Genomic DNA, 120,323 nt, shown 5'->3' on the forward strand with positions numbered 1-120,323 from the left:
TGAGGGTCATTTCCATTTGACTCTTTTATAGTGATGGAAACAGTTTCTTGAAAGTCCCTTTGCAGTAAGTTAAGGGATCTTAGTATCCAGGGATCTCATTAGGAATGCCTGCCCCATTCCATAGCTGTTTCTTACCGACTGTCCGAAGATCCACAGGTCTTGCAATGCCACAGTGAAATTTTAGGGCTTCCACTTATAACCTGTGTAGTCAGTGGGGATAACTAGACTCATCGAATAGGGACAACTTGGAGATCACCGTCAACTGCAGGTTTTAGGTGTGTCTTGTTTGCTATTATGCCCCCTCGCATCTAGCATTGCGTCTAGCACATTTATGAATTACAAGCACTAACAGATGAATGAACGAATGCAGATTGGGAAAATGACGTCCATGTCCCTAAGGTCGAATGGTTAGGGCAGGGGAAGCATCAGAGCCCAGCTCTCTTCCTTGCTGGTCCTGTGCCATTTTCCTTCCAGCACTTTCAGATGAGCTCTTTTATAATGAAGGAGGAAAGAACAAATTTCTCTACTGAGTGGTTCTGGAGCTGTTTGTGAAGTTCAGTTGAGATGATGTAAGTCTGGCTGTCCCTTTACAGTAATAAGGATTCCTGTGGCTTAGATCTGTTTACCCTCACATGGAACTATGTAGGGCCCACTCGATTACAGCATTTCATTTTAAAGGAAGACTCAGCACAATCCTCTTCTCTTTTGAGGTTCTCAGTATCTGCCTATGCCATATCCTACCCTTTTGTTCACCAACACTCTTGACTATTTGTATGTCTCCCTCCCAACTCAGACTCCAGCCTCTGCTCCAGTCATTTTAGTATTTTCATGGGCACCCCTCTGCCCTCCTCTTTTCTGATTTTGCCAACTCTGTCAATATTTATCTTAATTCCATTCAGCCCTCTGCTATATCCCATTTCTATGCTGATCAATTAGTCTAAGTAGGTACAAGTGAAGGCAGCATCAGACACACCACAGAAGCATCCTCTACTCAATTCCAGCCCAGTCATGTTACCCTGTAACTTTTAGAGCAGCAGTGATTCTGCTTTCTTATAAGTAAGATAAAATAATGATTGAAATCAACCAAGTCAGTAAAGAATTGACAGAAAACTCCACAACAAATATCACAAGGAAAAATTAGTCATAAAGAATTTCAGAGTTGGGTTTTTCTTTTCCTTCCATTTTTAACAACCTCATCTTTCATCTCTGCAGAAGGCCAGCTTCTTTGCCACTGAGCAGCCCACACCATGGTCTTGCCGGAGACAAGCACTTGTATGATTTCAATATGTGGTAGAGGTTTAGTAATTAAATGAAGGACACAATTCCAAGCAAGGGCAAATGAGGGGCTTGGCCACTCACCAGGTGAGATGACAAATGGCTGGCCCTTGTCCATCAGCATTGCTGTAATTATGACATGTTAACAGAGCTGCTGCCAGTACATAGCCTTGTACATGTCCCTATTGGTCATATCAGCCTAGAACATAAGTTTTTATTTTTAGCAGAAGGGAATTAGTTCAAAACATACCATTTCCCAGAAATAATTATTTGTTTTATTATTTAGCAACCTCCTAAAATGGTAATAGCTTAAATATTTACCAGGGGCTTTGGGGCAGCTCCCATCTTTTCCTAGATTTTGTATTAAACGTATTCCAGGAATATGGGTCAGAGTCCTCACTCATCAGGTTATTTCACGGTCAACCAAACTCCTGAGTTAGCTACATCCTCTGTTCCTTCCCCCCACCTTTTTTTTGCTTCCACCTCAGGAAAGACACAAAATTACCCTCTGTTTGGCTCTCTCTAGACACCACAGTTAATATTTTGATGGTAAAGTCTGAGATCAATTGATGAAAGGATCTCTCTACTTTAACACACAGTTTTATAATAAAATACCATGAAAAACACTCCCTTAAGAGTTGGGGTAGAGTGCAGCTTTTTTTAAAGCATGGATGCCAGCCTTGCCTGAGTAAGACTTGCAACGGTAACAGATCCCACCTCAAAGGATTATGAATGGCATCAATGGAATAAAGTTATTTTGCATAAATGGTAAAATACTTCACAGATGAAAGGTTATTTTGGGAAAGTCTATACCTTCTCCCTTTGTATTGCTTTTATGTGAGAAATTTAGGAGCATGCTGGCTGTTCAGCTTTTAGCTTAGATATATTTAATTTGTAAAGGAAACTCTCTTTCCAAGATAATAGGGTTACCATGAAAAGCTGAACTTCTGGCACTCAGGTGTGAATACCACTGCTTATTAAAGAAACTACAGTTGTCCCTTGGTATCTGTGGAGGATCAATTCCTGCAGATACCAAAATCTGTGGATACTCAAGTCTGTTATATAAAATGGCATATAACCTATGTACATTCTCTCATACACTTTAAATTATTTATAGATTACTTATAATAACTAATATAAATGCTGTGTAAATAGTTGTTATACTGTATTGTTTTTATTTGTATTATTTTAATTGCTGCATTATTTTTATTTTACTTTATTTTCTATTCACATATTTTCCATCTGTGGCTGGTTGAATCTGCAGATGCAAAATCTGAGGTTAGGAGAGCCAACTATATAAGGAACAGGTGTGTTTCCACTTTGCAGGGACACTTCAGTAACTGCCACTCTCTGCTTGATCAAAGTAGTTCCTACTGCACTGAAAGGAATGTCCTCCTCTTGTACACACGAGCAAGTTAACCTCTGGCAAGATCTCACAGATTAAGCCACGTGGAGATAACACACAGGCTCAACGGGTTAGACGCACTGCAGAGCACCTGGATAAGCCAGATAATTTGTGCAACATGTTCTTATCAGCAGCCTTCTCTAGCTCATCTGTGGCTTACTTTCAGTTCCCCTGGAACCTGCTTTTGTATGGAGTGTATTTCTATTCCACCTCACTATTGTTAGAAAGAGACCAAATGTTTCAGTCAAGGAGAAAGGTAAGGCAGTAATAAGGAACATTCCAAAATATTATACACCAATAGATAATCCTTCCCCAAAATGTCTTATTCCTTAGAAAAGTTAGGTTTAACACCAAGACTTCTATATCCATGCAAAGCCCACCTTGGGATTCTCTTTCTTGTAGTTGCAGGTCTTTTTGAAATGAATGAGAACCTTGAACTTTTATACTAGGTGAGAGAGTTTAAGAGCTTCCTAATGCTAAAAACATCTGTTCATCAGCCCACTCACCTCATGCAACAACTCTCCAGAGGGGCCTATGCCAGCCTAGAGCAGTCCACACAGTTGTGTCTTGGTGAGGTCAAATATGACTGAATAAAAAACAAGAGGCAGCCAAGGGTAAAAGGCATGAACCAATAGTGCACTAATGAGTGATTTTATAGTGGATGTCAGCTGAGGTTTTTTTGGTACAGGTCTTATCTACTAGTCTTCCTTACACTCCCAGAAAGGGAGTGTGTGTGGGTTTGAGACAGAAGAAGGTGCTGAAATAGATCAGGTAGTAATTTACTCACGGTCCTATTTCATGGATTTCCACTTTCTCTTCATTGTTGTGACAGTCCAGAATGTATTATAGCTAACATTTTCTCCACTTCAGACTGGTATGTTTTATAGCTTGCCTCCAATGTCAACTCAAAGCAGGTAGAATAAACTGATGGTACCACATGATATTCTGCCACTCCAGTTTATTGAAATGAGTAAATTTATAGCTTTATTTGCATACAGAAAAGTGCACGAGAAAATAAGTATGTACAAAACAGTTGTGTGGCTGATCATGACTTTCAAAAATTCAACTACCTAGAAATAGTTATCTCCAGTTTAGCACATTTAGGTATTTGGACATTTAAAGTACTATTTCAAGTCTGTGTTTATAGTGACTGAGTAGGAAGCCGATAGAAAATTATGCCATATATGATCAACTATTACCATTAAACATAAAACCACAGGACTTTCTATTTGGGGCTAATCAATAGAGGGTCATGTGGCCCCTGTCTTGTTTAGCTTCTGAGCATCACCCTCTTCTTCCCCCTCAAGGTAACATTGGATGTGGTTGATTAACTCCCACAAGAACCTGAGCATTAAGGGTCAAGAGACAACATTAAAAACCCAACATAAACAAAACAAAACAAAACTTATTTTGACAATAATAAACCCTTCAGAACTGTGCTCACAACAGGACAGAAAATGAACTGGGAATGTTTCCAAGTTGTGAGGAGAAAAACATTGCAGACATTAGATTTTCAATGGTAACCCCAAACATTTGTTCTACAGCTTTTTCCTCCCCTCTTATCTTCCTACTAACGACGATGAGATTGTGGCTGCAAGAAAGTTTTCCAGTTTCTTGATAACGGCCTAGCATGACCCCAGATAAGCACCTAATGTGTTTGGCACAATCACATTTAGCTTTGTGATGTGTTGCTCTTCAAAATAGAGTCCTTTGTTGCTGAGTTGAGTTCAATTTCTCTTGAACATTAACTGCTCTTCTGGAACTTCAGCTCAAGAGAATGGCCTCCTCTTCCACAGGAAGGATATAGGTTGTGCCCATTTGCAATTCTAGTTCGTGGGACTAGCAATTACTGAGAATGAAGAGATGCTGCAGATCTGTCTGTGAATCAGTTTTTTTTTTTTTTTTTTTTTTTTTTTTTTTTTTTTGCCCTGTGAGAGTCTGTTGCTTGTGAAAGGGTGGTAATGCTACTTGAACCTAGGAGCAAAACTGACTGAAAAAAGAATCAGAAAAAAAAGGAGAGGAGAGACGAATAATGTTCTTCCCTCATTTGCAATAGCTACCAAGAGATGGGAGAAAAGGACAATCTTGGCCTTGGGAGAAAGTGATCTTCAGAAAGAAGAGAAGCTATCTCTTTAAAAAGGTCCTTAAGTGGTTAGATTCCAAAGTGTCTAAGGAGAAGTTGTAGTTGCTTCAATTTTACTTTAGAAATTCTCTGTAACTGATGGTCTGAAGCAAGATTTCTTTTAAGAAGGTGCTTTGTTCTACTATAACATTTAGATTTTATGCTCTGAAACAGAACCCCCGAACAACTTTGAACAATAAGGATTTGAAAATTTATTCAAAACAGCATGATATGAAGGGATGTGGTGGCTGCATCTCCCAACCAGAGGGTAGAAGGCAGGTGTTCTAGAAGGTTCCAGGGACACAATAGGCAGGGTTCAGTAGGGAAACTACTGTACTTCATTTACACTTAAGCTAGAAAGTTTAGGATCTTAATTTATTTAAAGCCATAGATTCAGTTTAGCTTTAACCTAGACAGAAAGTGAAAAGCATTTTACAAGTAGAAGAGGCAATGAGAAATAAGGCAACAGATAATATGTCAAAGCTGGAACAAGGGCAGAAATCAGCACGTGTCTGGCTATCAGCTTTGTTTTTGACTACTAAGGCCAACCTTTTTATTCCTCTGGATGGTCTGCAGACCAAGTTCCTAGAGAGGTATGGAGAAGAAAGAAACTTGTGGTTAGAATTTTTGAATTGAATATCAATGTATTAAATATCAAGTCATTATTAAAGATGTCAGTAATAGTATCTCCTAGGGCTGATGTGAGGCTTGATGAAGATGATAAATGTAGAGCATCTAATAAAATGATTAGTGCAAGTGCTCAACAATGTTAGTTATTTTATCCCATGAGAGTTCCCCTTACCCAATCTATTGATGTAGCAGGTTGACCTAAACTATCCTTCCTTCATGACCTAAAGAAGAAAGGACCTCCAAAGAGAAGTCTAGTTCATTCAATTTAGTCCCTACAATCCATCTTGACTCCGAGTGTAGTTTACTCCTTCTATTGGTTTGGGTATATCTCCCCTCGAATGGAAGGTGAGAATGATCTCTGGTGAGACTTCTAGCTCTTAAATATCTACTTACTGCTTTATTACCTTTAGAATCACCTGCACTCTTGTTAAAAGGAAGCATTTCCTTGGCACCAAAGAGAAATTCCTTGGGGCTGCGGTAGGACCCAGGAATTTGCATTTTTAATGATTTACCCAGTTCTCTGAAGCAGTTTATGGAAAGGCACTATAGGAAACACCATCATTGTAGAACTGGAGTTGAGGGAAAATGATCCAGATGCCTATAAGCTCAATCTTATTGTTCTCGCCACATTTAAGATATTTATCTATTAAAAATAATTACATTCTAGATGGGCCAAATCACAGTTTAGTAGTCCTGTTTGGATGAGACAAGATTGGAAAAAAAATGGGCTTGTTTTTTTTTGTTGTTGTTGTTATTTTTCATTATTTCTATTGTTCTACCCCTACCAGCTGGCCTACCTGCTGCTCTAAAATGGGGGGAGCGCTCCTTTCCCTACTAAATTCAGTCTTTTGAGATCAGAATAAAGTTGCTGTCACCTTCTGTTGAGAAAGAGTTACACTGAGCCCTCCCAGGATTTCAGCTGAGGGTGATTCTACCTAATCACTTATTTAAGATAAAGTTCATAAGACAGAAGAATCAACCTTCAGACTCATTTTGAGCTCCTACTGCCTATGAAGGAGATCTTTAATAGTTGTTAAAACTTTTAGATTTAATACCATCAGACTCTTTCAGACTAACTTTGAGATTGCTCACAGAGTAATAAATGGTAGAGGAGCAATGATCATAATCTGTTTTGCTGACTTGGTAGCTTCAGAAGGTCTTTGGAATCTGAACCCTTTATAGGAAACCAAATTACTACTAGGTTGTTTTGCAACCACTTCAATACAAAAGTAAAAAGGTTAGAAACCTGTGATGTGTTGTTTTGAGTTTTACTTCCCACACAGAACTGAAAAACTGAAAACGTGGGATAAGATAAAAATCCACATCCCCAAGGGTATATTACTATTTTTTGATGTGTTTAGGAATTCTATTCTTAAGTGCCCAGCCTAGTCATTACTGAATGATCTAAGTATGGATTTTCATGTCGATTACTCCTAAATTATAGATATTTACCCTCTTCCCAATTCTAAAATTAAAATTTCACTCTATTCCATGTCACCCTTTCTCACGAAAACCCCTGAGATAGGCTTATTAGGATCTTCTACTTACAGAATTTAGGCAAAAGGATTTCCAAATGGATCCCTATATATCTCAGAAGATACAGGTTGAGGAGAAGCCACCTAAGAAGATAAAATCATCAGGTCAATAAATACAGTTACAGTCATAAGAAAAAAAATTTACAATGAAGACTTCCAAAATTCTTTTAAAAATCACTTAAGTCATAGGCCAATTGGCCAATCAAACATTATATGGGGCTTACAGTGATTTGTTTCCATCTGCTTGCAGATGGCAGTGTATATTATTTACATGAAAATCAAGGTTCAGATGCATTTCATTTGCCTCCCCCAAATAGGAAGTATTATTTTCATAAGCTATAGAAATATTGTTGGAAAATTAAGAATTTAAATTTTTGAAAGGTTTTCAAGACAGTATTTTGGCTCAATTTTCTCCCGAAATGCTTTCATGGGTCAGGTTAAGTGAGATATGAAGGATGTTTTCTATGTGATATTATTTCTCAAATTCAGAAGATAATAGTTCTTGTGCAAATAATCTTTCTCCAGTTTAAATGAATGTTTATACTGTGAAGGTTCTTGGTGACAAATCTTAGCCAAACATGTTTTACCATCAAAAAGCTATTATAGCCAGGTGTGGTGGCTCATGACTGTAATCCCAGCACAGAGGGAGGCCAAGGCAGATGGATCACTTAAGGTCAGGAGTTTGAGACCAGCCTGGCCAACATGGCGAGACCCCATCTCTACAAAAAAATACAAAAATTAGCCAGGTGTGGTGGCACGTGCCTATAGTCCCACCTACTCAGGAGGCTGAGGCAGGAGAATTGCTTGAACCCAGGAAGCGGAGGTTGCAGTGAGCTGAGATTGCACACTGCACTCCAGCCTGGCCGACAGAGCAAGACTCTGTCTAAAAAAAAAAAAAAAAGCTATTATAAAAGCAACGTTAATTCAGGAGGCCAGAGCTCTATGTGGCATGTACTTTGGAGAACAGCTTCTAGTAATTCATACTTACAGAGGCTTGTGATGAACCAAAAGAATCTTTAAAGAAAGGGTTCTCAAATGCATTGTCAGTAGATTTGGTAACTGGCAGGGAAACTTGTCTGGGAGCTGGCTTTGGTGGTTCTAGAAGGCAAAAAATCCAGGCAATCAGTAGACAAGCTTTCCCCAAACATAGGCCAGTCCCCAAGTCAGCTTATCTTTGAAATTTACTTCTATACTTTTGAAATTTACATCAGTGGAACAAAAATCAACACCAAATACTAGGTATCCCAATAATTATTACCCTTCTCAGAAGAGAAAGCCATGCATATTTATCTGAAGTGGAAGAGATTCAGAATCCCTGCATTTTAAGCCATGGGACATGGATGACGCCTTATCACACAGCCCTCCAACAGTCACCAGTCATCACATTTCAATAGCTCATGGCAGCCCTTTTAAGATTTATCACTAGAGGGCAGCATTGGGTCAGTACTCAGAAATGACTAAGGTAAATTAGTTATCACCGAAAGGTAAATGGTTAAGTCGTCTCCGTAACCCTTGATTACCAACAGAAGCAAGAGCAAAGCTGTTGGTGGGTGAGAGAGGGTTCATTTGGGGAACTCATTTAGGTCCATGTGGCAGTGGAGATAGTTGTTGGAACAGTAGGCAGAGTGGTGAGTGGCTTACCATTGATCTTGTTCAATAGTTGATTAGCATCAAAATCATCATGGTCTGCATTCTCCTGAGGAATGCCAACCTTGCTGTTGAAATAACTGGAAAAGGCACTCAAAGTCCCAGAAGAAGTCTGCTCTCCCTTCCGCGCAGGCACAGCAGGTGGCTGCCGCAGTTGGAAATCCTTAAACATTTCTTTCACATCCTTGATCTCTTTATCCCCAAGTGGGTCTAAGGCAGTGAAGGCATCACTGGAGATGTCCTTGGGAGGGCCAGCTCTGGGAGGTGGCTGAGGAGGAGTGACCAGGAGAGAGGAGTGCATGGAAGGGGGCTGAGTGGACACAGCAGGAGCTGGAAAAATATTGCTCTGAAAAGGATTCCCCAAAGGGCTTGCTGTTGACCAAGCACTGGGTGCCACAGATGCAGAAGGGCCCCAGACAACAGGCACTGGAGGGGGAGTTGAGGCTGCAAAGGGTGAAGGCTGGTTCCAACCTGAAACAGCTGGACTTGTACCAAAAATGACGGGCTGACCAAAACCTGAAGGTTGACCACCCATCATGGCTCCCGGAACCATTGAAGGGGACTGATTGAAGACCAAAGATGCTGTGTTCCATGGTCCTGCCTGAGGGAGTGTGACAGTTACACCACCTGAAGTAAGAGGAAGAAAAATACTTATCAGGAGCCAAGCTTGAAGAAGATTCTTGAATTTCAGAGAGCACAACTCTCTGGAAAGCCTCTATGCAGCTAACACCTCCATCGAGCCCTGAGGCTGATATGGGAAGAATAAAGACTCTGACAGATTAATCACTGTAAAAGTTAGCCAGCTAATACCGTATAGTGAGCATTCAAATGCTGGTTGCATTTTGAGGCCCATGTTCTTCCTACCATGTCTTTTTAACTTTCCTCATTAGAAGGGCTATATAGTCCATAAGTACCTACTCATCAAAAAAATAAGCCCTTATTATACAGACACTAGTTGTCTGATACATCTCAAACAACTAGAACAGAGCCTGATAATAGCAGGAACTTACTTGAGTGAATATATTTTTATGCACGAACCATGCTGATTATGATGTAGTTAATTAAGATAATCTATTGGACTCTCTGAGTCACGGATTTGATCTTTTCATTTGGCAACTGGCTCATGTCTGGAGTCTTATGGAAACCAGCAATCACATATGTGCACAAGACCTCAACATGCTTGCATCCTGAAGAAACCATTTCAAAGTTTCTGCACTTTTTAATGCTGCCAAGGCTGATACAGCTATATACATAAAGGGAAGATAAAGTTTGGCCAATGCCAAGATAGTTTTAGACGTTTATGTATAAAAATGGAAGAAAGGATGTTATCCTAGGAGGACTGTTTCAAATAAAAGTGCTTCCTGCCATGTGCCACTCTCTAAACCTTGCCAGAAGTTAGAACAGAGAATTTAAAAGAGGAGAGAGGACAATGGGAAACAAAAATCTTTCAAGGTAACTAATGGCCTGTGTCGGGGCATCTGCTCTTTGTGGTGAATGGCTCCGTCTCCTGCGACCTTGCTATGTCATCAGGAATTCGTTAAATCGTCAGAATCCGGGTCTCTCCAATGATGGCCTCTGACTCTTGAGGGGCTCCCTCCCTGCATCTTGTAATATACAGGGCACTGTCTTTCCTGCCTCTTTCCAAGTGCATTAATGATTCAGTTAAGCTGTCACCGCTAACAAGGAAACCTAAATTCAGCCTCATATCTGTTAGTAGGTGATGCTTCGCTCTTGAAATCTGCTTGCTTTGAGCTTTGGTGCATGGCATTCTTTAGTTATGAAAGTTTTCTTCAGACCTGGGTTAGGGACGTTTATGTTTCCAAGAGAGAATACTTTGAAAATGGTGTTTAGGAGTGATGGAGCACGAGATTGTATCTTCAAGCTTCTTAGTCTGAGACATGGGTATTACCTGGCTCCATTCTCATCATGCATGCTGGCCTTCTGGCCACGGGCACACATGGTGTACTCACAGAGAGTGGTGGGTTGCAGAACAGGCCATTTCACTTAATCAGCATGCTTTTTGGAGATGAGGAAACTGGGTGCAAGAACATTAACTAAAATTGGGAAGGTCATAGTCTTGGATGGTAGAGACTGAAAATCAGGAACACTGGCTCTAAATCTGGCACCCCATTCTCCTGTTCTGCTTCCTTGGCAGCAAGGCATGGGGCAATTTTAATTTTCAAATGCTATGTTAATTCAAATACTTATTTCACAGATACAGAAATTAGAATTCATTTTCACTGAAGAATATACTCCTTTCATAACAAATCAAGAGAAAAGTTATATTCTACAATACAGGCTCTAAAAATGGGTTTAGTTTGAACAAAGTTGTTGCTCGTATTTTACAATACATTCAATTAAATTGTATTAACAGAAGCCAGATCACTTGCTAATAATTTCCACCAGTTAGATGTGCAAAAAGGAGGGTAGAATTTTATCATCTTTCATGCTGGACAACTTGTCTTCACTTAGGAAAATATCATATTAGTGAGAATGGTATTTGTAAAAGAGAAAAATATTAGGGCTGGGCGCAGTGGCTTACACCTGTAATCCCAGCACTTTGGGAGGCCAAAGTGGGAGGATCACTTGAGGCCAGGAGTTCAGAACCAACCTGGCCAACTTGGCAAAACCCTGTCTCTACTAACATACAAAAATCAGCTGAGTGTGGTGGCGCATGCCTGTAATCCCAGCTACTAGAGAGGCTGAGGCACTTAAAGTTGGGAGGCAGAGGTTGCAGTGAGCTGAGACAGCACTGCTGCACTCCAGCCTGGGTGACAGAGTGAGACACTGTCTCAAAAAAAAAAAAAAAAAGAGAGAGAGAGAAAAATATTACATTTGCCAGGAATTCAAGGCTTTCCCAGTATATACTTATAGCAGTCTTCATTCCTACCCACCAAATCCCCACCTTGTGTTTCAACACATTGAACACATTGATAAAGTAGGGGCAAGGAATAAGGAAAAGGGGGACACGGGTATAGAACATTAATTTTATTATCTTCTGAAGCTAGATTAAAATACAAGCAAGTTGAATCTGAGGGCTCAGCTTTCTACAATACCCTCTCCCAACCCCCCAGTTCTCCAGGGGAGACAGTCCCCCAGCTGGGTCTAGCGGAAGCCAGACCTACAACCTTCCATGGTTTGGCTGAGGATCCCTGCTAGTGGACAGGGACTATACTGTAGAGCTCAGTTTGAGTCCCATGTCCAAACTTGGAACAATCATCAGTATTCTGCAGTTGTATACCCCAAGGCCTCAACAGGGGCACCTAGCCAAAAAGCTTCACTTCGTCTGAATAAATAAACAGTTATAGGGTCCAGCTGTATTTTCAGGCTGACTTGTTAAATATTGGCTGCAAAAATTCTTAAGGGCATTGACATTAGATACAAAGCTCTGTGATGTGATCTCGCTGCAGACATTGCATTGCAAGTACTCTGGTCTTCTGTGAGGGAAGGGTACCAACCAGCTCCACTTGGGGGGTGGGGTGCAAGGAAAAGAGCAACGCAGAAAGGGGGAAGCCCCCAAGAGACATGAAGTCTTTAGAGAGAGACTCTTGATGGGGTAAATGCAAGCAGAGACCTGGGACAAGCTGGCTTTTCATACCCTCACGATTTCTGCCACTCAGCAGTTGAGTAACAGTCCTCCTCTGGCCACCCTATTCTAGACATGATTAAACAGATTTCTTGTAAAAGAACCAAACTATTTTCCTTTGCAGGAAAACAACAGAGACAGAGAGGAAAACAAAACAAGGATCCTGATGACTGACTGCAGGAGGCAGAGAAAGCCAGGATCCCTGGTCAGATTTTACCAAAGGAGAGGAGAGTCCTTCCTCATCTACAGTCCTCCACCTCCCAAGCCAGAGTCCATTTGGAGTTTGTAGACGTGCCAAGAGCAGAAAAATAGAGTCCACAGCAGGACAGCAAAAATTATTGTCAGGGTTTCTGAAAACTGTACCATGGAGTCTGAAAAGAACTATAGGCTGTGGCCTAAGAATAGCAAGGCCAGCCCTCAGTCAAGTGGACTTCCCCACTGTCCTACCACAGAGTGATCAGTGGCTCACACAAGCTAATGACACATTTAGGAATTAAGAGCATCAATGCATCCTAGGTGTCTGATAAAATTCCATCTCTTCCCTTATTTCTCTGCTTTTTTCAACTTTGGCTTTCTAGGACTTATGTTCTAGCTTCAGTAAAACACTCAAGCTAGCCAAAATATTGGCAAGGAGCTCCTATGGCAGAAGCGCTCAGAGACTGATCAGGATGTGTGCCTGATCTACCCTTACCATACACCTAGGAACACAGCTGGGCCCAGAACCTAGGACTTTCACTCTATGACTTATTCTTGCTTCAGACTTAACTTATATCCTTCTTGGGCATATATTCCTTCCAAGAGGGCTATGTGTTGAAAGGACATCGGCCTTCGATCTATTATGGCAAAAGACACGGAAGACATGCATGTTGACAGACAAGCCTCTCTTAGGTCAACCCTGTTTTGCTACTGAAGCTGGTCTGAGTTTAGAATCCCTTACAATTGTCTTTCAGGAAACCATGACCAGTTGGCTCAAGTAAGTACAATACTGAAAATGAATTTCTTGTCTCATGCTGCCTTGAGGAGCCAAATGTGAGTTACAAGTCAAGAATATCAAATGGGTGTGGGGTTGTATAGTAGAAGTGGGAGAAGGGCTCCCTGGGATGCTCAAATCTTATGCTGTAAAACCCTCTGGGTGTATGAAACGTCTTCCGATGCATCATCATTTTATGAGCAAAAGCAAAAGAGTCATACTTAATTTTATCTCTAGGCACATACCTAGACCCACCAGGGGCCCCACTGGGGCAGGAGCACTTGTTTTGAAGAGATCCAGAGGGTTGGGCTGCAGGGCTGTAGGTTGTCCTGTGGGTGACGCCTGGCCTGAAGGTTCTGAGACGGGAGGAGCAAAGATGTCTGATGCAAGCAAGTCACTGGCTGAAGACTGACAGGACAGGGAGGGAGGGAGAAGCCTTAGTTACTCACTAACAGTGAAATACAGCTTCATTTTGTCTCCTACTCTATACCCCAATTTGAGAGCCACAAAAAGGAAAACTTTTTTCTTGACAGATGAACAGCAACAACTACTACTTCAGAAAAAGAGTCCTCCACAAAAAGACACAGATTCCTACAACGGATGGACTACTGAGTCTTAGTGTCTGACACTACCTAGGGCTTGCAAAGTGAAATCTACCATACTCATTTACACACTCACATTGGTCTGGTCTCATCAGCTAAATGCTTGAAGTTGGGGGAGGATGTGTGTAAAAGGTGCAACTACCAATAAGCATCCTAAATATTTTTTATCATTCCATTGGATTTTAAGTCAGTCTACATAGAGATCACAGGGTCTTAATCCAGGCAAGCCTGCATATTCTTAGGAGAGTTAAAAAAACACAGCTGTGGGAACTGCATTTTAAATTGCTCTTAAATAAAGCTGAGATCATAGTGGTGATAGTAAACACATAAGCTTTTTCTAAGCTTATGTATTTAGTCAGTATTTAAAAGGGGAGATAAGTTCGAGAATTTTACACCACCACCATGGACACTGATGCAATACGATGGGTGTGCAGGGTGTGTGTTAGTATCAGGGAAGTACAAAGGGAATCACAAGAACTCTCACCCTCCCAACCCAGAACATGATGATCAAACTTACCAGAGGTATAGAAGCATAGCAGCATTAAAAATGGAAAAACTTGTGTTTAGTTTAATCATAAGTGACAAGACATGCACATGGAAAGCAGGGTGTGACAAACGCTGCTGAGAAGCTTAAAAACGGTGGCAGTTAGAGGAAAGTACTCCTGGAGAACCAAAGTGCCTTATCCCACCTTCTATTTCACAGCCACACAGGAAACTACGAGAGCAGCAGGAAAGAGAGCTTGCATCACACCACCCTTTGGTACCAAACATGCACTCTGCTAATGGATACGTGGAGAAGACAATTCACCTTAGCAGTCCTTCTGCCTCTTCCTGGTTTGGTACTTTGTGGAGGTGGGATAATGGCTATGGAGTCATGTGGTGAGGACTGGACAGAGCTTTCCAAGTCCTGCTTTACGCCATTCTGTATGGATAGTCCTTTGGGAGGGCTTCCCACAAAAGGGTTCGGGGAGGATTTGACAGAGAAGCCGTTCTGTTCTCTTTCAGATACCCCATTTTGAGTTCTCACTGCTGGCTGGGTTTGCGAACTCGAAAAGGGCCATGGGCCTGCCTGAGCTTCCTGTTTGCCAGTCCGGTTAGAGATCTGGTCAAATTGCTGACCAAAGTAGTCAACATCACCATTCAGGGGCCCATTACTCAGTGGAGTAGAAGAGCTACTCGAATTCTCTTTCTTCTGATCTGGAGATTTGAGAGAATCAAACGAAGAAGGTGTCGATTGGTCTGGCTGTGTGAAAGGATCATCACGGAAAGGATCAGGATTAGGGGTGGGAAAGAAGTTGAGATTGGCAGAAAAGGCATTTTCAGGCAAGAAGGATGCCTGAGGCTTTGGTCGAGGAAGAGAACAGGAGGTGATGCCATTTGTTAAGAATGGATTTTCTCTTAAAGAATTCTGATTGGTGTCGATTTCAGAGTTTAGATCCACTAACAGGATATCTTTGCTTTCCTATCACATTTGGAAAGAAAAAAAAAAGAAAGTGTTAGTCCCTGTTGTGACTTCAAATAAGAAAATTACATAAGATGACTAGGATTATCAGAATTTCCATTTGAATTTGGTCTTGATAAATCGGTTGATCATTACCTCCTTCCGTCAACCCCCGTAGTCCATTACTCCCTAGCTATAGACTAGGTCCTTTCTATTCCTCCCCAATATCATGCCCTTTTATTTAAGTCTCAACCTCATTAGGTGAAATCTTACTGTTGCTTACTTCATGTCTCTGCTCACCCTGGTTCACACATACAGACTGGCTTAATTCATTATGAGCATTGTTTCAATTTGTGACTTTGAAAGTCTTAAAGGGAATTGATTGTGAGTCACTATAAATGATTATCAAAGTATGTTGAGCTTGAAAGTAAGTGATTTCAGAAGCTTAGCTCAGCTTCCTACCTGATACACAAACAGTCCTCTCTATTGTACCCCCAGAGTCATGTAAGATCATCTCTCTAAATGAGAAAATTCATCGACTAATACATTCATATTTTACAGTTCTGGCTGTGATGAAATTTAAGATCAAATGCATTTCCCTAAAATCGGTCCAGTTCTTTCCTCTAGAGGTGGGAGAGAGGCTTTTCTTTTACATCACAGCCTTCAGGTATGTCTCTTAATATTGAAGGCTCTTGCTGAAGCTGATAGGCAAGTAGGATCTCATCCTCATCATCCCAGTCTCTCCTCTGGACTTACCCTTTGTGTCTATGTCCTCTGAAAGAGACACTCAATACTGATCTAATTTAGTCAATCACGCATTAAGATCTCCTATTTGTACATCTTTTCATAACATTGCTTAGAGTTGCCTGTGTTGTGACAGTAATCTCATCTATTTAGTGGTTAAAGTCAACCAACAACTGATCTTTAATTTATATACAGTAGTCCCTCCTTATCCTCAGGGAATATGTTCCAAGGCCCACAGTGGATGTCTGAAATGGCACATAGTGCCAAAACCTATATACAGTATTTTTCTCATATACATACACGTGATAAAGTTTAATTTATCAATTAGGCACAATAAGAGATTAACAACAATAACTAATAATAAAATAGAATGATTAAAACAATGTGCTGTAATAAAGTTATGTGAATGTGGTGTCTCTGTCTCTCTTCTCTCAAAATATCATATTGTACTGTACTCACTTATTTTCAGACCAAGGTTGACCGCGGACTTAATTTCAGAAAGTGAAACTGCAGATAAAGAGGGACTATTGTACAAGGTAGAGACATGGGTTTAAGAGTTAATTTGGAAGACATATCAAATATATAGCTCTACTAATTCTATCCCCTCTCTATCATTTCTCTGGTGTGTTAATTTTTTGGATTTTCAACTGTTTGATAAAAAATTCTCAGCTTAAAAGCAGTAAATTTGATGAATCTGACATGTCTTTATTCCAGTAAAAGACAGAATTATAACTCACCCTAGAACAGAACTTTCATACTGACATCACTTCCTTCTGCTTGACTTTGATCCATTAAATACTTAACTATGGTATCCAGAGAAGAATATAAATGATTAAAAAATGCCTTGCTGAAGTGGAAGTTATAGTAGTTATCTTGCATTACCCTGGGCAGAATACTAAATATATATATATATATATTTTTTTTTTTTTTTTTGAGGCAGAGTCTTGCTCTGTCGCCCAGGCTGGAGTGCAGTGGCGCAATCTCGGCTCACTGCAAGCTCCGCCTCCCAGGTTCACGCCATTCTCCTGCCTCAGCCTCTCCGAGTAGCTGGGACTACAGGCGCCCGCCACCACGCCCGGCTAATTTTTTTTTGCAGAATACTAAATATTTTGATCATCGCGGAAAATAAACAACTTCAAGGGAATATAAAATTTGCAAACTAGTAAATACAAAAGGGTTCAAATAGAACTCCTTGGCTTTTAAAAGAAAAAAAAAATACCCAATTTTTTAGAAAGTTTAAGTCCTATTTCATGGCCACAAAAGAGACAGCAAAATCAGACCTAAATGGTAATCTATCTTTTGGATTCCTTTACTTTGAGGCATAAAAATACAGTTTTTATAAGCCAAAGCCAGGCTTTCTCTTTATAAAAGAAGAATTTGTCACAAGAAAGAGCTTATAATTTAAAAAAAATTTAACCAGCGAAATGGATTGGAAGAGCTATTAATCTAGGGATCTTTATACAATCAAAAGGTAGGATAAAATGTATTACAAAAGCTTGTGATTTCAATATTTATTTATTTGTTTTGAGCCACCTCTGGGTTAGAACAGTTGAGTGTTCACAGCTGGTAGAGTTCTTGTTTTCAAATACTTCAGAAGAAGTTCTTAGGACACCAAACAGGAGCCACAATGTTAGACTTCTGAATAGTCACCCTATAAGTAAAATGTATAAGGCTCTCCTCAGGCTGGGTTTGTTATTAATCCAGGATTAAAAGTGTAGTTCACAGACTACAACTGAGAGCCCAAAGACTCCTCATCCACCCCCCCTTGGTCACAGCCTCATTCATTCTTTGTCGAACTGTCAACACTGCATCCAGTTGGCCACTGTTTGAGCACCTGAGCCGCAGGCACTGGAGACACGGCAGTGGGTTACAGAACTTGCTCGTAGGGAGCTCCAGTAAGTGGGCATAAATCCTGAGTTCCATAGCCTAGCTCTTCTCTGGGTGGCTAGTCTCACCTAACCATTCCAGTTTGTCAGACTGAGGACTTCCCTACTCAAAGCCTTAAGTGGCTTGCTGCTGCTCCCTATATTAAAATAAGCCTCCTTAGGCCAAATTTCCAAATGATCCACAATAAGACCCACGTTGTTTCTAGCCCAACTACGATCTATTTTCCTACACACTTCAAAGACCCAATTGAAATTCAGATTCTTTACAAAGATTTTAGCACTGATTTTTCTGTCTGCACTTGCCCTGTGCCCACTCATGTTATCTTATGGCATGTATACAAGGACATAAGTGACATTCGTGCTTTGTATCCTGATCCCATCCCTTGTACCAGATTTAATCTCCTTGATCATAGATCATGTCTTATATTCTTCCCATAGTAACTGTGCTTTCAAGTGGTTAAGTTGTTAAAGTTACAGAACATGGGTTTTTATGTTTTTCTTTCTTTTCGTTTTTTGAGATGCAGTGTGGAAGGATAACACTCAAGGGGCTTGCCAATAAAAATTCTGTTCTAGGGGATACCACATAGTTTGCAACATGAGCATTATTTGAAATTCATAAAACATTTCTGTATAAATTTGAGGGGAATGACAACCATCTAGGACCAATAATAAGGTCTAGGTAATTTAGATTTCTTTCTCTCTTTACATATTTCAGAGCAATTGTTGAAAGAGTTGAATTTTTGTTTTTTGCTTTTTGTTTTTTTGTTTTTTTTTTTTTTTGAGACAGAGTCTCGCTCTGTCACCCAGGCTGGAGTCCAGTGGCGCAATCTCGGCTCACTGCAAGCTCCGCCTCTTGGGTTCACGCCATTCTCCTGCCTCAGCCTCCAGAGTAGCTGGGACTATAGGCGCCCGCCACTAGGCCGGCTAATTTTTTGTATTTTTAGTAGGGACGGGGTTTCACCGTGTTAGCCAGGATGGTCTCGATCTCCTGACCTCATGATCCGCCCGTCTCAGCCTCCCAAAGTGCTGGGATTACAGGAATGAGCCACCGTGCCCGGCAAGAGTTGAATATTTTTAAACATGCTGGCTTTACCAAGTAGAGATAAATCTGTTTTTGACCTATGACTATAGAGTCAATAGATAAGAACATGTCAAACCTAACCAGCACATAATTAGATCTGTTAGCCTTCTTTTGGTTATCAGAGAGTATATATTTTGATGGTATTTATTACTTTATTGTTAGTTTAACTAAAACCTGAATTCCTATAAATAAAAAATTCTTAGACTTCATAAAGTCTAATAAAAATGAGACTGAAGATTATCCATGCTGTTTTCCATTTCCTTTTTTAGAACATTCTAGAAGTCTACAGAAGTAGATTATACAGGCAGTACTTCCTTGCCTATTCCAGTGGAATTCCACTTCATATCTTGAGTGCTTTGCTCTCTTTGAATATTACTTGTTTGAATGTCAGTTATACTTGGGAATTAAGGTGTTCAGACACTGATTTATTTTGGAGAAAGCATCACTAATGGAGGAGAGGGCAAAGTTGACTACAAATCAAAAGGACCTCAGAGTTAGAATGGACCTGTCAAGATAATCTAGTCTAGTATTTTAAAAAGTTTATCCTCAGAACTATAACAAACATTATGAAGAATGAAAAGTTCTATAGGCAAGGGAGTTAGGGTTCACTGTTAAAATGAATATTAAACAGGCTTCTCTCTTACAGGCATTTTAGAATGCTACCACGCATTGTGATACTCATATGGTTAGGGTCAGAGAAGAATGCATGAAGTCCCTGCTCCTCTCCATGTCATTTGACCTGAAAGTTTTATGCAGTGAGGATTCACAGGCCTCGAATTCTCTGCAGAACTCTGAAGTGAGAATTTTACCCAATCTTTGATCTGTTGCTTTAACTCCTGTAATCTTGGTCACATAGGCTTCCATAATTTCCTGATACAAGAGAGTCCTTTCTAGACATTTCCCCCCATTATTCTAGACTAATTCTTTTTGTCTGTTTATTGCCTTCTCATCTTTTATGTTCAAATCTAGAAACTCACTTCTGCAAAAGCATTATCTGAATCTCTGAACTAGATAAATACCCTGTAGTAACATCAATTACTAATGATGTGATTAGTTTTAATGTTGGTCTCCCTGCCAGAGAGTAAATTCCATGATGTCATTGATGTTGTGCATCTTACTGCTATGCCTTGCAAATAGCAGGTGCTCAGGAAACTGTTACATAAATAAAAGAAGTTGAAAGAAGTCATTCAAAATGTCATGGACATTTTCATTAGAAGTATGTTTTGGAAGGTCTGAAGACTTGGGCCTAAGCCTTGTATCTGGATCTCTTTCCTATTTTTTTTTTCTTCTTTTTTTTCCCTGAACCACCATTTTTTTTTTTTTTTAATTTATAAAGGAAAATACTGCTCTACTCTTACAGGGTTGTTACAGATCATTCAATATTGAGCAGACTGGATATGGTATAAAATCCTATGAGAATGGGCAGCTTTCTAACAAGGATAAGCTTTGGCGGAATATAACTGAGCCACTTGTTTGTTTTAAATCTTACTTCACATCAAATTTATGCTGCTAAATTGCAACAGACCGAATGCAAAAGAAATGAAGAGGCCAGGGGGCTTTATGATTAACCATCTAACAATCATACTTTCTTCAAGTAGGCTTATTCAAGGACTATTATTCAGCTCCTCCTTCTAATCCTGAGTGATACCAAGAAGGACTACATTGCTGACCTATTGTTCAGGTTTAACCTGTAAGCAATATTAATATAACTGAATTAATGTGCATAGGTTCCCATGGTGACTTAAGATTCACATTTATTCTAAAAACCATTGACACTTCATTTGCAAAAATCAACCGTCACCTTCCAAGTTTCAACGAGATGCTTAAGATTTCTGGTTATCGCTAATTTGAGTTACAGATGTCATTTTATTACATTGCAAATTTAAAAACAAACACTTACTGTTGGACTATTTAGGTCAGGAGGTGTAGACATGTCCCCAAACAAATCCATCTGGTCAACACCCTTAAAAAAGTATTTGGATTAGATTCAGATGTGTCTACTAAAAAAGATTACTTCGTATATTGTTGTAATCATTTGTTTCCTAAAGTTTAGGAAAGTAGTTGCCACAATTTAATTTCCATTTAACTAATAGATTTCATATTAAGCTGTTTAGGTCAGGAAGTGTAGACATGTCTCAAAGCAAATTTATCTTGTCCACATCCTTAAAAAGTATTAGACTAGATTCAGGTGTGGCTACTAAAAAGATTACTTTTCTAATCTTTTTTTGACTACTTTTGTATATTGACATAGATGTTACACTAACATTTTGAAAAACAGTTGTCTCGATTGGATTTTCATATAGATTCAATACAGATTTGGTATCAGCAACATCTACAGGAAGTAGAACCCATGTTCAGATAAGTAAGAACTGTCAAACGTCACATATTAATACATACCGATTTCAGTTTGTTAGTTTGGTCATCTAGAATCATTAGGGCCTCACTCCCATTCTGAAAAGATAGCAAATATTTAAGGATTTAGTTGAGCTTTCTCTATAAAATGTATTTGTCCACTGTATTAGCCCGCTAAGCAGCAATGGTTTTGGTATTCATCTTTTAACTAAACATCTTTCATGATCAGAGAAGTCATAAACACATAGTAATAAGCGAGGTGGTGAGAGTGGTTGGGCAGGTAGCAAACAGGGGCTTACACACATCACATACATGATTAGCAAGAAGTAAAGATGCAGTTTTACCTCAACTGTTTTGTTGGCTTCCTCTATCTAAAAAGAAAGATACATATTCAGTAATCTTCGTATTCATAGTGAAAGGGAGTTAAATACAAAAACAAGTATGCCTATGGTTCACAGGCATAAGGCAAGAATAAGTCTTGTATATTATTTCTGCCCTCCATTCCCCTCCCCTTTTCATATCAATATAAAGTTTGAGCAGAGTTACTGGATTTAAACTTGGTTGTCCTGTATATTTCCTAGAATTAATATGAATCTTGTAGAGAGAAAAAAAAATAAAAGCCAGGGAGTGCAGATTAGAAGTGCCTAACCATAAAAATCTATCCATTGCCCTATTGGGAAGAATAGACAATACATATAGAAGCCAAATTTTCAGATAGACCATATTTATACATAAACATAGTCCTGAATACAATTTTAAGTTTGTTTGTTTGTCTGAGACAGAGTCTTGCTCTGTTTCCCAGGCTGGAGTGCAGTGGCACCATCTTGGCTGACTGCAACCTCTGCCTCCCGGGTTCAAGCGATTCTCCTTGCCTCAGACTCCCGAGTAGCTGGGATTACAGGTGCCCGCCACCACCCCTGGCTAATTTTTGTAGGTTTAGTAGTGATGAGGTTTCGCCATGTTGGCCAGGCTGGTCTCGAACTCCTGACCTCAGGTGATCCACCCACCTCCGCCTTCCGAAGTGCTGGGATTACAGGTGTGAGCCACCACACCTGGCCAGTTTTAAATTTAATAGAGCCTTAATCAGGTAGTACTTGCCTTTTTCTTTTCTTCTTCCTTTTTCTTTACATTATAGATAACTTGAAAAAGATCTTTAAGATCAACAACTAATGGTTCAGCCTGCAGTAAGGGAAAGCAGTGTTATCAGCATTTTAATTTTAGTATTTTATTTCCTTTGTCTCCTATCAATTATAATTCATACTGGGATTTTTTCTTTTAATCTTAAAACTCCTTACTACCCTCCCCTGGCTTATAGGGGATCACCACCAACCCAATCCTCACCCTTAGGTATATAAAGAACAGCAGGGTTAATAAGTATTTAGACAAAATAAGAGGTATCACAATCATTTTCGAGTCCTTTAAGGTTTCTGAGAATAATTCACCGTTGTTCTGAAATCAGTATTCACTTTATAAGAAGGTCCATTCTCACAATCCTGTGGCACACAGTAGTACATGGCTATCAATGGCATTTTTAAAAGATTCCATAGGCCAATAAACATAGTCATTCTCTGAATCATTATTTAGCCCTCTTACATCCAATTATTTCCAGTAAAGCTTTTAGTTGAGTGACAGACACTCCAATGTCAACAGAGGACAAGTCCCTAGGTCTACGTCAAGACTTAGAGCTCACCTGTTGCCCGGTTTTTATGGCAAAAAACTGATGCTGGCCTTCTCCTCCACACACATAACCAAATGCCCGGTTGTCTGTCACATCACGGGCAATGAAAGAAATCTTATTTACTGGATGTTCATGCTCTATTACCTTAAAAAAGAACATAAAGAGTAATTTATTAAGAAAACTGAATCTATTTGCAGGCTAGCACACCTAAGCCTCAGACACATATATGAAGGCATATATGAAAAGGTTAAACCATTTGAAGAAAGACTTTTCATTTCTGGTTGAAGGCTACAGCATTACTCTTTCTAGAAAGGGCTCCAAAAGAAAGAAGAATAGAAAACAAAAGTGGGAAGAATGTTCCTTCTTAAAATATTGATATTTTACTCTCCCTGCTTTAAAGACATGATGCCACATAGCCAGGAAGGACTGAGGATTAGAAGACCAAGAGAAGAGGAGACATTTAGCCCTTAAGCCAAGCCAAATAGGTCTACTTTCCCAACTCAAAGACAAACTTAAAAGAACAGCATAACTAAGCTAAAGGAGTGTTCACAGGGATTCATTGATGATGGCTCAGAGTGGCCAAGGAACCATCCTATGTGTTATTGGAACCGTATTCCCACTATATTCTGGAGGATACCAAATACTATCATCAAGTGTTTCTCAGCCTCACCTAGACACCCTAATACACAGTAACATAATGACTACATCATTAACCAGGAATGATAAGGGGTGGGGACTTTATTGGCTTTGTGCCTTTTCTTCTATTTTTCCCTCCTTTTTCTTGATCCTTTCAAGCAGTTAACAAGGTTCAACTCTTTAGGGATATTTATAGGTGGCAGAGTGTGTCTTGACTTTTGGTCCTGAATGTCTAAGGTATCTTAGAGTATCTTAGAAAGTTTGAGGAGAGACAGAAGGGTGAGAGAAACATGCCACCTTTCTCTGATGGGCTTGGGAAAATAAGAGTTGAGAGACAAAGGCGACTGATAAAGAGATTGGTGCCTGAGGACCCCAGCACAAGCAAGCTGAGTGGGGTCCACTAGGGTGCCAGGGCCCTAGGTTTGCATAGTAGATAATGGGCACTCTAGAAAGGTATGAATAGTAACTGGAGGTCTCCTCACAGTATCGTGATGCAAGAGAGTATTTTATAGCAATGAAAATGAGCCACACACAACATTTTAAAATACATGAGTCTTATGATGTTACACTGAGTACAGAAAAAAAATCACAGAAGACTTGACGTATGATAAATAGCTTTCTGATAAGGCTTAAAAACAAGGCAAAATAAGTAAGACTGTCCATAAGTGATAGAACAACAGGAACCAACAAAAACAAGGCTACATCTGTGAGGTGAGAAGGCAGGGAAAAAAGAAATGAAAAAGAGGTCGATGTGTTATGGGTGAGGTTCTAGCTTTAGGTTAGCTAGTAAGTTCACATGTAAGCAATACATAAAAGTGTCACAAACTAGGGGTTAAAATTAATCTAGTTCTGTATACCTGAGGTCAAATATATATATATATAGAAGTTTTACTTTATAAATTATATATTTATATTTTAATATATATTTAAATATTTATACATTATATAAATTATATATATATTTAATTTCAAAAATATATATTTATATATTATAGACATAATGTGAACCTAAGCCTATTAACAGACTTAACAGTCTTAGATTCACATTTATCATAGAACACACATTCAAAATACAGTATCTTGACTTCCTTACCTCCTATTCAGTTTTCTGCCTGTTACTTCTGGAGATGTAATATATGCTATATTTGTTCCCCACAGAACTTTGAGAAAGAAGAAGGGGAGCCGAAATTCAAGTAGCAAATTGTTGGTCAGACTCAGGTGGTCAGAGAGGTATCAGCAAATGTGAATTCTTACCCCAGTTTTCTCATCAATTATTTTTATCCCAGAGAGGGAAATGTTGACCCAGATCCTCTGTTTGTGTTGTCCCTGAGACCGACCAGCTGCCGCCATTCCCTGATGAGCGTGGAAAAACAAGAGAAGTTGAATTTTTAAAAACATCCTACGATGCATTTAATATTAAAATTTTCAAAGTCAGTCAGCTTTGTTTTCAACTTGGTTTGCCATCGATGAAAGGATTCGGCATTTTTCATCAGGGACAGCAGGATGGCATGGAAGACGTTGAACCAGGGCATCCCTTAGCTAACTGTGCGAACTCGGACAAGTCACTCTAATTCTCTTGGCCTCAGAATAGTCACTGGTAAAGATCAACTAGAAGATCTTTAGAGATGTTTCTTCTAGGCCTTGAACTATTGAACAAGTATTATTTATTCAGTCAGTTTCACATAGTGCCATAGTACTAAATTTTTAAATTCAAACAACGGAAAGGCTAACACTAAGGAACACCAATGTCTAAGTAGAATCCTAAATTTTATCAGAACAATTCCCAGGTCTAAAACAGGATATTCCGTGCTCTCCCCATATAGTAAGACAAACAATGCACATATGTGCACACAGCTTTTATAGGAATAGAAATAGGAATAGGCTTGGTTCGTCCTAATGTTGAGTTTGCCAGAAGGAAAAGGCATCTGGAGTCCTGTTATACTTGATAAAATTAGATATCTAGGACATCCCTCCAAATATGCAAACACTCATGGTTTCTCAGAAAATGGGGCACTACTGGCGGATAATGTGATTAAAAGGGGTTTTCAAGTAATTGAACAATAGGTCAACAAGAGTTTCTAATATAATTCCCTCTCTTGGACTTTTGCTTAATATACAGATAAAGCATTCATTTCCCTTTTACCTTTAGTTTCATCATAGAGTCTTGGCTCATTTTATCCCCTCTTGCGTCTGGCACATCATCAATGCCAATCAGCTTGGCCTTATACTTTACACCATCGCCTTTGAACCTTGCTAAGAGATATTCATCTGTCTTTTCAGGGCCTGAGAAAAGAAAGGAATACAGGATAAAGAATGCCAGTTCTAATTATGACCAAATATGCTCTAGACTCCTCAAAATTTAAGTAGTATAAATCCTGATTATACTACAACTGATCATGTGTGTAGTATTCTATCCTGTCTTATTCTTACTTCCTTTGAGCAAACTCACGTTCCACAATCAACTGTGTATGGAGTTGGAGGGAGGAGAAAATAAACTCTTAGAAGTACAAAATTGACAGTGTTACGGGAAACTTATGGGAATATGGGAGGTGGGAGTTGGGGACATTTTTCATCATAGCTTTTTTTAAGTCTTTAAAAGAATATAAGGATGATAATATATGTATTTTTAACATAAGAAAAACAAGCTGCCAAGCAATTTACCAACATTTTAAACTATCAATAAGGCAGAAAGGAATTATGCCTAAGTTCTCTTGAAAATTATTAATATAATTATCCCATCTTTATAATGTCTTTTGCTCCTTTTAAAAGGTCTGTGTAGTCCCATTCCCAATGAGTTCAGTAAAATCAAACGGTAAATAAATAACTGAATGACAACCATATAATAATTAAAGACTGCATTATTAACTGAACAAGATGCTATGAGTATTTCCCAGCTGGACCTAAGTGGGTATAATCGCAGGTTTCCAGAGATGTCTTATTACATGTGAGATGAACCAGTCTCTTTTCCCAAGGTACAACTTTCCTATTAGGAGGACTTGAGACTAAGCTGAGGTTGAAGGAAGATAAGAGCCAGCCCTTACTTCATTCTGTATCTCACATTTCTCCAGAGGTAACCACCTCTAGCTCCCTTCCTTGGCTTCAAGTGGATTTCTCTATACCTTTCTTTTTTTCCTTCTTTGAGGGTGCTTTTGGTGCGGCCTGTTGGTCGGGCTGACCATTCGTTGCACTTGTTTCCACTTCGTTAGACATGGCAAGAAGGCAGGCAGCAAACCCCAGTACCAGTGGACACTTGGTGACACCAGGCGATCCCGATGGAGCAGTCTCAAATAAACATAACCTCCCACAGACACCTGTAGGCAGAGTTTAGAGGCATATTGAGATCAGAACACAGCAGACCCAGACGTTATGCCAGAATAGGCTTACAACTAGCAACTTTGTTTTGTAGTTCTTTGGACTCATTTTGTTCCTTCTCCTGCTGTATTAGACTGAAGACTGTAAGCAGGGGAGTGGGTAGGACTAGTTCCTTTGTGGTTTCCAAAATGGAACATGTGTGCCTATTAGGTTTTTCTTTAAGCACTTGATATCTCGTAACATTTAATGATTATCTAGCTAAGCAGTTTCTATTAGAACTTTGGCATAAAAATCAAGTATTAAAGATAGGGATCAAAAACTTGCTAAGTATTATTGCAAAACAGAAATAAATTGAATGCTAAGCCTGGTAAGATTGCAAATGCCACTTGAGATTGGGCATTATAAATTTCAGTTCTTCACAAAATTGCTTAACTGTAAAGGCAGTGACTAGAGTAGAGTTATGAACTGTATCTTATTCACATTGATAAATTTGTTTTAAGTATTAGGATTCTCCATATGGTCCCCAGGGCTATCCAAGCACTATAAAAGACATCCTCTTTTGCCATTAACACTTATTTGTATCAGGGAAATAATGGATTGAGGGGGGGCCAATTGTGCAATTCATCTAGTACATTTTTATGCTATTATTCAGCATCACCATCCTCCAAACAGTCTGTCATGTGCTCTCACAAACTCTGCCCTACCCACAATGTATCATAGTAGGAGAAACAGGAAAGCGCAGTCACTGTAACCACACAGAAGTGAGCTAACTTTCCAAAAGATTCTCTCACTTCCCAGGAGCCAATGTTTCTATATAGCTGTAGAAAGAGCTAGAGTGAGCAGATTAACTTTCTACATTGACTGATGACCAAAGGCAAAGAAAAGCCATTCATTGTTTTGTAATCGTATTAAGACAACCTATGGGCTGGCACACTAACCCCTCCACAACCCCGCCTTCACCAAAAGCCCTCTTCATTCCGTGCCTATACCACCCATTTAAGTGAACATTTTAATTGAAGGGCCAAGCCCACCACATGAGAATAACTGTCGTTTGTTAGATACTTAAAGAGTATCTAAATAAAAAGTAAGTCTCAAGTTTTTACTCAATTTCAATTGCACTTAGCTTGTTTACAAATGTCAACATGTTTTCATAGGGGTCAGTACTTAATTTCTCCCACTGTGAGTTTTAAAAGTCTTTATAATCTGAACAGTTGTTAAAAACATACATTCATGCAATCTATGTGTGAGTAATGTTATCTGAATTGCTTCATTTGGAGATTTAGTAATTAATTTTGCTCAAAGACACCTGGCTGGTTGGCAACCAGGGAGACAGTCTGTTTACAGATGAAAGTCTTACACAGTAGGGGACTCAAAGCCATTCTTAACTCAGGACTTAGGTGGGAACCAGGCACTATTAATGTTTTACTTGTATAACTCTAAAAGATTCATAGTAGTCCTGTGAGTATTACTGTATCATGATATTTCATTTTCCAGAGGGAAGGCCAAGGCACAGATTTTTTTTTTTTTTTTTTTTTTGAGACAGAGTCTTGCTCTGTCGCCCAGGCTGGAGTACAGTGGTGCGATTTCGGCCCACTGCAACCTCCACCTCCCAGGTTCAAGCGATTCTCTGGCCTCAGCCTCCTGAGTAGCTGGAATTGGGATTACAGGTGTGTGGCACTACACCCGGCTAAGTTTTGTATTTTCAGTAGAGACAGAGTTTCACCACGTTGGTCAGGCTGGTCTCAAGCTCCTGACCTCGTGATCCACCCGACTCGGCCTCCCAAAGTGAAGGCACAGATATTTTAAATGACATACCTGCTAAGTGGTAGAACCAGGTTTGTAACCCAGACTGTCTGGCCCCAAACCAGAGTTCCTCAACACTGCAGTGACAAATCTCAGCTGAGAAGCTGTATTCCAGCACAGCTTCACGTAGTCCTCTTGAAATACACATGTCCATTGCATGGTTTACACACAAGTCTATTTGCTTGTCTGCCCACACACTGGACTATAATCTCCTTGAAGGTAGGAGACTCATTTCTCAATGTCTGGGATCTAGATGGCATTCGTGTAGATGGTAATGAGGACAGTCGTAGCTATGCGTATTTTCTTCCCTGCTTGTTATGTGTATACGCTGGTATGTATTACCTATTTTCTTATCTCTCTATCTTCTCTTTTAATGCAAGTATTTTTGAAGTTAAATGTATAATTTTGTCTCTAGGCAGTGAATTATTCAGATGGGAGTGCGACTGAAGTCTAGGGGTGGTTAACGTAGCCCAAAGACAGTAACCGTTTTTCAGAAATGAATGTGATGCCTATGGGGTCTTTGCAGCTTCCCAGTTTGGGGAGAGAAAGACAGTTGCACCTTTTTAGATGGAAACACTCGTGTGGCTGTTGGAGGAAAAGTTGAAAGGTGTGGAAGGGTGTTATGTGGATGCTGAGTAGCTAGAGGGGTGATCTGTGCCATTTAAGTTGTCTCAGCTTCAGAACCACCTCTATCCCCGGTTAGTGAAGCCAGAGCTAGACTGTGCAAACATTCCTGCTTTGCCTGCTGGCTGCATGTTGGCTCTGCCAGTAAGGTGCGCTGGAGGGAAACTGCCAAGCTGGTGAAGGGACTTGGTCATGTCTGCTTGCTCCACATGGACTTCCTTATGTCTTGAGGCTCCTGGGAGTGTGTCTCTAGTAGAACTTCTTCACTCCAGCAGCAAGAGTTTCTTCCTAAAACAGCCCCTGAATCCAGTTTTAACACTTGCAGAACTAGCCTCATCATGCCTGTCTTGGAGACACCAGCATCAGCCCTCTGGCCAACAGGTCCCAGGTCCTCAGAGCACAGGGACTCCAGTCCTAGCTAAGCCGTACTCCCTTCTCAGAGGCCTCAGTAGCAGCACCATGAGACCCCCTCTTGCAAGCTTTATCAACTTTGATGGCTCCAATGTCTTAACTTTGTCCCCTCAGCCCTAGAGGTGGTAGCTGCTTTCTGTAGTTTACTTACCCAGTGATGACTTCATCTTCTCTTCTTACTCTCTCAGTTTTCTAGCTAACAACTTTATACCTAGTTAACACTTAATATCTGCGGCCATACAACAATTCTGATTTTGGAAGCTAAGCAGGGTCAGGCCTGGTTAGTTATTCGAATGGGAATTAATGCTTAACATTAAAATCTTTTAAAATAACTGGTGTGGACTGAACTCCAACTGACACAATGGTAAGGCTAATCTGTTTTGACTTTCCAGATCAAAAAACTATTCTTTAAGGACACCCTGAATGTGGCAGGTTCAAGTGTTTCATTTGAATATTAATCCTTATATGCTTTTAAAAACAATATTATTTTGGCTTTCAAGGCTATATTTATATACTTCGATATCTACTTTTAACTTCCTAGGCCCAGAACAAGAACTGCAACAACATATTCCAAAACAGAATACAGTCTATTTTCTTCATGGGAGGCAATTGAAGTGTATGTGACTATACCTTCAGATCTGTCTTGCTTAGGTCAGTATTAAGTTGAACTCATCAATGCATGTGTTGATAGCAGCAGCAAGATGGCCCAGAACTGGGTTAGAATCACTGGCTGAAAAAGTGACCTGGGCTTAAGAGTTTGTTGCCCATCTTTGAAGCTGGATATCATACTTTACTGCAAGGTATTATTTCTGACATGAAAAGACTTAGCTCATTAAATTTGGCAATTTGTATTCTTACATGAGACTATTTTAAAAGAATTTGAGAAGTGCCACAAAGCACTTTGAGGGGTTTTCAGGGAGGGAACGGTGGCATCTGGGTTTAGTCATAAAAGTAATACAAGACATAGCTCAAGACCAGGTATCAAATCTAGCGTTGGCAGACTGTGCCAAATGGAAGGATTCTAAGGTGAGTGGCATTACCTTGCTATAAGTTTTTATAGCAAAAATTTCTCTGTTCAGATATTTAAATACAGTTTTTCACAGCATTGGAATTGCTTTAAAGGTATTTGATTTCCTTTGACTATATCCTTTCGCCATTTGGGTATGAGCAATTCCAAGGGACAAGGAAGAAAAAAATAAGGAGGAAAAGTTTCTGTAATATAAATTTCCTGAAGAAAATGGATGTGTATGTTGAGTTGCAATAGCCAAGGATAAGTCTCCATTGTAGGCCATACAGTTGAAAATTTATCTATCTCTACTTCCTGAAATGATCAGAAGGTAGACTCTGCCTATAGGCCCCAAGACTACAAACCCCTTTACAAAAAAAATGTTCAAGACTTATTGCAAGATTTTAACAAAAGTGTACATCCAGTTATGCATATACCAGAGTGATAATTCACCTTTCTCCCAAGGTTTAAAGAGGAAGTCCCCATCACAGACTTGTCAAATTGGCAAGTTATCATTTAACATGCAGTGGATAGAAGGCGGCTCACTTACAGACTTAGATCCCTCTGTAGAGAAGAATTGCTTTAAACTTAATATTCAATATTCAAATGTAATGCATTTGAGTATTGTCACTTGCATCCATAAAACTTTTAGCAGGGTTTTTAGTGAGTTGAATTTAAAAAAGGGATTGGGCCTGGAAAAGGGATCTGAGGACCAAAACACCCCTAGTTAATTCCTTTGATTACCTTTCCAAACTGGGGCTCTGTTGAAGAAAGTGTCTAGCTTATGTTAAGCAATGGGGTCTGTTTGAAAGCTCCAGGATGGTAAAAATTTCTTACAAAGGGAAGCAAGTGAGTGTAGCACAAGGAGGAAGTATACAATCTTCTCACTTGTTGGGTGTGGTCTTAGGTCCCTTCAGTTCAAAAAGTGCAAAATTAGTCAGGAAATACACCCAAGGGGTATTATCACAAGGCAAGGATTACAAATTAAAGCTCGAAAACATATAAAAGGGCTCACAAGCACAGTTCCTCATCTAAAAATAGCTAGCTTGTTATCCTGGTTCTCAGGGTCTCACAGGCTGTTTCCTTCATTAGAAGAAAGTTTCCTTTCTTCCTGCTGTGGCCCAGGCTGGAATCTCCTCCACTCGCTGCAGACTCCCTGCCTCCGGCTCCCGTGATTCTCCTGCCCCGGCCTGCGGGCTGCCTGGAATTGCCGGCGCGCGCCACCACCGCTGCCTGCTTTTTCTCCTTTGGCTGGAGGCGCGCTTCCGCCATGTTGGCCAGGCTGCTCTCCAGCTCCTGACCCCGAGTGCTCTGCCCGCCTCGGCCTCCCGAGGTGCTGGGACTGCAGAGTCTCGCTCACTCGGTGCTGGGTCTTGCCCGGGCTGGAGTGCGGTGGCGTGGTCTTGGCTTGCTGCAGTCTCCGCCTCCCAGCCGCCTGCCTTGGCCTCCCAGGGTGCTGGGATTGCAGCCCCTGCCCGGCCGCCGCCCTGTCTGGGAAGTGAGGAGCGCCTCTACCCAGCCGCCCATCGTCTGGGAAGAAGTGCGGAGCGCCTCTGCCCGGCCGCCCCGTCTGGGAAGAAGTGAGGAGCGCCTCTGCCCGGCCGCCCCCTCTGGGAAGTGAGGAGCGCGTCTGCCCGGCCGCCCCGTCTGGGAAGAAGTGAGGAGCGTCTCTGCCTGGCCGCCCCGTCTGGGAAGTGAGGAGCGCCTCTGCCCGGTCGCCCCGTCTGGGATGTGGGGAGCGCCTCTGCCCGACCGTCCCGTCTGGGAGGTCTACCACGGAGGCCAGAAGCAATGTGGGGGCTGGACGTGGTGACTCACGCCTGTGGTCCCAGCACTCTGGGAGGCCGAGGCGGGTTGATCACTTCAGGCTAGGAGTTGGAGACCAGCCTGGCCAATATGGCGAAACATATGAAAAATACAACAGACAAACCAACCAACTAACCCAGTGACAACAAAACAGGTCTACCCTGGAGTCATACTCTAATTTTTTCTATTTTCCTCCCTTTCTGATCCTTTATCCCACTTTCTTTTTCTTCCTCTTCCTTCTCCTTCTTCTTTGTCAAATAGAGGATTGAGTTATTATCATTGATCCATATGAAGTCCCTCTCTCATTTATTTTCTTTAATTCCCACTCCCCATTTCTATTCCCCGTCTTCCCATATGCAACCTTCCTAATATGTTTGATATGCATCTTTTTGTTTGTATGTATTTTTAGAAAATGTTTATTGTTTTGTGTGCAAAAAAATTAATAAAAATTTTTTTAAATAAAAAAATATATTTAATTTGTTTAAAAGTAATAAATTAAGCCCAATAAATGTTAAGATAAATAACAAAAAAAAAAAAAAGAAAAGAGAAGTAAGATGACACATGTAAAAACAAGGAGGATCTAAAGTTATCTTATAGTCCTGACTCCTTTTTAAGGCCTCAGATAGAACAGAAAGCTGTAAAGGAAACTCTGCTACATTAATAAAATTAGCTTCCATTTAAGTGAAGATCTCTAGCTTGGATTTTGGACTTAATACAAATCTCCCTGAAAGAATGCAGAGACTTCCCCCTTCTGTGGTACTAGCACCAGATGACTACGAGAGATTCTGGAGCTTGCGACATCTCTCCTGGTTTCTGAGAAGGCTCTGAGAAGTTTATTCTGGAAGACTGCATGAGTCATCTTGGAATGACTATGGGCTTTGCAATAATAAAAATCAGCTATTGCTTGGTCTTTAGTGATTCATATAAAATGTCTAATGTTTTGAATCCTTGAATTGCCAGCATGGTGGACAATGATTAGTTTAGGCTTTGTAGGGGTAAAGTTGGCTGGCACTTCTTATATATCCTTACCCTTTCTACCAGTAGGAATCTGTTGGCATCAGCAATGGTACTACTTAATGATTCCAAGGTTTTGAAGCAATATCATAATACAAGTGTCAACCAGCCTCCCCTGTGACCCCCAAGCCTACCTTCTGACCCTAATTATACAGAGCAGGCAGGAAAAGTGCTTTGTCAGTCTTAAAATGCTGGTAAAAGGAATAACTTAAGGACTTAGTGATAGCCCCATTCCACAAATGGTAGGGAATTTATTTTTAACATTAAGGGGAATGGGACAAACACCTAGTATACCAACCACTAAGAACACTTATTCCGAAAGGCCTATGAAACAGAATGTGTCTCTCTTTTATTTTTATTTATTTATTTATTTTGAGACAGAGTTTCACTCTTGTTGCCCAGGCTGGAGTGCAGTGGTGCAATCTTGGCTTACTGCAACCTCTGACTCCCAGGTTTAAGCCATTCTCCTGCTTCAGCCTCCCGAGTAGCTGGGATTACAGCCACCTGCCACCACACCTGGCTAATTTTTTGTATTTTTAGTAGAGACAGGGTTTCACCATGTTGGCCAGGCTGGTCTTGATCTCCTGACCTCAGGTGATCCACTTGCCTCGGCCTCTCAGAGTGCTGGGATTACAGGTGTGAGCCACCACACCCGGCCGAATGTCTCTGTATTTTATGAATAATGAAATGGACACAGCAGCAGAAAATCAATCCCTCATAAGCCGTTAGGTTCAAAGTGAGCATAGCCTGTGTTTCCTCTTCTCTTATGTATACTGTCTCTCTTGTCTTTTCTTGAATCCCACTGATTTTTAACCTGTATTTTATAAGCTACTTTCAAAAAGTCATCATCCCACTGACATTAACATACCATTAATTTTTCAGAATAAGCCACATATAGTAGACACAGGGAAAGGAACTAAGGAGACTCAAGAAGAAAGCAACATAAACATATTTGTTTAGAATGTCCAGTACTTTGTACTGGACAGAGAACGTGCTTCCTTGTTTCTTTGAACTTTCTGCCTGCCTCAGCTAAAGTGCGGAATTAGGACAACATGTGAAATATTAACCTCTAAGACAGACCTCGGGGTCCAAGAGGGCAGCAAACAGCCTTCACTGCTATCTTCAAAGTAGCTCTTTAAGAATAGGGGTCATTACCAGCGATGCTGTAGCAAAGTTAGACTGTTTCTGATACTTCATGCAAATCCTTCCTTTAACTGCTTGTTTGGATTCTTAAGCTTTTAGGAAGGCTCTTCTACTCTGCAAAGACCAAACTGAGCAGACAGTAAGATTTTTACAGCCTATTTCACTGAGGAATGGGACTATGCTAATGCATACTGAAAAGGAGTCCTTAGAAGATTTTCTTGTAAATGCTGACACTGCTGTAGGGGCCTCACTAACAGAACCAGCCCGAGTCAATGAGCTATACACAAGTTATGCATTTACAGCGAGGAGTATCATTGCCTTTAACCTTTGAAAATGATATGGCAGGATTTAGAGGACTTATTAAACCTTGAACCAAGATGCTTTCCCTGTTTTTGGAACCAAGTCAAACCAGAGTTAAGATTCTTTCATACAGTTAACTTTGGGTAGAGGTGGGATAGCATAGCAGCTAATAGCTCAGGCTTGTGAGTCCCACCCACCCAGGATTCATCATTTCCTTGCTCTGTGGCTTGAGGCAATTTGCCTAATGTTCATTTCTTCATCGGTAAAAGGAGAATATAGTTTGCTGAGCTGTTAGAAAAAAAATCAGTAAGAACTTACGTAGCGACATCTGCACCTGGCTTAGAAAGTGCTTAACAAATGGTAGCTGTATTAGTCTGTTCCCACACTGCTGTTAAAGACATACCTGAGACTGGATAATTTATTTATTTATTTATTTATTTTTGAGACGGAGTCTCGCTCTGTCGCCCAGCCTGGAGTGCAGTGGTGCGATCTCGGCTCACTGCAAGCTCTGCCTCCCGGGTTCACGCCATTCTCCTGCCTCAGCCTCCCAAGTAGCTGGGACTACAGGCACCTGCCACCACGCCTGGCTAATTTTTTGTATTTTTGAGACTGGGTAATTTATAAAGAAAAAGAGATTTAACGGACTCGCAGTTCCACACAGCTGGGGAGGCCTCACAATCATGGTGGAAGGTGAAAGGCATGTCTTACGTGGTGGCAGACAGGAATGACAGCCAATCGAAAAGGGAAACCCCTTTTAAAACCATCAGATCTCATGAGACTTATTCACTACCAAGAGAACAGTATAAGGGAAACTGCCCCCATGATTCAATTACCTCCCACCAGGTCCCTCCCACAATACATGGGAATTATGGGAACCACAATTCAAGATAAGATTTGGGTGGAAACAAAGCCAAACCATATCAGTAGCTACTATTAAACCAAAGCTAGGTCACAGAAGCTATGTGTTGTGTAGTCTTGTGCTCTTTCCAACATTGCATTTCCACAGTAAGTGTTTAAACACTTTTAGAACAATAAGAACCTATACTCAAATGACTATGTGGAAACGTGGAATGGTGTAATACTTTCTTTATTTATTTATTCTGAGACAGAGTTTTGCTCTTGTTGCCCAGGCTGGAGTGCAGTGGTGCAATCTCAGCTCACTACAACCTCCACCTCCTGGGTTCAAGTGATTCTCCTGCCTCACCCTCCCAAATAGCTGGGATTACAGGCATCAGCCACCACACCTGGCTAATTTTTTGTACTTTTAATAGAGACGGGGTTTCACCATGTTGCCCATGCTGGTCTTGAATTCCTGACCTCAGGTGATCCACCTGCCTTGGCCTCTCAAAATGTAATTACAGGCATGACCCACTGTACCCAGCCTAGTATTTTAACTAGTAAAGCCCAGGTGGAAAAGTGAGATGGTTTGCCAGTGTAAGAGCCACCTCCTGCCCAGCTCTGCCTTCTGAGCCTACAAAAGTTGGGTTCTGATAGGAACAGACTCTGGCAACAAAATCTACTCTAAGTTACCCAGAGATGCCTGTTCCAATGAATCCTGAGTCAAAATTCATCCCTACATCATTATCACGGACAGTTTAGAAGCTCTGCTTCACATCCTCTGGGAAAATTTTACTGTGGAACTCTTAAAACACTGATATTCATGGCATTCCCAGAAAAATTAGATCACAGTCTCTGGGCATGGAGACCCAGGTATCAATATATTTTAAAGATTCCTAGATCATTCCAATATACTGACATATGTGAGGTCCGATGGTCTACTTTAACAACACTTTGTCTGCTTAAAGAAATACCAAGTGGGTTAGACTTGAGCTGGAAGAAAACTAGGGAATAATTTGGCCACATCATTTTATTATAATGATTAGAAAACTGAGGGCAAGAAAGAGAGTTTGACTTGTCTAATTGCGAAATAGCTGGAGGGGACAAAGCTTGCACCAGGAAAGATCTAGCATGCGACTGTAATGCCTTATTCCTAGAGATTACATGTGTCTGTTTTTAAAAACAGGATGTACAAAGCCCATCACATGGGGTCTGAACCAAGAATGCCTTCCATTTAGTAGATATACCAAGCAAAAGAACAAGAAGATAGCTTAGCAGGGTAATTTGAACATGGTATTTAATAGATGTTTTCTGAATCAAAATAGAAAAAGGATTTTACATGGTCTCATTATAAATTGTCACTAGATTCCTTTTTGCCTAAGTAGCAGGAGTTACTTGGTCAAACTGTCTTATTAATATTGATTTGAATGCTTTGCCTAGGTCTGAGACTTGCAGATCAAAGCATTTAAATTCATTTCAATACATTCTCTACTATTCAGTGTTTGGTCTTTTAGTTTTAGTTTTTTTTGTTTGTTTGTTTGTTTTTTTTTGAGCATGATAGGAAGTCTAAGCTCTTGAATTGGCAACTTTCAATACTCTGGACTCATTATAACCCATCCTAATTTTGTACCCACCTCTACCTATTTTGTTTTTTTTAATAACTTGTTATTAGGAATGTCTCTTATTGGAGCATAAGAAACAGTCCTATCCTTGCAATAGTTTGCTGAGAATGATGGTTTCCAGCTTCATCCATGTCCCTACAAAGGACATGAACTCATCATTTTTTATGGCTGCATAGTATTCCATGGTGTTTATGCCACATTTTCTTAATCCAGTCTATCATTGTTGGACATTTGGCTTGGTTCCAAGTCTTTGCTATTGTGAATAGTGCTGCAATAAACATACGTGTGCATGTGTCTTTATAGCAGCATGATTTATAATCCTTTGGATATATACCCAGTAATGGGATTGCTGGGTCAATGTTCTCACTCATAGGTGGGAATTGAACAATAATAACACATGGACACAGGAAGGGGAACATCACACACCGGGGCCTGTTGTGGGGTGGGGGGAGGAGGGAGGGATAGCATTAGGAGATATACCTAATGTTAAATGACGTTTTGATGGGTGCAGCACACTAACATGGCACATGTATACATATGTAACTAACCTGCACGTTGTGCACATGTACCCTAAAACTTAAAGTATAATTAAAAAAAAGAAAAAGTAAAATTAAAATAAATAAATAAAAAATAAATGCATGTTTTATTATCTAAAAAAAAAAAAAAAGAAACAGTCCTCTCTATAAAGAATGTTTAGGAGAGTTTAAACTTTAAAGAAGCTTTATGCATCCAAATAAGGGCACACTCTTTGTTTTTTGTTTTTTGTTTTTTTTTGAGACAGTCTTGCTCTGTCTCCCAGACTGGAGTGCAGTGGCATGATCTCAGCTCATCGCAACCTCCACCTCCAGGGTTCAAGTGATTCTCCTGCCTCAACCTCCCAAGTAGCTGGGACTACAGGCACCCACCACTAGGCCCAGCTAATTTTTGCATTTTTAGTAGAGACAGGGTCTCACTATGTTGGCCAAGCTGGTCTCGAACTCCTGGCCTCAGGCAATCCACCCGTCTTGGCCTCCGAAAGTGCTGGGATTACAGGCGTGAGCCACCGCACTCGGCCTTTAGACTGGGCAGTGCCATCCAATTCACGGCAAGTGTCTGAAAGTGTTCACAAGTTGAACAGAAACATTAAGGTTATGATCAATTTTGCAATTGTATTTTTGCTTTGTTGTTTCAGCACAAGGGCTGTTAGTTTGAACACTTAACTGCACTAGAGTTGGAAAAAATAGAAAGTGTAGTCTTCACAGTGAGAACATGTTCTGGCCTCTCGGCAAAGCTGGATGTCAGTTAATATGCTTGTATGAACACAGACATGCAGAGACTATTGATTCTAGAATCCCTCTTTACACTTATTCAGCTTCTAAGAAAGACAGCAGTGTCAGAATGTCGTTTTGGTCTTTCGATCATGTGGAATTTTTGTGCATATGGACAATGAGGCTTGAGGTTGAATTAATTGGCATTAGAGAGTATACACCCATTTCAGCTTTGATGTCCCATTTCAGCTTAAATGTGGGAGAAGAAACATATTCCACCCCAGTTCTCCAGTATAACCTCCTCTAGCTTAGACTACACAGAACAGGAATCCAACTTTCTCCTTTAACTCACTTCTACAAAAGAAAGGAAGTGACATTGAAACTTCAGGGAAACTACAGAGGTTAAAAATCACATTTCTGTCGTTGCCTTACATTGCTGTCACTGAATCATTTGGGCTATGATCTGCTTTACATCAGGGACCATTTGGTACATGAGTTTCGTATATCTCAAGCAAGCTGGGTAGGACAATGTTATGGGCACAACTTGACATGGAAAAGACAATGGGGAATTACAGTCTAGTGCACAGCATGCTGCAACATAGCTTTTGCAGAGCTCTGTATTTGGAGGTTGCTAGGCACCTATGCCCCTGCATAATTCTTTCCTTATAGGGTATGTCTTTCCTTATATGCTGTTCTCCCTTTTGTACTTGTCCCTGGGAAGTGATGTAGGGAAGAGAGATTGGCAAGGTAATGACTACATCCTTGAGCCCAGAGTTGTGATATTAAATGTCATCTCGAACCACCTCAGTAGCTGCTTCTCTTTCTACTTGGAGAAATATCAAGTCACCTATGCAAGAAGCCATGAGTGATTCCCATTATTTCTGAGGAAAAGCTATTATGAAACCATTGTTCTGGGAAAAAGGATAATATGGCTTTATTATGGGGTCGGAGGAGTTTGGCAAAGGCTACTCTTTCCCATATACTTTAGGCTTTAGAGCTTGAAGTTATCTGGGAAGCTGGTGAACAAGTCTACAGAGTAAGCTGAGGCACTTCTGGGAAATGGTCAATGGGCTGAAGTGGTCTGACACAGTGGGGAGGGCCCAAGGGAAGAATTCCCATAACAGGAAGGTGGGTAGTCTTAACTAAAGACCTGGCACAAGCATTAGGTGTCCAATCTGATCCAGCCAAGCAGACTCAGGCAGCATGGGCATGCCTTGGTGCAGTGGCTGGTGGGTGGCATGCATTATCACACTGAAAGAGCCGTGTGACCAGAGGGCCTGTAGGGACATAGTGGAACTCTACTGAGCACTTCCCATACTTGGAGTCACTACTGCAGGACCAGAGATGGCCAAACCTGCCCCAGTCACCAGAGCACTTTCTTCAGTGGCTAAAACCCACCAGGTTTGGTGGTAGCCCAGTCACTTGTGCTAGGTGACTGTGATGAGGCTGAAGACATCACACCATGGTGACAACAGCAGGAAGGGACCCTCATAGGAGACGCCAAGACCAGGAGGGCTTGGCATTTCTAGTTTTGAAGTGACGTTAATCAGAACATATACCAAGAAAGCACTTTTGGAAGAAGATTTTAGAAAGCTAAACTGTTCATAGGCAACTGGAATGGGTCAATAGAATAAACCCGTTTTAAAATTTGAATTTAGAAGAACTTTATTTTGTATCATTAGATGGTAAAGTAGGATATTATATTTCATTCTGCTTCCCTCCCACCCTAAATACACGGGCATACAATATTCTAAAGAACGAACAACTTATATGAAAAATATTAGAGTTTTAATATTTAAAAAAAAAAACTAATGACATAGAAACCTCTTGAATTTTTCTATTGCAATGTCTTTGGGGCAGTGACTTGAAGAGAAGAACTCTGGAACTGATATAAAACACAGTAAATGCATGAGTTTTACTTTAAATTTGGCATCTAAATATACAATGTATTATGCTTGATCCTGGCGGGAAAAGGTAGTCAAAAAGTTAAGACTCAGAGGCAACACACTCACACCATTCATAGCTTTTACTACAGTCCTCCCTCATCATATACTTACCCAAACTGACCCAGCAAATGTTTTACTGTTTTCGTGTCTGTCCTTTCTAAGCGAGGTTAGATATTTCTACCAAAAATAACTCCTCTTCCTATTTCCATGCTAGGTTTTTTGTTTGTTTGTTCTGTTTGTGACGGAGTCTCGCTCTGTTGCCCACGCTGCAGTGCAGTGGCACGATCTCAGCTCACTGCAACCTCCACCTCCCAGGTTCAAGCGATTTTCCTGCCTCAGTCTCCTGAGAAGTCGGGACTACAGGTGCTTGCCACCATGCCTGGCTAATTTTTGTATTTTTAGTAGAGACAGGGTTTCACCATTTTGGCCAGGCTGGTCTCAAACTCCTGCCTCAGCCTCCCAAAGTGCTGGGGTTACAGGCGTCAGCCACCACGCCCGGCCACCATGCTAGTTTTAAAATGAATGATACAAATAATCTTGGCAGTTTGTTCCTAGAATATACAACATTAGGTTGTGCATTCTCATCCCTGTGTGAAATAATCCTGAATTAAGTCAGCATAGACGTGCAGCATACCTCACTTGTGGACTTCAGGATACAATCATTTCTTCATCCATGTCCCTCTGTGACTTCACCTATGATGCATATGCATATAAATCCTAATTGTTAAATACTTCCCACTTTCTATTCAAGCGCCATGACAGTAGTTAGCTTGAAAGTCTATGAGGATGTTAGAAGAGTTTTTAAAAAGCATGTTATTTAGAAGCATCTGTGCTATAAACATTAAGCTATAAATGAAGGGCCACATACACTAGTAGAATTATTTTATGACATACACCACACCAGGGCACTTTAAAACAAGCAGGCAATCTTACACTTCTCCTCTTCCACAAACCAGTGCAAGAAATACTGCCTGATATTTGGTTTCTTCTTTAATAGCCTGGCTAAATTATATAAAATCCCAATGTGGTTTCCCTTTCCAGGCAAAGCCCCACATTTATATAATCCTCAAAGCCATTGCTTGAGTGTTGCTGTACCCTTTCCTGCAACTCATGTTTCAAGGACACACTGTTTAAAGAGTTTGAAGGAAGAAGAATCCAGCTGCCTTGTAAAGCAGCACAGAGCAAACTAGGGTGTGCATAGTGATTGTATACAGACAGGTGGAACGTACTTTTTGTTGCATTTCTGTATAAAGAGCAAAACCATGAAAACGCTTCTTACAGTTATGCAGACTCAAAACCAGATCAGTTTAATCTAATTCAAAGATGTTGTCTCTAGGTTTTAGGTGGCACGTCTTTTGTTTTGATGTTCAACCTACCCATAGAGTTGGCATTAACCTTCCATGAGAGACTTGCCACTGGGTCACATTTCCACATCTGATATGATCTATTCGAGTTGGGGAAGACATCCACAACCAACATTGCAGTTAGGCTTCATCTCCAGGAATATTGGTGGCCTTGCTAATCCCAGTGGCTATGAATAGCTATGTTTGTTTTGATTTGAAACTGCTTACTATTTACTGTTATCTGGTGTGCTCAAAATATTATCATTTAAAAAATGGTTCTTCATGATTTAGTTAATTTCCTTTAGACAAGACGTGGTTGCTTTCAAATTAGATGAAGGAAGAAGGAGTCATTTAAAAACAAAAAGTGAGTTGGTATTTGTCAAATTTCAGGTTTGCAGAGAACCAGCAGCCTGACAACCAGCCATCTCTCCTCTTGATACCAGTGTTCAAGCAAGCTGAAGGTCAGAATCTTGGCAGTTTGTTTCCTAGAATATACAACATCAGACTGTGCTTCCTAAAAGGCCAGGAGGGCTCTTCTACAAGTAAGAATATAATCCTCATTTGCTTATTTCTTGGTTACTGGACAAATTAGATAGGTTAATGGATAAGAAACCCCTGGGTAATTTTCGGTTTTTGTATACAAGGGAGAGAGGTGAATCTGTCAAACTGGTGTCTTGCTTTTTGTGATCATATAATAATACCACATGAGTCGAATTCCAGATCCAAAAGAAGGCCTCCCAATAGTTAGCCTACCTGCTTGAAATTGCGCTTATGATTATTAAAAAAAAAAAACTCTAAAAAGCTGCTGCAGATTGAGTACAAGATGAACAAAATTGGCAGAAATGCACAAGTATTCTTGAGCTAAAGTTCACATCTGTCATTATTCTCTCATCTGTTGGGAAATAGTATTGGAACAAATATGTTTTGTGGGAATAAATAAATGCACTTTTAAACTGAGGGATGTAAAAATTCCAAATGACAGTATTCTAGTTTATACTGAATTAAACAGATTAGTTGTTGCACAATTGGAGTAATTACTTGAACAACAAAGTGTTCTAACGTATTGAAATATCGGTATACAGTTCAGTAACTGCAGAAATAGATAAGCATAGAAAGGTTCACTTATTAATACAATAAAACACGTATGACTTAATATCAGAATTTTGCTTATAAAATCTGTAAGTGAGACAGGTTTTGTTTCATGAATTCTTTATATAAATCCAAGTTTACATACCTAAAATCACACCTGTTAGTATCATGTAAGTAATCACCATTGACTGGTCTACCCTTTCACAAACATGGCTAGACATCTATCTTTGGGATCTGGAAGCACACTCAGCAAGTTTGGAAGCATGATTCAAGGAACCTTGTGTCTAGTAGAGATTTCAGAAAAGAACAACCCCTTGGTGACCCCAACCAATTAAACATTGTTCCTAATCCAGAGAAGACCTCAGGAATTCAATTTCTATACCACTTTTCACAAGTCATTTAGATGACCTCTACAGATAAGATTAAAGTGAATGATAGTGTTTCGGAGAACTAAGACTTCTTAGGAATGAATATATATTAAATAGCTCACACATCTTCTTTCTTGGTTGTAATACTCCAAGAACACAAGGACAGATCTCAAGTTTCCGCTTAATCTGTGCAGATTCAGAAAGTTTATTCTAGGATTTATAGAGGGACTTTGAAGATTTTCTAATATGTATACTCCACTGGATTGTTTTCTCTAGTCATCTATTTTACTCATCTCTAATTAATTCAGGACTGGGAAAGGGGAAAAAATAAACTTTGTATGAGTTGCATAAAAACAAGATATCCTAGAAAAGCTACCTGGTTATGTCATCAGGCAACAGTTTCAAAGGCTCAAGTCTTGACTACTCCATTTACATTTTTTTAGATAAGCTCTTGAGATGGTATTAACCATTTTGGTATTAATAAATTTTGAGGATCATAGAAAAATCTAGTTTGCCTTCCCAAAGGCAACATCATATTCTTCTTACTTTTGATCTGGACATAATCTGTAAGATGAAGTAATTAGTATCTTAACTTTATATTAATATGAAGTAATAGCCCATGCAAGATGTTGTTTCTTATAAACCTTATACTACTGGCCTGATAAACAACTCTGTTGGGATATTTTAAAAGGCAATGCATAAATTAAACAAATCATCAAATCATAGGGTACCAAATAAACTGCTACTTCCCTAAGGGCTTAACTTATTTGACAAGAAAAATTTATATACTAGGACAATTTAGTTTTTCTGGTTTTCTAAGCTATAAAGACTCATTAGATCTATGTGTGTATCTTTTAATATGTGTTATTCAAAATCATCTCCAGCCGTAGATAATTTTACAGTGCCTCTAGTACTGGCCAGCTCTTTACTCCTTCCATGTTAAATGAGTTTGGTTTATGTTAATGGTGAGATTACTGTATCGTCTAACTATCCTGCTTAAAAAAAAAAAACAAAAAAACCTATGAATTATATTGTTTTCTAGTTTGCAGAGTATTGTCTAGAAATTGTATTGAGTATTTTTCCTTTTCACTAAAATTTATCATTTACATACCTGCCTAGCCCTCAATGTCACACATATCACATTAATGGTCCAGGTTTGACTTTAGGGCAAAAGGTTGGTTAAAAAATCTGACTTACCACTGGGAGACTTTCCCAGAGTAAGCAGATGGGATGAGGGTTCTTCTTTCTCCAGGCCTGTTGAATGCACACCAGTCTTTAAGATAACTAACTAATCATGGGAGTACCACTCTGGTTTATAGTTCTAGCATGAGGTGAACTAATACGAATGGTTCTTTATCAAATGACACTTAGCTGAGTGTCAGCTGAGACCTCTTGGCCCTTTATGAAATATTCATATTTATACTGAACTAAAAAAAGGTTTCTGGTTAGTCTACCCGGGAATGTCAACATCAATGAGTCATAATAAAGGAAGTTTCCTGGGTTCATAAAAAACGTAATGCTTAAGCAAGATGTTTCATTAGCTTTTATTTTCTTTCAGAGCAGTCTTCTCTGTTCTCTGAACCACTAATGACCTGTTGCAAAACTCTGTACCTATTAGCAATTGCCATTTTAATACTTAAGGGAAATGTGGGATGGACACAAGTGATTAGATAGGGGCTCCATTTGTAGCCTCTCTGTATGCTTCTTACTATGATCATTAAATAAAAGTAGCTTGATTTGGTCCTTGAAGCCTTAGAGGATCCACTCCATGGTAGCATATGCTATTTTCTAGTCCTCCTATGTAGGCATTTTCAGCATCAGAGAATGCAATTCGATCATTTGTTTCCTTAGCTGAACTCCATAGCCCTGTGCAAAGACAAGTCTTCTTTGAAAGCCACTATTAAGTTCCTAATCCAATCTTTATTAAAAAGACTCAATATTGCAGACAAGGAAGTTAAGACAAATCCTCCAAAAGTAATGACCAAGCCCTTCCACTCTCCACAGAAGCCTTTTAGTAAAGCAAAATGTGAAATTAGAAAAATATTTACAGTTGCAATGTTTTTTTAACTAGCATTGTGTTCCTTAATTAACATACTACAGAAGCATATAAATAATTAGTTCCACCAAGGAAAACAGTGAGAGAAACAACACTACCAAGTTTGCATAGTCCCTCCAAAATAAGCAAAGTTCTACTTTTAGAGTTAATTATCAGAGGTGAGATGTGACTAAAGTTCCCTTCTCCGAGTCTGTCATTCGCTCTCGGAGCTGAGGTGGTTTCCTACCCTAAATGCTATTTTATATTTGCACCTGGGTCCAAAACATTCCCTTAAGGGGGAAAAAAGCAAATGTCTTTTGACTCTAAAGAGTATGTCATTTCCCTTATATTGTGCATGGCCAGAGAGATGACGCAAATGGTAGGCCACTAGCTACCCTAGATTTTGCTGTGAAACCATCGTTATGACAAAACTTGAAAAGCCTGCAGACACTGACAGCCTTTTTTGTTGTTGTTGTTTAGAGCACATGGGGGTCTGGTGATTGATCCCAACTCAAAGCCATTACAATTTAGAGACTGGAAACCAAGTTTGCTCCTGAATTCCAGTGATCTTTACCATCCAGTTAATTCATGTAATCAAAAGTGCATCCCTACTAAGTGCCAGGCATTCTTCTAGAGCTTGGGATATACCAGTGAGCAAAATAAAGATTTGTTCCCTTATAGGGTTTACTATCTAACAGGGAGGAAAACATAAGTGGAGTATAGACTTTCAGAAGATGAAAAATGCTCTGGGGAAAAAGGAGAGTAGAGGAAAGTAGATTTGGGAATCCAGGACTGAGAATGTCCTGGACGTGTTCCTTAGAAACACAGAATATTAGATTTTTAAAAGTTAAATTTACCGAATGTTTATTATACACCAGATGTGATGCTAAGACATTCTCATTTAATCCTGGACAGTATCATCCCTATTTGACAGGAGAGGAGGCTGAAGCACAGGAGTGAAGCAACAACCTGCAAGTCACACCAGCCTGATACATATGCTTTAATGTCTTTGCTTTACAACAAAAGAGATAATTAATTTAGTTCTCCAAAGACTGGGGCAACGTGCATAGCCAGAAAGTACTTTCAGGAAAGAGGAACTAATAGCAATGCGTAAAAGATACTCATGTCTGCTTGGCTATAACATAGAGCCTGTGCAGGGTTATACCAGGGGAAAGGTTAAAAGGTGGGTCAAAGTGGACTAGGGTGGGCGATAGCACTCTGTTTTGTCTAGATGGGACTGGGAGGACTTTCAGGTTTTGAGTGATGGTGTGGAGGTTGGGGTGGTGACGAATCCGAGTACAGGGACACAGCATCAAAGAGCTCTGCAGTATGACAGTTGCACAGACTTGCCCTTTGGAGTGATTCAACACTGCCGGTTTCTTTCAAATATTTGGCTAATCTTCTGGAAACAAAGGCTTTTAATTGAAAGGTTAAGGACTAACAATCTCAAACATTAGATTCAAGGTTATCCCATCTTGCCAAGCTCTGATGCTTAGTGACCCTCAAACTTCAAATAAATATAATGTCTTAAAGGTGGCTTTTTAAAAAGTCAAAGGCCATTACGTCTTACATCCTACATTCTAAGATCGATTTCATTACACAAAAGGGCTCACCTAATGTCTGCTTTATAGAAATGTATATGAAGTGAAATGACATTTTGAAATGTGAGCTCCTTACAAACAAAAAAAAGAGCACCTTTTGTAAATGGCAGCTATTTACTAAGATAGTCATGCATTTGTAGCCTCTTGTATGAAGCAGAATGTATTAATATGATTTTTCCCAATTTATATATGTTTTTCCATAAAACTGTTGAAAGTCTGGAAAGACCAGTGCCAACAAAATGCTCATTAAGAAGGGCAGTAGGAAGGGAAAAGACAGATTTCTGCTTCTTATACATTTAGAGTAAGTGATATTGGGGTGATGTGCTTTTCTGTATTTTAAAAATTAAATTCCTTAAAGATGTGCTAATTTGGTAGACAGCAAAGTTTAAAATGTAGGCATAAGTCTATAGTCTCACTTGGGCTAAAGACAGAATCATGAAGATGCTGTAGGGTTCAGTCACTTTCAATTAAACTCAAAAGTAAAGGGAAACCACACATAGAACGTGAGCGTATCTGAAATCACATAGAACACTGCCCATAGTTAGCTGTCAACACTTTCATCTTAGGCATCATTAAATGATACCTAGGCAGAGTTGCTGGGGAAAGCTCCTGACATATTAAAAATTCAACAGTAAGTTTTCAGTCAAATGATAAGTAGAAGTCAAAAACCTCTTATGCTAGGATTTTGAAAGTTGGTCAGTGGATGGCCTATAGTTGGTTTCCAGCCTGGGGTTCTTGGAAATGCTGGGATCTGTGCAGACAGTAATGAGTTTGTGACTTAATTTTAGCATTTTAAAGAGCCTAATGGATATCTCAATTCACAATACAGCTGCACAGGGAAATAAGAAACAAAACAAAACAAGTTTCTTTGATTTGGGCGGAAATTGTGTTAAGTCAAAACAATAGCCTGAATTATCCAGTGGTAAGCCAAAGGTCTCATCTATTTTCTCTAATTTTGTTAGTAATCTTATAAACAATTTGGTGGACACTTTTAAAAGGAGAAACAGAAGGAGAACAAGAAGTTGTTTGTGGATAAAATATCAGGCTGAAATCTATTCACCACAATTCTTATTAGCCAGGTGATTACATCCATCAGGTCAGACAGATATATGAGCAATGATGAATACTCCATTGGTAGAAGTTAAACTAGCAACTTGGAAAGACCACACCATCTGGAGAATTTCAGTAACAGCTTGTCTGCCTTCCTCAGGCCCTGAGCAGATATAAACTAGAAGAACATATGGATATTGCTCATTATAAATAACCTTAAAGTTAAAAAAAAGGGGGGGGGGGTCAGAACTGTTTTACTTATACCAACAGATGATAAGGCAAGCTAAAGTTTTCCATTTTGCTCACTCTGTAATAAATTGCAATTGGTGTTGTAAACGAAAGTGGCTTGAGTTACTCACTCACCTGGCCATCTGATTATTGTTTATTAAACACCTACTATGTGCCAAGCACTGCATTATCCTACGTATAGAGTGACAAAATAGACATGGTCTCTACTCTCAAAGGGCTTAGAGGATAGGTAGGGGAGAAAGAACAAGCAGGTCACAGTTATAACTGATGCTATGTGTTTTGGAGGAATTGTTTCTGATGAGGGTAGAAAGCTTCATTGCTGTTAATAATACTTCATAAAAGAAAGAAAAAGTAGTATTACATCAAGGAATTATACATAAATTGTTGTATTGATATCAATTATGGAAAGATGCAAATGTTGTCTGCAGGGTTAATAATCCTCTTCAACAGTTTTTAAATTATGACACAAATTGAGGGGATATTTACATTTAACATTTGTGAGTCTCCTATAACCACATTACAATCTGAAGGACCATCTGTATGGCAGTACCAGAAGGAAGCAATTCTGTTATACCTGAGGGTATTGAAGAATTTCAGTGATGTTTCCTTCAGAGTTATCATAAAATCCAAAGTTCTGAATCAACGCTATCTTCATAAACACCAGAAGGAAACACTATGCTCATTTGGCATTCAGTCTGGCATTCACTTAAGAAGTATAAGCAATTCAGGGAACTTCTGTATTCTAGAACCAGATATGTTCTGTGGCACTTTTAATTACCAGATTTTCTAAGAATACAACGTGTCACTTTCAGACCAGGCCAAACATTGAATCTCAGATTTCAGTGAAACAATCTTATGAAAATGTAACCAAGGGTCCCTACAGCGGGCTTTACTTATTTAAAGATCACTACCAAGTCACAGGAGCATTATCAAGGGGCTACCAGGCAGCACTTCGTCAGTGTCAGTCTTCAAGGAAATGGACTTCATGATCACTACAAGTAGTGAGCCCTCCACAAATCTTGGCTGTATGAAGTGTAAGAGTCCAGATCCTAACACAGAACACGGTTGTGCCCACTGTTTCTATGAAAGAGTTATTGTGCAGAAAACTGAACATTTGCATCACTATACACTAAGTGGGAACAGCATTACAGAATGTACTTTGTATGCAGATATACCTAAAAGATCCACAACAGTACTGTCTGCAGCTTAGAATGAAGCTAAGATTTTATCCTAAACTGTTCATGTTTAATGAATAAGTCAAACCTCTGAAACTCTACTTTTCATAATTACCCTTTATTTTCATACCTCTCCTCCCTCCTCATCATATTTTTTTTTTACTTAGTTCCAGCATTTCTCCCCAACCTTGCCTCACTGCCACCCTTCCTCCTCCCTAAAAAGCTATACCGCTATACCATGTTGTATCATGCATGTCCCTCATGATTAGCGGACTTATATTACAGTGTTTGTTGATCTTTTCTACACACATAGCATAGGTACTCCTTAATATATTTACAACACTTGAAGTGAAAAACAAACAAACAAACAAACAAACAATTCTTTATGGGATGAGCTCTTTTTTCTATTTTCTCCAAAGGGCTTCAGTGAGAATCTAAGGTGTAAGAGACTCTGGTTGTAACTGATCTCCCTTTATGGCTAAATTTTTGTAGGAGTGTTTACTGGCCTCCTAGCTTTCCTGATTTTGAATTAATCAGGTATCAGTGTTCAATTCCTCCATTCACATTCAAGCTGAAATTCAAAGGCCTTCTAATCAGGCTGCAGACTTATTATACATATACATATACATATACATATACATATACATATACATATACATATACATATACATATACATATACATATACATATACATATACATATACATATACATATACATATACATATACACGGCCACCTGCACTCTGAAGAGGCCATTGTCTTCCGTTTCCTCTAAACAGACACATAGACGCACCAGACCTTCTTATGTGGTCTGCTAGCCTGTAATATGTACTGCCTTCACCTTCTTGAATTTTGTGAAAACCTTCATTCCAAGGCCGCTCAAGATGTGTGGTCGCAGGGAAGTCTTTACCGGCCTCTTACCAGCCATTTCCCCATATTTGCCATGACCTATCATTGCCCTCTGATTCATGTAGAGCTCTTCCCTCAATTCAATAAAGCTTTTAGGATCCGAAAATTATTTGCCCTACTTTTCTAGGCTCAACACAGTCTGTTAATGAGCAGTGCGCTTAAAACATTAGGGGTAATAAATATTTCTTTTTGCACCTTAATCTTAGGTTAAGCAACCCTTTTCTCTGCTTTGATGATTTTTAAAGAAATGTAGGCTTTTCTTCAACTACTAAGCAATCTCCACTCAAACACATTCTGCCAATAGAGCCAGGTTAAGTTATCCTAATCAGCATTTGGTTTTCCTGCTTTAATGACGGATCTGCTTGGCAAACACCGCATGTTCTCATTTGTAAGTGGGAGTTGAACAATAAGAACACATTTACACAGGGAAGGGAACATCACACACCGGCTCCTTGTTGGGGGTTAAGGGGAGGGATAGCATTAGGAGAAATACCTAATGTAGGTGATGGGTTGATGGATGCAGCAAACCACCATGGCACGTTTATACCTATGTAACAAAACTGCACGTTCTGCACATGTACCCCAGAATCTAAAGTATAAAAATAAAAAAAAAAAGATCAAAATTCTTATCCTGACATCCATGGCTCAGTATAATTCATCCCTACTTTTCAAACTCAGACACTTCTCAGCCCTATGCCACCTGTATTGTTTCTTGGCCAAACTGGCCAGTCAGAGTTCTTTAGGCATACCCTAAGTTCATCCAACTGCATGATTTGCATATGCGCTGCTGCCTAAAATGCATTTTCTTTTCTTACCTTTGCTTATTTGACTTCCACTGTTCCTTTAAAAGCCAAATCCATTAACGCACCAATGGCCTTTTTCTCCCTCTGGACCCACACAACACTCTGTACCACTTAACTACAATAAAATCATATGTTAGTTGAGTAGTTGCTATTTTCTCTAACTATCTTATAGGCAGCTCTTATCATCTGTGTGTCCCTCTAAGGTAAATATTTGCATCCAACTTTCAATTACTATCAGCTTTTAGTCATTGGGAACTTCAGACCAGTTAGACAAATCAGAAATCACAAAGAACAGGTTTTCAGGCAGTTAAGCAAGCATCTCTGCATCAAGCTATCCTTTAGAAGACAGAATGGACATTAAATATAACTATCTGTCATTTCAATTCTAGTACATGTATGCTTTCTGAAAAACCTCAGTTATAGTGGAACCTTAGCCCAGGCAGAAATCAATATTGACCCTCCTTACTAGCAACCAACTCTTGATGGAAAAGCCTGTTCTATCAGCTACGTACTTGTTTTCTACTTCAAAAATGAATTGCATTTAAGTCATTTAATTTTAGAGGTAAAGGGGGCAGGGAGCAACACAAAACAAAATCAAGTAACAGCAACACCAAAACCCAATGCTGATATAACTAAAGCACAGCTGACACTTCCCTTTAAAGGATGGATATTTGAGCACCTACTATGTGTAGCCACTGCAACTTCTGATCTTCTGACTCAGAGGGCAATTGTATGTTTCCCTAGTAGATTCACATTTCGTCCCAAAGCCAAACTGGTATAGCATTCTTCATATGATTATGTCAGCCCTCTGACGTATTCTCGAACACATTTCATTTATTTCTGTTGCACTAAATAGTAACAAAAAGCACGTTAGCATCTGTATTACATATTACAGAAAACTAGACCAGGTCTTGGGACACTTAAAATATAAAAAAATAAGTGAGATCATTTGGATGCAATGTTTAGAACCGAGAGGGCAGCTGTATTCAATATGGACACAGTTAGGGATGAAGTTATTCACTTTCCAGTTCTTTGGGTATGGATTAACTATAGACCTTAAGAGGACTTAACTGCCCTGCTCAGATGAGGTTTAAGTGGTACCTTAAAGTTTAATATTTGTGTGCCTCTACTGATTTATGAAGCATTGCCACATTCTCCTCCTTGATTATTCACATTTAATAGCTTATATATAGGAAAGACAGTCTTCTAATTTTCAGCCTGAATGTGCGCATCTCTAGAATTTAGCTTGCCTGATACTCAAAAACAATGAGAACAAGACCATTTTAAAAATGTAATCCCAGCACTTTGGGAGGCCGAGGCGAGCGAATCACGAGGTCAGGAGATCGAGACCACGGTGAAACCCCGTCTCTACTAAAAATACAAAAAAAATTAGACGGGCGTGGTGGCGGGCGCCTGTAGTCCCAGCTACTCGGAGAGGCTGAGGCAGGAGAATGGCGTGAACCCGGGAGGCGGAGCTCGCAGTGAGCCGAAATCGTGCCACTGCACTCCAGCCTTCCAGCCTGGGTGACAGAGCGAGACTCCGTCTCAAAAAAAAAAAAAAAAAAAAAAATCAGCTTAGTTATTGCATTGAGAATTGCATTTCTAGGACAGATACATTTCAGAAGCAGCTGCAGGAGTTCTGAGGAGTTTTTAATTTTAAAATCGAGGCAACTCATTTTCCTGATGGAGAAATGAAGCTCAGGCCTTATATAGCTTGTCTTACATGGCAAAGCTAGGCTGTGGGCACAGTCATTTGCAGCTTAGAACCCAAGCTCTTAACCATGACTCTATGTTGGCTTTTCAAAACCGGAGTTCCAACTATATACTTGTACACCACACCCTTGTATTTTTCGGTTTGAGATGTGATCTCTGTTTAATATCAGACATTCTTAGGGCTGTTTTTGCAAGGTAAGTGAGACAACTAAAGGCCAGAGACATTGAATAGCATGCCCAAGAAATGGTAGCACTGCCATTCACATGTAAGTCTGTTTAACTCTCTATCCTATGTCCTTTGCCACACATGAGGAAGACTTTTGATTTCTGCTCACTGTGAGATTTTCCATTGCTAACCTAGCATCAGACTTCACATAGTAGGTGATTGCTAAGTATTCAGATAAACGCCAAGGTGCAAATCATAAAGATTCATAATTGAATCCTGGCTCTACCACTTAATGATAACACCTTGGGCAAGATACTCATCATATCGGAGCCAAGAAATAGAGATATCTTTTCTATTTCAGATTACTTAAAGTGAAAGTCGAATGGGGGAAAGGAGCAGTGCTTCATTAGCCATTAAACTTTACAAAAACTAAATGAACTAGATTCATTTATGGAGAGGCCTTCATCTGCACTTCTAGACATGGCATAAAAACAAAATAAAAAGTTTTATAGGTTAGAGAAAACCATCTGGTTCAAGGGTAATGATCTAGTTTACTGGAATCTTTTTTAAAAGAAGTAACTGGGACAGTCTCCTAATAAATGGAGATTAATTATACTCTTTAAAAACCCCAGCAGAGGGGAAAGGATTTGGAAGTGAGGTGATAATATCAAACCAAAAGTATATTGGATTTCCTAGGATCAAGAAAGCCATACTTGGTATATGGGAAAAATATCCAAAGCCCATGCTTTTTAATCTTTCTGCATCCTAAGATTCAGTTAAACTGCACTGTGTTTAAAGGCTTTTGCTTTATTATCTCCATGACTGAAGGAATTCAAATACTTTGTTATGATTTCCACTGAACAGGTGAATCCTAAAACCACTGAATTATGAAAGTTATTCTTAGATCACGTGGTGGAGAGCTAGTTTAGATACAGCTGGATGGGCCCTACTGCCAGATTTTGCAGTTCTGACAGGTCCCCAGCTGATGTTGATGCTGCTGGTTTGGGAATCAACTCTGAGAACTATTGTCTTAGATGAGTTCCCTCAAGCTGTGAAATACACATCAAGCTAAATGTCCAATTTTGAAAGACTGAATTAATTTGTCAAATGCAAACTTGTGTGTGGCAGCTCATCTTTCACATAAAGATCAAAGTCTTTTTGGGAGTAACATTTTGCATCATATTGCTAGGTAGCAATAGGGTAGTTTTTTACCAAGAGACAACATTAAACCATATTTCCCTCATCCAAATTTCTTCTAAGTTGAACGGTGCTTCAAATCCAGCATTCTCGGGTTGTTACTTCCTATTTACCTTCTCCCTTTACTCTATGGTTACCTGAAAATCTAAGTGACAGCCCTCATACATTCTGTTTACCTTCAACGTAACACTCACTCAGACTGCCCCATTCACTTAGAATTTTTACCAGTTGAACTTAGTTAAAAATCACTTTCCCCTAGCTAGCTAGTATAAATGTAGTAGGGAAAACTTGCCAGGCTGCTTCTATATTGAGGTAGTAACTTTTAGGTTCCAGAAATTTCATAAGCTTTTATGTTTTGCTATCTAGATGATGCAAGAACTAAGAAGGTTAGAATATTAAGTATTGGGATTAAAATAAATTTGGAGGGGGGTGATATAAGTAGAGAGGAGATTCTACTTCACTTAGTAACTTCCATTTTTAGACCAGGAAGCAATTTGTTCAGATTCTACTTGCCCTAGAGAGGCAGGCTTCCTTCCAGGGTAGAAGGATGCGGGAAGGGAAGTAACCATGGCAACCTGCCCAGCTATGTGGGCAAGGATAGTATGGGGCCTGCACACACTCGGAAGAATTTTTATTTCTAGCCTAGTCATTCGTTTAGTCCGGGTGGTCCCTCCCTTCCCACTTCCTTCTGTGACAATGCTGACTTCAGGGGGAAGGATTGCTCCTTCTCTGTCGGGAGTCTGAGAGGGTATGGGGAGGACTTAACTGGGACCAGTGAGGTCAGCCTGACCAAACCAAAGTGCAGGCTTCCAGGACGAGAACAGAGAGTAACTCCCTGTCTGTTCTAGCATGCACAAGCAAACACACTGGCTTTATTAAAATCAAGTGCTTGAATAATTAACCTTTTTCAAGTAGGTGAGGGGTATTCAATTTTCATGAAGAAATTTTCCATTTGCTTTCAGTTTTCACAAAGACACTTAATTCAGTTGTTCAGGGGGGAGCAATAACAAACAAATGAAACCTTCAAAATCAGATGGAAAAAAGTATTCCAAGTATATTAGATTAACTGTCTTCCCAGCAATCCTGGGGTAGGTACTATTATTCTCCCCAGATAAGCAAGCTGAAGTACAGACAGGTTATGGGATGTGCCCAAGGCCATCTAACCTGCAACCCTGTAGCTAGGATTTGAACCCAGGAAATGGTACTTCAAAAGGTAGTTATCAGCTACTATCCAATTGTGCCCTGTTGGAGGCAGCCAGTGTTGCATGTTAGCCCTCTGTGTCCATACCAGGCATCATTTGTTCCCCTAATCAGGAATTTGCTTGTTTTCTGTCTTTAAGTAAAGACTGAGGAGTCTGCTTTCCTTCTGATTTCCACCAGTTAATCCAGTCAGGATATGTTTATATTATGAGTTGGGTCTCCTTTAAAGACACATATCTGATGTTAAATCTGATTCATCTGGCCGGGTGTGGTGGCTCATGCCTGTAATTTCAGCACTTTGGGAGGCCGAGGTGGGCGGATCACTTGAGGTCAGGAGTTCAAGACCAGCCTGGCCAACATGGTGAAACCCCATCTCTACTACTACCACAAAAAAAAAAAAAAAAAAAAATTAGCCAGGTATGGTGGCGGGTACCTCTAATCCCAACTACTCAGGAGGCTGAGGTCACAGAATCTCTTGAACCCAGGAGGTGGAGGCTGCAGTGGGTCAAGATCATGCCAGTGTACTCCAGCGTGGACAACAGAGGGAGACTCTTGTCTCAAACAAAACAAAACAAAACAAAAATCTGTTTCACCCAAATATGATTTTGGCCAACCTTTGTGCAATTCAGAGGCACAGCTTCAACTTTGGAATTACATAGTAGTGCCAGGGAGAATTTTAAAATACCACATCCTGTTACTCAGGTGTTTCATATTGCCAATCTGGTTCCCATTCTGGTTCTGTCTAAAGGGTAAAAAAGTGATGTGTTTGGTTAGTTACCTAAACCTTCCTGGCCAGTAAGCTTTCGAATCTTTCTAGCTGGGGAGGTATGTTCTGATGAGCATTAGGACAACTTCAAACCCCAGGAGGGCTCACTCTCAGCAGCTTTCCCAAGCATTTCAGCATCTCAGCTTTGTCTTTAAGAAGAGCAATAATTACATCCTCAGGTCGAGAGAATGAGGAAGAGAAACACGCAGAGCCTTCAAAATTATCCAGATGAAATATCAGTGGTAGCAAACTTAGGTTTATGGACATATGAGGGTAGAGTTAGAAATGAAGCAGCATAAGAGCCCACGTCACAGCAAAGCCTCCTGCTTGGCCAGGAGCACTCAGCAAGGAAGATATCTTCCTGCTCCCTTAACCTTCAGGTAACCAAGGCCTGGTTGAGCAGGCCAGTAAATATCATCCCCAAACAGCTGGTCAGCAGCTGCCAGAGGTCCCCGTACTACCTTCATGCCAACAAGTGCCTTAAAAGCAGTACCCTTCAACCCAAACAAGGCGAGTGAAATCCATTCAACCTTTGGAGAAAGACAACAAATGGGCCTAATGCACAGGAATTTGGACTTTCAGTTTAATCTGAAACTATAAAAGTCTTTGGCAGAAATGCAAACTCTGGATTTTGCCCTTCACAAATTAGACAAGGTTTTTAACAAGTGCTTTCTTCCCTCATTTACATCCTCAGGTAAAGATCAACCATCGAGATCAAAGATCCCCAGAATGGCAAATACATATGTGTATGGGTTCAAAGTTGGAAGACATTCCTCTACCATCTACTTATTCTGGTTATACATTAAAGCATAGGAGGGCATAGCTGAAAAATAACTGGTTTCTAGGTCAGTCATTTGTGTAAGAAGGGATCCATCAAGCTGGGAGTGGGAAAAGAAGGGGGAAGTTACTCATCAACGACAAGAAAAAGAATTTAGTTGGCCTTAGGAGGAAACTGATTAAGGATTTGGAAGAAGTGGTCTGTCCCAGAAATCCACATTGGCAAAGACCACCAGGTCTTCTTCATGCTTTCTCTAGAAGACTTTCCCATTGTACTCTCCTTGTTGTCTTAAGTGTGGCATTATTTCCACAAGTCCAGCACTCCACCAAAAAGGTCCTTTTCCAAAGATTTCAAAGGGCTCAAGCCTCGAATACTCCCGAATTCTCAAGGCAACAAACTTTCTTACAGCGTCACTGAGGGCCATCGCCCCTCCAAGAGGGGAGACACAGAACCTGGAGTGGGCGGGGCACCTGGCCCAGAGAAAAGCAGCCTCCCGAAGTCTGGCTGCTGGGGTAAGAAGCATGGTGACAAGCCATTTGGTAGCTGCAAGCTCCCTCCTCCCCAGCTAGTTCTTCCCTCCCCAACAGCCAGTAGGTGCTTTTGTGTGAGAAGCCAACCTCAAGACTGTAAGGACAACGAAGTATACATGTCATCAAAGCCATTCCAAGAGGCTTATCAGACATCTCAAAGGCATTTTTTGTAGATGCCTTCTTTCCACTCCCATTACTTCTGTTTGCATTAGTTATATCTTACCTCCTTCTCCCCCAAGCCCCTGCTTTGCCTGACTAAGGCCAGAAATTTTTTCATTAAGTCACTTTATAGAGCAATAGCAACATTTACTATTCGTGAAGTCGCCCCTCCATAATTTTTAAGTCTTTCCATGTGTCTGGAAGCTTGTTTCTGCTCTTCTCGGTTTACAGAGTGGCTCTCTTCCTTCCAAACAAAAACTAAAAAGAAAGGGGAAAAGGTGGGGGGTGGTTGGGGTGGAGATAACATCCAGATTCCTTAAGTGTTTTTAATCCAGTTAAATTTCCCTTTGGACTCAGCTCCCTGCTGAAACTGTCTGCGGACCAGAATTCCAGGCTCAGAATTAAGTCAAGAGGGAAAGACGGCAGAAACAAATAACAGAGTCAGCTCTATGCTATGAAAACCGCTATGTTGACTGAGGCTCCACGGTTTTAACCCGTTCGTTTTTCCCCCCTTTTTTAGAATTCTTACTTAATCTTTTTAACCAGCTTACAACAGGCAGGCAAGCACCATATAAACCATGCTCCCTGCTCCGGGGGATATAAAACAAGTTTCTCAAGTCCCTTGGGTAGATACTTCCTTAGGAATGCCGGTTTAAGACAAAAGTTCACATTTTAATGCCATATGTTGTCAGTCACCAGGAAAAAGCTCCTTATGGGCACAAGCCAGGTCCCCAGCCTTTGTCACACAGCAAAAATAAACACCCTTCGAGGAGTTAATTAGGCGGTCAGCAGCCACCTCAGTGTCCAAGGAGGGCTGCCCGCAGACCTTTTACACACACACACACACACACACACACGACACAAAAGGAGGCGTTTGTTAAATGTCACAAGCTGGGCATCTGGAGTCGGATTCGAAAGGTAAATACATTCCGTGGAAACATTCCTCAGATGTCAGGCCACAAAACTGCTGGTTTCCCCAAGCACACGGTCTCATTTCTAAGATTCCCCACAGCCCAAGGTCTGTACCCAAAGAAGGGTAGCGGGGGGTGAGAGACGGGGAGCAAAGGAGAGAAGGAGATCTTAAAAAAAAAAAAAAAAAAAAATGGAGCCAGAGGGAAGAAGGGTTTCCAAGCTACTCACCGGCTAGCTATTGCCTCCGCGAAGCGAGCATGACTTCCCCGCGCCCGTAGCCTCCAGGCTGCAGCGCAGCGGATGCGGCGGGCCTCGCTTAAATAGCCGCCGGCCGGGAGCTTCGGAGCCGCGCGGCCACTCCCGGCGATAGATATGGTTCTAATCAGATGCTGGCAGCTGAGGACTCCCCAGGAATGTGCCAGGATGTTTTTGCTGCCTGGGCTTGGTAACTCCCCCTCAACGTGTCTGCAGAGTCTTCCAAACTTAACTGTTTATTAACTCGCGCTGCAGAGGCGCAGAGGACCCGGCTCCCCTGGGCTCCGCAAGCCCCACCAGCTGGGGGCGATCGCAGGGACCCAGCGGCAGGAGGGGAAATGTGTTCGGGGCGAAGTCAAAAGCCCCAGACCAACGCGGGCGGGGGGCGGGTGCAAATAAGGACAGGAAAGGGAAGCTCTGGAGGAAAGGGGTGGGATCCACCGAGCTTCGTTTCACAGATCCGTTCCCTGGATTGCCACTGCGAGTGATGTGGCACACGGAATCATCCTAACCGACCCGTTGGGGCCCGTTGAACAAAGGGCTGCCTTTACTCCTGACTTTCCTGACAAGGGACAACGGTTCCTGCGCAGATCTGCAGTTTCTAAAGTTGATCGCGCGATTGGATTTGCTCCCCTTGGAAGAAATTAGTGTCTCCCTCATTGCAGATGCAACTGCGCTTTAGTTAGTGGGACATCTATGTGTGCATATGTAAAATATACTGTATTTACTTATGAAATATAATCATATATATGGATATAAAAATAATATTATCTCTGTGAAATCGATATGAGCAAAACATGTTCACGTCTATGTAGCCTATCAAATAAGTTATAATTCTGATACAATCAGAGATTCTATACAGGCTTCCCTTACAGTGTATATACACCCATATGTAGACACATAACATGAATTTATCTGCATGAATTTCCATAGCACTGTTAACGTAGAGTGCTGGGCGGTAGAAGGTACTCCGCAGCAAATCTTAATGAGTGTTAACAAGCTGAGAATGCATTTTCTCCATATTTTAAAATCAAGAACTATTGTAAAACATCCACAGAAGCCCTGTTGCTTTTTGGAGAATTCTGAAATTACTCTTGTGAAAGATGTGTCTCTTTTCCCTTTTTTTTAAGAAAAAAAATTAATTGTTTAAAGTCAGAGGCAGCACGTAGTAAATGTGAAAATGCTAAATTGTATCTCGGATGGGAGGGTGTTATTGATTTTATCGAGTAAGCAGCACAGTGGATTTGCATTTTACCTCTGGAAACTGAGGGTTCAAATAGGGCTCGTGGGACACCAAGGATATATTTTGTGGTCCGTGCCTAGCCTCGACTGCAAAGCCACTGTGTAATTTGGGGTAGCTCAATGTGAGTGGCAATGTCTGCTCTCAAGTAGGTCAGGCTTGAAACAACCGGTGTTCGGGGAGACTGAGGGGTGCAGAGCAGCACAGCTGGCCCAGAATTCTACCTCCCTAGCCTCTAGTATTTCTCATCCCCTGACACTCTTAGGGGTGTGGAGGCAGGGAGGGCCATACTTGCAGTTTTCAATATTCCTCAGAGGTAATTTGCTATTTAAAAAAATGACTTTGTGTGAATGACAGGAAGTATACAAATTTTAGTCCTAGGATAGTATCCTATTTATAACATTTATGCAGAGAAATGTAATTCTAGTACAATGCAGAACACAAGGCTTTGTTTCTAAAATCTAGAAGTCCAGTTTCACTTCTATTGGCTAGGTAGCTGGAAAAAGGGCTGCCGACTTCAGGCAAATAGGGAGTTTGATAATTAGAAAGACATGGGTGTCTCTTTTAACCTCAATACGTAATATTTTCTAGACTAAGACGTGCCCACTCAACTCTATTTTTTTTTTTTTATTGAAAGACTCTTACCAAGAAATACTAACTTATGTTTGCTCTACCCCACCAAATGGAAGGGATTTGTCTAAGAAGCCAGAGGAAGAAAATGATTTCATGCTATGAGTTGTAGTTTCAAGAGAAGACTTTGATGAAAACAGTTCATTTAAGAGCAGTGGGCTCACACTTACAACTTAAAATAGACACCTCTTATTTTGCACAGAAATCTGAAGAGTCGACAGTGGAGAATTCTTTTTTGAACTGTATTTTTATATCTCTAGGGCACTGATATTGCTTCTGGCAGTAATTCAATGTCCTGCTCACATTAAGAAAAAAAAAGAAAATAAATTTAACTCTTTTTCTCCCTAGTGAAACATTGTCTCCGTCACGTCTAAGTTGTTCACTTTTCAACAAGTCTAAAATGAACATCTTTCCCTCTGGATAATCACACCAAAGCCCACCCAGATGTTCACCCTGCCTAAATAATGGTCTTTTTTTTATCACCACTGAAATTTACGTTTAGAAAATTAAGGTGAGGCAAAGTCAGTGCAATGTTTGAAAAACAATAGTCTTTGAATGGCAATTGTCCCTTGCAGAAAACCTGCCTGTGAGAGAGAAGGAAAAAAATAAAATAAAACAAATGACTGTGCTCCCAGCCTAGGAAAGGGGTAGTTAATCCCGTGATGGCTTGCTGAAGAATGCATGGTTTATTATTAAAGTAATCTCTTAAGATTTTCCTGGAATGTGCTTCCACAGCAACTCTGCCTGTTCGACCTACCCTATGCATGTGTCTTTTCTTCCATAATTAAGCTGTTTTCCCCTATTAGCTCACAGACCTAATCCTTTCTCTCCTCCTTCTCCATCGCTTCTTCTATCCCCCTCTCTACTGCTCTTGTCTTCCTTAAACTGCCCCTTTTGAAGCCTGTCATTTCTCATGAATTGTAAATGGCACTTTGGAACTGGCTGTAAGGTAAACTGCCTGTGTGCCTTTGATGGCTTGCTGGATACTTAGAGATGTTAAAATCAAACAAGGATTTGTTGAAGTGGACCTAGCAAGGTCACATCTCTCTCTCTCTCTCTTTTTTTTTTTTCCTTCTCCATGTCATTAAAAAAACAATGAAGAGAATGGCTATTGTTCCCAGAAAATGTTCTTTGACCTTGACCAGTCCTGCATATTTAACATTACAGACAAACTGACCCTACCAGATTTGGTGGCTGGCAAGTCAAAACAAATACTGGAGGTTTTTTTTCATATCTCTGTCTATCCATCTACCTGTCCATCTATCTGATCTAAAATATTTGGAGGATAGTTTCATAGAAGGCAGCCTGTTTGTGTTTTGTTTTCTTGCTTATACCCCTATAGCATCTCAGAACTAATATGCATTTTTCTGTTTTGTGCAATTTTAATGAAACTCAGGTGGTAGACCGCGAGGGTACTTGGAAAAAGTGGCACTTGTAAAATGAAGAACATTTAAAATTCAATAATATAAATGTATATAACTAATTACACTTCACTTATCAATATAAATTTTTATAATGAGAAATTGTGAAGGGCAAGTAAATACTCTTATAAAAATTACCGTTCAAATAAATACTGTCTTACTTGGAAAGAAACCTAGCAGGAGTTATCAAAAATGAAAATACATAAAACCCTGCAGGAATTACTAATATTAATTGCTATTGTAGCAAACACATACACTTCTCTATCCTCGGAGTAAGAATCTATCCACCAGAAATAAAGCACATGTATAATATGCAAGGATTTTTTTTTTTTCTTTTTCTGAGGTGGAGTCTTGCTCTGTGGCCCAGGCTAGAGTGCAGTGGCAAGATCTCGGCTCAGTGCAACCTCCGCCTCCCGGGTTCAAGGAATTCTCTGCCTCAGCCTCCCGAGTGCTGGGATTACAGGTGCCCACCACCATGCCCAGTTAATTTTTGTATTTTTAGTAGAGATGGGGTTTCACCATCTTGGCGAGGCTGGTCTCGTGATCCACCCGCCTCAGCCTCCCAAATTTCTGGGATTACAGGCATGAGCCACCACACCCTGCCCCAAGGTTGTTAATTGTATCATTTATAGCAGCAGGAAGCTAGGACAAAATATGCCTGTCAATAGAGAATGACTGAGTATATTATGACTCATCCATACTGTGAAGTCATATGTAACCATTCAAAAGAATAAATTAGAGTCAAATTCTGTGACATGGGAATATTCCATTAGGCTTTTTTTGAGTGAGAAAAGCCAGGTACAGAAAAGCATGGAAAAGATGTTTCTATTTTAGTAACATAAAAAGCAACACTTATTTATATATATTTGGGTATATATGTTTGTGTGTGTGTATGTGAAGGATTATCAAGGAGGTTGCAGTACAGATTACTAGGGGCCTGGTGGAGACAAAGGCAGAGAAAAGTGGTGGGATCCATGCAAAAAGGAAAAAACTGAAAATAGTCTTTATGCAGATATAGGTCACATTTATGCATTGAAGTGAAATGATACACTCGCAGGTTTGTGTTTTGATTTTCAAAAAGATTACATCATTTTAAGATAAGGGAAGAAAGAAAGGAAATCCTACAACTAGTTTTCACGGAGTTCTACCTTTAGGCTTTTCAAAAGTGAGTATTCATCAGTATGCTCATTGCTTAATTCAGCCTCCAGAGCCACAGTTCTCAAATCGTAGTATTTACGACAGTCATCCCGGAAGCTGGCTACTAGGGTAAATTCCTGGGCTCAGCCTTAGAGACTTCTCTGGAAAGGTCTGTGGTGGGGGTACCAGGGAATCTGTTTTTTTTTGTTTTGTTTTTTTGTTTTGTTTTTTTTTTTTTTTTTGAGACGGAGTCTCGCTGTGTCGCCAGGCTGGAGTGCAGTGGCGCGATCTCGGCTCACTCAAGCTCCGCCACCCGGGTTCACGCCATTCTCCTGCCTCAGCCTCCGGAGTAGCTGGGACTACAGGCGCCCGCCACCACGCCCAGCTAATTTTTTGTATTTTTAGTAGAGACAGGGTTTCACCGTGTTAGCCAGGATGGTCTTGATTTCCTGACCTCGTGATCTGCCCGCCTCAGCCTCTCAAAGTGCTGGGATTACAGGCGTGAGCCACCACGTCCGGCCCGGAATCTGTGTTTTAATCAGCACTTCCAGGTCATTCTGATGCAGTAGTCTTGGGGACCACACTTTGAGGGATGCTGCTTTTCTCCTGAGAGAAATGGTGAAACAGTGTCTCTACTAAAAAAACACACAGAAAAATTAGCCAGGCGTGGTGGCGCACACCTATAGTCCCAGCTACTCAGGAGGCTGAGGCAGAAGAATTGCTTGAACCCAGGAGATAGAGGTTGCAGTGAGTGGAGATCGTACCAATGCACTACAGCCTGGGGTGACAGAGCGAGACTCCGTCTCAAAAAAAAAAAAAAAAAAAAAAGACAAAGAAAACAGGTCTAACTATTCACAAACATTCAATTCGGTCCCTAAACACTTCTGCTCCACTCCATCCATGCGCATGTGATGTGCTTAGGTTTCTGGACTGGTTGAATAGCCTCAGTTTTAAAGTGGAATGGTCACTTGTGAATGAAGAAGGAATACCATTTGCTGTACTGGTTTAGTGCTCATGCTCAAGGTCACGTCTTCATTAGAGAATGGAGGGAAGCTGTGTCTGGACTCCAGGATGATTTAGCTTCCTAATGGGTGTGAAGCACATATACATGCATACGCTTCACACAAGTGTTTGTGTGCCTGTTCCTATGTGCATTTTCTGGAGAGGTGCACTATAGATCTCCCTGGACGATCAAAGGACCCCATAGCATAAAACAAGGTTGAATTCCATTGCATTGTGGTTTTATGGCCATTCCACATTCTTTCTATTTTTTTAATCTGAGGATTTTATCTAATCTTTTGTACCAATCTTATACTTATCCTCACATCATCATTGACAAACAGGTTAGGCAAGTAATCCTGTTTCTAAAGGTTAAGAAATGTTGGTGCAGGAACGTTGATTTGCTTCTGTTCACAGAGTGAGAGACAGAGCTAGAACTTCTACCCAAGTCTTCTGAAAGATCTAGAGCTGCACAGGTCACATAGCCTGACTTAACCATAATTATAGTGGCTAGTGACAACTCTTCGGGTTCACTGTACCCTGCAGTGGTCTGTCCACACCTGGAAAAGCGTTTTCTGTTATGCATACCCTTTCATGAGAAAGACACTGACAAATGGAAGTGTGTCCAGAGCAGGACCACTTGGACAGTGAGGGGACCCTTCTGGGAATCAGAACTGCTGAGGGCTCCCAATGTGGCCTGACTGAAATGGGCATGCACAGCCAGGGCAAGAGAGCCTTTGTGTTGCAGGGTGGGGACGGAGGGGACATCTGTGACTAGCAGAACTCTTCAAATATTCAAAGGCTTGTCATAAGAAAAGTGGATTAGACTCCTCTCCTTGGCCACATATGGTAGAAAGGGATCCCTGCACTAGGTTGAGTAATGCCCCTCCAAAATTCATGTCTACCTAAACCTTAGAACTTGCCTGCCTTGGAAATAGGGTCCCTACAGATACAATTATTTAAATGGGGTCATACTGGATTATTTGAAGTCTCATCTCCTTCAATGAAACCTTTTCATCTGTCTTATAATGCTTTTTTGGCCAAAATATCTTGGCTTTTTATTATATTCTATTTTGCGTTTAGCATGATTCTGGAAATAGTGCCTCTAGGTATGCATCCTAACTCTGTGGCTTACCAGTTGTGTTATTTAAGGAATATTGCTGAAATTCTATAAAGTAAGGGAAATAGAACTTCCCTCATAGCGTTGTTATCAGAATGAAATAAGTTAGATGTGTCAAGGGTTGACAGTAGTAGTTAGCACATAGCACAGTGCTGATGACAATGCAAAATAATGTTAATTTTTCCAAACATCTTAAATGAATAATTTAAAAAATATCAAGTAAATTTTAAAATAAGCTTACCTTAAAACGCAGACGTTTTACTTCTAAAACAGCCTGCAGTAACTCCCACTTATTTGCTAAGAAATATACGTAAGAATGTTTAGAATAGCCAAAAGTGGAAATAACTTAAGTGTCTATCAACAGGAAAACAGACAAATAATTTATGGTGCACGCATCTCTTGGGAATACTCTAACAATAACAACAATGGTGTGGCTCTATGGCCCAGAGCTGCTTGTATCAACATAGATGGATTAAATAAGCAGAGCAAGTTATAGAAGACAGAAAGCATGATGCCCTTTATATATGGTTTAAACTATGAAAAATAAAATTATTGCTTAGAGGTACAAATATTCATATAAATAAATGTATATAAAAATAGTGGCAATAAATCACAAATTCAAGGTGGTGGTTACTTCTGAGAGGAAGTAGGGAGATAAAGAAAAGGGCACTCCAATTATGCTGGTAATCTTTTTTCTTGATGCTAGGTCCATGGGTGTGTATTGTCTTACCTTCACGTCTGTTTAGACACTCTTCTAAAGTACTTTACAGGTAGTAATTTATTTAGACGTCATAAAAATCCAGTTCATTAAAACCTACCATCTCAATTTTACAGATGAGGAAACTGACTCAAGAGTCACAGAACTAGTAAGTGGCAGAGCCAGTCTTTAAACCCAGGTAATTGGTTCCAGGGTTTGTGCTTTTAACCACTAGGCAACACTAACTCTTGCTACGATTTAATGTAGAAATGAAAAGGCTGTAAGTGGTGCACACTCTCCAGTCCTACTTTGGAATGCACACTGATCATGTTCCTCTTGTTTGCTCCTGTCACTGCTCTGTGCCTTCAGCCTGCCAGGCTCCTTGTCCTTCTCTGGCTTTCTTTTTTTTTTTTTTGAGATAGAGTCTCAGCCTCCCAAGTAGCTGGGATTACAGGCACCCATCACCACGCCCAGCTAATTTTTGTATTTTTAGTAGAGATGGGGTTTCACCATCTTGGCCAAGCTGGTCTTGAACTCCTGACATTGTGATCCACCCGCCTTGGCCTCCCAGAGTGCTGAGATTACAGGTGTGAGCCACTGCGCCCGGCCACACTTGGCATTGTATCTCAGCTCCTGCTGTTTCTTTCTTTCCTCTGCATGAAAGGCCTCATCAGATTCATTTTTCTGACTTCGATTGTGACTCAATACCCTTTCGAGGCTGTCTCTGGTATCTGGACTTTCACCACAAGACTCTAAGCCTGGTTCTGGCTTACAGAGGCTACAATGATTAGTGAGAGAGGGAAGAGAAAGTGGGAAGTGATACATTATGGCTGAGCACAGCAATGAAGGGACACAGAAAGAAGAAATGTCTCCCTGAGAAAGGGTTCAGGAGAGTTTCTGTAGCAATATGTGCATGTGTGTTAAGCGTGTGTGTGTGTGCATGGTGTGTGTGTGTATGTGTGTTAATTCAGGATACATGCTGCTGCTTTTTAGAATAAATAGTGGTGGAAGATACATGTTGTGAGGCTAATCCAAAATAACCAATAACCTCTGCACAATTTCTACCTCGCTTTCAGATATAATAACACCATCCAAATGGAGCGACTCTGACTTTTTTTCCCCATGGCAAAGAAATCATTCTTATTTTGATTAATATTCAAACTGGTTCTCCTTCTCACTCTCTCATAGTGAAAGGACATTCCTCCAGGGCAACCCAGAGAAGGAAACGTCACCACTTGCTTCTGCTGAGAGAGAAGCCAAAGCTCTGGAAACCCATGTCACAGGCTTCTGCTGGATTGCTGTGGGGCTCAGTCTTCCATTGAAGAACCGAGGTTACCAAAATCGTATTTGCTGAAGAAACACCACCTGGGCAGGCTATGCTAGGTGTTGGTTTGGGGAGAGGGAAAACCAGTCTAGAATTATCCAAACTGTGGCTGAAAATGCATTAAGTCCTATAGTCGTTTTGCTGAGGCAAACCAGGAAACATACAATCACAGACTTATGTAAAACACATTTATCTGACAAGTAGACATTTTCTATTATGATGACTTATATTGAACATGAGGCAGTTTTAAAAACTAATGTTAGACGTTAACCACACCTAGCAAGCCGATGATGCTGTCTCTTTTCTTCTTCCTCCTCCTCCTTTTCTTCTCTCTCTCTCTCCCTCCACCCTTGGCCCACACACGTATAGACACACACACATACTTTTATATTTTGTTGTGATTGAGTTTGAATTATAGGCCATAGTAGGCTAGTAAACTAGATCTATGAATTTAAAACGCCTTGACTTAATGTATTTGTTGATTTCTCTGTGTTAAAAACTTCCACCATGGCTTATTTCAAGCTGTCATGTGGCGTTACTGACTGGAGTTGAGAAAAGATGAGGACAATTGGCTCTTATTAGCATCAGCACTGGCTCTTACACACCACTGGTTATGAGATATGTACTAGCCTCTTTCTCTCCTAACATTCGACTACTAAAGAGTCTCCACTATCTTCCTGGCCAATTAGTCAAATTGACTAATCGACTACTTACAAGCAAAGAATCTTAAATAAAGTCTCTCTAGAACATGATGCTTAAAAATCTGGACCACAATGATCAGAGAATAATGACTGTTTTTCATAATTAACACTATAGCTTTATGGAAATACTATAGGATTGAATTAGGCATGCATAAATTAGAATCCTGGCTCTGTTATTATCTAGTCATACGGCTTTGGATAAATGACTTAACTTCTCTGAACTTTAAATTTCTCATCTGCAAAAATGAAAAACGATGCTTGTGTTTCAGGTTTATTTTGTGGATTAAATAATATAATAAATGGGCCAGGTGTGGTGGCTCACACCTGTAATCCCAGCACTTTGGGAGGATGAGGCAGGTGGATCACGAGGTCAGGAGATCGAGACCATCCTGGCTAACATGGTGAAACCCCGTCTCTACTAGATGGTGGGGCCTGTATTTATCAGGAGGCTGAGGCAGGAGAAGGCTGAACCAGGAGGCGGATTGATGACTGAGATTGCTTCCCGCACCTGGTGACAGACGAGACTCTGTCTCAAAAAAAAAAAAAAAAAAAATATATATATATATATAAAAAAATGTAAAAAAATTGGTAGACTATATCATTGTGAATTGCAAGAACAAAGGAAGCATTCAGTTTCTTCTCATTTTAAGGTTTTCTCATAAAAGGAATTCTTAAACTTTTGGGACTTGCTTTTATTGTCTGATAATGGATACTGACAGATGACAAAACACTTTGATATATAGCAGATAAGTATTGATGGAAAAAAAACTTGAGATATTTTTATGTATTATTTTTATTTTCTGATAGTGTCTCACTATCTCCACTGCTACTACCTTGGCCCAAGCCATCATTGCCTCTCGCGTGGGTTAATGAAATAACCTCTAACTGCTTTTGCTGTTACCCTTCCCATAGTCTATTGTCAGCATAGCAGCCAGTGATCTTCATGAAATACATCCAGTAATATTACACTTTTATTGAGAACCCTTCAGTAACTCCCATCTCCATCAGAGGCAAAGCCAGCGTCCTTACATATGGCTCCCAAGGCTCTGTTGATTTGCTCCTCCTATCCCCTGCCTTAATTTGTTAACAGCTGCTGACACAGATCTTCCCCTCACTTCCTTCACTCCAGCCAACTGATCTTCTTCTGTTCTCTAACCATGTCGGGCTCATTCATATCTCACACCTTCACACTTGCTATTCTTTGCCTGGACTGTCCTCCTCCCGATTAATGATTGCTCAGGTCCCATCCCTTAACTGCTTTAGATATTTGCTCAAATGCCACTTTGTCATGGAGAGTGTTTTTGACCATTGTACTGGGTTGAATAGCGTCCTCCAAAAATTCTGCCTGGAACTTGTGAATGTAACTTTATTTGGAAATAGGGTCTCTGCAGTGGTACTCAAGTTAAGGTGAAGCCATACTGAATAAGGGTAGACCCTAAATCCAGTCACTAGTGTCCTTTTAAGAAAAGGGAAATTTTGATATACACAAGGCAGAAGGCAATGTGAAGCTGGAGGCAGAAGTTAGAGTGATGTAGTTGTAACCCAAGGAACACCAAGGTTTGCTGGAAACCACCAGAAGCTAGGAGAGAAGCGTGGAATAGATTCTTCCCCACACCCTTTGGAGGTGGCATGGCCTTGATGGCATCTTGATTTTGAACTTCTATTCTCCAGAACTGTGCAAAAAAAATCAATTTCTTTTAAATCATTTCCTTTTCAGTAATTTGCTAGGGCAGCCCCAGAAACCTAATGCAATTATTATATTTAAAATTGCTGCCCTAGTACCTTATCCCTCTTCTTCAATTTACATTTTCTCCATAGCACTTACCACAAACTGACAGAGCTAACTGATTCTTAAGATTCTCTTATGCAGTGTATTTCACTGACTGTGACTGTCAGCAAACCATTATAGTCCCCAAACATCACGGTTTAATTTTCCCTTCTCACTTACTCTTCCAAGTTGGAAATGTTTATACACACATGAGTGGCAGTCCTCCTCTAATAAGGAGAATGCCAGCTACACTTGCCCAACTTATACTGTTGTTCTTGTCCCCAGTTTGAGAAAATATTTGCATGCAAATAGTTGCTGCCTATAGTTTATTATTGCACCAACACAGATCCATTAAAACAAACCAAACAAGAGAGAGAGAGAATATTGTTTAATTTGAGGATCTGATTTCTAGTGGGTCCAAAATAGAGACTTGCTACACTTTATACTTGGCATATAGTCAGGTCAAATTAACTCCTGCCATTTGGTATGTTTAAAAAGATTAGTCCTGTGAGATGCAATAGGAAATACATAGCCAACACCAAAATTCACCTGAAGTAAATTGAATCTGATCAAACCTCTAGATATGGTTACCAGTATCGAGGAATTACACAGGTAGAGGGTTTGGTTAAATGACACCACGAACCATGTCAGCCAAATCCAGAATGTGGTACTTTTTATGGGGCATATGACCTGATTTTTCCAGCAATTCAATAACGTTAATAAAATGGAGTGGGATGAGAAAGACAATTATAGATTTACAAACATTTAAGAGATTAAAAAAATACACAATTTTGCCCGATGCGGTGGCTCACGCCTGCAATCCCAGCACTTTGGGAGGCTGAGGAGGGGGGATTGCCTGAGGTCAGGAGTTTGAGACCAGCCTGGCCAACACGGTGAAAACCCGTCTCTACTAAAAATACAAAAATTAGCCGGATGTGGTGGCGGGCGCCTGTAGTCCTAGCTACTCAAGGGGCTGAGGCAGGATAATTGCTTGAACTCAAGAGATGGAGGTTGAGTGGGCCAAGATCACGTCACTGCACTCTAGCCTGGGTGACAAAGCAAGACTCCATCTCAAAAAAAAAAAAAAAAATACAATTTTGCGTGTGAGTCTTGTGGATTCTGATTTGAACAAATCAATTGTTTAAAAAATATTTTTGAGACAGAAAAATTGCAATTTTAGAAGATAAGAAATTATTAACAAGTGTGTAAATGCATCATCTTTGTGAGTCAGAGATGTATAGTGACGTATTTACGGGTAAAATGATATGATACCTTAGATTAAAAAAATAACCTAGCTCACCTCTAAAATTGAGGGAATAGACAAAACAAGATTGTTGATGCAGAGTGATGGGTATATGTAGATTCAATATACACTTCTATTTTTGTTTATATTTGAAAATTTTCATAACAAAGAAAAATAACGCTCACTGCCACCATTAAGTGCCCCATGGAGTTCATTCATCCACCCGTTCATTCATTCATTCATTCAACATTTTTCTTTTGCCAGTTACTGTTAGGTTACCTGTGGGTGCTGCAGACAAGTCATAACCTCACTCTAGGATTTCTATGATTTGTCTTGGAGCGCTTCCTACATTAAGCTATTTTATAGAAAAAACAGTATTATTTCAGCATGTAGAAACTCAGAATTCAGACTCAATATCATAGTACCTCATGATTGAGAGAGGTTGGCTTTGTTTCCCCGGTTCCTCCGACCCCCAGAGGTAGATCCAGGCAGGAGCACCTTCTGGGGTCAAGTATCAATTGAGTCACTTTTACCATCCTCGCCTCAACATTAGACCTTATCAGAATGCCCAGGCCAGGCATTCTTTTGATGTCCCTAGGTTTGATGTCCCTATGCTCCTCAAGTGCTTTTTTTACTGGGTTACTGATTTCAAGCTGGAGTCAGATGATTTGCTAAATGACCTCATCTTCTTGTCTGTTTCACACCACGGGGGTGAAGAGAGCAAATAGGTACAAAGTCTGTTTGGCTTCTGAGCCCTAGAAAGAGGCCTGTATTGCTGTCATGTGCTTGTCTGGTGAGATGTTCCAGAGCCTGTTTTCCTTTCTCCTAGATTCATAAAGTCAGGAAATCAATCTACAAAGCTCCAAGTAGATTTTCTTTCAGGGGCATTTTTGATAGTCAGGACATGGCTGCAAAGGGCAATACTACATTATGAAAGCACTGCTGATATTTGGGAATTGGGGAGATTCCCTTCTCTATCCTCTTGCTGCTCAAGAGTCAGTAGCACCTCCACCAGTGAACAGAAATAGGAATGGGATAGAACTTGGAAACAACTTGGATTTTGATGAAGATAATGCTGATTTTGCATTATTTGCACACTTTTTTTTAGTTTAATATAGCTTTTAAAAATATTTTCAGGCTGAAGTGGGAGGATCGTCTGCATATGGGAAGTCAAAGCTGCAGTGAGCTGTGATCCTGCCACTGCACTCCAGACTGAGTGACAGAGCGAGACCCTGTCTCAAAAAATTATATATATATGTATATATTCCCATATATATGTATATATTCCTATATATATACATATATTCCCATATATATGTATATATTCCTATATATACACATATATACACATATATATGTGTATATATGTGTGTGTGTATATATATATATATGTAATATGGTTTGGCTGTGTCCCCACCCAAATCTCATCTTGAATTGTAACTCCCACAATTTCCACGTGTTGCAAGAGGAACCTGGTGGGGAGGTGATTGAATTATGGGGGCAGGTCTTTCCTGCGGTGTTCCTGTGATAGTGAATGAGTCTCACGAGATCTGATGGTTCTAAAAAGAGAGAACTGCACATGTTTTCTCTCTTTGCCTGCCACTATCCACGTAAGATGTGATGCTCCTCCTTGCCTTCCACCATGATTGTGAGGCCTCCCCAGCCACGTGGAACTGTGAGTCCAATTAAGTTTCTTTCTTTCATAAATTGCCCAGTCTCAGGTATGTCTTTATCAGTAGCATGAAAACGGACTAATACAATGTATATTCTCATTTGATTTTTATATTAATCTTTCAAGTGAGACCATTGTCATTGTTTTCATTTTCGAGATGATAATATTGGGTCTCAGAGAGGTCAGGAACTCCTTCAAGTGCAAATTGATTGCTGGTGAAGGTGCCAATTCTTCTCTTATTACTCCACCCTTATAATTGATCTTTCAATTATTCTGCATGACCTCTTAAATATTCGATAAAGGAGAAGGTAGAAGGAACAGATAATAGTGTTTTAAACTATCCATCATGTCTCCATTAGCACAGATGCTTTGAATTTAGCTATATTTTAATTTCTCCCCTTAGATGCATGCTGTTTTTAAGCTCGAAGTATCTCTAAGCATTATCCTATAAAAGCATAGTGCTTTCCATTTCTATTTTGCCTAAAATATTTTAATTGGGTCAGAAAGTTGTTTTGGTACCATATGTAATATATGGTACAACTTACTTCTCAACTTTGTTTGGGCTTTTGCTTCCCAAACAAGTCAATTTCTTGATACAAACAGGTAGGGTTCTTTTGGTTTATACCTGCCATCTATGTAAGACCACTGTCCTTGGTTATTTGGATTAGTGTTAAGTCTCGGAGTAGCAGTAAGTCCTATGCCCTGTGAAGAAGGATTGCCCAGAAGAGATGTGAAGGGGAACATTAACATCTCTTCATGGCCATCTGGTTCTTCTTAGCTGAGGAATGCCCACTGGTTGTAGCAGTTCTGAGCAAAACTCACAGAAAGAGATATAGCCATCAAGGCAAACCCAGAAAAACGTCCAAGAGAATAGAGGTAGGGCTGTCATGGAAGTGCTATTTACAAAAAAAGTAAAATCTGATACAAATCTAGTAAAACATTTACCTTTTGAATTGGGAAACATTTTTGGCTGAAATAATCTTCTTAGAGAATTTATATTATTCATTTTAATTGAATAGTCTCCAGGCTGAACTGACATGTAAATCTGAACACAACAAAAATTCAAGTATTTTTAAAACAATAAAAGTATTATGTTAACTAAAGAAGTGAATAGAGATACTTGTCATTTAATCGAATGGATCCTCTTAAAACCTAATAGAAGATGCTAACTAATGAACACAAATGATAATGAGGAAATGAAACCACAGGATAATTTATTCATAACAAGGGAGGCTAAGGTTTGATATTCCTTAGTAGAAAAGATGTTTTACCGTCTAATAGAGGGTACCTAGATTGGTGTATTGTCGACCTGGTGTCCAATATTGGCACACCCATTACGTTGTGTTCTGTAGCAGATGACTAATTCCCAATTCCAAATGTCTAATTTAATGACACATTAGAAAAATGTGTGGCACTCTTCTGATTTGAGAAATATCTGTCCTGCATATTATGATAGAAGAGATAAAATCAATCATGACAGAAATGTCATAAAAATGCCTCTATTTTTAAAAGAGCTATCATTATATACTTTTGTTATAAAAAGGAGGATTAGACATAATGAGATTTTTGCTCTCAATTGATTTATATAAATCAAAAATGATTTTAGAATGCAAATAATTTGACAATGCCCTGAGTTAGACATCATCTTATTTTTTAGAGAGCTTATTAGCAAAGCTTATTTCTTAGCTCAATTCCAAATTACATATGAAGGATCACATAGAGAAGATATTGCTTCTTGCATTGAGTATATAGTATGTCTACAGAATTGAAATAAATGTACTCCCCACAAGCAACTGGCATTGTAAAACTGAAAGTAGATTATGATTCATTTAATAATAATGATATTAGATGATTTGTCTCCTATCAACAAAAAATATGGATGGATAAGAAAGTGTTCTGCATATGCCTTAATAAATCATTGATATAATAAAAAATATATAGAGTATTTTAATATGTATCCACATACAATCTACTTTCAATTTTAACATAAATATTATGCAGACCAAACTACTGGATTATATAGCAATGAAGCCAGATATTCCAATTAAGACTTCTAAGAAGTGTTTAAATAGAATCAATTTTTTCTCTTGTTAAGTCTACCAACAGATATGAAACATTAAATAGATGTTTTTACTCTTCTAACAGCTGTAGAATTCCTCATAAAAATGTATTCTGGCGTGAGTCCCAACTTTATTCTTTCATACTTGCCTCTCTCTGAGTGTCAACAGAAGTTGAATTTTTCCAGTAACCAAAAACAGGGTTTCTCTTAAAATTGCTAGTTTTTATCATACAACCTTGCATAAAACTGATTTAATAGAATAAGAAACATTCTGTTTTTTATGGATACTTTTTAGAGCTTACTAAATGCTATCAATGTGTCAGGAGTTTTTAGCCTAAATATTAATACCAGGATTTACTTTAGCTTTATGTTTTTTGGGGAGGTGAGATGGGATGGGGAAAGAATATTCCTATGAAAGTTACTACAGCAGTACTACTTGCTGTTCAAACTGAAAACATTAATGATGGCTTGGAAGGTGACGCCCTACAAAAATATTTCAGTCATTCTGAATAAGGCTTGAAAAAAACATTTCTGCAACATTTAACTCTGAGTAGAAAGCAGGGGCCTTGGGCATCCAAACAATGCTGCTTCTATTAGCAACAAGCCCAAAATGAAAAGGAAATCATATTGCCTTTCATTTCCTTCCTTCCACACTCTTAGAAAGAAGGAAGAAAGAAAAAAAAGAGAGAGAGAGAGAGAAAGGAAGAAAGAAAAGAAAAAAGCTGAATCAAACCCAAACTATCTGGACATACTTTAGGAATGTTGCCTGCATATGTATGTGTGTTTATGATTATATGGGTATATGTATGCTGGATTTCAGCTAGGGAGTATTTTCCCCATTTCTACAGTTTCTACACCAGCTTAAAACCAAATAATATTTAATTACTTCCATAAAAATGCCAAAATAACAAAAACATGCCTGAAAAAGGCAGCAATAAGAAGAAAGCATGCTATATATGTTATAGCCAACCACAAACATCATTCACAAAACAAGCAAGTGGCCTAACTAGGAATTTTCCAAGTGCTTTTTTGGGAGAGGTTAACTCCCATATGGAGAGCTTCAAAATAGAAGAGGAAAATGACAGGTTAGTGTGGCCCCGTTTTACTGATTTTTCCCTAAAATAAAGATTGCATTTTGAATTACAATGCAAGTGCCCAGAAGCTGCTTATGAGAAGGCATCGGGAATTCTAACAATAATTTAGCATGCTGGCCCTTTTTTACAGTAAAGAAAACTCGGTCTTGACCAGGAGGAGATGTCTTTGTAAGAGGCAGGCCCTGAGGGTTCAACCTGGTCAGCCCTGTTTTTGGAAGCTTTTCCACTTTGGATTCAGTTGACTTCTGCTTTTGGTGTTTTTAGAGACCAACAGAGGTTATCCAACAGGAAATACTGGGAGAGTTTCTGCAAGACTTCCATTTCCCCATCACTGGCTTGAACAGGAATAGGGACTACCATGTGATATTGCTGAACTTTGCTAAGAAACCTTTGAGGCATCGTACATTAAATCAGTTTAGTTCTATTTGAGGAAAATTGAAATGGTGCAGGTCTGCCCAGCTCCTAGAAGTATAGCCTCTCTGAATCTTCAAGAAGTCTGCGGTTTGTGTGGTCCAGCCTCCCTTCCAGTACTTTCTCCCTGCCCCAAGAAAATTTACCCTAGGAGACATTCAGCAAAGGGGATTTCCTGGGGTATTCTACTGAGTCCTTACTTAGGTTGAATATTTTTTCTGTTTGGTCCTCATCAAAAGCATAAAATTCCGTCTTTTTCAGACAGCTTCAGGTTTTGCTTGCATTTTTCAAGGCTCAGAGACCAGATGTCAGCTGATGTACTCTGAACTTAAGAGTGGGAACCTTGAGTTTCTTCCTGTCTCTCTGAAGATTCTCAAGGGGAGATGATTTATAGTTTTCCTGGCCACTGCTGGCTTGTAGCTCTTGTTTCTGCTGATTATTTTTTTCAGTTCATGTTTCACTCTGCTGTCCCTTGCCTGCCATCTCTGTTTTGCACCACATCAAGCTCAACATCCTTCCTTGATCAGTCCCTAGCCCTTACATGAAACCCACCTAAGCCAAGACTGTGTGCCTATAGCAGTCCTTTCTGAAGGTGTGAAAATGAATGGGGTTTATTTTGCATATACATATACGTATATATATACACACACACACACGTAGTTATTAAATTTTTAATGTATATTTTAGGATATATTAAAATACAAATATATTTATTTTGACATACAGTCATGCACCACATAATGACATTTCAGTAAATGACAGACTACGTATACTGCGGTAGTCACATAAGATTATCATGTGGCTGAAAAATTCCTATCACTTAGGGACCTCAGAGTTATATATAAAGTCATAGCACAATGCATTACCTTTTCTATGTTTTGCGATGTTTAGATACACAAATACTTACCACTGTGTTACAACTGCTTACAGCATTCAATATGGTAACATGCTGAATAGGTTTGTAGCCTAGGAGCAACAGGTTATGCGGTATAGCCCAGGTATGTCATAGGCTATGTCACCCGAGTTTGTGTAAGAACACTATGCTGTTTGCACAATGACAAAATCATCTAATAATGCCCAGGGTGTATTCTTATTGTTAAGTGATGCATTGCCATATGTATTAATATTAGACATTCCTATAATTCTTATTCTTTGCTTCCTTGCCCAACCATACACTTCTTCCATCCTTCAATTCCCATTCTTTTCATATGAAAAGTGATTTAGAAATCTCTTTTGTTTGCTCCCTTCGCTCTCTACCATTGCCAAATGTTTGTAGTGATTGGCTGACATTTTATCACTCTCACCTCTGGTCTTTACATGCCCTCATGTTCTTATCTACTCCAAAAGTATATCAAGACTTTTTTTTTTTTTTTCTGAGACAGAGTCTCACTCCATCTCCCAGGCTGGAGTGCAGTGGCGCGGTGTCGGCCCACTACAACCTCTGCCACCCAGGTTCCTGCTTCAGCCTGCCTTGGCCTCCCGAGTAGTTGGGATTACAGGTGTGCACCACCGTGCCCAACTAATTTTTTGTATTTTTATTAGAGATGGGGTTTCACCATGTTGGCCAGGGTGGTCTCAAACTCCTGATTTCAAGTGATTCCACCTGCCTTGGCCTCCCAAAGTGCTGGGATTACAGGCATGAGCCACTGCACTTGGCCAGTATATCAAGACATTTTAAATGAAACCTGCTCCCTCCTTGAAGAGGACACATACGTTATTTTTTTTCTGTGGTATTTGACAATCTTTCCAGATATTGCCCCATACACAGTGCATTTGCTAGAAGATTACAAGGAAAAAGGAAGAATTCAAACAACTGGGCAAAAAAATACTGAGTACCGGTTTAATTTACTGAGCCTACCGCAAAGTTAGGATTTTTAAAACTGTAGTTGTCGGTTTAGTTATGCTGTGCTAAATTAAAAAAAAGTAAAAAATATGTTCTCCTGAGCTAAGAGGGGAAAGGTTGACCTTTATCTAGATTAAACATTTGTCTAAGTCTGAAATTTTATAAATAAATCCATTGAAGTATTGGTGAAAGTACTTCAGGGAGACCAAGTGAGAAAGTTGAGATCAAGGGTGAAGTTTTTCTGACATATTACTATTCTATTTTAGCTTATGGCTTTAGAAACTTTGATCAAGGCCACAAATATTATAAAAATACAAGAAAGCAGAGCATAAGAGTTAGCTAGGAAATATGGTCATACACTTCTATTTTACAGGACAGCTCTACCTTCAAATGTTCTGTCTTTAATGTCTCTCGTACATGTCTTTATGTCTCTAATGTTTATTAATGCATGGCTCAGAATATAGATATATATTTCATACGTGAGACAAATAAATTATTTGAACTAAAACATTGCAAATCGAAATTGAAAATATAGTATACAAAGGCCAGGAGTGATGGCTCACATCTGTAATCCCAGCACTTTGGGAGGCCAAGGTGGGTGGATCACTTGAGCTCACGAGTTTGAGACCAGCCTGGGCAACACGGCAAAACCCCGTCTCTATAAAAATTACAAAAATTAGCCAGGTGTGGTGGTGTGGGCCTGTAGTCTTAGCTACTTACTTAGGAGGCTGAGAGATAGGAGGCTCACTTGAGCCTAGAAGGAGGAGGTTGCAGTAAGCCGAGATTGTGCCACTGTACTTACTCCAGCCTGGGTGATAGAGCTAGACTTTGTCTCAAAAAAAAATTATATACACATATATATATATATATATAGTATTCAGTTAAAGAAGGCATTAAACTCACGTTTATCCTTTCTCTCCCTTAATACACCACTAAACTGTTATTATGTGAATAAAAAGCTCTCTGACAAAGAGAATTCCTAGGATGACATCCCGGGGTCGGATCTGGAGATCAACTGCCATATACATCCTCTAGAACACGGATGAAGGTGTTTCTGATGGAGGCATCCAGGGAATGAATAAAGCGAGAAGTATGGCAAAGTATTTCTGTTGTGGCAACTGCCCAGGGGAGCAGAAGAAAATAAGATGTCTTATCTGCTGGAGTACTTATGCACACTTTAAAAAACACTATTTATGTAGCCAACAATAGTGCTTTAATAATATTAAGAAGATTATGTGGAGAGGTGCAGATGCTGTTATGTATAAGAGTTAAATTTTGGCCGGGCGCGGTGGCTCACACCTGTAATCCCAGCACTTTGGGAAGCCGAGGCAGGTGGATCACGAGGTCAGGAGATCGAGACCATCCTGGCTAACATGGTGAAACCCCGTCTCTACTAAAAATACAAAAAACTAGCCAGACGAGGTGGCGGGTGCCTGTAGTCCCAGCTACTGGGGAGGCTAAGGCAGGAGAATGGCGTGAACCCCGGGGGGTGGAGCCTGCAGTGAGCCTGCAGATCGCACCACTGCACTCCAGCCTGGGCAACAGCAAGACTGTCTCAAAAAAAAAAGAGTTAAATTTTATAGGAAGAAAAAATTTAAAAATCACTGGATAATATCTGAAGTTGTAAATTAAAAACTAGCAGCACGCCTCAATTCTCTTAAGTTACAATAATAAACAAGAATCAGTTGGAAAATATTTTGCGAAACTCTCAAGTTGTTTGTGATCTTTTATTTTACTTTTGAAAATGTATTTGTGTTACTTTTGGCTTTTTTATTGCCCTAATTACTGCAAACTTTACTTGTACATCTTTGAACTGCTGATCTTAAACTGTTCAGAGAAAAAGCTAAAGGGTTTTATCATGTCAAGCAGAACCAGCAACATAGCTTAAAAATTAGTGTGGAGGTAACTACAAGAAAAAAAAAACTGAAAGAACTAAAGATGATTTCTTATCATTCAGAGATGGAAGATGAGGGGGCGGGAGCCAGAAATTAAGGTTTCCCATGATAAGCCTTTTCTTACTTGATGATTTTTTTATTATACATGATTAATTTTATTCTTACAAAGCAAAATTTAAAAATTTTAAATAAAGGGCTAAACTGATCTTTTCATTTTATGCTTAAGCCGTTCTCTGGGTCATCAATCTTTCTGTCCTGCAATCTTGGGGAACCTTGTGTGTTTGTCAGAAAACAGCCCAGACGTTTCTCTTGCTGCCTCCTTTTTCCTTAACCTGGGATACCTTCCCTCCTTTCCTCACCTGCCTTGTCCCTGTGAAGGGCTAACACTACTTGTTCATCTTTGAGATCTTGGCTGAAACATTGCCTTTCTTGACAGCTCTTCATAACCCCCAGAAGGCTGAGTTAGGTCATTTTTCACTGTGCTCCCACGCAATTCTGTACTTGTGACTAATATAGTGACAGTCACTCTACTGTCATTCTCTAGTCCATTTTTGTATCTACTCCCAAAATGGGAGCTTCCCCAGCATAAAGTCTTTCTCTTATTTACTGTTTGTCCCTGGCAGGTACCACAGGGCCTGCACGTAGGAGGCATCACATATTTTTTTGGAATGAAAAAATTAAGGGAAGGAAGAGGTAGGCAGGGCTATAGATAACCAGCAGATCAGAATGGGGGAAAGTCAGTGGTTCTACGAATGCCTTTGTAAAAATATTTAAAGTATTATCTTTTCTTTTTTGCCTCAAATCACATAGTTCATCAATTCTAAGATAACTTTTTTTCTGTTTTAATATCTTAAATAAGAATGTGTCACACATTTGATGGCATGCATAGATTTTTAAATGGCAGCTTTCTTGGTGGTAGGAAAATAATGATGTGTCTTACCATCAAGAGAGTCTTGAGTCAATTAACTATAGTACATAAAAATATAGCTATAACATGTCTGTGAAGAAATAGAACAGAATTGGAATTCTGAATTGGACTTATATAGGGTGTGAGGAGCAAGAACTGTAAGAACTGAAAGATATCAAAGTTTCTTGGCTTGGAGAGAAAGTTGGGAACAGAGCTGTGGAAAGAGAACAAGAGCAGTGTAGGCAACTCATGGTTTCTTTTCCCAGTTAGTAAGATAGGCTGCGGAGTGATAAAGCTCCTTACCCACATACTCCTACCCACGTTTATGACAAAGTAAGTGGTAAAGGCAAAAGGTTAGTTTGACTCATTGTTCGGTGGCACTGAAATAACATGATTTAACTCAGTTTCACAGGCCACCCTGTCAGAAGGGGAAAAATTACTGAAAAGAAAAACAGGGATTCTTGTTTCAGGATGCGTCACCAGTCAGTTAAGAAAACTTGGAAAGTGGAAACCCTCCACATTGTTATAGGCCACGACGCCAAAACCCAAGCCCAAATTAACCATTGTTGGGTAAAACCCCTGATTTTGCAAAACCCAGTTCCAAACCAACTCTGACTGATACAATCAAGTGAGGGACAATATTTACAAAATATTTCTTAGAAAAATAGTGTAACATTCAGTCCAAAGGAGAAAAAAAAAAAACCCTACCACTGAACCATGAGTGAAAATCAGGGAAGACAGGTTACAGTAATATTAGTCTTAATTGTGCTAAAAATATTTGTTTTTGGCAATTTGTGAGCACATTAATAGTATATATCTCCAAATAAGCAGCATTTCTCTCTGTGACTTTTTGCAGTACTAAATGGAACAGATCAATGAGCAGAAGGTTCAGCCAAAAATAGAATTTAATTGATATCCTGATTTTAATTAAATAAACTCCCTGCTTTCACTACTCTTGGACTTTGTTAATTTATGGACAGCCATGAGTAACTACAAAAATTGTCCTAAAAATGAAGAAAAATGGAGAAGTAATACACAAACCATTATTTATTTATTTATTTATTTATTTTGAGATGAAGTCTCACTCTGTGGCCCAGGCTGAAGTGCAATGGCGCGATCTCCGCTCACTGCAACTTCTGCCTCCCAAGTAGCTGGGATTGCCAGTGCCCGCCACCAGGCCTGTCTAATTTTCACCATCTTGGTCAGGCTGGTCTCAAACTCCTGACCTCAGACAATCCAACCGCCTTGGCCTCCCAAAGTGTTAAGATTACAGGCGTGAGCCACTGCACCCGGCCCATAAACCATTTTTTAAACATGAACTCCAGAAAGGGCTAGATAATAATGCCTTACTCTAATGCTGAGTAAACTGACCTTTGGCGACAAACTGCTCACCACCAGGAACTGAATCAACTGTTTCCTGGTGAGAAAATCCTATTTAAATACAAGGGAAGAAGTCCATGACTGAGTGTTGCTTTTTCAGAAGATAGATCATTAATGTGCTCAGTGCTCACAGATCGTCTAACTATTAGTTTTTAATCACAAGCCAGTCGTGGATGTTGCTGTGAAGGTATTTTTCTATTTTAAGTGATGCATTTCTCTCTACCTCCACTGTGAATTATTTTCAGGCTGTATTAGTCAGGGTTCTCTAGAGGGATAAAACAAATAGGGTGAAAGGGAGTTTATTAAGGAGAATTGACTCACAGGATCACAAGGTGAAGTCCCACGATAGGCCGTCTGCAAGTTGAGGAGCAAGGAAGCCAATAGTGGATCCGCCCAAGTCCCAAAACCTCAAAAGTAGGGAAGCCAACGGTGCAGCCTTCGGTCTGTGGCAGAAGGCCCGAGAGCCACTGGCAAATCACTAGTGTAAGTCCAAGAGTCCAAAGTCTAAGAATTTGGAGTCTGATGTTGGAGAGCAGGAAGCCTCCAGCACAAGAGAAAGGTGAAGGCCAGAAGACTCAGCAAATCTGATCATTCTACCTTCTTCTGCCTGCTTTAATCTAGCTGTACTGACAGCCAACGGGATGGTGCCCACCCAGATTAAGGGTGGATCTGCCTCTCCCAATCCACTTATTCAAATGTTAGTCTCTAGCAACACCCTCACAGACAAGCCTAGAAACAATGCTTTGTATCCTTCAATCTGATCAAGTTAACGCTTAATATAAACCATCACAAAGGCCTTAATTATCCTAGAATGTTTTCTTTAAACTACAGAAGTAACAAAAAATGCTCTGCTTTCCCATATCTGGAAGAAGGAAATGAGTGAATTTGGACCTTTAATTTTCTTTCTTTTTTTTTTTTTAAGACGGAGTCTCTCTCTGTCACCCAGGCTGGAGTGTAGTGGCACAATTTCGGCTCACTGCAACCTCCGCCTCCCAGGTTCAAGCGAATCTCCTGCCTCATCTTCCCAAGCAGCTGGGACTACAGGCGCCTGCCACCACACCTGGCTAATATTTGTGTTTTTAGTAGAGACAGGGTTTTGCCATGTTGGCCAGGCAGGTCTTGAACTCCTGACCTCAAGTGATTTGCCCGCCTTGGCCTCCCAAAGTGCTAGGATTACAGGCGTGAGCCACCGCGCCAGGCAGGACATTTAATTTTCAGAGCCGCCTCACTCACAATTAGGTGGCAAAATTACCTTGATACTGAGCTCAATTTGTCCTGCTAGAACTTCATCTTTATAAGACAGTGTACATTCAGTTTGATTTTCTGAAAGCTGCTGAAAGACCAAGCAACTCATGACTGTACTTTCCAGCAACACTTCTGAAGTTCTAGAGATGTATCACATTTCTGAAGAGGAATCACTGTTGTTTTTTCCCAGGTATAAAGAGTTGTGTGTGAACTGGTGCTTCGAGCAAACAACACGTATCTACAAATTGAATGAATGTTTCTTAGACAAAGATGGCCATTGTAGCCTCAAACAAGCCTATTTATTTGGGTGAAGGGCGTGTTTTGTGAAGGAATAACAGGCTGACATATATTTATTAATGTCTCTCATACTGTGTGACAAAATCTGGCAGGGTAACTGTGAATGGAACAATTTGTCACAACTTTATGGAACCCTTTCACACACACAATCTATGCCTTTGTTCAAGCTGCCTTGAGCACTTAAGTTTTCTAAAAGATTTCTTGGGCTAATTTCCCACAAAATTTCCCCTATTATTTACAAGGCTTTCCGTTCTTCCTTACGTACGTGAAATAACTCTTAAACATTCTTCTCAGCAGAATGTATCTCTTTCTGAAATTACCACGTTCTGGAAATAAGACAAGTCTTCAAAGCAAAGTTGTAGAACTTATATTTATATTGGGTATTTTCTTATTAAAATCTTAAGTCTGTAATTTTGATTTTTGATATTTACCTCTAACAAGAAGTTGGGTTATAATTGCCACTCAGCTAAAACATAGAACTCAAAAGGTGTCCCCAAATGTTTCAGTGGTTGTCATATCAAAAATATATATACGGTATGTTTATATAAGTTATATAAATATATGTATTGTTTATTTGTTTATTTTTATGTATACATAATATACACATATATAATATAAGCGATACATATGTGATCTTGAAAGGCTCAGGTGGTTGACCAAAGACAAACTGGTGAAAATTGTAGGGGGACATAATTTGACTGAATGTTTGCTTTCTAACCATCAGGATGATCCTGCTTCAGGAAGCGGTGATTTTTCATTCCTAGAGGTGTTCAAGTAGAGTCTGGGCCTCTTGTTGGAAATACTGACAAAATGTTGAAGGTATACACTAAAAAGTCTCTAAGGGCCCTTCCAACTATGGGATTCCATGCAATTAAAATATCATCTGAGGGAAATTGGATTTTAATTTTAGATGTTGTATAACATCTAAATATTGAACCAGAAAGAAGTCTTCTGTATGAGGGAAAGAAACATCGTTAAAATTAATTGAATGCCAAATGTTGAATTTTGGACAATCAGTTTATATAGCATGGTATTTGTTCTCTAAATGTTTATGTTAGATGGGATCAGGACCGTAAATAACACTTAATCATGCTGAGATTACTTTAATAGTAATCTTTTCTTATTAACTGATTTTTAGGCTTTTATCCAAGCCTAGAATGGCCATTGTTTTTGTTATGAGTTGAATTTTGTCCCTCAAAAAAAGATATGTTGAAGTTGTAACGCCAAGTACCTCAGAATATCACTGTATTTGAAACAGAGTTGCTGCAGCTATCATTAGTTAAGATGAAGTCATACTGGAGGAGGGTGAGCCCCTAATTCAATGTGATTGTTGTAAGGTAGAGGAAGAGATAGGAGCGATGCATCTACAAGCCAAGGAGCACCAAGAACTGCCAGCTATTCCCAGAAGTTAGAAGAGAGGCATGGGGCAAATTCTCCCTCCCAGCCCTCGGAAGAACCCAACCTGGCCAACAACTTCATTTCTCACTTCTAGATTCCAGTACTCTGAGGGAATAAATTTCTGTTGTTTTAAGCCAGCCAGTTTGTCATCTTTTGTTATTAGATTGCCCCAGCAAACTAATATACTCTCCTTACAGTTAGTCACCTTTAGGAGTCATCTGTGTATTTATATTCTTCCAGAAATTTTCTATGCATATGCATGCACACACACACACACACACACACATATACATTTTTTTTCTTTCCGGTATACTTTGGAAGTATATCATAAAACTGCTCTGCACTTGGCTTTATTGTTACTTTTTCAATGAACATAATAGAGGCTTTTTTATGTCATAACACAATGAACTACTTTGTTCTTTCTAATGGTTGTGTAGAAAGCCGTTGCATGGATTTAATAGTTTTCTTTCTAACCCATCTTCTATGGATATAGTCATTTAGACTGTTTCCAGTTTTTTTCTTTTTTTCATATAAACAGTGCTGCAGTGGACATTCTTGGATAAGTGCCTTTGTGAACACATTCAAATATGTGCATATGATACAAATATGATAAATTTCCAGAAGTGGAAGTATCAAGTTCAGGAATATACGCATTTTAAAATTTGCATATATAGTTTGCATTCTTATCTTCATATGAGCCTGCATCTTTGCACTCTCATTGGCTGACACTGTGTGGGATAATACTTTTGATTTTTATAATTTTTTAAACTATGAGTGAAGTATAACTTCATATTGTTTGGTTATTTCTATTTTATTTTTATACAAAGTGGCCAATTTTTCTAATAGATTGCTCTTATTTATATGTAGGAGCTTATTTTAAAAATTTATTTCTTAGTCCTATTGAGTTGATATGAGGAGGATAGTGCAAGTGTCAGTTATTAAATGTGAATATTTTTGTTCTCAAAGTGACTTTTGTATACAGAACAGACTATTCAAAGGCTCACTTTCGCTTAAAAATTTAGCAATCAATTTATTAAAGTTAAAAATCCAAAAACTGCTTCTCACAACTTTTTTTTTCTTTTTTTATTTTTTTTTTGAGATGGAGTCTCACTCTGTCGCCCAGGCTGGAGTGCAGTGGTGCGATCTCGGCTCACTGCAAGCTCAGCCTCCCGGGTTCAAGTGATTCTCCTGCCTCAGCCTCCCGAGCAGCTGAGACAACAAACAGGAGCCCACCACCACGCCCAACTAATTTTTTGTATTTTTAGTAGAGACGCAGTTTGACCGGCTTCTCAAAATTTTAAAATGCAGCTTCCTGATCTTATTATTCTATTTGTAAATCTAAAGAATTTTAGTAACCACATTAAGGAGAATTTTGAATGTGTGTAATAATATTTATGCACTTAACTAACTAAATTCCTTCATACATTTAAAAACTAATTTTGTAAATTTAATATATTCAACATTCTTTTGAAGCATGTCAGTTGTCTAAATGAAAAACTTTCCGAAAGTACTTAATACTTTTAAATATCTTAAAGGAAAGCACATAAACACAGTGAAGCATAATCCTCTTTCATATTTCAAAGCTTATATAGACATTGTTGTATCTGAGTTTAAATCACAAGTCTATATCAATTAGTTCATTATGCATTTTAAATTGTAATTATGCAGCTCATCTCTCATTTTAATAAGCCAAATTCTCTTAAACATTACTAATGTTTTATAGTTACCAAATATGAACACAGCACTTGACCAAAAGCATCAATAAGATTGTTTTAATTCTTTTAGGCATTCCTATACTTAATTCTAAATTTTTCTAGAGTTAATGTTTAGCTACTAAAGGACCCGCCAAAAAGGAGCCAACCAGAGGTCACGCCTTCCCGCCTCGGCCTAGGCCCAGCCCCTCAGCCAACCAGCAACCCCCACGTAACGTCCCCGGGCATAAAAGACGGAGGCTGCAGAGCTCTCTGTCTTCCCTTCCGCTCCGGCTCTCCCTCGGACTCCTCCAATAAAGATCTCTTGACTGCAAAAAATAAATAAATAAATAAAGGAATTATGTCATCTCCATCATTTTTAGAGTTGCCTACTCACCCTGCTGGAGGTTGTGGTTGTATAACATCTAAAGATTTAAGTCAAGCATTCATTGAATTCTGACAGAGCATACTTAGCCCTACTTAAGAACTTAAAACAGTGGTCCTCTCATCCTCTTACCCTGGGAATCTAAAGTCCATGGTGCTTGGAATAGCTCTGTGTCTCCCTTCCAGGCTGATTGTCTGACAGGTTTAACTTTTCTTTTAGGACAGAGATTGTCTTACCCATCTACCTCCAAAGGCTGTAAAACTTGATGGAATCCTGCATTCCCTAAATCAACTTCCATACTTAATTCTTACAGATACTAAAACAATACAAATTGGAACTGAATGTTTTCTCATGGCTTTTTCTTTTCAGTCACAACTTCAAAGGACATTTGGCTGACAAGAAGAATGGCTTGGCCTTGATTGTAATTTATATGTATCCCAAATACCTTTGGATAGTCACTTGTGAGTTGATTAAAAGCCTCATACATCTTGATCATATGGCCACCAACTGAAGGTCAGATACATATTATACACACAGATTTAAATGTATTTATGAAGGCATTTATTCAACAGTGCCCACTGCAGCCTTGATTGTGTTAAAAAGATTGGAAATAATCTAAAGGCCCATCAATAGAGGACAGGTTATATCACCTAGTAAAGGTTACAACATGTATTTAAAAGCACTTAGGATTCAACTTCACTTTTCAAAGGACTGAAGGTGGCATATTTTGGGGGTCTGACAGCTCAGTTTCTGGCAAGCTTGGTACCATACCCTCCTGACTCACCATCGTCCCAGACTTACAGGGAAACAATCTGAAGTCACTTTATCATGCAGGGAAGGTAAGAAATATATCTGGATGGAAATAGAGTCGTCTTCTACAAGTATATTCCATCTAATCTACTTTTCCATAGTGTGACATTGTGACCAAAGAATATACAGTATTTGAAAAGGAGTCGATTTGAACACCTTTTTGACATAATGAGTAAATCACTAAAGTATATTTTAGCATATATACATTTCAAAAATAGGAAGCTCTGAGGCAATAGGGATAGACAGCCTCTGCCTTCAGAAATTTATCATCAGAAAGAGGAATATTTACTTATTCTAATGTTATTTTATATTATGGCACATAACATATTATTGCAGAAAGAACTATTAAAGTTAATTGTTGTACATTCTTATTGCATAAATAAGGTAGGACCCAGAAAGGCTAAATTATTTGATCCAGATTCCATAAATAGTAGTAGAACTGTGTGAGTGGTAGGGACCCCAAATCTTAGAACCCATGTAAGAATAGTTTATATATTGTTATACCATTCTCAGACCAAGGTTGCGGATAAATTCTGAATTTTCTAAACCGCAAGTCAGAATTCAATCAATACTGCTTTGCAGTAATGCATGAACAGAGATGTTTAAACAAACATCTAGAAGCTACAACAAAAGGATTTTAAGAGCAGGCTTTCTTTCTTTCTTTTTTAAAAAATCAGCTTATGACTTCATATAAATGAGGTAGCATTTTAAGAGTTAACTGCTAAGAACAACATAAAATTGGTAGCATGGTTTATGGGCAGGAATGCCAGATTGCCACGTTTCCCAAACTACATCAAGTTTTTAAAAGCACATGCAATGCAGCTGGGATTCTTAGTATAGAAGGTGAAGAAAGTCCCGGAAATTTTATGGAGAAGTTTTCATTTAAGTGAATATGTGTACTTTTTGATCTGATAGAAGACCCACAGTTTTTTTGTTTGTTTGTTTTTTGTTTTTTGTTTTTTGTTTTTGAGACAGACTCTCCCTCTGTAGCCCAGGCTGGAGTGCAGTGGCGCGATCTTGCCTCACTGCAAGCTCTGCCTCCCAGCTCATGCCATTCTCCAGCCTCAGCCTCCCTAGTAGCTGGGACTACAGGCCCCTGCCACCACTCCTGGCTAATTTTTTTTGTATTTTTAGTAGAGACGGGGTTTCACGATATTAGCCAGGATGATCTCCGTCTCCTGACCTCGTGATCCGCCCACCTCTGCCTCCCAAAGTGCTGGGATTACAGGCGTGAGCCACCGCGCCCGGCCGAGACCCACAGTTTAATAAGATTCTCAGGGTTTCATGAAACTAGAAATAGTTAGGAGTTACTAATTATTACCTCCTAAGTACTATGACTAAAATCCTCTACTTCCAGCAACAGGCAGCTCCTTTTATGGTGTTGATTGTCAAGTCCCAGAAAATTTAGCCCACAATACCATCAATGATTTAGTTATTTCTGACACAGGTTGTGACTCCTTAATAAAAAAAAAATACAGACTTCATTAAAGATAATTATAAACTACTGTTTTTGCAAGCTATAAACATACATATAATAGAATACCAGACATGAAAATAGCTGTGTTAAAATTAAATAATTTCTCCTGATGAATTTAACTATTAATCAGTGCTTATGTAATCCAAATGAACATAAGAGTGGGAGGGAAGTCATCTTCTCTTTAGATTTAAATAAGAAGCGTTTTGTCCCGTATCCCACATTCTTATTGTTTCCCCCAATAAATCCAGACATTGGGTGGGGGAAGGGGACTGCATGAATACTTGTTTTCTCTCCTATCTCATCTCCCCCAGTTCCTCGTTTCTACTTGCTCCAGGTCATTCTAAGCTTGAATAAAGCCAGTTACCTTGGTATTTTCTGTAAACGTTGGCACACGTGTAGCCGACTTTACTGAAGGTTTCTAGCAATGCAGGGGATTCTTATCACAGCACTAGAGACAACTTTAAATTGAGCATTGACCCCTCAGCTCACAAATGACCGCCGGTGACCGCACCCCTGGGACTTTCTCATGGAACCTGCTTCTACAGGCTCTGCCACCTGCTGTATTTCCTAGCTCCCTCCTTCCTTCTCTCACTTCCTTCTCTCTTTTCTCTTCCCCCTTACCCTCGTCACTGAAGAACTCTTAGCTTTTTTTGAAGAACAGCTTACCTAATCTTTAAAAAAAAAAAAAATGCCGTATTACACACCATGTTTTAGGAGAGGATCTCATTTTTTCCACCCAAAACAATCTTTCAAGTTATTTTCTTAAACAAAGATAGCTTGTATCATTAAGAGAAACTCTGGTGTCAAGTAAATGATTAGAATAATTTATCTTTTTTTTCCCCATTATGTTACACTTAATTTTCCTTTTTGTCCAACTAGAAAGCTCTTATTTCTTCTTACCTGGTGAGCATCCAGTGCACTCTATGGATGTTATAAATATGTCCTTGGTTTTATCTGATACTTGGTTTGAGATCTCTTGTTGGCTTTTCCCTGCTCTTTTCCAGTTCTCAAAACTGATATTTCTTTCTCAGAAATAAAGTTGCCTTATGATCTTTGGGAAGGCCTATATTTATTTTTTCTCTATGCTTACTGAGCCTTACTTTTTTTTTTCTTTTTTGCACTGATCAGAAAAGTAGAGGAAATCCCCCTCTCTACTTTGCTAAAGTCATCTTCCAACCCTGAGGCGCATCCCCCCCCCTTTTTTTTTTTGACAATAAGGGGAAAGCAGCTAATAAACACAGACTAACTCATTCGGTTTACTTTCCCTCTCCCTATACTTGATAAATACTCAATTTGCAATAAAGCCTCTCTTATACTTCTATATCCTTAAGATATACTTTAGTCTTTATTCAGGGGTTAAACCTTTTATTCACTGAATTTTTAAAAACATGGTTTGAACAAAACATGCTGAACATACTTTATACTGAATCCTATGGAATCCTACCCACACAAGCAGCTTGTGATGTTTTGGAGACGTGCAGGAGGTTGATATTTTGAGTAAGGCAGTGCAGGATGCGCTGTTGGAGGATGAGAGATACAGAAAATGAAATTAGGTTTTAATTAGAAGCCGTTTTAGAGGTTTCTGGATATTAGGACAAGATCCTTTGGGGATGGCAGTGAGGACACACTTGAAGAGGATGGCATTGGAGAAAGGGTTGTCCAGAAGGAAGAAGGTGGTCCAGATGAGAAAAGCTGAGCACCATCCGAGCAGAACCATGCAGCAGGACTACAGAAGAACATGAACTACAGAAAGTCAATGTCACGCTCAGCCAACTTTCTGAACACAGAATGTCAAAGACAGTAAGAAGCTGAAGATTTCTCAATGTCTATACTCAGAATACCTGTGAGGTTATTAAAGAGTAATGATCAGTTCTTGCTCTGGTAGGGACATAGTAAATGGAAGACAAGTTGTTAAAACTTTGTAATATTCAGGGTCAGTTGATATTTGTATATTCATTTCAGACAGTGTGTCAAATATGACTGATTCCCTGGAAAATTTATGCCTCCTAAGGAAAAGAGTTTCTAATTAGCATCTGTTTCACTTAGACCATGTAAATGGTGAAAACCATTCAGGCAATCTGTCATACATCCTAAATTATTTGAAAAGCTGTCTACATTAATCAAATAAATTGTGTAGCATTACCCTTTGGGTTCTCAGACTATTTTTCAGCAAACACACACACCCCACAATGCTTCTACTTCTTCTTTTAAAAGTCTATTTTTTTAAAAAAATTATGGTATGTCTAATGACTTTTCCCCCTTCAAAACCCTGTGTGTGGGAGAATAACTGATGGCTTATAATGAATTGTTTCGAATTTGACTCTCTTCATAGGCAACGTTATCTAAGCCACAGGTCTAAAAACCACTTATATGCCAGCAATTCCTAAATTTATATCTCTAGCTCTAACCTCTCCTCTGAACTCCATACTCATATACACACTACCTCTTATATATCTCTACCAGGAGGTCTGAGAGGCGTTTCAACTTAACAGGTCCAAAACAGAGCTCTTCTTTCCCATTAACCTGCTGCCTCTTCATTCTTTCCTCTCAGTTGATGTCATCATCCACTTCGTTGTTCAGATAAAAATTTAGGAGTCATCCTTGGTTCTTCTCTTTCTCTCATCCTTGACATTGACACCACTGGGTAAGCTGGGTCAATTCTATCTACAAAATTCTTTGTGAATCAGTTCACTTTTCTCTGTCTCCTTGTTACTACCCTGAACTATCTTCTCTCCTAACATTTAACCCATTATCCAGAAAGAAGCCAGATTAATTGTTAAAAAAAAAAAAATTCAAAATCATGGCCTGGCACAGTGGCTCATGCGTGTAATCCCAGCACTTTGGGACGCAGAGGAGGGTAGATCAGGAGGTCAAGAGATCGAGACCATCCTGGCCAAAGTGGTAAAACCCCGCCTCTACTAAAAATACAACAATTAGCTGGGTGTGGTGGCATACACCTGTAGTTCCAGCTACTCGGGAGGCTGAGGCAGAAGAATTGCTTCAACCCGGGACAGAGGTTGCAGTGAGCCAAGATTGTGCCACTGCACTCTGGCCTGGCGACAGAGCGAGACTTTGTCTCAAAAATAACTAACTAACTAAATAAATAAATAATCCAAATCAAAGTACATCCATTTCCCTCATGCGTGGAATAGGAATCTATGTGATCCTCCACCATCTACCACTCTAATTATTCTCCTATTCAGCTCTAACTATTCTCCCCTTCTCATATGGTGATACAGCCACACTGGCTTGCCTTATGCTCCTTGAAGAGTCCAGGTTTATTCTTCCTTTGTGACTTTCACTTTCATCAGCCGGGACTGTCCTTCTTGAGACTCACATGTCTGGATTCTTTTCATTCTCTAGTTCTTATTTTACATTTCACTTCCTCAGCTAACCCTTTCTTGATTCCTTGTCTCAGTCAGGGTCCACCCAGGAAAATGCAATAATGCTTAAGTGTTTAAAACACAGGAAACATAATACATAGTATTGGTTATGGACATGGTTGAAGAGCTAAGAAGCCAAACAGGGGATGGTAAAACAACCAAGAGATTAATAAAAGCAGAAAGTCACTACCAATCCTAGTCCAGAGGGACAAAAAGGGGAGGTGAGTTTACTGGAGTTCAGGGACCACAGCAGAAGCTAGAATTACATCAAACACGTCTGGTGAGAGCCAGGGAGGGTATGCAGCCCTGCCGAAGATGCCATCTAAGGCAGAGAGAGAGGGCAGAAGTACTCTAGCTTTTCCCTTCTACCAGTACTCCATTCTCGTATCAGTGGTTCCTCTGATTAAATCCAGCCTTAAATCAGCTAACATAGGAGACAGTGAAATGCCTGTGGGGGTCAGCCCCACCACAGTACAGAGCAAAGCAAGACATGGGAGAGAAATTGGTTGGAATGGAGTCAGGCCAAGGATGGGAATATTACCCAACTTAGTAGCTCTTCTTGCTCAAACACATCTTATCCCATCATTCCATTTACATCACAGCATACATCATCATTGCATAGTTTCTTGTTTGTTTATTTTTTATCTTTGTCTCAAGGTCATGTCCAACATAGCACCTGGCATATTTTATGTGCTCAATAAATAATTGTCAAATGAATACATTGGGAGGCATTTTTTCTCTATAAAATCACGGTAGAAAAGATGTATAAAGTATTCATTTAATAATTTTCCATGTTTGTGTACATTGTAACTAGAAATACAAGCTGGGTTATTCATGAGATCAATAGTAACACATTTCTTATGGGGACCTTAGAAGTTAGGTTAGATCATGCGGTTGGGATGGGGAGAAATGCCTATTGCTCTATTTTTTCTCTGAAGAGATGACTGTAATACTTTTAAAATAAATACCTGATTCAGTCTTATAATTGTGTTTTTGCTTCCTTAGTCAACATTCGTCTTTAAGAATAACTTTACTGAAGCAGGATAACATGTTTTTTAAAAATTATAGAATACTTTTGGTCCAAGTAAATGTTTCCAAAATCAAGAAATGCTAGAAAAGATTTAATTCCTAAAAATTTAAATTAAGAATTTATTAAAAATTAAATTTCAGAATTTCTCCTTTTCCTTCAAGTCACCAACTTCCCTTAGTAGTAATTAGTTCATTGAGTTCATGCTGTTTATAACACAGTTAGCATGAAGATCTCAGAGCTGTAGATGCAGTTTAGCATACCATTCTCTTGTTTTTCATTGAGAAACATGAGATTGAGGAATACCAAGAGGTTTCTCTCAGGATTATAACACCAGAGGACCAAAGGATCCTTAACAAGATAATGAAATCCACTCCCTTTGCCTCCAAGGTATGCATTGAATTATCAAGCTAAAGCAGGATTACATGTAAATCCACATTTGCTGAAAGCTCTTGGGGAAGAAGATTGTAATGACCCATTTTAATAGCATTTACTGTTCATAAATGTTTCCTGATATTTATGCCACATCCTTCACACTACAGTTTAAGCCTATTGAGCTCACTCCTTCCTGACCTCCCATAATATGCTCAATTTTGTGTTGCCCTTTAGGTTTTTCATATATGAAAGTTCTGTCTTTATAACAAGGTCATCTATAAGAATTACATGGCTTTACATTGTTTCAGTTCTTCCTGGAGTACAGGTTGAGAGATTTCTCAACTAACTGATGGACACCTTTTATAAATTTAGAAGTTTTGCAAGAACATAGCAACAAAAGTAGTTAAGAATATCAGATTTTATTCCACTTAGAACCTTCAAGTTTGTCAATTGCATAGGTTGCTAAAAGACTTCTGTAGTTTCCTAATTCTTAGCAAGATTTTTTCCCCACGTAGTTAGAAAGGCTAAGCCTATATGATAACAGTACTCTTTCATGCTGATATTGCCTTTCACACAGATGCATATAAGTAAATATGGACAGAAATATTCAAATAACTAGTCAAATGATAATAATAAAAGTCTAAATGTTAGAATCTATTTTGGAGAATTTTAACTAGCTAGTTATTGATGTACATATGTAATCTTCATGATATTAGTGCATAAAGAGATTAAACAATAATCATAATAGGCCAACATTTATTGAGTTATTGCTACATTCCAAGCACTCTTCTAACTCTCTTTATATATAAAAACTTAGTTAAGCTTCATGACAATTCTGGGTTGCTACTATTAATATCTCATACTAAAGAAAAAGGAAAGCTGATACACAAAAATGTAAATTGTCCAAGTGCATGCAGTTGGCAGGTTGCAACTGATGTTCAAATCTAAGGACTTGTGCCCCTAACCACTAAACTCCAGCTTCTGTGGTGAGAGGAAGCGGACTTTAATATTTAATAGGAGGTGTCCAGGAAGTGGCACATGATGGTTCTGGTTTCAGTTCTCGCTACAGGAAGAAGTGACTTGCTTGCCACAGCAGACAGAAGACCGCTGTTCTCTCAGAGGAAACGCAGCTGCCAGGGAGAAGGCACATATAGACCAGTAAAGCTATGGTCAGCATTTGAGGGGGCTATTGGAGGGAAGCAGAACTTCATGAAGAACTCAATCTATAAAAGTGATGCTTTGAGCTAGTAGTGGCATGAGCATGACCTAGACTTAGAAATAAGGACCCTGAAGTAAGATATGGACATTCCAGCCCAACTAGGCATCATAGTATGCCAATCATCATGCCCACATTAGAAGAGCACCAGACAGGATCAGACCTGTTTCCATAGCTCTTAGCCACACAGATAAAGTGTTATGACTAGTTGCTTAGTTAGTAGAACACACTGATGGTCTCTTGTAGGTCATTGTTTATAACTAGAAAAATAAATTGCATACAATTCTTATTTGAGAGTGTGGATGGAATTATTATTAGTAAAACCCTTTCATCATCTTCTGAAGGTTCCCAGTCAAAAGAATCCTGCTATGTTTTGATAAATATGAGTTTTTGGATAAAAGAGTAGGGTGAACACATACTCTGACTTCAAAGTTCTTTAATGTTTATAAAATTTAGGTGCTACCTGCCGCAAATATATATATGTATGTATATATATGTGTATATATACATAAGTATTTTCATCTGATGCCATATTTCTCAGCTGATAAATAAATACATATGTACATATACAAATACATGTATTTGCATACGTAGTCTTCTAATACATTACCCTCTCCTGTTCCAGTCTCCTCAATTGATTGTCAAAATCTCCCCATGTTCCTGCCCTACCATACTGAAAGAACATTATTTTCCAATTTTATATTACTTTCTGCAGACACAAAATCATGCCATGTTCCTTCTTACCTCCAAGCTTGTTGTTCTTGTTGCTTCTGCTGGGAACGACTTTTCCACTTTTCTAGATATATCTAAATCCAGTCAGTTATTCTTCAAGGCCTAAATCAAGTGCAGTTTCCTCAGATATACCCCACCCAACCCTTATTATTCCCATCTCCATCCTCCCTTGGTACTTCCTGCTCAAGACACTTTGGCAGTCAATCACATGCTGCCCTGAACATAGCCATGTTTCATGTGTGCATGCATTGCCTGACAAATCACTTGTATATTTCTTGGGGCTAGGAACTGACTCTTAAACTTTTTGCCTTTGCACAACTTCTAGGATAATGTCAGACGTATAGCTGACTCTCAATGCATAGCTGTTTGCAACAAAATGACTTGAAAGCACGTAATTGTTTTACTTCAGACTTACTGACGTCAATAACTACATTATTTTTGAAGGACATTTTTTCCCCTTAGGTCCAGAAAGACCTGTAGGGCACACTGTACATCACAGTCCAGGCTCCCTCTAAATCCACTGCATGTTCAGTGACAGCAATTGAGTGTATCCTCTTGTCTCCACATGCTTTTTAATCTGAGTAATTTATATATTTCTACTGTTGGACAAAAAGCCATTTCATTGGAAGGAAAATGTCCTATTATTATAGAGGCACACGATTATTTGAGTTTAAACACATTTTGATGATAGTCCGCCAATGGAATTTTCTCACATGGAGGTGATGCCTATGTCAGTTGAAGTCCTCTGTGTCCAGAAATTGCTACAATTCAGCTTTATTGGCGTTGGCATTTAGGCAGGCAGCTGTTGAATGGACTAATGAGACATGGCGAACATAAAATATATGGTTTACTTAATGGGTTAAACTCAATAATCACACAGCATAAGAATATATCTCAGCCTCAATCATTCCAAGGTATCTTAAAAACTGCAATACTTGTGGATCCATCCACTCTGAAGTTACCTAAAATCTCCAACTTAGTGCTTTTCATCTTGACTACCTCCTGGAATGACGGCTTCAATGACATTAATAGCACTAGCAGTTAGCATTTAGCGAGTACTTCTTATATGCCTGTAATTATCTCCATTAATCTTCACAACAACCCTGTGAGAAGGCACTGTATTACTCTCTATTAGAGATGAGGAAATTGAGGCCTAATGAGATTAAGTGTCTCAGTCAAGGTCAAGAGTGCAGTTAGTAAGTGGTAGAACCAGGGTTTAGTGCTCTCTGCCTCCTCAAGTCAGGCTAGTCTAAACCCTCCCTATGCTCAGCATCAGCATCACCTGGCAGCTTGTTAGAGACCCTGAGTTTCAAGCCTCACCAGGACCTACTGAACCATAATCTGCATTTCAACAGTTTTCCCAGGTGATTCATACACACATTAAACTTTGAGAAGCCCTTCTCTAAATCACCAGGTTATAATGCTACCCTTCCTGCCCAGTCTGTATCTCCCATCATTTGTTATGAACTTACCTCTCCAAACTTCAGGGCAGTGTCACTGTCCAATTTATAATTAAACCTTTGGTGGTTCTTTGGATTTTATCTCTTCTTTCCTCAGCTTTCAGTTTTTTGAGTGAACTGTTAGGGAACCTCCTTTAACACTCAAAAATGTATTGTTTCAGTTGCATTTCTATGGTCGTTTTCCAGCTCTCTATGGGTTTCTTAAAAAGAAATGATGCTGGCTGGGCATGGTGGCTCACGCCTGTAATCCCAGCACTTCGTGAGGTTGAGGCAGGCAGATCACGAGGTCAAGAGATGGAGATCATCCTGGCCAACATGGCAAAACCCCGCCTCTCCTAAAAATACAAAAATTAGCTGGGCATGGTGGCACGTGCCTATAGTCCCGGCTACTCAGGAGGCTGAGACAGGAGAATCACTTGAACTGGGGAGGCAAAGGTTGCGGTGAGCAGAGATAGTGCCACCTCACTCCAGCCTGGCGACAGAGTGAGACTTCACCTCAAAAAAAAAAAAAAAAAGAAATGATGCTAAGACCACAGAATGTTCCAGATAGAGTCACAGTTTGTCTTTGCACTTGGGAGGTATGGTGACTCCTAAAACAATTTATCATACGTCCAGCATTGCATTGGCTTTTTTCTTTCCCTTTGATTCAGGAACGCATACTCACCAGTGTCCTTAAGGAGCAATGATTACCTTGGCTAAAATAGATGCTCACTTACCATATCTGAACTGAGAAAGAATGACGACAAACGGATTGTTTCTGATTCTCTTTGCTGAGCCCTAGTCATTCACCACCATTCTTTTGATATGTCCCACTGCATTTATGAGTCCCCGAATGATCCATGCCTCACATTATTTCCTAACTCTGTGGTAGGACGCCATGTGTCCAGTTATGCAAGCCAGAAATTCAAGAGCTGTTCTTGATATCTCTCTGTCCTTCATCGCTCTGTCCTTCTGTTGATGATTTCACAGCCCAGATTTCTCCAAGTCCTTATCATCTTTCACCCACCCTATTGTAGTAGCTTCCCATATAGTCCACCTATATTTTTGTTTTCTCCTTTTTCTGATTATGCTATCTCTTCTTTCTGATTATGCTACCTTTCCCTCTGGCTTAAAGTATTCAGAGGTTTCCCTTTGTCCTTAAGATAAAAACAAGACTCTTCAAGTGATCTCAGAGGACCTGTCTCCCCTACCTTAGATCCCAATCCTATCTTGCACTGATGACTCCATTCCCTCTTTGCAGCAACCACCCCCATCCCCAGGCCTTCCTGCCTTTCCTCATGTTGGCTGTGCTTCTCCCTTGTGCCGGAATGCTCCCTTTACTCAATAAGCATCCCTCAGAAGCCTGGGCGTGGTGGCTCACACCTGTAATCCCAGCACGTTGGGAGGCAGAGGTGGGCTGATCACTTGAGCTCAGGAGTCTGAGACCAGCCTAGGCAACATGGCGAAACAACATCTCCACAAAAAATACAAAAATTAGCCGGTCTTGGTGGTGTGCGCCTGTAGTCCCAGCTACTCCTGAGGCTGAGGTGGGACGATCACCTGAGCCCCAGTAGGTCAAGGCGGCAATAAGCTGTGATAGCACCACTGCACTTCAGCCTAGGCAAGTGAGACCCTGCCTCAAAAAGATAAATAAATAAAATAAAATAAGTATCCTTCAGAAATCTGCTTCACTTAGGAATCCTCTTTCTGACAACTCTCTGTTAGATCTCCCTATTGTGCACTCTCACCCATTCATTCATATATTTGTTCACGTAAATAACACAGCAAATATCTATTGAGCTACTTTTCTGTGCCAGAGTCTGTGCCAAGGGCTGGAGACAAAACAGTGAACAAAGCATGTGTGGTTCCTGATCTCATCGTCTAAAGTGGAAATCAGAGCACAAGTCTCTCTCATTTCGTAGAACTTATTGTAGGCCCAATTTGACACTAATTTTTATGACATTATATTTATATTTGTTTCTTATATAGACTTTAAGCTCCATGAAAACAAGGATTTCTTTCTCACTGTTTTGTTTCTGGAAGCTAGCACCATAGCTCTCATTTAACAGACGAAATAAATATATATTGAGTAAGTGGATTTTAGCTATTTAGACCTAAATGCCCATATTAAAATTCATCTGCCACGTATAGACTCATTAGATCTTAAAATGTTTGTTTTCCTCTTAAACTTGTCATTTTAGGAATCATAGCTAAGTATCAGTCACAAACATTGGATTTTTAAAATAATTTATTTTAAACTATTTATTTGTTGCTAACTGGTCAATGCTAGCTCATTCATCTCTATAATTTCTCCAGATAATAAATAATCCCTGCTTGGAGAAAGAGCCCTGAAGTACCTTGGAACACTATTTCCTGCAGAGTTTGGTCCACTTATTCATTATGTTGAGTTTTCTATTGTTAAGCCTCATTCAGAGTTTCTTATTCATATCTAAATATCGCTCCCAGTCCCTGAGTGACTAAAGTTCTGAAGCAGATTTTATAGTAGATTTAAAAATCTGAGTATATTAAACATGCTTGCCTCTCCCTTCCCTCACTTCCGTGAAGAAAATAGCATGCCTCACTTTGTCTTCAAAGGGTTCTAAGGTCAAATACTACTGGGAAACAATGGCTTAAACACAGCAAAACAAGTTTTTTCCTGTGACACTTTTTCTTAGAGCCCGTTAACTTGCTATTTGACATGGTGAATCTTCAAGTGTGAGGGGATACTGCATATTCAGAACACCAGATTTTTCAAGCACATTTGATAGTGGGACCCTCTTCTCCATGATCACTCATCAGAAAACTTTGGGAAGGGTTGCTTTTAACTCAGCCTGTCTCTAGATGTGGAATAAAATGTCCGCAGGTCATTGTTTTCGTTATTATTAAAAAATGAACCGTTTCGGTTTTCCCTGAAACTCGGCTGATTCGTGGAAGAATGTTTGTCCCCCTCAACTCAAAAAATAATTATTGAACATTTGTTCTGTGAATGTCTAATGCTGGGAGCTCTCTTGGCCAAGAAGACTACAGTGAAGTCCTTGCTCCTGAGGAGAAGGAAGAGAAGAAAATAGTTGACATTGAGTCCCTGTTCTTTTCCAGGCCTGCTGCAATGCTGACACACAGCACCCCTAAATGGTAGAAATAATTATTCCTGATGAGAAGACAATGGATGCTCAAGGTCACACAGCAGGTGGGAGAGCTGAGAATAAAATCAAGGCCCCTTTCTTTCCAAAGCTTGTCTCCCCTTCCCTACCCCTATCATCCATGACCTACGTACAATCTTGTGTGAGAAACTCACTGAAAATAACATGAATATTATATCAGCAAATACAAGTAAAGTCCTATGGAAATCATAAGGGCTGTTTAGCTGTTTCAAAAAGATTATGTTCTTTTCCTTCTCCCCAAAAAAGAGTTTTCACCCAGAACCAAGCTTGAAGAGTGTATTTCAGCGAATTATGTAGCTAGGAAACCCTCTGCCTTTGCTGCTCTGTCTTCTTTAAGTAAGTTGTGAAATTTCCATTAATGCAGAAGTAGAACTACTGTTCAGCAGAAATTCATAACTTGTGCTTGTGGTTTATATTGGTGGTGGCAGATGTGATTTCCTTCACAAAATCCCAGAACTGGAAGGAAACATAGAAATTGTCATAAGGCTCCATTCATCACACTTAGGGCAGTGGAAGCCTAGAAAGAGTCAATGAATTATTTGTCCAGAATCACAACAGAATCACATCAGAAACAATAATACAAGTATGTATTAATGATGATGGCCAAACCATCACTTCTGTTTATTGAGAATCTACTAAATAATGTGGCCTTTATAAGGTACTCATATATTATGTATTATCCCTATTTTCAGAACAGGTGTTTGAGGCTCAGGCAGGTTAAGCAACTTACTGTAGGGCACACAGCTCAGAGGTGGTAGACCCAGGGCTCCAACACAGTCATTCTGACACCAAAGTTTAGGCTCTGTCCACCATGCTGCTCCATGTTCCTATAAAGTGGGCTCATCAAGACAAGCAATCAGGAGTAATTCAACCTAATTCCCCTTCACCCCAAATCAGATGAAAATCTGGGGGCCCAAGAAAGCCTTGAAAGCACATCATTTATATGAGATGTGATTGAAGAACGATGGACCTGTATTTTAAAAAATTATGTAAGAGGTCATTGATCCAAAGTCAGGGGTAGTCTCTTCAAATACTCATTATAAGACGATGGATTTATTTCAGTGATGATGCCACAGCCTGAAACCATTTGAAAATTTCTTTTTTTCCCCATTACTTTTATAACCTGCAGTATGTTCTTTTGAATAATCACCATAACGGTAACACCATTGAATCTGTTCTTCTTTGAGAGCAGATTTAATTTTTCACAGTTTGGAATTTAGTTTGGAGAATGAGTGACTGGGTGATAATGGTCAATATCATGTCATGAGACCACTTTTCTTGATTGTCTCAACACAAACACAGAAGGTCTTATTCAGAGTTAAGCTTGGTCCCTTGGATCAACAGTGGCATCTACAGAATCCAAGCCTCTCAGATCTGCATGGCACCTGATAGGTATTCTAAACCCAGTCTATGTGTGCTATGTAAAGGTAAAATAATTTAAAACAGCTACACTTTCACAAACAACTTCTGTATTAATTTTTATTTCAAGGAAGTGTGAGATTATGATGGTACAATAGTTATAATAATTTAGGTATTTTTCATGGCATAATTAGTTTCTTATTTTAAAGTCTTACTTATCTTTGAAGGCCCAGCTGAATCCTATTTGATCCGTGAAAATACACTACCAAAAAAAGTCTAAAATTATTTTAAAAAGCCTAAAATTTAGAAAAAGTCTAAAATTACCAGAAAAAATATAAAATTTGCTCTCTGTTCCAATTTCTGAGTATCTAATCAGCTACTACATTGTATGTTTATTTCATCTTTCATAGTGTTTGTCTTATCTTCCTAAAAGACTATTAAAAAAAAGTGGGCAAAGGATAGGAACAAACAGTTCTCAAAAGAAGTCATACAAGAGGCCAAGAAACATGAAAAAGTGCTCATCATCACCAATTTTCAGAGAGATGCAAATCAAAACCACAATGAGATACCATCTCACACCAGTCAGAATGGCTGTTATTAAAAAGTCAAAAAACAACAGATATTAGCAAGATTGCTGAAAAAAGGGAGTGCTTATACTTTTTTGGCAGGAATGTAAATTAATCCAGCCACTATGAAAAGAGTTTGGAGATTTCCACTAGAACTGAAAATAGAACTACTATTTGACCCAGCAATCTCATTACTTGGTATATACCCAAAGGAGAATATATATTTCTACCAAAAAGACTTGTATGTTTATCACAGCACTTTTCATAATAGTAAAGACATGGAATCAACTTAGATGTCCATAAACCGTGCATTGGATAAAGAAAGTGTGGTACATATACGTCATGGAATACAATGCAGCCATAAAAAGAACAGAATCATGTTCTTTGCAACAACGCAGATGCAGCTAGAGGCCATTATCCTGAGCTAATTAACAGAGAAATAGAAAACCAAATACTGTATGTTCTCACTTATAAGTGGAAGCTAAACACTGGAAACACATAGACGTAAAGATGGCAACAACAGACACTGGGAATTACTAGAAGGGGATGGATGGGAGTGGGGCAAGGGTTGAAAAACTATTCGGTACTATGTTCACTACTTGGGTGATGGGACTGATAGAAGCCCAAACCTCAGCACCACACAATATACCCAAACATGCACATGTACCCCTGAATCTAAAATTAAAACAATTTAAATAAAGAAAAAAAGAAAAAGATGTACTTTAGTTTTTAAGTTCTTCTGTGTTTTTCTGCTTAGCCCTCTGGTGAATGCATGGTAAAATGAATGTTTTTAAGATGTGATGCTTCCCTAAATCTCTTCCTCATTTTTGTATATCTGCTCTTTATGAGTATAAGCTTAGTTTATGGAAGATTGTCAATATTCAGTATTTTCTTCCTTCTAACCTTATTCGCTCTGATGTTCATTTTCCCTGAAAAGTTCCCTTTACTGACATTTCTCTTTCATGTGAGAAAACTGCATTGACTACAGTCATATTCAGTGGTGGACTGAAGTGTAAAGTTGAACTATTTCAGGGACTTTTGGTCAATGTAGGCAGCCTTTATCATAATTTAGGCCCAAACTTCTATGGAAAGTTTAGATATTTAGAACTGTAAAAGTTGTACCTTTAGCTGGGATAGGTAAAATTTCTATTCTCCTGGCGTAAGAGGCAAGTTATTTTCAAACGTATAACCTAAGAACTATTGATACAAACGTCTGTTGTTGCTCTTTGATAACATTAAGGTAAAGTCAAAAATATTTATTGAAAAAATTTTTATAAACACCTACTATTTTATAAACACCTACTATTTTATAAACACCTACTTTCTGCACAGCCCTGGAATAGGCAGATCCTAGGGTGTTGAACTCAGGAATACTGTGTACCATCAAAAAAAGGACTTCAAAGTCTTGTAGATTATTTACTTCTGGTACAGTTAGGGTGACTCATACATGTAATTCCATTCTGAGAAAGCCTTAGAACAAAAGAAGGCAGAGCGGATCAGTACCAAAATCCTAGAGTCTAAAACCCATCAGCTCCAGACAGAGGAAGTCCATGGTGAGTGGGAAGTAGACTTTTCAACCAGCAGAGAAGCCTCCCTACTGAACAGGAAGCATGCTTTGTCCCAGAAAGACTGAAGAAAAATGCAGAGAGGGTGCCTTTCTACATTTTCTATTATAAGAGAAGGGTGGATCAAGAGGCTGGCAAAACCACAAAGAATAAAATATTGCTGGCCCATGGAAACAGACGTATTAAGAAATCAGGAAGTCACCCTGCTGCTCCAGAAGTGGTGTCAGTGAATGGTGCCTCAGCATCCGAAGTCGTTTTGGAGAGGACAGTAGTCTTCAATGACTGCTAATGGGAAACCTTCAGAAGAATCAGTTCACAGGGAGAGACTAGAAAGATAGGTGATAAATAATGACAGGGCTTGAGAATTCCATCTATGATGGACCTCAGTTTAAAATCCTAGTATCTTTGCACTCTTCCTAGTTTATAAAGACCCATGGTGTAAGCGTTTATACAGCATTATAAGCAAGGAATTCCAAAATTTCAACAAAGACATATCTTTATCAAAGCAGTCTCATTAGCTTGTAAATTTGACAGGGAAAAAACCACAGGGAAAACAAACTTGAATTGTTTTGCATCAAAGAAGGTCAAGGTAAATTTTCAATAAGTATGAAAACAATCTGGAATGGAGTGGCTTGCCCTAGTTTTAGCAAACCGTAACATGGAGGGTCAGGATTGTTCCTAGGAGTCTGGATTGTCAAATGAAGTGGTTTCCCAGAATGAGCTCTTAAAAATACAGATTTCTGCTCTCGCCACCACATCGCCACCACCATCAATTCCCTCCTCCACCCACCTCCACCCCAAAAAACTCTGATTTAATCCCTCTGTGCTTAGGAATCTGTGTTTTCAACAGCATTCATCAGCCATGTTTGGAAACCTCTGGTCAAGGGAACCAATCAGGATAACTCATGCCAGTAGTTTTCCACCCTGACTGCATATTGAATCACTTGAGGAGCTTTTAACAATACTAGTGTTGGAGGTTCCTCTCCCAGAGACTCTCATTAAACTTATCAGTAGTGTGAATTTCCTAAAAGCTCTCCAGTCAATTCTAATGTGGAGCCAGGTTGAAGAACCACTGACTGAAGTCAAGTTAGACTCCAAATTTTCCATTTTGAACTTTTCTGACCTGCACCCATTGGACTTTTGAAATTGTGGGCATCTAATTTTTAGAAATTTCATATATCATTATCCCTACTTTTGATCAAAAATTCCAAACTGTAATACTAAAATTGGTAACATTTTCATGACTGCTGTGCTTCCTCAGGTATTGCTAGGCTGTGGTAGCAGCAGCAGAGGGAGAGTATTTGACACACAGGCCCTATTCCTTCAAATCTTCTCTTACAAATCTCCTATATTCTTTGAGAGAGTATATTTGCTGAAAGCTTGATACAGTAGAGAGATAACTTCAGAATAAACGGGAGATTCTCTAAATCAAAAAGGCTGGCCGGGAGTAAGAAGTCTCAGAGGTGATGCCTCAGTTGTCAAAAGAGAAAAGGCAACAGAAGACTTCTAGAAGCTGCAGTAAAATTCTTTCCTGGAGTTGTCCTGCTGTTATAAGCCATTCTGCCACCTGACTCATTTGACTGAAATCCTCTACGCTGCCCTGTAGACTGCCCAGGCACCACCTCAGACTCTGCAACTAAGATATTTGCCTCTCTATATTGTAATTGAGTTTTTGAGATTCTGGATATTGTGAATCTCATGACTACCCAGGCCCTCATTATTTTATTTAACTCATCGAATTCATGTTGGTGAGCTAAACAGCATAACCTTCTGCCTGCACCACTGGCCAGTGAACCAAGACTCATAGTGAAAGGACATTCTGGACTGTCCCCAGATGGTTATGTCATCTACATACTCTCCACTGAACTTGACTGGCCCCCTGGTAATGACTGGATAGAGCTTGAAAATGTTAACCAATACATGGTAAAGACTTTGTGGTAAGATCCCAGGAAACAACAATTTCAGAGTGCATGAGGGCATTCTTGTCAGAAGCTTGTGGAAAGCAAGTTGTGAATGAAGCAGTTAGGGGAGACTTCCTTTGATGAATACAGCCTTCAAAAGTATTTTAGGAAAGGAAGGTTATGGAAAGGGAAGACGATATTCAACCATCTCAAAATAGCTGGCTTTTTACTACAGGAAAATGATAAAATGGGGGTATATTAGTCACATTTCCTTATTTGTTATTGTACCAAAAGTATCCAGTGAATTGCAATGTTATTTTGCATTGCTGTTGAGGCTTCTTAAATGCAGCCTATGACTTCAATGAGCAGAAGAAAAAACCTATCTAAAGCAAAGCACAAGACTTCCTAACAGTGAGTAACTAGTATCACTAGTTTGTACAGTTGGTCCTACATATCCAATCGTAAGTTCAGAGTCCCTGTATTAAACCAACTGTGGATCAAAAATAGGTAGGAAATAAACAATAAAAGATAACAATACAATAATAAAAATAATACAAATAAAAATACAGTATTACCACTGTTTACATAATACCTACATCATATGAGGCATTATAGGTAATATAGAGATGATTTAAACTGTATGGGAGGATGTGCATTGGTGATGTGCAAATATTATGCTATTTCATGTAAATGACTTAAGCATTGTGGATTTTGGTATGTGTTGGGGTCCTGGACCCACAGATACTAAGGGATAACTGCATTTGCTTATTTTATGTTGTTGGCAGGAAGCTTAGCACTGTTTCTTTAAGCAATCTGGTTTACTCCCAGAGTGTATAACCCAAGAAAGTCGAGCATCATTTCTTGCTTCAACCTTCCTTGCTGTTCACATACACATACAAATTTGCTGTAGATCCTCTTGGTCTACAGTGGGGACTTTCATTTATTAATCTATCCATTCAACGTATATTTCTTAATCACCTATTGTGTACCACCACTCTCTTTTTTATCACATTGGCTTATGTCACCTCCTGTCGTAGGAGTGAGTCATACACAATAGTGATGCCTCCAGCTTCCATTTTGTTTCTCTATTTGCCCATAACAATAAAAATAACAGCTAATACTCTATGGTGTTTACCTTATACAAGATATTGTTCCAAGTGCTTTATCTATGTGGAGGAGCAGGCATTTAATTTCAAATGATAGACATACTAAAGACATCTACTTGGTGTAGTAATTTGACAAAACACCTTTACTGGTAAATAAGTTATGATCCAGACAGGAAGTCAGGAGGTGACTCTGTGGTCTCAGCTATAGTTTATCCGCCTGTGGAGGCAGATCAATTGAATAATTCAAATTGAAAAAGAATCACTGTGAGAGCTGAGTCATCTCATTTGTATCTCTCATTGATGTGATTAACAGGACATATGCCAAATCCCCGTTTTATTGTGTGCTACGAATGCCTTTTGTGTTAGTATATATTGTGAGAGTACTCTGTGCGCTCCTGGGGAGAAGGCACCCCGTGGTACTATCAGCAGTTTTTCTCCTTCTGACTTGTTATGATAACAACTTTTGTTTATACAGTCAATGCTTGGAAATTCAGGATAATGTGAAACACTCAAAACGTATGACCCAATTTTTCTGGAACTATCCTGATTTGAAATATTTATCCAATCATCCCCACAAACCACTGTCTGAGAAAAGTGAAGCTGCTGAAAATGCTGTCTTTGGATTTGGGTGAACTAATTTTAATCACAGCTCTGCCACCTACTACGCTATGTGACCATAGGCGAGATGCCTTACATTTCGAAGCCTCAATTATTTTTTAGTATGTTCTTCCTTCTTAGAGTTAAAGCAAGGATAAAATAAGATTATTCATGTGAAACAGTAACACAATGGCTTGTATATAGAAAATCCTCATAATTTTTTCCAGTATTGTTCATTAATTCAAATATATGAATTCAAAAATTCATACCACTTGTTCCAAACTGCCTTTCATATCCAGCAACTCCCCACAAAAACTTTTCAAAATTCAGTATTTTTATTTCTAAAATACGATGTCTATAGCTAAAGAGAATGGAGGGTACATTAAACAGATAATCTTCATGTCCGTTCGAAGTTAGTAATAAGTAACAAAATGCGCTTATTTGAATTTACTTTTATTCTTTCTTTGGCTATTGGTGTTTTATGAAACTGCTAAGTGAAATTACCAAGTGAATGAGAAACAAATGACATTAATAGCAAATTGCGAATTCGTTTCTCAAATAATTTAGATAAGACAGAGCATTTCTTTCAATATATTACAATAAAATCCAATTTGTTTTAATTGCAACCTTGTGACTTGCTGAAAGGAAAGAGTGATTAGCCCATTTTAGAGAGGGGGAAACTGAATTTATGGAAGTTTGGGCAGTAAATTCCCAGAAAGCCTTGGCTCTGTTGTTCACTGCTCACTAATGGACTGCTTCCTTTAGTCACTGAAACATACTGTTTACTGGCTAATTCATTTAATTATTTCTTCATTCAGCAAGTATCTACTGAGCACCTGCTACGTGCCAGGCACTGTTCTAGATGCTGCAGATATGACAGTGAACAAAGCCAACCCAAATGCCTGCCTTTGTAGAGCTGATATTTAACGGGGAAAGAGAAACATTCAGCAAATAGTACACTGTATGTTATGTTATATGCTGATATAGACCCTAGAGAAATTCAATCTGGGCAGCAGGATGGAGAGCGAGGTTATAATTTTAATGAGGGTGGTGATTAGGGATGTGCTCGTGGATAAGGTAACATTTGATAAAGACTTGAAGGAGGTGAGGGATCCCCAGTGTGGGGATCTGAGGACTCCACGCTGCAGGCAGAGGAAACAGCACCTGCATAGACTCTTGGCAGGAGCGTTAGGACATGTTGAGGACCAAGGAGGCCTGGAATGAGTGGACAAAGGGGGAAATAACTGGGATACAGAAGGTGTAGGGTCTTGCAGACCTTTGTGATGACTTTGGCTTTGTCTGGGACTAAGTTGTGAGGGCACCCAGAGGTTTCTGAACAGAGGAAAGGCACAATATGAATTCACTTTTATTGGGGTCACTCCATGCTGTGTGGAGAATAGACAGTGGGGGTCAAGGGTTGAAGCAGGAAACCAGCTGGGGGAGCTGGAATAATCTGCGCAGGCTTTAGCAGAGTTGGTGGTGAGAGGCAGTCAGAGGTGAAGCAAGAGCCGGCAGAATTGGCTGAACAAACTGGACGAGGTTTGTGAGAGAAAGAGAAGAAATAAAAATGACTTCAGGGTTTTTGGCCCGAGAAACTGAAAGTGTTGAGTGACCGCCATTATGTGGTTGTCTGAATAATGCAAGGTCTTGGTTCCAGAAATAAAGCTGCAAATTCAATCAATGGTAAAATCATTTTATTTGCCGTCTATTCATTTGGAATGTGTAAATTTCATTTGGCCAGGGCCTGAGATGACATCTACCATTGCTTTTTCTTGAAATACCAGACTATCTAAAGAAATAAATCATATAAACTAGGCTCCAGAAAGAATGTTTGGACAGGAGTGTGTATCAGAATTTACAAAACGGATTTTTAGCAGACATACTCTCCTGACTTCATCACAGACTTAAGGAAAGATAATTGACAGGACGAGTCCTAGGTTTAAATATTTTTTAAAAATTGCCCTAGATGAGTCCAACATACTCTATCCTTTCCCCTCTGTCTTGTGAGAACTATGGCATTTTATGAAGCTAGCAAATCTTTTTAAGTCTGGTGAAAACCACTGTATTTTTTTTGAGGCTAGCTGATGTTTTAAGTACTTCTAAAGCAATTTAAAAATGGTTTGTATGTTAAAAACCGTACACAGGGCTCATTTCTGCATTTTTTAAGGTTCTCTGGTAGCATATTGGAATTACAGTGTTAGAAGAAACTTTAAAATGATCTAATTCCATAATTAGGCTTAATATTCTGTGCCAAGGTTGACAGACTGATGGCTGCTTCCTGGAGCTCTGTGTTAAGAAAAACTCTGAGGGTGTTTCTGGGCCTAATAGAAAGATCACTGAGCAGCTTAGCCAGATCGGCTCTGGGAGCAGGATGGCAAGTGACTGTGCATGTACCACTCTATTCCATTCCATTTCATTCTAGTCCCAGCCTCTCCTTCCAGGGAGCCTTGCCTGAGACCTCATAGGTTGTCAGGGGTCTCAGTGGTCTTCATCTCCAATCCAAAGCTGTTTTCAGCACACTTCACACACTGGGCCATCTGTGTTGCCCTAGAAAGTAAACAGCTCACATGGACATTTCTATGTGTGATAAAAACTTGAATATTGAAATTCAATAGCTTGTAACCCAGACATTTCACCAATCTAGACAGATCCGAATTAGTGAGCTTTTATTATATAGGAAGGGCAAATACCTTAAATGTAAAAGAATGGTTCTGTTATTTTTCTCTTTTCTTTTAAAAAACTTCATGATTCTGCATGAAGCAAGAACAATGAAATAAAAGCTATATTTTATAGACTATGGTGGAGTGGATTTACAGCTAACACTATGATTCGCAAAAACTGGCATAAATAATTTTTTCTTTTTGTCTCCAGGGCCGTGGAATGTAAAGGAAATGGCTGAGCAGCAGCTGCAAACAATTACCAAGCATTTTCAATGGTCTTGTGAAATGCTACGAATTCAGAGCATCACTTCAGAAACCTCGATTGTATCCCTCAGAAAAAGTGCCCAGCCACGGGGCCAAACGCTTTTATGCCTCTCCTTGGCAAGGTTTGAGGATCCAGCTTTTATGTGGACCCTGTCTTCTGACACCCTAAAATAGATAGTCCCTCTCTTTTTCTTCTTCTGGACCCCTCTCTCTCCTTAACTCACTTTAATTTTATCTTCCAGAATGTGTTTCTTACGATTCCTTTGGTTTTAGCACATCACAGTTCATAAATGCCCAAAACTGGCTGCTGGAGAACCACAACCCCTTTCTGCACATGCATGAGGAAATTTTCCTTTAGGCCCTGAAAGCAAAGTCCTGTCCAACTCAAGCAAGCTAATTGTGAAATGCCGCCCGTATGAACTTTCCTGTTATTGCACTAGGGATTCCTGAGTTTTAGTCAACTTGAAAAGAGATTTTTTTTTTTTCTGAAGGAATGTAACTCCTTAGACTAACATATGAAATCCAAAACATAAAATGCAACTGAAATATACATAGTAAACTATGGTTGCCACAGTCACCTTTAACTTGTGTTCTGAGAGAAAAGTGTCCCCGGGTAACTGTGAGTGGAAGGAGTTGGAGACCTGAAAGAAATATCAGTGATGTAACCAAAGAGTGGATGGAAACGGATGGCATCCTGGCCTGGTCAAAAACACCACACTAGGCTATTGATTACACAGTGGCCTCAAGTCACAACCTAGAGACCAGGGAAGGTCAGCAATTATGGACCTGTGTAGCCATTTGTTAACAATTTACCTTTCCGTCATTGCCACAGTGAAAGAATAACTCTGCACCGTTATTATTCAACAAAACTAAGCCAGAATATCATGAGCAGAGAACTGGTAGCAGCATTAGAAAAGACATCTCAATTTTTCTTCTTCTATATACATATATAGAAGACATACATGTATATAAACATATATACATATCTATATACATATCTATCTATCATCTATCTATCTATCTATCTATCTATCTATCTATCTATCTATCTATCTATCTACCTATCTATCTGAAAGGAAGAAATTGTTGGATAAAATACAAACGCTCCTCTGACTGCCACAAAGTCAGGTGTCCTATATGTAGGAGTCTTGTGAATTTCCTTTTCTCTGTAAGTCCAAAACAAAATAAACTGTTCTGATGGTCTGTCTGCAAGTATGGAAAATATTCATTATTATGTCATATATTAAGCTTGAGCAAATGGTGCTTGATTGCGAAGTGTAAAAGTCAAACTTCGGGATGCAACTGAGAGAGCGGAATGAAAGTGTTTATTTAAATTGGGTAATGAAAAACATGTAGTTTCAAGTCAGATTTAGGATTAGAAAGAAAAGTATCCCTGCAACTTTGGAATAAATTATTAGGAAATATAAACATTTTAAATTGCAAACATGTGAAGCAAAGTTTTGGTTGTTGTTTGTCCCTTCCCTCTTCCTCCAATGTATTTCCCCCCCAAAGAAAAGATGTTTATATCTACACATGCTGTTATGCTCCAGTGGGCCACATGACAGCATCATCACCTTCAGATGCTGGGTGACCAGCAGAATGCACAGAAAGACGATCCAGTCTCATAGCAAGATTCTTGATGATGAATGACCTCTGGATGTATTTTTTCTGAGTAGTTCACATTTTAATATAATAGAAAATCCTTGCAAAGAGAAAATAAATATCTGCATTATGATCATATGCATTATAAAGATTGGTAAAACATGAACAAAAAAAAAAGATGGGAAATACTAGGAATCTACCAAAAACTGGAACCATTTAAGCTCAAGTAGCCAAGCCTGAGAATGTTGCATTATCAATAAAATCAACTGAAGATATATATATATATATATATATCTTCAGTTATATATATCTCTCTTCACTTTGTATCTATATTAATAAAAGCATCTAGCTTTTATTAATTAATATATTAATTAATTAAAACATCTAGATGCTATTATTGATATATAAATATCTTCATATATATCTTCAGCTTATATGTCTATATCTTCAGTTTTTATATATGTAAAACTTCAGTTTCTTTTATTAATATTGCAACATTGCAACATCTTGTATATGTATCTTGCCCATTTCCATCTTTTGTGAAGAAATACCAGATTAAATAGAAACACAGATAAATTAGGTGAACTATGCAAAATAATAGACTGTTGATGGAAATAAGAAAAAAAAGAAATAATGAACTAGGGTTGCAGGTGAATATTCAGGTGGGTGATTCATATGCAGGAACCAGAGAGTGAGTCTTTCACTCTTCAAAAATCCATTTGATTGTCCTGCATTATTAGTGGCCTTAGAGAAAAGTTACTTATTATGAAATGAGTAACTTGTTAAGCCATTTTCAACAGGGTAACTGGTTACTCTCTACATAGTTGGGCACCCACAGACAGTTTAGATCTCTGAATTCCTTTCCAAAGAAAGTAAAAGTAAGATAAGATAAAAGGCGCATTTTTGGCTCACAGTTTGCTTGTTCTGGTGAATAAAAATGCTCCTAATTTTAGTAGTAGTTTTCCTAATTTTGGAAATTTTCTACATCAGTTCTTTGACTCCCATACCTTTCATTCAGATTCAGTCAGCAATGGTCTGCTGCCACAGAATTGATTCTAATTTTCACTTATCATCTGCTAGTCTTTTTCTTTCTTTCCCTTCTTTGGAACATTTTAAATTGTGACATAATGCACATTCAGAAAAGAAGAGAAAACCAATAAGTAGGGTTTAGCAAAGTAGTTACAAAGAGAACATCCACGTCACTCTCACCCAGGGCAGGAAATACAAAATATCACCCTCTCTAGAAACCCCTGTGTCCTCTCATCACAACATCCTTTCTTCCTCAACACAATCACTCTCGTGGTGCTTGATTTTTTCTTTGATTTTTTTTCTTTATAGTTTTACTACCACTGTATGCATCCTCCAAAAATATAGTTTTATTTTTCCTGTTGTAAAACTTTATATCAAGGGAATATAGTATAAAAATTCATTTGTGTCTGGCTTCCTTTACTCAGTGTGTTGCTCGTCCAAGTTGGTGGTTAGCTATAGCCTTTTCATTTGCTTTGTTCTATTGTATCCCAGGGCATAAAGACACCTATGTTGGTTAACATTTGGGTCGTTTCCAGCTTGTGGCTATTCTGTGCATCCTTGTTCACGTGCCCTGGAACATAGCCATGCATTTCTCTAAGGTGTATCTCTTGTGGTATGAATGCTGGGTTACTGTGTTGGATTATAGATGTCAGATTTACTGTACGAAGTTGCACTGTTTTCCAGAGTTGCTGTACAAATTTGCCTTCCCACCTAGAGTGTACTAATGCTTCTCTTGTTGAAGATCCTCATCGTCACTTGTTATTGTGACAGTTTTTAGCTTTGCCATTCTATTACCTCCCTGTGGTTTTAGTTTACTCTTCCCAGATTATCAAAGATGTTGAACATCTTTTCATATGTTTATTGGCCATTGAATTGTCGTTTTGTGTGTGTGTGTGTGATATGCCTTTTCAAGTCTTTTGATCATGTTTCTATAAACCTGTTTTCTTTTCTTGAGTAATTTGTAGTTTTGTTTTTACATATTTTGAAAGCTAATGCTTTGTTGGATATACGTGTGTGTTTATATGTGTGTGTGTGTGTAAGATATTTTAATCTAAACATATACAAATAATTACATGTAATATATTAAATTTTTATATGTATATAAATCTTTTCTTCAGTGAAGTTTAAGAAAGGGAAGATGGGTATCTTCACCAACATAATGACTGATGTGGATTTAGAGGAGAAAAGAGTGTTAAAATGTATGCCTCCTTGATGTTGACGTTGCACTGCCTTCTTTACTACTATGCTATCAAACTCAGTGCAAATTAAATCATTAGCAGAACAGTACTGTGCTTCAGAAGAACAAAAGAAGATTCTAAACCCAAAAGGGATCCTGAAGGTAAATATATCCTATCACAAACCTCGCATTGTAGATTAAGTCCTTGAGTCCCAGTACTCAAGGATTTGCAGTAGTGAAACATAGGTCACGACTCCCTCTCTATACATTTCCTCCGACCTTTTTAGTTAGCACGGGTCTCCACTTTCAGGCTTTCTCCATAGAAATGGTATTTAATATTTTTTAAGGCACAAGTCTGGAGGAGATGGCAGTGAACTTAGTTGTTCTACTACTTCTTAAAACACGAAACACCTAGAAAATGTCCTTTGGTTATTTCCTCCTGAACATTGGTTTTTCAAACTTTCCTAATCAGACTTCCTGCCTTGAGGGCTGGGAATCTTAATTCCACAAATCTACATTTGCTGCTCAGATCCAGAATCCATCTGTGGTTGGTGGCTGCTTTGAGGTCCAGTGTCCCTGACGTATACAAGCACCTTCTCTTGGTAACTCCCAGGACTCCAGGCAGTGTATTCATTCAAGCCATTGGCATTTACTTTTGCTTGGCACATTTAGCTAAATGGAATCTTTAATGGCCATTCTGCTGAGTGCCAAATTCAAAGGTGGGCTTCAAAGGACAGCAGTAGGGAAAAGGAACAGAAATTGGTAGGGAGAAAGAAAGCTTAGAGGTAAGTGCATTTTTAATTTTTTCTGTTTCTTCTATTCTTTCAGTGGTATTTCTGTTTTCATGATGGTGTGGGTAGAAGCACTTGTTGTCTTATGCTTGTGAGTATAAACTATGTTTTCTATTATATTGAACATTAAAAAAAGTAATAAAATTGATTTTAAACTTCTTGTGTCTCCTTAGAGCAGGAAAAAGATCTGGCACTCATCATAACTAAACAATAAAGCTGTGTCATTTAAAACAGCAAGCTTGCTCTTAGGACACATAAATAGACATAAAACGGCAGCTGTCAAAGTGGTCTGATGACCACTGGTGGGCCTTAAGGATTCTCCAGGTGGTTTTTTAGCTGGTCTCTTGTAATGCTAGCATTTAAATACAACCACATTTATGCCGTCTTTGTAATTTAGAATAAATCAGTTTATAGCCCTCATTAATGTCTCTTTAAAAACAGCATGTCTCAATAATTTTGGTTAGAATATGTGGTCTATGATGTTGTGTGTCATATGGAAATGATCTGTGGGCCACATATACTTATGAAACTCTGGAATCACATATCTGGGCCCTTTAAGTCATAAGTTAACATTTATTACATGCACAATATGTGGCAGGGATTGCCCATTCTCCTAGTTCCCTAGAAATCAGTGAGATAGCTGTGGGCTCTTTGCCTAGAAATACACCTCTCTTGGGGTCTGAAAGTCAGCCATGGGCATGTCCAATGAAACAAAAGAAATCTGCTTGCAGAGAGAAACTAAGAATGGAAAGAAGCAGGTGCACAGAGAGAATGAAAGAAAATGAGAGTTTAGCCCAGCGGAGCTGAGACTGGGCCACTGCACTCCAGCCTGGGTGACAGAGTGAGACTCCGTCTCAATTAAAATAATAATAATAATAATTAAATTAAATTAAAAAAGAAAATGAGAGTTTAGAAAAGAGAGAAGGGACAGATGAGCTGCTTTGGCTTTTGGTGACTTTGCCATCCCTGGTTTTGGCTCAAGTGCGGTTTATGTCTTTGGGTTCTAAGGAATGGTCCTCACACTTTCACTAGACTACTTTTCTCTTGCTCTTTCCATTTGATTAGCCAGAGTAAGAGAATGTCTGTTTTTTGCAATTCAATTTCTGCCTACACTGGAAGGGTTAGGAAGGTGGACTTTAATTTTTTTAAATCTTATATTCTTTAGAATGTTTCAAATATTTTTCAGAAAGCATGCATGTGTTTACTACTTATAAGAAAAAGTTTTTAAATGCTATCTAAAATTGATTGTGGACACAATTCTAAAGCCTTACATATATTTACTCATTTATCTTAATTTTTTAAAAGTACTGGGTTTAGTGCTGTTATTCACCCTCCAACTCCCCCACCCCCAATTTTGTACCTGAGAAAACTGAGGCACATGGAAATGTTCAGGGTCATGCAATTAGTAAGTGATGGAGTCAGAATTTAATTTTAAGTCATCTGAGTCCGGAGCCCCATATTCAACAGAGACTTTGTACTGACTTGATTCCCTAAGGAAAAAAAACAGCAATATAGAAACAAACAACCAAACAAAAAAGATCCCCAAAGAACAACAACAAAAAAAATTACAAAGCAAATTAAAAAACAAAACAACTACAGAAATGTATAAGTCTACCATAATCAGCATTGGGTTCTGGAAAGTCTGCGCAGACTCTAGCTGGTAATTGAGAACAATAATGTTATACTTTCACAGGTCCATTTGGACACATGACTATGTGTTCAAAAGCTTACATTGAATGTAACCCTGATATCACTCTAACATCGTTACACCAAAATGTCTTGGGAGCACTCTTCTAGGACTCCACGAACTGCTTGGAAATGAGCAGCATTTCAATACCTATAAGAGGGATTTATGTCACTGGCACAGGCAAAAAAATGGAATGCAATGGAGGTCTCAACATGATCCCTGGGCAAATAGGAATGGCCAGTCAAGGGCTGCCTGAATGTGGAGGCCCATTAGGTGGTGAGGCTTTCACTTGTTCTCCACAGCTTCACTAGGAAAGACTGGCACCAGTGCAGAATTTATTGTGGGGCTTGTTCATTCTTTGGGGTTCTCCTGTATCCCCTGGACTTCTCAGGTGTCTAGTTATCCACATATGCCAGTCCTCTAATTTAATGCTGTAGAAAGGGTTTTAAAGAGTAATCTAGGAATCTAGAAGCATCTACCTGTGCTGTTGGGAGGAATTCCTGGACCTGGATGTCCGTTTTCTCATTCATGCATGAGTAGCAGAACTTGAAAATGCTTGGGCTAGTGTATGCTTCTTTCTTCACAAGTGAGAATTGTTTTATCCGCAAAGCAGAGATCTCACTTTTAAAGCTAAGTTGTCCTTAGAAAACCAGCTGGTGTGACTCTTTCAGCTTGAGGGATGCAGTCCAGTTACCAAATTTGACATCATGGTCCCTGTGCTCCCAATAACATCTACATCTGCATGAAATTTTATTTGTATGGTTTTATTCCCATGCTCATATTGCCATTAAAAAGCTTCCATAGTACGGACAACATCATTTCAATAAAGGTGCTGTGGGAAATACAGACATTTGCAGAAATGAAATTTAACTTTACAAACGTCTGCTTTGATTCTTATTGAAAATCAGGAACACATAAACTCCAGGAACTAAGAGATTAAACACGAGATAATGAAACAGCAGACTGAGGTTTACAAACACACACAAACACACACGCACTTTTCTGGCTGGGAGGCAGGCAGAAAAAAATAGAGAACTGTAAATGTGATAGAGAAAGGGTAAGATAAAAACCAAACTGTGATCATAGGATTACACTTGCGTTAGGAGAATAACTAGTGCAATTGAAACTGGAAAATAAATGAAGTGAGTTGGAGGACACAGTTGAAACGTATTCCAGAATCTAAAGGAGTGAAGGGACAGAAATAATTTCAGAAAAGATTAGATATTACAGACATAGGAGGCATCTCCAGATAGGAATAATGTCTGTCCCTGAGGAAGAGATCAGAGTAAATGAGAGGAAACAACAACAAATATAATAGAATAAAAAGTGCTGAAAAAACAGCCATTTTTATTCTCAGTTTCTTGTAACCTACTTTTACAAGAAACCCCAGTTTCTTGTAAAACAAATTCAGAGACCAATTTTGTAAAGAGTGTCTCTTGTTTCTGTAGCTCAGGATTCATTCCCTTTCTCTAATTCTTCTTAGCTAGAAACTGGGATGACCTCTTAATAGGATTAAGCATGGGAATCAGGTAAAAATAGAAACATAGAGGTGAGCTACTGGACATGGCTTTTGCTCCAGGAAACGAAAAAGGAATATAATCCACATATAAAATAGGTGGGCCACCGTGTATTTGTAGCTATATTAATAATCTCAGCATAAAAATTAACCAGAAGCTTCCATTTAGTTAAGTGAAGAGTAAAGGCCATAGATTGAAAGGAGTGAGTGTGCATACAGCGCTGAGTCCACTGCTGACCAAATGCACAGTACACGTTTCCATTTATCTTCTCTTTGTCTCATTTTCTTTCCCTGTTAAACTGGAAGACAACCAATAACTGTCTAACCTACTGCAAAATGGCAATATGAGCATGGGAATAAAACCATGCAAATAAAATTTCATGCAGATGTAGATGTTATTGGGAGCACGGGGACCATAATGTCAAATCTGGTAACTGGACTGCATCCCTCAAGCTGAAAGAGTCACACCAGCTGGTTTTCTAAGGGCAACTTAGCTTTAAAAGTGAGATCTCTGCTTTGCAGATAAAACAATTCTCACTTGTGAAGAAAGAAGCATACACTAACCCAAGCATTTGCAATTTTGCAGTTCCTGGACACATCAGATAAAAATCATTAAACATGCATCAATCATGTGGAATAATAGAAACAATCACAATAGCTGAAAGTTATTGTAGGAGCCATGCCTCCTGCTTTGAAAATAAACTTGTCAGCTTTGCTTCATCATTTATCTTCTGTAATGTTTTCCCTTTGCTTGATCAGCATTCACATGCCATCAGGAGACTATTATCTTGGAATAAATATGTCCCTTGAGAAATTCTCTTCATTGGACTCTAATATTTTATACTTACAGGAGCACTTCATAGAAAAACTCAATACAAGAACAGAGAAATAATGTAATAGAGAATGTGTCTTTAGGCTATGCTCAAAAGTTCCCTAGAACATTCTTAGAAGAATTCCACGGAAGCAAAGTTGCAGGGAAGAAAGACAGACATGCTATTGCCTTGCTGGGTGTCAGAACTACAGGCTCTGGTTCTAAGAAATTTGTTAGTGGAACTCCATGTCTTCATGGATGTATTAATACTTCCAAAGAGTTTTAACTCTTGACCGTGACCGAGGGAAGGCAGTGGCTGGTATACCAGTCTCTGAAAATAACTCTGCTCATCAGGGTCAAGACTAGGGTAAGGCCAGTGAGTCACTTGCTTCAGGAGCAAAATTTACAATGTACAGGAGTGCTGAAAAACCTCAGTAATTAAGATAAATGATACTTGAATGCAATATTTTTAAAAATAAAAATTACTGCAAAAATCCTACCATGAACATATCTCTATTCTATACCATGTCTTTGAACCAATATCGTATTATCTTA

General features: G+C 39.3%; 1 protein-coding gene across 1 annotated transcript; it reads right to left on the minus strand.

Moving 5' to 3' along the window:
- Positions 1-3,621: 3,621 nt before the first annotated feature.
- Positions 3,622-59,262, minus strand: DAB2 (DAB adaptor protein 2). The gene is made up of 15 exons (XM_032135351.2): positions 58,934-59,262; positions 26,710-26,901; positions 25,734-25,873; positions 24,845-24,943; positions 22,967-23,098; positions 22,375-22,455; positions 21,621-21,647; positions 21,322-21,375; positions 20,825-20,887; positions 14,581-15,234; positions 13,416-13,578; positions 8,609-9,241; positions 7,956-8,065; positions 6,981-7,051; positions 3,622-5,387 (listed from the first exon to the last, which is right to left on the minus strand). The coding sequence occupies exons 2-14, from the start codon at positions 26,798-26,800 to the stop codon at positions 6,986-6,988; spliced, it is 2,313 nt and encodes a 770-aa protein (XP_031991242.1). The 5' UTR covers positions 26,801-26,901; positions 58,934-59,262; the 3' UTR covers positions 3,622-5,387; positions 6,981-6,985.
- Positions 59,263-120,323: the final 61,061 nt, after the last annotated feature.

This window comes from Hylobates moloch, unplaced genomic scaffold (assembly GCF_009828535.3).
Source record: "Hylobates moloch isolate HMO894 unplaced genomic scaffold, HMol_V3 SCAFFOLD_17, whole genome shotgun sequence".
In the NCBI taxonomy this organism is placed as follows: Eukaryota; Metazoa; Chordata; class Mammalia; order Primates; family Hylobatidae; genus Hylobates; species Hylobates moloch.

What these genes read in the sequence shown, in the direction of transcription:
- DAB2 (XM_032135351.2), bottom strand. Translation starts at nt 26,800, where the DNA reads ATGTCTAACGAAGTGGAAACAAGTGCAACGAATGGTCAGCCCGACCAA. An exon ending in ACTCTATGATGAAACTAAAG is followed by an intron (nt 24,944 to 25,733) that starts GTAAAAGGGAAA and finishes CACGCTCATCAG; the next exon opens with GGAATGGCGGCAGCTGGTCG. An exon ending in CCATAAAAACCGGGCAACAG is followed by an intron (nt 22,456 to 22,966) that starts GTGAGCTCTAAG and finishes CCCTTACTGCAG; the next exon opens with GCTGAACCATTAGTTGTTGA.